This window comes from Phalacrocorax aristotelis, chromosome 14 (assembly GCF_949628215.1).
Source record: "Phalacrocorax aristotelis chromosome 14, bGulAri2.1, whole genome shotgun sequence".
Classification (NCBI taxonomy): domain Eukaryota; kingdom Metazoa; phylum Chordata; class Aves; order Suliformes; family Phalacrocoracidae; genus Phalacrocorax; species Phalacrocorax aristotelis.
Genome location: NC_134289.1, coordinates 7,055,801 through 7,199,979, shown reverse-complemented (window position 1 = coordinate 7,199,979; position 144,179 = coordinate 7,055,801). Strand labels below are relative to the sequence as shown.

The window sequence follows — 144,179 nt, the reverse complement described above, 5'->3', positions numbered from 1 at the left end:
ATTGTATTAGTTTCATGCAATAGATTGGGAAGAATAAATGTCAGTGCGTCATGTATGTGAAGTGAAAGCTGGTTTCAGATTCAAAATAGACTGCCTGTTTGAATCAAAACACATACCTAGTTTCGGTATTAGTGAAAGAGACAATTGATTTGTCACCTGGTAGATTATTCTGGTGTTTTACTATTGATATTGTGGTTTTACATGCCAGTGCTGGACTGTTCAGGTCCTGTCACTCACGAGGTTTGAGGTTTTGGATGTGTTAAGTGGGAAACTGCTGAGTCCTGATCATTTCCAGCCATTACTCACCAAAATAAAGGGTAGCCAGATCAATATCTGTTGGCTTGACACTGTCATAAGCAAATTATGTTCGGACTTTGCATTAAGGATAGAAAAATGCAAACAGGTAGAAGAAAACCTGAAAGGAGGTTGTAGTGAAGTGGGTGTCTTCTCCCAGGTAACTAGTGATATGAGGAGAGGAAATGGCTTCAAGCTGTGCCAGGAGAGATTTAGATTGGATATTAGGAAAAGTTTCTTCACTGCAAGAGTAGTCAGGCATTGGAAGAGGCTGCCCAGAGAGGTGGTGGAGTCACCATCCCTGGAGGTGTTCAAAAAACTTGTAGACATGGCACTTCGGGGCATGGTTTAGGAGGCCTGGGGGTGTTGGATTGGCGGTTGGACTTGATGATCCTAGAAGTCTTTTCCAACCTTACTGATTCTATGAAAAGAGACCATGGCCTTTCAAGGCACCACGTGCCAGGAGGCAAGACAGATGCAACTGTCAGTATCTTGGAGGATAGGTTTGGACTAAGAAACTTTTTTGATCGCTTGCAAAAATGCTCCAGGGGAAAAAAATTCAATAGGGAAAAATGAAAGATGCTTCTGCCAGGCAGGAAGAATCAGCTTCACAACTACATGAGGAAAAAAAACTTGTCCAGGCAGCAGCTCTGCAGAGAAGGACCTGGAGGTGGACAGGTCATAAGGGAAACCATGAGTCTATTGCACCACGGTATTGCAGGAAGTCAAAGGCAGCACTGATATGAATAAACTGAGCTAGAAGCCTACACTGCTCATGGAGTCACCTGTCCAGTGCACACAGCCCTGCTCCCAGGTCCCAACTTTTCCACGCCTGTTTCCAGGACTGGGCACTTTACCTGACAAAATATGGAAAGAATCCAGGAAAAAAGAAGAACGATTAAAAGGCCGGAAAACAGTACCAACAGGGAAGAGAGGGAAGAAGATGGGATTGTTTCATCTAAAGAAATGAAGACTGGGAAACTAATGAAAGCATTTTTTTTTTATATGTAAAGTCTGTTGCTTGGAGGAAAGGAAAGGAAAGGAAGAAAATACCTTCTAATGTCCATAATGTACAGAAGAGTGTAGAAGGGATTAATTTACTGCACGTCTGGGAAGACGCAGGTCAGACATGAGATAAACCCTCTTGATGGTGAAGGGAGAGAACAGCTATATCTTGCATCAGGAAGCTGTAAACTTTCCAGCATCCAGGAACACTTTGGGCAAGCACCTTTCAGAAATGAGAGGTAGTACTGATCCTGCCTTTAGCCAAGAGCTGTTTGAGGCCCCCCAGCTCCACGACTACACAAGAAATTATTTTTCCTGACTGCTGGTGATCCACGCTACTCTGGACTGTAATACTTGCAGAAATATTAAAGAGTCAACTGGAACACTGCAAACAACAGTTCCAGCATATCCTGGAAAGACTATACACTTTCTTTTAGTCTTATTAGGAGAATATTATCTAGAACAAGGACATAGTTTAAAACTAAGGAAAAGAAATAGTGCCTTTACTGGCAAAGGTGGCACTCATCTGCATGGTCAGCATGCTGCTTTTTACAGTGAGTTGTCATCTAAATCCATCCTAGATACTGAACGCTGGAGTTTCTTGTTTTTCTTTGATTTTCAATCACAACAGCTTATTTCCTATGAGAACCTGGTAATCATGGAGTGACACGGAGTAGCTGGGGACACAGACCATGACTTGTCCAGCCCTGAGACAGGTGGGCTGTGCTCACCCCAGAGATACCCACCCCTTCCCTGTGAATGTAGACAATTAACAGAGACCGGACACTTACAGCTAATGTGGACAGAAACTTCAAAATGTATCCTCCACCAAGAGATTAACCATCCTTCTGTGAATATTTTCTAGGCATAATGAAATTCCGCATGTATTACTTTTTAAAAGTTGCCACACAACAGAGCTATACATGTAAATAAAATGCCACTTGCCTTTGACATAGAGACGTGGTACAAAGGTATCTGTAAACCCACAAAAAGTGCAAGGGGTGATCTTCGCTGTTAGAGAAGGAACAAGAGTCTCAGTTTTAGAATGATGTTTCACTGGCATGCAAGTCATTTGGTACCTTTGTGGATCTTGGCCTTAAAATATTAAGCCACTCTTTCACTTTTGGTAGGATGTGTACACTAGGAGCAGAACACGGCTGAGATTCAACACCAGCACTAGCCCCAGGAGGTACCACTGAGCTCACAGAACTGCCTTCTCTCTGCATACCTGCCCAGTATGTGCAAGAGTCTCGGGCACTCCCACCACACACTTCTGCAGCTGCGCAAGGTTACTAGTTTGGTTTTGATGCAAAGGTATTTACATTTTTCCCACAGAGTCCACTTTGATGTCTTTTAAATACCCTGAGCTTGTACTTGCCAAAAGAATAAATACAACTTGTTTTCATTCATATTTTAGCTGTGAAACATTTAGTTCAGAATAATTTGCATAATGATTTAGCATGAGGTAAATGTAGGTAATAAGAAAAACACTGAACACATTAAATGTGCATGTTATTGTCTTGCACAGAGCCATTTACCTTAGTAAACTTCTGTGTTATGCTGAAAGAAGCACAGCTGAATCACAACCTCTTACAGCGTTATCTTCTGCACACTCATCACTTACATCCCCTAAGCACTTCATTTTCCTACAGTATGAGCTCAGAGAAAATTAGAAATTACTGAATTACTATTCTGCAATTGACTGCTGTGCATCAAGTGTACTGGTGTACCTCCACTGCTGTGCATCAAGTTTCCTGACCATCTCCCCCTGTATGTTACACTACCACCTCTCATCACATTAGCTACCTGTTACACACACTACAGATTCTAGAGTATCCAGCAGGTAGGAAAAAATTGTTTAGATAGTGATGCAAAACAGAGCTACCCATGACGATTTGGCCACTTTTTGTCACCAGAGTTTTTAAAAAAAACCACATTGTCTCAAGTGTATCACCAACACAACAACATGTAGGCAGTGTTACTATGGGCAGGTCTAGTCCACTGGGTTCATTAATTCCATTTGGCCATTTCAAAATGGTTCCATCTACAGTGCATGTAGTCTTAGCTTTAAGCCTTGTTTTTTTTAAGTACAAATGCCTTGTATTTGAAAAATAAAAAATAAGTAACATAATGAAGCTGTGTTAATATTAGAAGGAGTTGTGCATCAGTGGTTCATACTGAATGGATATCGGCATTATGTTCACTGGTGCTAGGATACCATGGTGATGGGCCCTGAAGAATTACCAAAAATAGATTAAATGCATGTGGCAAGTGATAATAAGCACAAAATGTTTTCCATACAGTAAAAATGCCGCAGGAAAGCAGAATAACACATTCTATAAATCAGCTCAACAGATCAACAACTTCCAGGCAGAATACTCAGGGATCTGAACGTGTAGTCAGAGCTGAACTCCTAAGCCCAAAATTGCCAAGAAACCAAATTTGGCAATAGTGTTTGCACCTAAAGAAATTCAGACCTAGGAGATTGGCACAGGATCTGCTGTTGCTAGCAAAAATGTATGAAAGGAGCTGAGAGGTTTGGATTTAAAGTAAGACGCATTAATCACTGGGTAACACCTACCACAGTCACTGTGTCTTTCCAAGCTGCTGGAGTCTCATCCTTTTTTGTATTGAGTCAATCAAAATATTAAAAATGTCATTCTCTGAAGCTGTGCTGAGCCAGGCTGCTTGTTCGTTGCTGTATAAAACAAATCACTCGAAAGAGTTTCACTGAAGCTGCCCACTGATTCAGCAGGGTGCTCGTACACAGAATTAAAGACACGTGCAAGCGCTGGCAGCTCTCATGTGGGAATGACAGGAGACAGCGCACCCCACTTTCTCATTAACAACCACTATGCTGCATTACCACAATGCGCGTGACATCAAAGAGGCATGAAATGTCTGAAATGGCACCGCTACTTGCTCACAACTGTCAGCAGCACTTTGCTCAAACCATCCCTTATGGAGAAACATGCACAGCAAAACCATTTGTTTATAAAAGCAACAGCTACCTAAAGCCACACTGAAAATTCATTAACTGGGAAGATTTACCACTACCGAGGTGACTCGCTGTATGTAGACACGTATGTAAACATTTAGGTTGCTGCTCCAGATGTTAAGCCACCATCAACCCAAAGCAACTAAGAGTTTCTGAAGCAAAATTTCTTATGTTTCACAGCTTGCAAGAGCTCTCACTGCAGGGTGGGCCACCAGAAACAGGTACCAGAAAGCCACCAGGAAGGGACATCCCGTTGCACAGCAATATCCCAGAGGCATTCAGAGGAAAGCGTGGGGAGCTGCCTGACAAACGCTGGGGGGAAAGATGCTGAATATGGCCATTTGGGGAGGACATGTGCCCCAGATTTCCATGGCTTTGGAACACTGGTGTTACTTGAGTCAATACAAAACACTCGGTGCCTATCAGCCAGAGCAGCTCTTCCAAGGGAAGCAGCAGCAGCAGAGTCCTCCCAAGGCCAAGAGGATTTTTTAACATGCAGGAGCAACAGAGAGATCTAATTGCAAAGTCTGTTACTAGGTGACACACCAAGTCCTGACAAACTGTACTGGGTGGTATTTTGATATATTGGTCTATGCAGCAAACTGTGCCAAAAATCCACCTTCCACCATCTCCACCCTCCGCTTCCTTGTATGGCTGAGAAATGAGGGGTGCCAGAGCACATACACAGAAAGAAATCTGAAGACCAACAGGTTAAGGACTCAAAACCTCCTGGCCTTGTCAGTCTTTTCTGTAGGAAATGGAGAAAAATCCCCAAAACTGCAAAGGTGTTTTCTCCCAAATTATTTCCACCTCCTGCTAGCAAACAGGACAATAGACTGAAGGATGTGCAGCAAAACAAAACCCTAAATCTTGGCCAAAAGCAGGGAAATCACTTGGGAAATTATTTTGCCCCAGTAAAAAGCTGGTTCACAGCACTTCATAGATCTTTTTGGAGCATGGAAACACTCAGAGAGCAAGCATCTCCATTCTCCATGCAAGACAGTCCTTTGCTTAAGCACTTCAGCTCTCAGACAGAAGAAACAGGTTTTATTTGCTTTTTAGGCAGTTTAAAACCAAAAGCTCATTGGGATAATGGGGCAAAGATTTTGCATTGTTTATGGATCCCACTTGGTCCTGAAGACACAGTGTCTTTCTCACTAGCCCTTGCATCTCAGTGCAACCAGCTAAGAGGAAGAACAAAGGCGTGAGATGTCAAACCCTGTGGCCACCAGAGAGCTGCTGGGCTTGCTTTGGCTTCAGTAACGCTCAGAGGACCCCTAACAACACCAAAGGCCCACTGCGACACTGGACAGTCTTACCAGGGAATAAGTCCGGTCCAGGCATCTGTGAACTTGGGCCACACTACAGACATTCTCAGGTGACTTCTTAAATCAATTTTACAGTCCCTTACTGGCATAGGAATAGAGGGATGAGTGCAGGATCTATAGCAACAGACAACTATAGCAGAAATATATATGCTGTATTAAAGATAAGAAATTAAGAGGAAGATTTGAGTTTACTGTTCACCTCCATCTTAGCTGTAATAAAAAGCACAGTATAAAGTAAAAAATATTGTCAATTATTACAATACTTCATGTTTTAAACTGAAAGTGTGCTGACAAAACAAACCAAATCCCAGCTGCTTGCTGAACTTTCCCTCAAGGAGCTTGCCACTGTGCCTCAGGAAATGCCCCTCTATCCTGCAACGCGCCCCTGGCAAGGGCTGGCACAAAGCTGTCCTACACAGAGCAAAACCCTCCACACTTTGTCTTGAAAAACTGTGTTCACTGAAAGCTTCCACAAATCCTAAAGTACCTCACAGTAGCAGCAAACAAGACAGGACTGTACCCAGGTCAGGGTTCCTAGCTGTATCACTTGCCATTCAGGACCTCTTTCCGTTGCTCACCCCTGCTGACCTGGCAGTGCCACACTCAGCTCAGACAGGTGCTGCACATTGCTGCAGTACTTTTCTCTGGCGTAAGATGAGGACTTTCTATCATGGCTGATGTAGCACCCACTAATAAGCCTTCTTTTGTGCCTGTGGGCTACCTTCGTGTGCTGCTGTACTAATGGTCTGTTCACAGGATCAGTGGTTTGGGAGCCCAGTAAGCACAAGAGCAAGTGCCCAACACATTGTGAGAACCTTCCTCCGAAAGGCTTACGGGGCTGTGCCTGGCAGCTGTGACTCCAGATGACCAGAAGGCATGGAAAAACGTTGGACAGACAGTAACCGCAGTGCAGAGCTACAGAAACGCACAGACACCTTTATGATAAGATCCAAAGGGGATGTCTGACTTCTGCTTTGAAATTCCTCAGCACTTTGGCCTAATATGCTCAAGATAGTGTTTGACAAAGCAAAGGCCTGTTACTTTTGTTATCACAAAATACTGCTCTGAGATGATAGGACTCAGTTTCACTTTCTTATAATCTTCAGGAGCATAAAAGATTTCACATGTAAATTCTGGTATTCAACATTAAAATTAAATTTGGAGACAGTAACACAAGGAAAAGATTTTCTGAAGTTAGCGTGAATGATACTCCCAATCACATGCATCTTAAAATATTAGCAAACCCAACATGTCAGGCTAGGTAGAAGAGTGGTTTGTAGTGGAGAGTTTAGATCACAAGTTGTTGTTATTATTCAGCCTGACCTGTTCTGCTCACTTTCAGTATCTGATGTCCCCAGAGAGCTCTGCAGGACTCTCCCCAACTAGTCTGTCTTTACAAGAATTTGAGAGGCCTCAGGGTGTTGATAAATTCTTTCCTTATTAGAAGTAAAGACTTCCGCTCACAGGACTTGGTTCTGAGGAAGTAACTGGGGAAAAGGAGCAGTCAAGCAAAAGGTTTGCAAGGGAAATCCCACTACCTACTTCCCAGCAGCAGCCTGTCTTTGTTGTGCAGAGCAACTTGACCACGACCTAAAATTTCAGGTGGTCTCTATTCCTTCTAGCACACCAGATCCCTCAACATTCAGGGATCCAAAAGTAAGGAGCCTTCTCAGGCAAAGCTACTGTATGTAAAAGCAAGAGACAAACGTTAGGTTAAACGTTAGGGTTAGGGGTGCTGCCAGGGTTAAGCAGGGAGCTGCCGCCGCTCCCCGCGGTCCGGCCCGGCACCCCGCACCCCCCGCACCCCCCGCCCGGGGCGGCGGGCCGGGCGGCGCGGAGCCGAGAGAGGGCGCTGGCGGCTCGGCCAGCGGCGGGGCGCGGGGCTCCCCCGGCAGCAACCCCCCGCCGCCGCCGCCGGGCGGGGGGGCCTTGGGGCGCCTCGCTGCTCCCGGCCCGAAGGATGCCCCGGGTCAGGTGCGCTCACAGCTCCTGGGTTTGAGGTGGAGAGCGAGATCCTCGTGGAAATAGCTCGTGATGGGAAAGTGGAAGCCGGAGAAGCGGCTTTGCTTTTTTTTAAAAAAATAATTATATACACAAACGTCTTTCAGGGCTTTGAAGGGCTAAATTCTCATAGGAAATTGCAGATATTGTTAAAAAAAAATTAAGTAAACATCCAAGATGTATAGGGAAAGACAACAAAAAAGAGATTTTCAAAGCACAGTAGTTCACCATTTGTTTACATCTAGTCTGGAGACACTGAAAACAGTGCTCCAAAACAATTCCTTTGCCTAATGCACTCTCCTGCAACTGGAAAGCTGTCGGCCAGCTGTGCCTGCCCAAAGCCTCTCCCTTCAGCCAAGAGGACTCAGCGAAGGCAGTGCAACCCACCTCCTGCCACCACAGCTCAGGGACATAGGGTCCAAAATGGCACTCCTAGCGACATGGACATCCCTACGGAGACAAGGAAGACTCCACAAAAATAGAGATTACCAAGCCAAGTTGCAGAGTTTATGAAAGATTCGCCTCTTCTATTGGGTTGGTCTTTTCAGTTTCAGGTGAACCAAATTCAAATAGTTTTTAATTCATATAGTCCCAAAAAGTGTTCTTCCTCCTCTCACCCAAACAGTTACTCTAGAGTTTCCTTGAGTATAGCTAAAAAACTGATTTTATAAAGTCCTGCAAGCTAAAAAGAAGTCTGGTCCCAATACACTAACATTACTTCTTCTTAATATTTCACATTAAAAGCACTGTTTATTCCACTCATCTGTTTTGCAATTAGGGGTTCTCCTGAATGTAGGTCACAGGCAAGACTATATCTCCTATTAGCAAATAGTGCACAGCTGAACCGACGGCTGATTTCGGTACCCTGTAAGAGTTCTTTCTAAATTTTTCTAACATCTGTAGGCCACTGCCTAAACAAAACATTGTGGTAGCTTCCCAGTAATCTTGGCCTGAAATATATTACTGATGTGGTGTCCAGAGCCAGGCCAGGTTTATAACTCAGTTTCAAAAATCAAGGTTAATTAAGGCTTCTGTTCTCAAAACAGAAGTTGCAGGACCAAAAGCACTGAATGGTGCTGAATATCCCCCGAGACGAGCCTGGGTGCCTGCAGTCTCACTTGTCTTCTGACTTTCCAGTCCAAGACATATCTAGGCTGATTCCAGATTAGGGAGAGAGCTAGAGTTTTGTTGAGGAGAACCAGGACCATTACCAAATTTTACATGTCCCACTGGAAAAGCGGAAGAGTGGTGTCAGTAGGCTTTCCCTGACATTTTTGGCCTGAAACACGTTTCTACTTCATTGCCTACATTAGCACGACGGTTCCCAGAAACAGCGGCTGCAAGAGTCACGATCAACTTGACAGTTATCAGTAGATTCAAACATCCCATGCTTCATTTTGGCCTCAGCTGTACTCCTCTTCTACCTGGGTAAGACCCAGGTTCCCCATAGTAGGTTACAGACAAGCTGCACATCTGAAATTTTTCCTAAAGCTTCACATGGCCTGAAGAGGTAACCTCAGAGAAACAATAGCCAACTCCATGTGGCTTCTACTGAGTACACATACTCTACCAGCCTGAGGGTCTGCTGTGGTTAGACCGAAGTTGAAAGGATCACACGAAGCTGAAGATGGCCCTCAGTAGACTAAAATACTTTCCACTTAATTTTGGCCTGAAATGGACTCCTATCTGTTGTCAGCATCCCAGATTCCCACCTCCTGAATACACGCAGCAGAGCCATGATTATTACTTCAAGACCTCAGAAGCAAGCTAAATTTTCCAGTAAAGATGGGTTCCTAATCCACAGCTTACACAAGAGTTAAATTCAGTAGAAAAGAAAGTACACAACCCAAATTATGAAATAATTTTGCCAGTCTAGAGGATTGGCTCATGGCCATCACTTGCAAATTCAAAAGACTTCTTAACTATGGTCTGAAGCAAGTTCCCAGGCTGCTCTTCAGAGGTGTAGGACTAGGGGTCTGCAGAAGAAAAGCTGCAGAACAAGAATTACTACACTGTGTTGGAAAATCTGAGAGTTAAATCGATATCAGTACATGGAGAGTCTGGAGTCTTTTTCTTACCTTTGCCTAGAATGGCCTTTTGCTCTGTTGTCCCGACTGAAAGGCTAAGTAGGGTGAGAAGGCACAGTTGAGGCTACAGGTAGGTTTTTTACACTTTCTGTAGGGAGAGTGGAGGGCTGCCCCTCTGGATGTAACAAAACGCCCTCCCGTTGCTAGCTGCCCTAACCGTGAGCCAGTGCTTTGTGCTGACTCAGCTATCTCTAGGCTGGAGGGTGCTAAAGCAGGAGGGTTTTGCTTTAGGCTCCTGGGAAGATCTCAGGGCTTGATGACAACTGGTGGGAACAAATGTCAATTGCTGCTTCTTAGCCTTAGGGCAGGGGGACCTTGTGACAGCAAGGCCGTGGAGCAGAATTAAGACCATTTCCACCCAAGTGGAGCTTGCCATTGTCTTACTCCATTACCATTCATCATCCCAGCTATGGAGGATCCAAAGATGAAGCAATGCCTTCAAGGCCAGGTTGCCCCCAGTCTTACAGCCAACTTTAACCATAGACCATATCCAGCCCAGACTATACAAAACTCAGTCAATGTCTGTTAGTAGCAGTTTATTACAGCAGTGCAGCAAGATAACTGCAGAGGAAGGGAGGATGTAAAGAGGTTTGATCTGGAGAGTAGAAAGGTACCAGTGAGGGGAAAAAGCCAGGGAGGGAATGAGCTCAGTATTTCCCAGGCATTATCAGCAGACCTAGGCACCACCAGTAGGAATGAAAAGGAAAGTAAGATTTGGTCAAGGACATGTGTGAAAGGGAAGGCTGATGGATAAGAGGACCAAGAGAAACAGAAAAAGCAGGAGCAGGTCGATTTTTTTTTTTTAAAGGGGGTGGGGGGCAAGAGGAAGGGCAAGAACCAGGACTATATCTGTCACTCGTCTCTCCCCGCCCACTCTGAGAAGCTTCAAAAGAGATCTGGAAAGAGAGAGGAAAAAAAACGACTGTCAGATATTACTGTTCCAGCCACTGAGTCATGGCAGGAAACTAGTGATACTGTAAACTAGTACTGTAAGGTCAGAGACTATTTGAGTTTTACCAAGGCTCGCTGCAAAAGGAACAAATATTCAGTGGTGAGGATTCGTCCCTTTCGTGATTCTTGGTGTTACCATAGAACTGTTTCACCTAGCATGTTCAAAAAAAAGCCACCTTTATTTAACATTTCACATGAGTGCAGATGGTTCTTCTCTTCCTCTCTTCCTGCATCTTAGTTTTTATTGCAACAGATGCTTAATAAGAGAAGGACGTGGAGAAAGACTAGAAAAAGCCTCGTTTTCAGGGTGCTGCTGGATGCTTGGGCTACTCCAACTCTTGTAATTGCTGTGCCACAGAAAAATCATTTTATTACGATCATCTTATCCTTCCATCAAATTAGTCACTGAAAGTTGTCACCATTTATATGGCCTTTTCAGACACAGTCACTATCAGTCTCATCAGTGCAGTACACATGCAATGGGTGGAATTACTTCTACCAGGATGGCACAGACATCCTAATTCCCACAGGAACACAGCAAAGAAAAAAAGGAACTTGCTGTTGTGGGGAGGGCTCAGCAGCCTCCTCCCAGCCCCCTAAGAGAGCACACTTACAGCCCTTGCACTGACCAGACCCAGCAGCTCAGACAGAAAGGCTCAGCCATGTTTTCAGGTTTTTTATTCCCTACCAAGAGCTGACCAGTTAAAGCATCACAGGATTCCCAGCTGCCAACCCAGAGGCATGTGCTGACCATCCAGGCGAATTACATTTTTCAACTGACAAGCCCTTTCGGAAAGGTGAGATGTCACCTAGCCCCAAAGTGCTGAAGAAAGGGAAACAGCAGACACTGGGGATGCAGAGATAATGGGGGAAGGAGCAACACAGCATGGGACATGGATTCTTGGGGGACTGTTAGCTGTGTCCGACTATTTGTTAATTAATGTTTTAATGACCCACTTCAGTTTTGCTCCTGTTGCCTAGGCATGCCCACTATGGCTTTGCAGCCACCTATCACAGCGGACACTGCTAGGAAGCTCTTGTCCCACTTCAGGGGTTAAGGTGCAATGGGATGATCGCATGCATCTGCTACAGTAACCCACTATGCAACCCACTAAGCACTTTCCAACTTGGTCATCGTAAGGTAATTGTTTCCGTAAGTCCTGAGGGTCTGTATCCAGCTCATCTGAGTCACAGTACCAAGCCTGAGCCAGCCTCCATTGAGTACAGTTCAGCAGAAGGACACGTTCTCAAGAATAACTAGTAATGCCTGCCAAATCAAGGAAGTCATACCAGGGAAAGACACTGGTGACCCTGGCAACCTGTTCCCTTCTTCCTCCACCAAGAAAACAAAGCAAAACAGAACTTGCCACATCATGCTGGACACATTTAATCCAGTGATGCATGGAACAAGGGGATGCAGGAAAGTTGTAGGGCAACATCCTGCACAACCCTGTAATAAACTGGGAAGTTGTGGCTGAAGGCAATACACCTCATGGCCAGCTATGGGCAAGCACAAACACAGCACCTGCAGTTGGCAGAAGCACTGAAGAGCCCCAAGCATGGAATCCCTCCACCTTTTCCTGACAGTAGCTTTAAAGGTTGCTTAATAGCTTTGCTGTTTTAACAAATAAAATAATTTGTGACATTGCAGAAACTAGCCAGATGCTATATGCAGTGAATCACCATAACATATAGCATGACTGAACTTCAAAACATACCCGTCAGAGATCATTGGCCAAAAAAAAAAAATATCTATTCCCTTCTCATCTGGGCTTCCAGGTACTGATGAATTTGATGACATGATGATGATTTCCAGCAGGGGAGCAATATTTGTCTCAGTTTCCACACCAAAAGCAGCCATGGAAAAGGGCAAAGAATATAATGACTCAGTATCACAGGGCGGAGACTAATTAGCAGCAGATCAGGAGCAAGTAGTGGTCTCTGGAAGAAGGTGCTTTCATGAGCAGAGCATGATCTTACTCATCGCCTGTCTTGATCATCTGCAGAGGTTTCCATGAAACAAATTCTAATGCTGCCTTACTGTCACAAACTGAAAAAAAAACTTTGGTGGGCTTTTTTTTTTTTAAAAAAAAAGTGCCTCTGTTTGGGATCTTCCCTATTCTTCTTTTCCAGCATCCAGTTTACCCTGGCAGGGAGGAAGCCCCCTGTAGTAACCAAAATCTCACTGTACAGCAGAAGAGCTTATCAGTCAGCGCCTCCATCAGCTCTCTCAGTTCAGTGAGAACAGATGAAAATATTAAGAATACAAAGACAGCACCATCTTTTCACTCAAGGCAAATGAGCTACAGGGACATATCAGCAATTGCTTCTTTCAAGACATGCTAGTCCCCTCAGTGATTTCAGGCAACCAGTGAACTGATAGCACCTACCTTCTCACTGCGTCAAAAACACTACAAAAACATATTATCTAATTAGTTACACATTACCCCATCAGCAAGGTGAATTTTTGTATTTTATTCCTGCTGTAACAAACCTGTCATCGCTCTGAATTTATCAGAAAAGTACACTGACTACACTGAAAGATAATTCTTGCCTTATAAATGATTTAGCTGATTTTTCTAGGAATATATTGGGAAATGCTGGCAAAACTAAGATTTGAATCTGGGTCTCCTAGTGCTCCTGCCTATTCTTAATGGGACTCACTGGATTGCCTCCTAGTAATTTTTTTCTTCTTCTGAAAAATCTATTGCTTACTTAAGGAAGCTTAAATGCTCAAAAGCCCAAGAATTGATTTGTTTATTTTTAACTAAAATAGCAAGTGCATTTTTCAGGAGCTGATGTATGCCCATTCATATTGAGAGAGGCTTTGGCAATTAGCATTTATCTAGTTTTGCAGGGCTGATGGAAGGCACTGACTTTATGAATTTTCAAGTCTCCATTCCTCAGGATAAAACTAAAGGTGGGGAGCAGAGCAGGGGTCCTCCTGCCACACTCTGCTCTCAGCTCGGCTGGGACTGCCTGAGCATCAGTCAGGATGCCCCATGAACCATGAGAAACTGGGCTGCCCAGTGAGCACTGACCTCCCCACCAGCGCAGGTGCCTCTGTGCAGCTCCCCGATTTCACAGGGGCTGGGAGGTACACCTTCTTTAGGTAACAGACACTGCCTGAGCACCGCTGCTTTAAAAATATAAAATGAACATGGGCAAATGCATGCCATGTAAAATATTTTGAAGGGTTTTAACAATCACCTCGTTATTTGGTGACCAGGAGTTTGACAAGCAAAGGCAATAGACACCACCCACTCACCCCAGCTGAGGTCTGAACCATGCCGTCAACGTGACACAGTGACGAAGCCCTCCGGCTCTCTTTTGCTTTGCTGGCCTGTCATTACAGCATTTCCTTAAGGCAGCAGGAACTCCAGCATCCCATAAATCCTCCTCTCCTAGGCAACAAGCTGGTTGACTCTCTATTTCCTACATTTCTTTGTTATTTTATTTCGTTCTTAACTGCATAACTGGCAATTCCATCCACCAGGTTTCCTACTTTTGCAGCTTACAATTTTTTGAAGCAGCCAAAGGGATTTGGGAACTTAAATCTCCCTGTAGCAGTGGTTGGACAAGCTTTTTTCAAAATCAGCTAGGCTAGGAAAGGCATGGAAAGCTCTCTGACACAGTGGAGCCTGGGTGACCCTCCTGAGTGCTCAGGCAAGCTGAGAAATTGTGCAGCAATCTGTGGCGGGATGGAAACAGTGATGAGTAAGGGCAGATCCCTTAGCTTGCCTTGAAAAATACCATCCACAGTCAGTTAAACTTGTTTCCCGGACAGCCTGGCCACTCATGGGAGCAGGCCCTCATTCTATACCCCTCTGCAGCCTGGAAGGTCATGCCAGCAGCAGCACCTGTGAGCAGTGGCACAAGTGGGAGACAGCAGTCCCAGACGTAGGACATGCACACCAAGGCAGCCCCTGTGCCTCTCTTCAGAGGGCATGATTGGAGAGAAGCACCCCAAGAGCTGCCCGCACTGAACCAGCAGACCCATCACCTTCAGACAGGCCTGACAGAATTTCACGCTGTGACCAATGCTGTGCAATGACCACACGAACATTGTCCCCACTGGTGGTCTGAGCCTCCTGTCTGGGACATGAAATCTGCCAGCTAACTCCCAATCATCATCCCAGAGAGAGAAGGACACATCCCCACAATCGCAAGGCTCGATCCACTCTTGTGACAGCTGCAGGAACTACTATGGAAAAAACCAGTACAGTACTGGGAAAGTCCTACAATAAATGTGAGAGACACTTTCTCTACTGTTCATCCTCAGAAACAGACAGTTTTCTTGGGTCTCACAGCGACCTCCCACAGCCCACCACTGCGAGCCAAACTGCAGCCCACACACTTCTGAACTACTCACTGATCTGCACAATAGGTCTATGAACCTCAAGCCAATGGACATGGTTGACTTACATATATAAATTTCAATTATGTATAAAAAGCCAAATTCATTACACCTTAAAGCATGGCAGTTTTCACTTGAAGTTTTCAGACTTTTCCCTATCTTCGGCTGGCAAGACCGTCATATTTTCCAATACATGTGAGGAAATCTTCCCAAATAGTATTGGGGGAAAAAATACGTACATCTCTCTCTGCAGGCTGCCCAAGTCACCAAGCTTGCAGCAAGTGATGCAGTAGCTAGGGAGTAGCTAAGAGGATTGAGCCTGTGCCTGCTCAGTGGGAGGCACGAGGATCTCCTCAGAAGGTGTCAGCAGATGGCTGCATGCTGAAGGTATGTCCTCAGTGACGCCTGTGGGAAACATCTGGCAGAAACCTAGGATAAGGGTCAGTTGCCTGCACAATTTGTCAACACAATGTAGCCACCTTCGGGCATCCACAATGCCTGCACAGGGCTGAGACTGTGGCACAGGAAATCTGGGAGGCCACTGCTCCTCTGCAGCAAGAGCTGGAGTTCAGACACTACATGCGTGGGCACCTCAAATGGCACTAGTCCTCTACATTTACGCACCTGAGTCATTCCTCTGCAAACCTAACTAAAAGTAACTGGAAAAGCTGCTAACCACAAGAAATCAAGTTACAGCTCTCCTGTCTGCACTGTTACAATTAGAGTTCAGGGTCTGACATGTGAATATCACAATCTGATAACAATTACCAGGAAAATACCAACCTAAAGGGCAGCGACACACCCTCCCCGCTCTGTTTACAAATGTCACGGTCATATGAGATACTAGTCAAACACATCAGCAGACTAAAAATAAACCACAATAGGATATGTTGATAAATATTTATTTCAAAACAGTATAGCCTTTTACATGACTAATGTTAGTGTGATTTCAGACTGATAAGAAAACAACCTATGTTGATCGCATGCTAACTGTGTTCAGAGGAGTGAAAGAGGTAACTACCAACAACCCTGGCTTTTTATTCTATTAGAAAATGTTACTATGTATATCAAACAGTCAATGCCTTTATTGTTTTTACTACAACAGTGAGTACTAGCACAGGACACAACTATAAGGCCCACGGGTATCACCGGGGAAGAGGAGCAGTCATTTGCAAGCAATAGGGTTCATCCTTTCAGGAATGTGTGGGCTGGTTTCATGCACCAGCCAACAGAGCCAGTATCATAGAGAGGTTAGAAAATGTCTGTCTGGACCTTTAAGAGGATTTTATTCCCAGTTAGATCACCATCAAACCATTTTCACAATAGCATCTGCCACTGAACCGTTGCTAATTAGTCAGTCCCCTCTTCAGCGAGGGAGGAAGACGTGACAGCAAAGATGGAATTCTTTTTAAAAATGACCCAAAAAGCCCCGATAAGAATTGCAGCACTTTGTGGCCTACACCATGCTTGTCACAGGGCAGGGAGAGGGAATCTGCATATCACTGTGTGTTGCAATCACTGCGGAAACTTCTTTCTCTTCTTGCTTCCCCTCCACCCTTGTTTGGAGAGTTAAGGTAAGATGGCAAAGCAGCTGCAGCTTTTAGGATACCCCATCCAGGGCAGCAGTGGCAATTCTCCTGCAGTGTGCTCTACAGCCTCAGTTGCTCTTTGGTTGCTTTAATGTTTTCTCTGTAAGTATAATTTCTCCAACTGTTGTGAGTAGCATAAAGAAAATTCACGGAAGGTCTTGAACAGCTTGGATGATACTGTAATAGGGGCTGCACTACACAACACAGTCAAGGATCTACTGAAGCAAATGGTTCTTCATTGGGAGAGAGAGAACTGGGAGAAGTGACTTGACTTGGGGAGAGGGATTCACAGCTCTGTGAAAGTCTGTGGAATTACTATGCTAACACTTAAATAAAGTAAGTTTTCTATTCTGCACACCTCAACCTCCAAGTGGAAAAGCAGGGCTCTTCCAGTAATGAGTTTAACAGGCTGAAAGATCCATAGGGAGAAACACAGGAGCCCCAGGAGCATTGGAGTCTGCATTTGGCTTTTTGATGTCACAGAGATGTCTGGACAGATAGAGCCTGATTACCTAAGCACATGAGCAGCTTTATTGGCATTGTTTGTTCATCATTGTCCCAAGAATATGGGGAGGGAAAGGAAGATTGCATGGTTGGGTATTTCTGCAGTTCCTCAGTGAGGACAGAAGCATACAGTCCGGGAGGCTTGGAGAAAGTTCTTTGAAAAGAGAAAGCGGTGTGTTTCAAATGAAACACCCACCTTCCTCTCTAGGATGATGTTCTGGCAATGCCAGAGTGCAACGGGCTGCTTTGCTGGGTCCCTGATGACAGGAAAGCCTGGGTGTAAATGGCAGATGCTCTGTCTCCTCTCTTCCACCTCCTTACAAATGGAGCAGACCCCACAGCTCTGAAGGGGACTGCTGCTTGTAGCCATTACCCACACCCTAAGGTAGGCTCATCTATCTGAAAATCTAAAGAATACTACCTTGGCTACACGGCCATTACAGCATCTGCCCTCTCCTTATAGTACAAAGGCCTCCTAGAAACACTAAGCACACTAGTCCAAAAGCTATTTTCATTCTGTCTCAGACTGCAGTGATGCCAGCACCGTGTCCACCTTCCTATATGCATTCAGCTCAGCAGTTTACCAGACACACCTGGAATCTGAAGGACCAACAGGAAAACTGGTTATTCTAGACAGCCTGATTTTAGCAAAGATAAAAGGAGGATTATAGAAAGAAACGGAAGCATTTCAACACACATACTTATTCTACTGTTTTGTCACACATCTGCCTAAGTTGGATTGGTCGTGAATTTTCTCTACAATTGGCCACTTTCATGAAATAAAACTTATTTCTGGTGAAAAATAACATATACAGCCCAAGACCCTCTGCATCGTTCATGCAGAATGAGAAAGCATTCAGTGCAGTGGTAAAGGGTCATCTTATGAATGCTGCAGAACCCATAAACAGATAAAAGTTACATTCAGTTCCTAAGCATTACAGGCCTGTTAGTCTGACCTATGTGCCAGGAAAGGTCATGGAACAGATCATCTTCAGTGCCATCATGCATCATACAGGACAACCAGGGGATCAGGCCCAGACCTCATGGGTTTAAGGCAGGCAGGTCCTGCTTGACTAACCTGACCTCCTTCTATGACAAGGTGACCCACTTAGTGGATGAGGGAAAGGCTGTTGACATTGTCTACCTAGGCTTCAGTAAAGCTTTTGACACCATTTCCCACAGCACTCTCCTGGAGAAACTGGATGCTTATGGCTTGGACGGGTATACGCTTCACTGGGTAAAAAACTGGCTGGATGGCCAGGCCCAAAGAGCTGTTGTGAATGGAACTAAATCTAGATGGTGGCCCATCACAAGCGGGGTTCCCCAGGGCTCAGTGTCGGCGCCAGTTCTGTTTAATGTCTTTATTGACGATCTGGACGAGGGGATCGAGAGCACCCTCAGTAAGTTTGCAGACAACATCAAGTTGGGCAGAAGTGTTGATGTGCTTGAGGGTAGGAAGGCCCTGCAGAGGGACCTGGACAGGCTGGATCAATGGGCTGAGGCCAACTGTATGAGGTTTAATAAGGCCAAGTGCCGGGTCCTGCACCTTGGTCACAACAACCCCATGCAACGCTACAGGCTTGGGGAAGAGTGACTGGAAAGCTGCACAGTGGAGGAGGAGCTGGGGCGCTGGTTGACAGCTAGTGAGCATGAGCCAGCAGTGCCCAGATGGCCAAGGAGGCCAATGGCATCCTGGCTTATATCAGGAATATCATGGCCAGCAGGAACAGGGCAGGGATGGTGGCCCTGTACTCAGCACTGGTGAGGCAGCTCCTTGAATATTGTATTCAGTTTTGGGCCCCTCAGTACAAGAGGGACATTGAGGTGCTGGAGCATGTCCAGAGAAGGGCAATGAAGCTGGTGAAGGGTCTGGAGCACAAGTCTGATGAGGAGCAGCTGAGGGAGCTGGGGGTGTTTAGCCTGGAGAAGAGGAGGCTGAGGGGAGACCTTATTGCTCTCTACAACTACCTGAAAGGAGGTTGTAGCGAGGTGGGTGTTGGTGTTGGTCTCTTCTCCCAATTAACAAGCAATAGGACAAGAAGAAATGGCCTCAAGCTGTGCCAGGGGAGGTTTAGATTGAATATTAGGAAAAATTTCTTCATTGGAAGGACTGTCAAGCATTGGAACAGGCTGCCCAGGGAAGGGGTTGAGTCACCATCCCTGGAGGTATTTAACTTATGTATAGATGCGTCACTTAGGGATATGGTTTAGTAGTGGACTTGACAGTGTTATGTTAACGGTTGGAGTCTATGATCTTAAAGGTCTTTTCCAACCTAAATGGTTCTATGATTTTATAATTAGGAAAGACACATAAAAAGGGGACCTCCCACCAAGATGGCAGAAAGCTCGGACTAAATGAAGAGGGAAAGGACAGCTGTGGATACTCAGGCATGTATGCTTGAGAGCTCTTCCAAGAAGATATAATTTCAAACATACCCCCCCATATCAGGAATTTGCCAGGTCCACAAACAAGTTTCTCACTCTTGGACAAAGCCATCCGCTTTGGAGTGACTGTCTGGTGGGCAGCTGGCAACACGAGCACCAGGACAGTATGATATCGCCTTGGGTCCTGCTAATTTTGTATTATTAGGGAATGCTCTCCTTACACAGAGTGCATGACAAAAACGTGCCTGTACAGTAAGGTAGAGTCCATCAAAACCAGCAGCCGAAAACCTTTCAGAAAAAGACATTCCTTCCAAGTACTTTTTACTCTCTTAGTAATTATACAAGTTCAGAAATTAACATCGCATTGTGAGGTGTTACCTCAAGAAATCCATGTACTTTGGCACTTGTGCTGTGTTTGTATAGAGCATTGCTGAAAGCTCATGGACTTTCTAAAACGTGCCAGCAATCCCACAGTGTAAATCTCTGCTTCAGTTGTGTTCTATTTCTCTGTATGGGAAACTAAACCAAAGACTTAGCACTCTAAAGAACTGAGTATATGATAATCACCAAGTGGAAACTTGCCATATTTGGGAGTCCAAGACATGTCCCTTCCTTTCTAAGACATTCTTTGCTTGATCCTGGACAGCCATGGGAAGACAGAGAAATATGTATGGTCTGACCTGTCAACTAGTCAATAAACCATGCAAAAAAGTTGACCTCCTTTTTCCCCTCATTTGTTTCTCACAAGCCTCTTGTATAACCTTTCCCTTCCATACACACCAAATACTTGAAAATAGTGGGCTTCCCGTGCTACTGGATTTTTTTGTTTTTGAAATGGCCTCTAGTATGAAAATGCTTCATAATAGTCTAACACAAATGAATAGTTTTAGCCAGTCCCCTTCAGTACATATGCTTATTTTCCTCATGTCAATGACAGTAATTTGAAAAGAAGATGTAGTAAAACAGGAAAAAAGTATTTCCTAGTAAGGTGTCAAAAAGCTGACAGAAATATTCAGTTACCACAGCATATTCATTTTTAATGACATTCTGTAAATGGTCATTTCAGGCATGCTGGAAACAGAGAAATTATTCAATATATAGCTTTGACAAATATATTACAGCAAACGTATTTACAAATATATTCCAGAGACACTGCCACAAATTTGTAGTACAGAATTGAAGCCATCAGTTAAAAGGAAGTCAGTAGATACTAATTCTTGTGGTGGCAAAGCTATTTCAAAATGTGAACTCAACCACATCCTCTGTAGAATGATCTTACCAACATTCAATATAGCCTTCCTGAATCTGTAAAAAGCCTGAGACAACAGCTCACAGAAGCATGTAAGTATACATTTCATATCAAAAGAAACACTCACTCTGAACAACAGCTATAGTAATTTGATCATTAACACTGACAACTATATTCACGTTCAGCCCTGGAACAGATTTGTGCTTCCTCAGAGCTTTCAGACTCAGTGCAAAGGCTGGAGGAGAGCCGCCATCACTTTGGAACAGCAAAGAGCTAGAATTAATTATCCAAGCCCCTAGACTTGAGGTCCTAGACTTCAAGTCCCACCTGCCCAAGAGCAGAAGAGGAAAGGAAAGGGAAGATGCACTAAAAACTTCTTTCAACTCCAGCATTTCACACTGTAATACAACTACAATACTTTACAGGGTGGCAAATCCACCTAACCCCATTGCCACACCTGCCCATCCAGCCTAATCACACCTCCAAAACACAAAGTCAGTTCTGTCCAGTAAACCTGCAGAACACTTAGCCTGTGGAAAAGACTGTACCTGAGCACAACATAAAACTGAATTTACTTTCAAGTAGTCAACACAAGGAGCAAGAGCAAGCTGCTTCCAAGCTTTGTGCTTTCCATAGCAACAGCTTAATTTCTGAGCTTACCTGTAGCTCGTAGTTTGCTGCAGATTCATATTTGTGTAGATTCACATTTCCATCACACAGGTAACAGGTAGGAGTGCCATTCTCTTCTTTCTGCAGGAAAAAGAAAAGACAGAGGCAATTTGTAGGCATTTATTGAACATACATTTCAGTCATTAATTAAAAGACGAGGGGAAGAGAGAAGGAAAAGGGGAAACAAAGCCAGTTTTAAATCAGCTCAATAATCTCCAAGCCCATCTGTCTGCACCTTCACTTATGTAAGAACAGTAGAAGGATGCCCGGCTAACAATAAATTGTGGCCAAAGCTGACAGAGGATCTACACATCTACATGGGCAAATTCTGAAGGAACTGGGCTGCTTGTCCCAAGTGGTTTTTTGCACTGCTAAAACAGCTGACCCTCAAGACTACAATGACATGGAAAACACCAGATCTCATTTGGATTTAGCCTTGGTAATAGGCCTTCACCACCAGCACAGCAGGACATAATAAAACTTCCATAATTAAGTGAGCAACAAAGCATATTCCTGCTTTTCTTCTAGTCATTTCTTTATGGTGGCGCAAGAATGCCTGAAACTGGTGCTCTTCGCATTTACTATACATGGTTTGGTTTAAACTTAGGTCTTTCTTGTGCTAAAAGCAATGAATGGGTCTTGCCCACTGAGGCTCCTGCCTGGCTGTTGCAGACCACTGAGAAGGTAGCAATACCAGAGTTTTGCAAGGCCCAGCACCGGCTCCAAGGCTGGAGCTAGCTCCTCAGCGGTCTCTCCAGAGGCAGAATTACCATCTATTTTGCTTATGTGCAAGTTTGGGAGTCCTTTCTCACCCCACTGCAAGTTTTTGCTATTCTAGCTCTATTCAAGCCAGTTTCTCCTCAGCAAGGCCCCTGTAAAAAGAAGTGTTGGTAAGGCCCTCAAACTCAGCCTCATCTCAGCAGCCTGCTTGAGGTAGCCAGGAAGGGCTGGCACCTCCTCAGGGCAGGCAGCGGAGGAGAACAGCAAAAAAAAAAAAACACGTTAGGAGAATTGAACTTAGATTTTGTTGAGACATTAAAAGCAAACATTTCCCAAAAGGCGGGTAGGAGAGAGTCACAAATCTACATACACTGCCTGGCCTCCAGCTGTGCTCTCAAGGCAAAGGCTGCCCCCACACCATGCTCTGAGCCCTGAGGGCAGCCCAGAGGCAGCCACAGACCAACCGCCATCTCCTCACCTCCACAGAAGAGAAGTGCTACGACCACAGCCCTTTTATACCAACAGCCCCGCCTGCTGGAAGGACCCAGCCAATCGTGTCGCAGAGCAGGAGAGGTGCTGCCCTATGGCTGTGGGGCAGGAGGCCCAGAGCCCGCCCACCACGGGGCTGCCTTTCCCTGGGCCACTGGAACCGGGCCTCTGCAAAGCCAGAAGATTCCCCCCAAAGGAGAAATTAACTTCTCTGCGAGTCCCTGAGGAAATAAAACAGTCTGTGCGGTTACAGGAAAAGCGGCACTCTGCCCAAATACACAGGAGATCCTGCTAGGTACATCACAACTCCAACTGAACACCGACAGGGGGGGAAAAATGAGTGAAAAATGGGAGCTGCAAAACCGTGAAGGACTGGTCCCAGGACAGGTCTCTGGCAGGTGGGTCCCTCCCAGCTGCAGGACCAGTGGGGAGACCTCAGGAAAAAAACAGCTGCATTTAAAATAAATGGCTGCACTCAAGCTGTGGTGTCATTGCTGGTAGACCCTGTTTGGCGTTGCAGAAAACAGTGGCAAGAAAGGGGAATCGAAAGCCTTGGAGGGGCTCTGCAAAGCCGCCTTCTCTGCAGGCTGGCAGCTGGCCAGCGGCCAGCTCACCCTTGCATAACCGCTCCCTGTGGCCAAGAACGCCCAGAAAAGGCAACAGGCGGCAGATGGGGGTCATGTGGAAATGGAGGTGTGAGGACATCACGTCAAGGAGGGACCTGGGACACCGCCCCAACTCCGTGGGCCCCCGGGACGCTTTGGTCCAGGCCTACACCCGATCCTTCCTGCCTGCGCTGAGCCGCCCCGCAGAGCAGAGCCCAGGGGCAATGGCCAGTCATCCTTAGTAGCATTCCCATCCCTAAATACATTTTCACCACAGAGATCATCTCTCTCATTCATCTCTCATGCCAGGAGAAGCAACTTTGTGGGGCTCCAACTCCTGCCTGTTAGCTCAAGCCAAAAGGAATAACTATAAACTAAGAATAAATACTAATTAACCTGAATCTTTTTTCATATCGTGATCTGAACCAGACGCTATAACTATCTTTAACTTTAGGCTGGTTTGAGACGCACCCTTTATCCGCAGCAGGCAAAAAAAAGATTCCTTCTTTTGATAAAGTTATTCGTGGGCCTCAACAAGACACATTTCTTGGCAATACTGTGCTCTTATCTTTAAATACTGTGAACTCACAGGGGTTTGAAAGGCTGTATAGTTTCAGTGCCTCAAATACAATAAGTCTTGTGATGGAGGGGAATTTAATCCAGCAACTTTCCCACATGCTGCTGGAAAAAGAGGAGCAGTGAAGGTGAGTTACTTCTCACAGTGAGGACAGCTTTTGCAGAGCACGTAGCATTGAACAGAGGCTGTCCCATAAAACCCAGCCAAAGGCTGCACAGGACCACAGCTGAGATTTACCCACCTCAGGGCAGGGCAGAGCAGGGTGGAAGCCCTACACTATCTCCTGCTGAGCTAGTTGAAATCAATAGTACTTTATATGGGTTTTAGTATCAAAGAGAGAATAACAGAATAGGGTTAAAAATGAAGATTTATTTCCCCAAGTATATCAATATTTTCAAAGCTGCTTTGTTTTGATTTTTTCCTTTGTTGGAAGTAGCTCCAATATTTTCTAAATTACTGAAAAACACTGTTGAAAGCTCAAGTAACAAAACCATGTTTTTCATTATGACTGTTGGTAATTATGCAGGCAACATGCATATAGGGAGGAAACTATACAAACCAGATTTACTGTAAAAGCCAAGACCTTTCATAAATGCAGCTGTGTTCTCTTATAGAAAAATAGGTTATTTGGCGGAAAATATTTTTGGCCTTCAAAAAACAGTGACAGGGATACCAAGCAACTCTTGGCAAGAGCTGTGCGAAGCTTAATTCTGCCCAGTTCCACCTCTCAAGCACCTTCCACGCAACATATTCTCACATCAGCTAGGTTGGTAGCCAGTATTAGCGATATAATCTTCACACCACTTCAGTGTGGACACATAAGTTTTCACAAGCCTGCAGATGAAGCCATAACATTAAGCCTCTACCATTTTAAAGTTGCATAAACACTGTTTAAGTGGTTTAATAGTGTGACTTGTTTGTACAGCACCAATGTCATCTGTATATAGCAATTCAAAGATGTGTCCAGCAGGGCCAGCTACCCAGGTGGTGGCACACCTTCCCACCTCCAGATCCTCCACTGCAGAATGCCAAGGGCCTCTCAGTCCACAGGACGCATGTCTTGCTTGTGAGGCCAGGACGTTACCCACCCCTCGTTATGTGGGCATGTGAGGAACCGCTTATGTGTTAGTGCAGCTGGTTAGCTACTAGGTCATCTGAAATTATTATTGGTTGGCCTAGGTACCTGACTGTGAACGTGACATCCACCAGCACCTACTGCTGCCCCTTGAGAAGGGCAGCAAGGCAAGGAACCTGGGCTGTGCATGTCCCCAGAAATCACCTCTTCAGCTGCCAAGGGACAGGTGGAGGGGAGAATGCTCTTCCCAAACAGTGAGAAAGCCTCGGAGGGCTGATCCCTAATAATTTCAGTTTATTGGCTCTTGCCTGGAAATGAGAGGAAACTGTGTCCAGCTGCGAAGAGCTGGGCCAACGATAATAGTTACCTCTGCTCTCCTAGGAAAAAAAGCCCACAAATCTATGCTGAAAGAAGGAACTGCAGCTCCATCCTCCAGGAGAGCTGGAACAGGTATTTGGCAGCCAGAAATACTGAGGTTGAAGTAGCGTTTCACCTTCTTGGTGAATCCAATCACAGTCTACCTCCTCTCTATGCCTTGCAAAGTGGCCGTGTTTCCCAAGGTAGTAAGGCACTAAGTGTGCAGAGAGAATCACAAGGAGCAATCAGAAGTTACCTCATTCTTACCAGAACTGATGGGAATTATATAACCAATGTTTTTTGAGGACCCTGCTAAATTTAATGCCTGAATTGCACCTAAGTCCTTCTATTTAGGATATTGGCTGGCTGTAGATCTCCAAATGTACCTAGTCAGTAGGAAACACTGGCCAGAGTTTAGGCTACTTGAACAGAGTCCCAGGTGCTTGTGTGTATTTTAGGCACATAAAACAACCTTTAAAGGTCTGGTCAAGAGTCCTTTCCATGAACTGAAAGCTCCTGTTCTTAGATGAGTCCCATAACCAAAACTGCCATAGTAACAAATGCACAGGCATCTCCTTTCCTGGATGTGGGTGGTTTTGATGCCTGTGCTGGTTATAAGAAGCAATGTCCTGGAGAACATGAAATTTAGGAAGATGAGTAATGTATGAAGTGTGGAGGCAGTGAGACATGATCCACATATTATGTGCTTTTATTTAATAATTTATAAATAAATATCAGCTTTCCCCAAACTGCCCCTCAGCATAGCAATTATATGTTGGCTGATTTCTTGTTAGTGCTGTTCTTTTATAATAACAAACTGTTCCCAAAGCCTCACATACAGAGAGTTAGACAATCAAAGTACTGTGTGCGATTTTCCACTTAATTCATTCAGTTAGCTGCAATTAAAACAATACAATTCAAAGCCTTGTGTGTTTCTCTGAAAAAATACAAAACTTCGGTTGTTACTATTAATATATACAACCTACGAGAAAGAGTTAACAAAGCCCCTTTGTCTTCCCTGTTGTAGTAATTTTCTTATCCTTTTCTGTAGATGCCCTGGCAGTCATCAATATTTCTTTCAGTCACTGTTCTTCAAAAGACACACACTTTTCATTCAACTGCACAGAAAGAAAAGGAATTCAGTGGGCCAGATTCCCTCAGTGGTCAGATCCATTAACTGCAGCTGCCCAGGGAAGAATCTAGGTGAAGGTGCAGGGGTCTCATCAAGAAGAGAATTGAACCTATTTAAAAGGGAAGAGGTCACCATTTTAGTGGGCAGTAATCAAATTTTTGTTTAGATTTTACCAAGATATTTTACCTAAATACTTCATATTTCTGGAAAAGCAGTGCCTTCACAGCTACTGATCTCTGCTCACCCACTCAATATAAGTGACATATCAACTTTTAGCATCAGTATAAAGCCATTCCTTTATTGTTTTATGGGACTTCACTAATGAAACCTGATGGCAATCTAATTAAAATTATACCAGTTTCACAGATGCAAAAGAGAACAGAGGCTGCATCCTGCCCCAAAAGTAAGTGTTAAGCCATCCCAATAGAGCAGCTGTGACTGTCTCCCAAAGTACCAAGCTCCCATAATACTGGGCAGATTTCTGTCAGCCAAGAACATGCTCAGAGTGTGCAGCGCTCAGGGAGCAGCAACATCCCTGCAGTCTGAGGACACGCTGTGTTTGTCCAAGTCTCACAACATTTCCAGAGCTTCTATGAGCAAGGTACATCTCAACACTGTCCCGAGTAAAAGGCTATACTCCTGGCGTGCTACTATTTGGTATATTAATTCAGTATTTCAGCTCTACTTGTTGACAGAGGCTTTGATTCAGCCTACTCCTGCAACAGAATAACAAACCACTGATTTGGTTCTGTAGTTTTAATTATTATCCCACCAACATAAATAAGCATTTAAGTTAAGCTTAAGGAAGAACTATTGTGTCTACTTTGATAAGATGGTATGAAATTTATCCAAACATTTCTCAAACTGTACAAAATCTTATTGGAAGAGTATGTTATGACATTTTGTGAATAAAGTCCCCCAAGAAAAAGCAACAACGAAATGTGTGTCAGAGCAGAGATTCCCAGTCTGGTCCAAAGGGAATGCACAGCTCATCTAGTGCTCACCTTCATTCTTTTATTCCAGGACCCAACAGCGCAGAAAGGGGATGGCAAAGTAAAGAACCAAAACCAGCATTTTCTTCCCAGAAAGGCAGAACCCAATGCCAAACCCAGCTCCAATTACAGAAACACTTTCCAGTATTTTCCTTCCTTCCAGTTACTGCAGTTCCACAAAGGTGGTATGCAGCGATGAATGACAAGGAAGGCAATTCACCAGACAAGGTTATTCTTACTAAAAGAAATGCTAATATCATACTCCTGGCATATGACTTTGTGCTTGAAGAATCTTGCAATTTGCATATAATCTGGGTGAAAGAAATATAGTTGAAAGACCACATCTCCAACTGTTGATGAATGTTTCCAGCAAGTCTAACAAAAAAACCCCAACCATCTCTGCTTGGCACATGTTTTTTCCAAATGTGTTTTCTTAGCTTAGGTTGCTATAACAGAGATAACACTAGGCAGACAGCAACTGTATGTGTTCCATAATAAACATACTTTTCATAAGGCATTTCAAGGCAATCGGATTACTAATAAACTTCATAAAAAGTTAAACTTATCATCAATGTATACCAAGCACTGTGTTATTACAGTAAACTATATACAGTAAGGCACTGTCCATTAAATCAAAGAGATATTTCATATCACTTTAATATACTGACATTATTGACCGACCTATAAATACCAATAACATTTTCATTATCATCTACACTTAACCTTCGTTGTGCTTTCAAGTGCCCTTATGTCCAATACCTGAAAACATGCAATTCAGTTCCACAGAGTAACTCCAAAAATCACATCAAGGAAGTTCTTTATTGGTTTCTCTCAATGACTTCCAGATTAAATCTGCTCTTCTATAAACACAGTAAAGGTTTTCTGTAAGCATCTAGTCTAAAAACACACGGTCGAAGTTAGTAGATCTTTTCAATCCAGCAACAAAGGACCACGCAACTGGAACACAGCTAATAACGCTGCTGATGACACACATCCCGGAACAAAAATCTGTGCCGAGACCCTTAGTATCAGAAGAATAAAACCATATTTAAGAACTAAAAGAAGATTATGGAGCACACAAAAGGAATAGGTTTGTAAATGAAAGTATCTACCTTTTACCTACTCACCTTTCAGACATTTGGCTTCATTAAACTCCCAAGCATCAGTGCAAGAATGAGCATAAATGCCAGAATGCCAAGGTAAGGAACAGGCAGACATTGTAAATCTGTTCACAGTAGTGTTCCAGATTGGTGCTAAAATAAGAGTTATGAGCTACATTCATTTCAAGTAAACATAAGAATATCTATACTCAGTTCAGGCCTTCTTTATTCATCATCTACTTGGGAAGAAAGGAAGATATTACAGCTTCTGTAGCACAGCATTCACTCTTCTCAGTGACAGAAAGTGAAAGTGAACAAACTCTGGCCCTTCTCCTGTTCAAATCAAGGAGAGTTATGTATACGAATCCCTGAGGGTGACATCTATCCAGCCTAATATGGCCATGCTTACCCACACTGTAAGTTCCCAGGTCAAAAGCAGTTGGCTCAAGCCTCCGGAAAAGAAGGGTTTCACAACAAAACATTCTTCCAAATAGAGGTTGGGTGCACAAACTTACCATTTCCCCTCGTAACAAAAGCTTTTTTCCTTAAAGTTTTCTGGAAGACGTGATCTACACCAGTCACATCAGAAAAGCAATACAAACTTATAGTGACCTTTCAGGCCCATGCATCTTGAATAGTTTCTGTTATGAATGGATAAGTGTTCACAGAATCACAGAATCACAGGTTGGAAGGGACCTCAGGGATCATCTAATCCAACCTTTCGGGGAAGAGCACAGTCTAGACAAGATGGCCCAGCACCCTGTCCAGGCGACTCTTAAAGGTGTCCAACGTGGCCGAGTCAACCACTTCCCTGGAGAGAAGTGTTTTCCAGGCCTCCTAGAGCAGGGGAACAAAGAAGAGCAAAAGAAACCTTGGAGTCCTTCAGAACTTCAGCATTTCCATCTAGCTTTCTATTGAAGTATTTCTACCCTTGGTTATTGATACTAAAAAAACCTCATGAATACACCGAATAGAAACAAATCAGCAGCAGCTAATAAAATTAAACTGAGCTAGACAACGTTGCTATATTGAACAAAATAGATTCTTCCTTCAAACAGCAATGACAAGAGCAGACAGAAAAGCAGCAGATGTGTGGTGACACAGGCCTTCAGCTGGGAAGGCAAATGGGCAGGCCTTGGCAGTTGTATAAATTCTGTGGTTTGGTCCTGAAGGTTGTGGCTTCAGCCCCAGGTCCCAATTCCTTACCACAAACCACCAGAGACCTCTCTGAGTAAATGCAAGGCCAGCTCCTTCTCAGCGACGCTCCATCAAATTTAAATGTCATTCCTGCAAAGAACCTCTGTCTTAAGCATCCTGCCACAGGCATGGCTTTTCAGCACAGCAATATGTAGGCACAAATGGGCTGGAAAGTAAGATAGCTGAGACCCGCTCGGCTTGACAACCAGTGAAAATCCCCTGACCACCTCCATCCCCGCAGGCTGCCTGTCTTGTTGGACAGCCCCTTGGGAACACCACTCTGCTGCTTTCTCTGAATCAGACATAGAGGACTGCAGATTACTTAATATTGCCTCTATTCCAGGAGCATCCTGGGGACCTTAATCACAGTCCTCAGCCCCACTCTGCTAGGCACTTTCCATGCACTAGGCAAATGGCAGCACCTGCACATCAGGACTACTCTAAGGCAGGCCTGTCCACTTGCAGCAGTACCTGCAGAGCAGCAGCTTTTGAACCACTCCATGCTTTAGGATGCCGTTCCCAAGACCTGAACATAGCTAACTCAGCCTCTGTTTCTGAATGCTTTGAACAAGGCTTACCTGCATGAGCACCACTGGTGAAGGCCACCCAACCTGTTGACATTGGAACTAGACAGATGAAAGTCATACGTGGGACAGCCCCTGCTTTGCATTTTGGTGCAGATGTACACAGAGAAAGGAGTGAGGGCAGAGCTGAGACAGTGGGAAGCTTGGAGAGAGGGAGGGTGTCTGTTACTTGAAATCACTCTAAAGCACATTACAAATCTGTTAAATCATTGTGGGTTACCCTGTATTTCAGAGTAAATTAGTAACTTTTCAGAGGGAGTGAAGAAACTACCACTCCACTTTTAAATAATGAAAATGCTAAAAAACCTACACTTAACAGCTCTAAAACTGCAGCGAGTCACCCACCAACACCCACTCCTCTTGTCAGCAGGCTTTTTTCAGCTTTGCCTATTATTTGTGTCAAGCCAGAGATGTTTAATGTTTGCTGCACTTATCTGCTCAACTTTAAGGTGCCCCAAATGTTATGATATGTACCTGTGCCCCTGACCTCTTTCCCCACAGCATTTTGATCTAAATAAGTAATAAATGCAGAGTTTCCAAAATCATTTGGATTCACTGGCTCTCAGTGCATAGCTGTAAAATAATCTGCTTTAAGATTAACATCCAATTTTATTCATGCCTGAGGCTTCACCACAGCATCTATTTTTGTAAGATTAACAGCAAGATCCCAGTTCTCCAGAAATGTAAAGAGTAACAGCCAATTGTAAAAGGAAGATGATGTTTCCTAACCTGCCCTGCTCACATCCAGGAAGGTACATTTTCCTAGCCCTTTCCATGGTGGGTGTAATTTCTATTTGCATTTTTGCACCCACAACATGCAGCATGTGTATTAGTCCTTCTGCCTCCCATTAGCTGAAATGCATTTCTGATGAAACTGTGGGTGCCAAAAAATACTAACACAAATCTCACATGTGCAAAGCGTCCCCTGAAAGACAGCTTTTACTCTGGAGGAGTTAAGAAACAGCCATCTTCCTGTACCTTGCACAACAGCATTTTGAATCATCTAACTTGAAAATACAAGTATAGAAAATGAGCGCTTGATATTTCAGCTAATCCATTTGAAATGAATATACATGAAAACACTTCTTTTTGAACATGGCAATAGGAGGACAAATTGAGGGCCATTTTTAACCTAAACATCAGAAGAAAAGTTGCTTTAAATAGTGCCTTTGGTACCTGTCAATTAGAGCTATTGCATTGCTGTCAACTTGCACTCCTTCTTTAGTTCCAGCTTTGCTCCATCCTACACAGATCCGTACAAATCAATTGTCTCTCGCAAACATGCACTAACCACTGGTAAGTGAAATTAATAAAGTGTGAGAAAAGCTGATTCATAAAGCTGACATTCCTGTGCCCAGCAACTCTGGGTTTCTCCCCTCCAGCTAGCTGTTTGAGATAGGCAGGCAAAGTGGTAAAAGATTATCAAATTGCAACTGTCATTCCTGACAAAATGCATCTCAATGCTGGAAGGAATTTTAGGTTTTAAGCTAAAACACCCCCCCAAAGGATTCCTCAGAGCCTGTCAATATCTGTACCTTGGATGGAAAGCTACCACTGAGTGCAGTGTGTCCAACATATAGAACCTGCCACGAAATGAAGTTCTTCATAAGAAAGCTCATCTCAGTCTTGGTTGGTAACAATAACAAGGAGACAAGATGAGACCATCAGTCTCAATTGTGAAGACAATGTTTTCCTCCCATATTATTCTGTCTGTCATGTTCCCTTCAGGTTCCAAAGGAATCCCTGTCTCATACATCATTATTTCCCACAAAGCTTGAAAGCCTTCAGGGGGGGTTTCTTCCTGCCCACTGTACCAGCCTTGATGTCTGAGTACCTTCAGAACAGTGACAGAGGCCTCTGCCAGCAATAAAGGGGAACATCTGCATACCAATTAAACTGCTGAGCGCTGAAGAGTTAAAAAAAAAAAAAAAAAAGAGGGGGGGAAGCCTTGAAAGTAAATCTGAGCCAAGTTCTAATTAATGCCCTAGGCCCCGATTCACCACAGCACTTAGGCATGTAGTTAACTTTAAGCATGTATTTAGTTCCATTGAAGTCAAAAGACAGCATCGAAGAGGCAAACTACATTAGCACAATTTAATACTCTTTGGGCTAATTAATCAGCCATAAAAATTAACTATGAGAACTGTATTCCTTATTTCCCTTGCTGTGACATTTCCAGATAAAAATACTTGGATGTGGCTCGAATAAGCAAAAAGCACTACCTCGTTTGGCTGTCATGGGCTGCTAAGTCCTACAGCTGTGAAGGCCAGTCCCTAAGTGCAACTAAAGGAACTCAGCTCTCTGCACATCACAGCCTAACGTCTGTATTGTCTACATGGTGGCAGCACGCAGGCACAGAAGGCACAGCCCTTGTCCTGAGGAGCAGTAATCTAAGAAATGAAGTGGCAACAGATGAGCAAAGCCATCAGGCAATGGAGGGCACATCAGAGACATCTTTCCTTCTCTCTGTAGAGAGGCATTTGTTCACAGCAGTGCATCAGTGTTAGCTGTGATCGGAGGTGGCAAGGAAGGGCAGCAAACAGGGCTGGGTAAATGAGGGAGGCTGAGGGCAAATGTGATTTTGGAGACAGAACTGGTGAAGTTACCAAGCAAAGCACTCTCAGGCAGAGCTGGCGGGAGAAGAGTGGTGCTGATGTCTAAAGGGCAGGCACACCGGAGTCTGGTCCAGCCCCAAATGTTGGCAAGGGCTAAACTCTCCTCGATTTCAGTGGAGCAGGACTGAAACCTGTAAAAAAGCAGCCCAGAGTGCAATCTCCAAATAGCTGAATGGTCCCAGATACATCCAAACCTCTTCTCCACTTGGTAAGCACAGCATGGGTGAATGGCTGCCACAACTGCACCAACAATGTGCAGGCTAGATTTGGCCTACACATGGTCTCCAAGGGCCCAATACAACCAATTTTTGAGCTCCTACTGACTTCACAAAGGCATGTGTACAACCATTCTGTAAATCAGGATGCAAGGAGAAAAGCTGGCTGATAAGGGTCTTCTTGCTAGGATTTCTGCAAAAATGAAACCACAGAAAGTTTGCCAAAGTATCATTAACGCTGTACACGGACCTATAAAAGCTAGGAAATTGAGAGCAGGGGACATAAACTCCTGGCTGACAATAATTCCTTATCTCATCCATTATGAAAACAAAAAAGAACAAAAACAACCCCCAAAAAATTGGAACACCATGAGCATAAAAGAAAGTACCAGCGCAGCTTTTCAGATTAACTTTGAGTTTCCTTGCTTTCATTGGTTTAAGAGCTTTATTGTTATTCTCTTGTTTTTTTAATTGCAGATACTAAAAATTCTTTTATCTTTCAAAGTCCTTAAAGTCTGTTATATAAATACGTAATTAAAGCCTCTTTCAACTGGGTATAATTTACTCTATAGTTTACAACAGCTGCACTAGAGCTATTACAGTTTATCATTTAAAAGCCTAATTAGGGGCTTCTTAATTAGTGGGTCCTTCAGTCACTAGACTGTGACTGTGTAGAAGATGCTTGGCAGCTATTGCATGTTACAAACCTGCATGAAATGTTTGCGTGAAAACAGGGCGCGTGCAAGTCCAAAAAGACATTCGTTGGCCCTGCAGGTCAGCCCATCTGAACATGGAAACCTCCACGCTACATCTACGCTCTCCTCTCTAAGTGCATGGCTGGTCTGCGCACAGCCTTTCCCTCGTGCATGTGGTGTTGGGAGGCAAGCCCCCAGCCCAGCTGAGCTGACCTGCTATGACAGTTCACTTTGATGTGACCATTCTCAGGTTCAAACACAACTGAAAGAGAGGACGGGACTGTGCCCAACAACTGCTCAGGCTGGCTCTCACATGGCTTGTCAAATGCTTTCTCCAGCAAATGCAGCACCTCGCTGCTGCTGCTCTCTCCCTCAGGAGCTTTGCACCATGCTGGAGTCAGTGGGAAGTTCCTCTGTGGCACCGAAGGTACTCACATCACCAGGAGGAAGACAGGATCCAGTTACTGCCTCTCATTTAGAGCCACTGACACAGATTTCTCGTTAATCACCACCAAATTAGCAGTCAGTCACTGAGATTTTAAGTGCACTATTTGCCCAGAGAAAGGACTGTAACTCCTTCATCCTACCCCTCTGGGTGGCATGGCATGGGGGAGCAGCTGGCATGAGCCATAGCTAGTCTTAACAGGAATCACTCACTGGAATGAGCCTCATACCAGCTTGGGGTTCACAGGACCAGTGAGCAAAGAGCTTGTCCGGACCACACTGTGGAGGACTGGTGGGGTTTTGTTAAGTTTTCACCTGCTTGTAATACGGTGGCTGTGTTTCAGAGGGTCAGATTTGGGGCGTGCCAGCACTTTGGAGTATTGCTTTAAATAATACAGTGACAAAATCTTGAGTTTTTATTGACTGCAGGATAATATAAATCAGCTATTGAAAACCTGTATCATTAGCGCTATTGCATTCCAGTGGCAGATAGCTGCAGTAATGGATTGGCCTCTCCATCTCATCCTCCCACTGGAAAACAACATATACAGGACCGATCAATAACCTGATCTAAGTTACTTGTAGGCATGTCAGGTGCAAATACCTCCCTCTCTCAAAGACCAGATATTTTTGCAAAATTTAGGCCAGGCAACAAATTGTGTTGGATAAATTGTCATTATGGCGGAGAACAGCATAACCAGATCCACCCACATTGTTACAAGGAAGTTTTAAATAGACAGGCAATAACTTTATTATATGCATGTATTACTTTGCGGGGTCAATAGCTCAAGATGTTCCTTTGCAACAGGAAAAATTTCCATTTGAAAAGCATTTTCTATAATACTTATGTCACTGAGGAGCCTCTGTTTGACAGAGAATAACTGGATTATTATTATCATGGGGTTTGCCACTAATTTCCACAGCTGAAATCCTAAAATACCTTCAAAATCAATATGAAAATCCACTGACATTACTAGGGCCAGGATTTCATCCTATTGTGTTGTGACATATTACCCACTTAATTTAGTGTTGCCAAATCTGAAGTCAAAACAGGTCACAGCCTTGTTTCCCCACAGATCAGTGGAGAGGCTACAGAGGTATTTAAGGGCCTTCCCTATACAAAGATGGCATCACTTTCACTCCATCAGTATGATTAAAGCATGTACACATGTTTCTTCCCCTTACCCCACTCCCTGTCACTTGCACACATGCAGGGGGGATATAGTCAAGAAGATTATGAAGCAGGTCAGAGGGGAGCTGAAGCGCAGTTATTTCACAGTTATTATGTTACAGCCTCCAAGGATGTCTGTGGACACACGAAGAAGCAGACATACGCTGAGTCCTGGCTGTACACTGAGTCCTGCCATCAAGGCAGTCTTTTGGGGGGGAGAACAGACAAACACTAGCCAGGGCTTTCTGAAAGGCGAGCTGTCACCTTCTGAAAACCCTTGTGGCAAGCTGCCTACGGACTCAACTGGGAATGTCAAAGGGACATCATATTTCTTTGAGCTGACCTTCTTAGAAAACCTTGCACTCCGGATTCCTGGAAATCCTTGCACCCTAAATCAAACACCCTTTTAGACAGGTCCTTGTTGTACAACACTTACACTGCGTGGCCCACATGGCACTAATGCCTACTTTCTTCCATAAGTTTAGTGGCATCCAAAGTGATGCCGTGGAAATTATTTTATCTGGTTTCCTTTTGCATTGACTTCTGTGACAGAAGAGCGGGGATGGCCTTTCAGAAGCAGAAGAGGCCACAGTAACGTGGTGGCTGGGTTCAGGTAGCCACAACCACAAAGCAGAGGTGAAGGCTGAAGACAGCGGAGAAAATAACATCATGCCAGTATGTTTAATTTTCAATTGCTTCAACCCAATTAGCCTGCTGGCCCCAAGCAAGTACCGTGAACATCCTCGTCTTTGGAGCAGGTCTGCCCTGCCCACAGCCTACCACCATCCCAGCTGCCCAGGATGGCAGCTGACCTGCTCCAGCCCCAGGGCTGCTGCCTGAACCCTTGGGTTCAAAAGAAAGAAGTGCATCCCTCTGGCAATCAAGAGATCCCTTTTATGGGGGCAGGATTATGGATTATCATGTTGTGCAGTCCTCTACTGTTCTCCCCCCTCCTTTTTTTTTTTTTTTTAAATAAATGAAAACACACCAGAAGAGCTCAGCATCTTCTTTCAGAACTCCTCTATTTCACTAACTTGTTCCAACCTCCAGCACAGCTCTCTCCTTGTCAGCAAATGTACCACTGCACTATACCTCTGCCCACGCACAAATGCACTGGTTGAAGGTATGAACTGGAATCTCTCCGTTAAAGGAACAAGCAGGCATCCCAGAGACTGACACAGCTGCTATTTGCATGCAAAAGAGGAAAAGAAGGTGCATGACTGAGTCCAAATTAGCATGAGCAAAGCCTCCCACCGCATTTGCAAACTACAGCTTGCACAGTGGTGCTAATAGAGGTGCACACTTTCCTCACAAAGAAAGATTTCTACCTCAGCTATAAGGAAACTTGGCTAACAGTGGTTTACAGAATTTAACATCACATGAACTTTTAAATCCCTGTTTTCCTAAAATTTACAGAGTGCTAGTAAAAGAGAAACACAGTGGATGCAGGGTGAGCTGGATATGCCCAGGTTTAATTTTGTTTCCACTTCCAGCTTGATTCCTGAAGCTGGCTACCTCAGCAAGAGCTGTATTTTCTAAGGCCTCCATCACTTCTGTACCCATAGATTTCTGAATGCCCAGAAATATTCACAGCACTCAGTGCATCTAAAAATGAAAACCAAAATAAGCAGGGCAAATGCAGATCTAATGCTCCATGTCTCAATTCCATCTTTTGAGAAATGAGGACTGTTGACCTCTTTTTCACCACCAGCTCTTTCAAAGGGATGCTGTGGGGATTCATTTATGTCTGCAAAGTCTTGCTGAAGACACACACTTTGTAAACTATAAGATTTCCAGATTATAACATGATCTTTGTCTCTTTTTCTGGCTGTGTACATCCATGCCTGTGCACGTACCTACTGAGTCATAAAAAGAGGATTAGATGTCTCAGTAGACTATTTAAAGCAGTGTAATTTTATTAAGGACTGTCCCCCAAACCAAATTGCATTTTGAGGTCTTGTTGCAAAGAAGTTACAGACTCTTTTTACTTTATCATCATACTTCTATGGAAGCTGTTGAAACAACTCAGTGCCTCTGCTATTTCTGCAATAGGTTTAGCGCATCTGAGAGACTAGAAAGAACAGTAAATGCAGACATTAATGGTAATAAAATCAAAGCTAAGCCCTACATGAAGAGAAACAAATTCCAAAATGAAAAATTTGATTACACACTACCTGTCTCCTGTCTTGACTTCCTCATTATACGTAGAAATTAACCCTGTCATTAAATACTTTGATCAGGCTGTACATAAACAGCTTATAACAGCATGAAATCTACCACAGCACGCAGGCAAATGAACAAGGGGAGAAATACTGACATTTGGGGCTGCCGTCAGACATCAAGTGCTCCTACTCCCTCAGGGCCAAACTGCTAGAGTAAATGGGGTTACTCCAAAGATTAATTGCTCCCTCCTGGTTTGCACTACTTCCAGAAAGTTTCAGCAATAATATCTAAGAGGCTACCATTTGGAGATCACTAGCATCTCTTTAAGATCTTTGAGAGATTTATAAGTTGGGATGTTGTAACTGCTCTTAGGCTAAAACTCGGTACAGAAATTCCCAGCCCACGACTGAGCTGAAGCAGCATGCGGTCAAATTGGTCTGGGTTTGCGTTGCTCAGAAATGAGGTATGGCACCATTTCGCATACTCCAGCTCCAAACATTTGTCACTTAAATTTGGAGAATTTCCAGGCACTAATACATATCATAAGCAAGATTTCTGGACAATTGAGGCTTTTTTCCCTGGCTTGTTTGTTTGCCAGGATTTTGGAGCAGAAGTTGCTTTCTTCTGGGATGCATTTAATGTAACTTTACTTACTTGTGATACTACCTAAATTCCTTGCACATATAGACTGCTAAACAGAGGTGGTCAGGCAAACAGGGTCTCTTCCCAGCTCTGCCCCTGGACTGCCATGAGTCCCTTACCATCTCTGAGCCCTGATTTCAAGTAGCTATTTTTCATGTTGGCTCTTCTCACCTCTTTGTTCAAGAGACCCTCAGCATGGAGACGACTGAGGCTGGCCAGGTACAACATCCACCCCGAGCACCACCTGGGAGCACTCTGTTTTGTTTAGAAAGTACTGCTCAGATGCTTGTTCCTCTCTGTTCTCCTAGCTTATCTGTGATGGGGTTTCTGGTGATTTGCCAACTACAGTAGGTAGAGACCCTGACCCGAGAGGCAAAGGCAGTTTCCCCACTGTCTTCAAGGTGGCTAAGATTTTACCTTTAACATCCTAATAAAAGGTAAAAAAACCACTAAGCAACCCCACAGTTTATTTGATTCTGTATGCATTGTTAAACATACTGCAGAACAGACATTTTATTATTCCTAGAAGCACAGAAGTCCAGTGTTTCCTCTGCTTCTCACAGCCCATTATTTTATCCCATTGCTACAATCAGCTCCAGGACATTATAGCAAGACATTGTTCAAAGCAGCTATCACCAAAATTTAGATGAACTCACTCCTAGACTAAAACAGCTCAGACAAACTATCACAGGCACTGTGGAGCTTCCCAAGCATACTGTCCTCATGCTGTAAAAATGTGTAACTGTTCTTATGCAGGCTGCACATACCAGTTGTGTGCACAGAAAAATGGTCCTTTCCACATCCACAAATACTCGGACACTCCTTTCTGTATAGTCATGCAAAGAATGCAACTATGCCACACCAAAATGGGTATACACCAGGCAAATAATACTACAGATTTGGATAGACTTGGAGGCTTTGACCTCAGCTACAGAGGGGTTGGGCACTTTGAGGTAAAGGTCTGTAAAGGTGAGAGGATGAGCATTCACTCACCAGCCGGGCAGAGATCAGAGGGCTTGTAGGAGATGGGCAGCGGGGAGGAATGGTGCTCACAGAAGGCACTTTGCAGGGAATGGTGCTAGCTGGAGGCAGCATTTTTACATCTGGCTCTAATGAACTGGACCAAACTCTTCCAGCACATGTGTAGTCCTAGTAATAAAGGAAATCAGACATTTCTTTTGAATTTGCAGTTCCTATTCAAATTCATTTACTTAAGTATTACTGCGTATTTTGCCTACAGTAAAACTTGCAGTAAGGGTGTACCTGAAATTTCCAGCAAATCTACGAGTGCCTAACAATCCAGGCTGTAAATGAACATTACATAGACCAACCACCACATCATTATCATTTGACACTTTTACAATATGTCAGCTTCCCTTCTAAAAATAACTCACTATTAATAGCAATTTTATGTAACTAGCAGCATGCCAGGGATTTCTCGCAGATCCCATCCCTGCAGAATCCCCAGATTCAGCAAGGCAATCAAATCTCATCTAGTGATTACTGTCTTTCATTCACCTCTTCAGTGGTCTGGAGTGCTCTTCCTCCCACTGAACCCAGTGACCAAATCCAGCCTTCCTGGTGAACAGCAGTATGCAGAGCAGACTAAGGGCTCCAGTTCTGACTGAGCAAGACTTTTTTAAGCATGTCTTACCTGTAAGTGTATGTGTTGCTTCAGCAGTCAATGGTATCAGCTAAATTAATGGTCAAGCACGAATAAAACACCTCTCTGAACAGGTTCCATAATCTGGGAAAGCTCCCTGGCACAGTGTTGGAGCTGCTACAGAATAACTCACAAGTAGTGTACACTGGTACTGAAACATGAAGACAGGAAAAGACTAAACAAGAGGAGCAGAAGCAGCTACAGTGGAACTGCTTTTCAAAACACACTCAGTGGCTATTAGAAGGCAAGGCCAGAGCCTTGGTTTAGTTTTAAAACTGAACTTGGGAAGGAAGGTGGCTGCTCAGGGATCCAGGGCAAGTCACAGAGGGTATGTGAAGAAGCTGGCCTACCTAAATGACTTTCAGGGGATGGTAAAAATTGTAGTTAAGATAAACAAAGTTTTATTAAAGGTTTGTTTTTACTAAATCTTTGTTCTTGCTGTGAAACAGGATTTAAAGCAGCGTGGTAACTTTATTCCACTCGTAACAAATCCCAGCCAAGTATAACAGCATGCATCCAAATGCAGTTGGATCTGTTAGGTAGGAACATCTGGCTGCAAAGTAAGGAACTGCAGTATGGCCCCCCCTTGCAGGAGGTGAGGTCTGAGGCCAGAGTCTCACAGGTATAACCAGGACACTCAGCACCTGCAGCTGCCATTGAAGCTAATGGGAATTGCTGGTATCGAGGCTTTGTCTCTAGGAGAGGAATTTATGATTTATCATGAGCTCATTGATTACAGCAGGAGTCCACCACAAAGACACACTCTTGAAAGGAACTTAAGTTTTCAGTTCTCCCCTTGAAGTAGACATACACATATGGGTTTCCCTATGTAGGATAATGTATGAACCCCAGCCATGCATCTGAGAAGTTGGTTATCTCAGTACACCTCCAGCGTTCCTGTCAGGGAAAACCTCTCCAGACAGCTGCAAATTAAACACAGGTGACACGTCGGGAGAACATCGCTTTGATAGGTCCAAGCCTTCCTGATAGCAGGCTGGGGCTTGTGGCTAGAAGAACATAGGCCTATCAAAAAGTATGAGAAATACAATTGCCCTCAGGAGGCAATAAATGTCAGGAAAGCAATTAAAAAAGCATTTCCGGACCTGAGTCAGAGAACGAAAGCATGAAGCTCCTTAGGACAAGGTCTAACCCCCTTTCATAGCTACAGACCTCAGGGGTGCTGCCAGGTAAAAAGCATGAGCCATAGGTATCTACAACACCCTGTCTCAGTGGTCTTTATCCTATCACTCTGCCATTGCTTCTCTGCTGAACAGCCAGAAAATCATGGAGAAATAGTTCTTCCCCATGCTATCTGCACATACTCTCCAGAGACTGAACAGTAAAGAAAGTAGAAAGGAAAATATTACCACTTTCAGAGGCCTGTTCCTGTTACAGAAGTCCTCACTTCTTCATGAAAAGCATCATGGTGCACCTGCCATGACTGCTTCCATTCAGAGACATCTCTGCTGAGGTGCCTGCTCAAAAATGCATGAATCCTTTGGAAATGGGGCCTGGTTGCCCTCTCATTTTCCCTGCAGTCTGTATTTGCATTCAGACTTTGTGACTTCTGATTGCCGGCTAGGAAGAGCTGACAATGCCACAGATTTCTTAACAAAATAAGGCAATCTCACCTTTTAGAAGTCTGTCCTTGTTCCTTTTTGCTCCAAAGAGACTTCATTGCTAGCAGCACGGGGCAGATCTTCAGTGAGTGTAAACATAAACAGACAGTGTTCTGTTGAATTTTTTGGCTTGGCAGTGATTAATAGCACCCAAAGATCCTGCACACCATCCAGCCACTACCTTGCATATTGTACACTATCTTCCTCAACACAATTAGGTATCATGACTTAGAGAACAGTGTCAGTAAGAATTGAGGTGGTTTTAAACTGGGAATCTTTGCTTCCAAGGTGTAAAAATGATTCGTGACTTGGGCACTTGCTTCTCAAGTAAACAGCCTGAAGAGGCCATGGAGGATGAACAGCAGAAACTGATATTCCTTTCTGTGGAATGGGATAAGAAAGAGCTGTGCCTCCAGAAAGGACTCACTCAATAACACTCTTCCTTCATTTCCAGCTGCTGTAATGAGCTGAACACTCCTAAAGGGACAGCTTTTGAAATCCTCATGGATTACTTGTGAAGCACGTATTAAGAAGTTGTATCAAATGCCTACGATCATGGTCTTTTTTACTAAGTGCATTTGTTCCCCATAATCGCAAACTCAGACAAGTGGAATAATGGCAGTAACACACTGTATGTCAAAGATAACAGTGGAACAATTACTGTTGGCTCCCAACAGCCTTGATCAAGTCAGTGAGCTTACTGCACCAGCCTCTCCTGCCCAGTCACTGCCACCATCAGCACCAGTTCCTACAGAGCATCACCTTCTGCATTAGACAACTCTCCCCCCATCTGCCATTTAAATCTGGGCTAAGTAAATCACTTACAAAGAGTAGCTGCGTGTGCCATGACCAATAGTGGTCACCTGGATGGGGTTTTCTGTTGGTAAGATTTCCTCTGAATTACGAGGCTGAATATCACTGCATCTGAACGGACTGTTTCTCAGCAGAGGGGAAGATTATTTCAGCTCCTGGGCAGCAGCCACAAAGCTGGTGGTATAAAAGGAACAATTGTCCAGATTACACTGTAGTAATCCAAGAGGTTAACTAATGCACAGGAGAATAACCCTCCACACAACTCCACCCTTCCCTGCTTTATCATCATCACTAATCAGAAACACATCCAGGTAATTTTTGTCATTGGTTCCAAGCTAAAAGAGAAACTAAAGACTTTGCTGATCTGAAATTGTTAGTGCTTGGCTTTTAAAAAGCTCTTCATAAGGCCCCTGACCTTCTTTGTCTTTGACTTTGTCTTTGAAAAAAAATTCTTTTTCAGGGAGTCAGAGGAATGTTTTTCAAGTACTTGGTGGAACAAAGGTGCTCATGGTTTTCCTAGGAAATACATGAAAATGAACCAAATACTTCAAGGAGCAGAAGACTTCTGCAGTCAGGTTCCTTATTCATCTGCGTCCAAAGGTTGGACTCCTTGGTACGAAGAAGGCATAAGCCATAGCTGACATTTCCCAGTACCTGAGACTGTCATGACATGTCTCTCCCAAGTGCCTCTCTCCATGGTCTCGTCTCCTGGACCCATCTCCATTTTCTTTTCTATCCCCATGTACATAATTTCATTGAATTTGGTCAAAAAGGTATTTCTGTCCACTAGTCAGATTTGGATTAAATTGGTCAGGATATCCAAATTTACACAAAAGGAAGGGCACACTTGCACTGGAGGCCAGATTTTAGTGGCATGCTGAAAACTCCCCCAACTGTTCAGCACCTGCATTGCTGTAAGCCTGAAGAAGAGCTTCATCACATCTTCACAGTACCAGGAGCTCTGGGGTGGGATCCCACAGAAAGGAGCACGGTTCTGGCAAATCCTGTGCCCTAGAGACTGCCTCAGCCCCAGCCCAGTACTCCAGAGGCAGCTACTCCAAGCAGTAGTGTAGGAACAAACATCCCCTGCAAACGGAGGCCCACCTCTTACTGCAGCAATGGGCTGAAAGCAAGGCACAGGGCGCTGTCATATAGACAAAGGTAGGGATGACATTCCCATCCTTCCTTTTAATGCCAATATGCATAACCCAGCTACCTGTGAGAACACTAGACCTTATCCAGCCATTTACTTCCTCCTGACAGCTAAGCTTCCATTGTACAGCCAGCACACGACATGAGATTTCACTGTGGGCAAGCAGTAGGCCAGACACAAGTCTAAAAAGTAAGGGGGGTTATTTCTTACTGACCAGCTTGATAGCAGAAGTGCCATGGTCATTCTTTCTAATTTCAGGGACCTTTTAAATAAAGTTCCACTCCAGAAGCCAAGCATGAAAGGAGAGGAATGAAAACTCTTTGATAGATACGATATTACAAGAGACTGTCAGAAGCTTGGTAGGAGAATGAAATAACACTCTGGATACTGTCATTGAAAACAATAATGAAAGAGTACACCATTTTCTTAACTGAAGTACTATCAAAGCTATGTTACTGCCACACAACATATTTTTCCTCCGAAGGTGCCAATTTCAAGCTATGACTATTGATCTCTATCTAACACTCAAAATTAACTGTACTACTAAGGAAAAGTGGCACCAAATCGTTTGAGAACATCAAACAGTAGAAAGCCAATGGGGTCAAATCAAGGTCAGAATTTGATGAGTAGGGTGTCAGAAATTTAATCCATTTTGTCTAAAATAATGTATAGAGCCGGTATTGGGGTTTTTTTTTTCCTTTATTTTCTGTAATTTTTTAAGCCAGCTTCTCTCAAAAATATGACAAAACCAGAGCTCAACTTTTTTTATGAACTTTTTTCCATGACTGGAGAGAGAAAAGATTAAACGGACTGAAACACAGATGGCAATTATGCCTCTGTTTATTTCCTAATGAGTCACAAGATTATTTTTTGCCTTCTGCCACATCATTTCAGAATACAAGAAAACCTTATCTTGAAGGAGACTTGAGGAGACAAAATAATACTGTTAAAAGTCCCAGTCCAGCAAGATACTACTTAAGTGCATTTTAAAAAACCCCAAACCTCTAACCATGAGTGAAGTCCCATTCACTTAAACTCAAATTCAGAAATGATGGGTAAATCTGTTCCACCGACCAGTGAATGTGGTGGCTATCAAACTCATTAGTGGTCTCATGACAAAATATTCAACAGCTCGTATAGTCACGATGCATTTACATCTCAGCATTTGGAGAAAATCAAGTCCAGAACTATGGCTAGAAAAGGTTTTCCCTCCACCTCCACACCAGAGCCTGCAATGTCCATGCCCTCTAACCACCTCCCACTTGAGTCCATACCCTGCCCCTGCCTTCCCAGGACATCCCCCAGCCTCAGAGACTTGATGGGACTCACACCCAGCTGAAGCCCGGATCCAGAAAGCCTGGCTATCGCCCACACTAGAGGCAGTACAGCTACAGGCACACTGACCCAGCGCTGGCTGGGCTCTCAGACTTGGCTGTGGCCACTTTCTTTTAAACCCAGGCTGAGTAACTGATTTGATAGTGGCAACACAGTCTGCTTCTCATATCACAGTCTAGTAATTAGCATGCTCTTGAAAGGAAGCAGATATGTGTTCATCAGTTCAAACCCATGTCTCTCACCTCCTCAGAAGGTGCCTTAACCACAGGGCTTTGGATAGGGGACTCCCCTCTTATCCTACTGAAATCATGTAATAAAAATTCAGGCTTTGATCCTAAAAGGGCTGAATCTTCAGCCCAGTGATTAGGACACATGGCTGGAAGAGATGAATCCTTTATCTGAGGACTTTTCATGTGTTTTAGGCAGTAACTGGGGGTGGATAATACGAATTTGGATCTTGTCAGGAAGAGTCGGAGTGTGACCTCCCACCTCCTACCAGAACACACAATATGCAAAAGAGGATCCATTTTAAAGGGAGAGCAAAACATACACTCCTCTCTGAAACAGCGCTACCTCTGTGTTGGAACACACTTGCTTTCTGCAGTAGTAGGTAAAGACATTTCTACTCAGGTGATGGCTGGTGCACCAGAAACACCCATGTCCTTGGGATACCTCTGTTTCCTGGCTCTAGGGGTTCCCCCTTCAGCATCTGGGGATTCTTGCAGGCACCAGGGAGCCTTGGGATTATCTATCCAAAGGAACTTCAAGACACAACTGGTGTGGCAAAGATAGGGCACAGTTAGGTTGAATAATTTGTTACCTAAAAATGCTTCTGACAGATGGCAAGGCTGTTCTGGAACACTGTGAACATAACAGATTTTGGGACAGGGTGCTGAAAAGAACTGATTTTAGTGAAAAGTTGGATTTTTATCAAAATGACCTTTTTCACTCCAAGTGCCTGCTTTACATAGAAAATTGCAAAGAAATTTCCTAAATTTTATAAGAAATTGAACATCCCAGCGACTTACTGGAGTTACGGCTTGGATGTCATTATCCTTTATGGACCATTTCATGCAACTGGACTCCACGTCCAACATGCATCACTGGCAGATGTTCCCGTGATGTATTACAACAGCACAACACAACAGAAAACCATTGTTCAGATTAAAAAAAACCAACTGAGTTTAAGGAGGAGAATGGGTCATTTGTCCTGAAGACTTGCAAGTTCCTGAATCTGAGATGGAAACCAGGTGCTCCTACCTTGCTTTCCGCCCCCACCCCCGCCCCCCCAAAAGCCTGCACAAGAAATAAAATATTCCCAAACCATTCTAATTACCAATGCATTTTCAGGCCACATTCCTAAAGAAACGAGGCTTAGCTGTTGGCATCGTGTGACCATTTATCTACCCAATGGTCAGTTCTGCATCCCTTCCCTTCCTGTCTCCTCAATGCCTTTAGAAACTACCCGACAGACAGGGAAGGGGGAAGAAGCTGTGAGTGCTGGGTGGGAAGAGTAGATATAAAAATCCTTAGTTCTGTTTTGATACTTTGCAACCACAGTACAGATCTACATGGCAGATCAGCAAGTCTCTGAGGTTTGAGAGGAAACACTGCCAAAAGATGGTGTTTCTTTTCCTTTAAAAAAAAAAAGTTGAAACAGTTTATTACTAGGTGTTGTATCGCATCTGAAACTTTCAGTTTCAGTACTTACTTATGTGACGTATATACCAAGTGGCGAAGGATCTTACTAAATCCTTCCAGGATGAAAACCTTTACGCTAGCCAGTCTAGACATTTTCTAGCAAATACAAAAGTGGGATTACATGGTGCTGCTATTCTGACTCAAATGAACAGAAAAAATAATTAAAAGAAAAACTACCTCTTGAACAAAACCAGGTAAACGTTAGCTAAAAACAGTCTTAGTTTGAGATGGTGAAATGCTACAATATAGCTTATTGAGGTAAATACATTAAAATTCCACACACTTTTAAAGGCATATTTAAAGGATATTTTAAAGTATATATTTGTTTGTTATGATTATGTAGAAACTTTTTTTAAGAACCTAATTTAGCTTTCTAAATTAGAATGGAAACCAGTCTCATTGGCTTCTACTTAGCTTTCTGCATATCTAGCTACTATGTTAAGAGCTTACTGAATTTGCAGTGTCTGCTTAATCCCTTAACTTAGTTTAGACTCCTTTTCTAAAAAGTGTCACTTAAGTGAGATGAAAACCACTGATTTCTGATGCTTTACTGCATAGCTAGGAAAAAGGATCATGGGGCATGTGGCACAGCCTTAGGGAGGTACTTGAGTTAAATTATACACATCTGTCTGCCCAGTAAAAGGTTTTCTATTTGTTTTGGAATAGACTGTCAATATTTCTTTTTCCCAATTCCTGGTAATTCTCCTGGCTTAGTTTCTACATATATATTCCACAGAAGAGGTAAAGGTTACCGGTGTATTAATAATACTTCTGTACAATGCTGTATGTTTTCAATTAGGCTCACTCCCACAATGATTTCCATATCTAGCCACTTGCTCTTCTTATTTCTTGATAAGTGATGGCCCCTATCAGGAAGTCGGGGGCGAGTCTGTTACTGCTTTGAGTAAACAGCCTAAAGGTCATTTTAGATGTTGGCTTTGACACTCTTGGTTCAATAGCCACCCACCATAGCTGTCACCAGTAAGCTGAAGTTAACCTCATGGAAAAATAGCCTGTAAGTGGGTCCTGTTGTCTCATCAACAGAACAACCCACTAGTGGGCACTTATGGTGGAATGAGGAAAATCCTATCAAATTCCCCTCACTGACACCTGGCAGAGGCATTTAGTCTGAGGTCAGGATCCAAGTGCTGTCAGTCTTCCCCGAGGTCTGCTAAGGTTATGGGAAAGTCCTTGAATTAATGGGGTCTCTGAATCCCAGTGTGTTCATATGGGTGCCACAGTTCTAGCCAGTGCTCAAGGACCTTTTTAATGAGACTTCCCATAGCAGAAATGAAAGCAGCAGAAGGCATCCCAGCATGCACACAACAGACTTGTGCGGGCATGGCTACCTACACTAGAATGTGAAGGGTTAAAACCCATGGCTAACATTGGGTCCCCACTTGGGCTGTCCACCAGCACAGCTGTTACATACACCCCACCCCACCCCCCCACAACATAAGACTTCTGCAGGTATTCTTTCCTTCTGCTCCTGCAAGATTAGTCTAGTCAGTAGAAGGCACAGCTTTTCCAAAATAGATGCATCCACTGCTGGAGTGTGGTGCCAGTACACACCACTAGTGAGCCTCCATCAGTAAAAGGTCATTACACTACTGACGCACCTGGCCACCTTCTCCCACATACCTCTTCAGCATGAAAGCAGGAAGATCCCAGCAGACAGGTGTAAAGATACTATCATCCTGCAAAAGGAGAAGAGTTGCATGATTAGATCTGAAACCCAGAGCAAAGGCCAAAGTACCCACAGGGCTGATACAGCAAATATGCCTCACATTGACCCTTCTACAGATTGAAGTGACGCATTTCCCACGAGGGACAAAATGACCACTAAAGCCCTTTCAGGAAACTCCCCACAAACAAAGGCCATTTTCTTCTCAAAACTAGGTACTTCAGGTTCCTAGGCTCTCATTTGAGGCATCTGAAGATTATTTCAAAGGTGATGAAACAGATGACTCTTACTGAAGTGGCATGTGAAAAGTTACTGTGGATTCAGGCCCCTAGGATGACATTCTGATACTGCCCGGTGCTTCTCTCTCCCCTTGCCCCAGCGAGCAAACAACTTAGTGGCAAGGCATCTCAGACACTCTTCATCTTCCGCAGCCTGAACACAATACCTCCAGTATCCGACGTACTGTTGGGTCTTGCAGTGTCAAATCGTACACCCTGCTGGAAGACGGGTATCCACTGGTCTGTGTCCACTTCACAGAAGTGGAAAAGGCACAGCACAGCCCTCCTTGTCCTGCTAGAGAGGTAGATCTTAGTCTCTCCTATACAACAATGTTGACTATCAGTAAAGAAGGGGTTTACCCAAGTGATGGGACAGGTTGCGCTGATGATCTCCACTTTTCTGTGAACAGAGATACATGCTCGTACACATGCTCTTAAATTTCTACATGAAGTGCAGCTTGTATTATCTTTGTCTCACCTCTGTGTACTTAGAAAAAACCCAGAAACCTGAAGAACAGCTAAGCAAAGACAGCAAAAGTACATATATTCTTCAAAGATGCTGCTATCTTTTCAGAGCCAGACACCCAGGCTACTGCATACTGCATCCACCAGCCCCTTTGCTCCAAGACACACACACGACAGTAGCTACCAGAACATCCTGTTCTTCTTTTCCACCATGCTTCGTGGGATCCAGCTGTAGACACTGTGACCCCTAGTACTTCCCTCACATCTAGCATGGGCTGTTCTGCTGCCCCTAGAAATGAAATTTGTGGTTTTAGAAGCCAATCCTAGCACAATTCTCTCAGAGTGGCATTATCATGCAGGTGCTAATAGATAAAAACTACTGAGGACGCATCCCATTGCTCTTTTTCCCTCCCTCCACTCCATGGCAAAGAGCGCTCAATGCTTCAGACACCTCTGCAAAAGCAGCCAAGCCCAACTTCCACAGAGCCCTGGTATTGTATAGGCACAGTCATAGCTGTTTTCTCCAGACGCAGGGCTCCATTTTCCAGTACATAATTTTCACTTTGCGCTAAACAGACAACAGAGTGCGAAAACTCCCTTTTTTGGGTTTGACATTATCGTACGTACAAGAAAACCATCTGCAGCTTTCAGCTTCAGCTTTTGCTCCAAGTTGGGATCTCTCAGTTACTTTCCCCAGCACATTTTCCAGCCCAGACACTAATTCAGTCTACTCCCTACTCCAGCCGCTCTCCCCCTCTCTAAGTGTCTGCTTTCCAGCATGATGTAGGAGTCACTAAACAGCACCTGAGCAGAGTGCTTATAATCCCAGGATGCCGTCTGACAAAGCAGGCTCCTTCAATCCAGTACTCACCCAAAAAGGGCACGTGTACGACAGCTGCACAGCTCCCGCACTGTTCACTCATGAAGGGTAGAATAGCACAGGTGGGACTTCACTGCAGTCCGATACCACAACCTGCCATATCTTTCTAGTTAAAGGAATCTGGGTAAAGAAAACACAAGCTGTATTTAAGCAATAATACCTTCTGGGAATGTCTAGCAACAAGAAGTGTTCTGAGGAAGGAGATGTGCCTCTGGCCCTTACCCTCACCAGTCAACAGCTCCCAAGCTGACTGAGTTAAAATAGCTGACTTAAAAGTCATAATTGCTATTCTCAGCAGTAAAATACAAAAATGGGGGGTTTTATGTACCTTTTAACATGCTGCAAAGTTAAGCACGGCCTGCATGTTACCATGGATATAATTTCATGTTTATAAGATTGGTCTTTCCTGGCAGCTAAATGCTTGCATGGGAACAAATAGCAGAGCAGGATTTTGTTTGGCATTTTGCTCTGTTTATAACAGCTCACTACTTTTTCTATTAACAAGCTTTGATTTTACTGGAGTTTCTGTAGGAACAGGGTTCATCTCATTGGCTTTAAACACATTACAACTGGTCGTCCAGTTTGAGTGAGCAGAGCCCTGAACTCAGCGGCACTACTCATGAGAATCAGGGCCACAGGATCAAGTCCTAGCACGTTTACATATCTGCCATGGCCGCTAACAGACAGTATACAGTACATTAAAACATGCTTCATGTCTGCCTGATGAAAAGTCCACTCCAAACACAGACTGCAGGGGTTGAGCTAGAACTAACTTTTATTCAGAGTAAAAACATGATAAATTCTGACTAAACCTAACTTCACTGCCTGAGTTTTCATTTGGGGAGAGCAGCAGTTTTATTCCACAGAATCCCAGGAAAAATCTCCAAAATGGAATCGCTAAGTTCATTCATATCAACTTGAAATCAGCTGCATTCAGGAAGAAAGGATAATGGAGTAAGAATAAAATCCAGGCTGGCAGAAAGGCGTTACCAGTTTAGAACACCAACTTGTCATGGTTTAACCCCAGCCTCCTTCACATCCACACTTAATTAGTTGTGCCCACATCTATTTCAAAAACTGTGCATGTATTCTTAGCCCTACTGAACGACTTCTGTGGAAAAAGTCACCCGGTCTTAAGTAGGACAACATTACACCCCTCAGTGAATAAGCCCAGGAATAGCTTTTGGCTGCTGGTTGGTAACGTGTAGGATTGTAACAACACAGCTGCTATTGCTAGAAGATCTGAAAATAAGATGTAATTGCACAGACAAATCTGGGGATTACACCACATCATGTCCCTCCAAATCACACAGCCAGAGAGTTTACCTGTGTCTGTGTGTTCTGTCATGAAAAGTTCAGTACCTATTTCAGTATCAGAGATGCATATCAGTCAAACTTGACTTCAACTTTTGAAGTGGGTGGAGAGCAACACCACGCCTTTCCTATACTGAAGTCTGCAACAAAACTGCATTTTACTCACAAACATATCGGTAGTTCTATTGTGTTCTGACTTTTTAAAAAAATAATCTCATTGGACAAACACTACCAGCAAGTTTCTCCACTCTGTGGAGTGTCTTCACAGCCCTCCCACATAGTGAAAATGACTCAGACAAAACTACTAAATTTAGGGCATTGGTATTCTATGTGTTACGCTGGTGTTCATACAAGTAATGCCTTAAACAGTAAATTTCTGAATTAAGCATTCAGGCATCTTTTCTGTGCTGCATCTGCCACTGAAACAGAACGGCAATGAAGGTGGGCTGAGAGGAGGTTATTTGGATCGTGATTTGAGTTGTGTTTTGGCTAGAGCTAAATGTGAATTTGAATGAGGTTTGTGTGTACTTTTAGAAATATCTGTTGACCCGATATCATGATGTTTGATCTCAAGTTATAAGATCATGCAAGATTAGCTGCCCTTGGGAGATTCCCTTCACCTCAGGCAAGAGACTGCAGGCTTTGACTCACAAATGGGGATGATTTCTCCTGGGATGACTGGACCGATTCCCATTTCTCAGCATCCACTTATCTCTCCGAGGTTCCCCTCCTGCAAGGATGGCTCATGAAGCAGCTGCTAAACTGCTGGTTGAAAATCCATGCAGTCAATTCAATCGGTACTTCTGTAATTCAATATAAAATTACATAGAATTATTGCAATTTTATAATTTGCAAATCACCCCCTGCTTCACAAGCAACAGCCATCCCTGTAGCCAGGGCAAGGTACTCTGGAAGAAAGCAGTGATGGCCAGTTAAGAGCAAGAAGTTTCGCAGCTATCACTCATGAGCCAGGGCTTTGCAGAGAGATTGGCTATGTGGTCACCACCCAGAAAAAGGGACAGTGAGTCCCTGGCCATAAGGGAAGCAAAAGCAGCAATGAAAGGGACAGGACGAGAAGGGGAAAGGGAGAAAGAGGAGTGCTAAAGCACCTTCTCAGTTAAGGCAGTCTTTCCTCTCTGCTTGCCTAAAATCACCAACTAATCAGTGTGAGATTGAAGTCAGGCCAGAGCCAGGCCGATACCATGCTCTCCTCCAGGCTGACCACACCACCTGCTGAAGCCAGCGAGACGTTTGTGTGGGTATCTCAGGGAAGGACATAGAAGCAATGACTCATTTATTCATGAACTTCCACTCTTTTATTGGCTGCCAGATGTCTCCAGAAGGGCATGGTTTTCTTAAATATTTTTATTTTTTGAAACTGCTGAATAATCTTTACAATTGTAGTTCATGATCTGTTACCCAATTAAAACCATGCAATTTCTAGGAGCAATCTGAGCTGTTTACACTGCACATTTCCATCACATGCCCTTCCTTTGTTCCTCATCATTGAAGCATAACTCTTGCATAAAATTAGGTTAATGCAAAAAGATTTTCACATAATCTGCTGTAGCCTCCAGAAGTGCTTATGCTGGTCTGATGTGCAGTATTTCAACCTGGGAAGTTGGGGATCATTGTCTGAAGTTCTGCAGACCAGATAAAGAATAATTCTTTTCAGTACAATCCAAAAGCCATACTTGTATGTACCCCTGGCCAGAGAAAAATTTCCACAGTACAATGTTTATCCTTGTCCTGACTCCACCTGAGAAGCACGGATCTTAAAAGCCCCCAAAGTGCCCACTTAATAGAATCTTAAAAATCCATGCCTAGAGGTGATCTGGAAGGATTATTTAATCTCTTCCCTTGCTTTAAGGCAGAATAAAGAATTTAGACCATCTCTGAAAAATATTTGTCACCCTTGTTCTTGCAAAAATTCAGTCAAGAAGATTCTACTTTCTCCCTAACTAATCTGTGTTGTGATTTTACTACTCGTGCAATTAGAACATTTTTCCTAATGCTTGAGCCTTGTCTCTTCACCTTATCACCTCATTAGGATATTTGTCCAACCTGGCAACTTTGACTGGGTCAAATTACCTACTCTCATCACCCAGATTTTGACTGGTAACTTAGAGAATATAATGAAGGATGATGTTGAAAGCCAAGATCAAAAGTTATATCAAGAACAAAAGAATATCTGTATGATATGTATTGCATACTCTTTTTCTTAGCTAGCTGCCCTATAAACTGGGAAATTACATTTGTTTAACATTAATTACTCTTGGCAATTAGATTTTTTCATCATTTTACAATCCAGGTCTACACAGACTGTCTGATAGTCTGTTTCACTATCTGTCCAGGAATACAAACCTCCTCCTTAACTGGATTTATATTTTCAGCTTCATTAAAAGCCCCTTCTTTAGAATATTTAAAGGGGACTTACAAGAAAGATGGGGACAGACCTTTCAGTAGGGCCTGTAGTGATAGGACAAGGGGTAATGGTTTTAAACTAAAAGAGGGTAGATTCACACTAGATATATGGAAGACGTTTTTTACAATGAGGGTGGTGAAACACTGGCACAGGTTGCCCAGGGAGGTGGTAGATGCTCCGTCCCTGGAAACATTCCAGGTCAGGTTGGACAGGGGTCTGAGCAACCTGATCTAGCTGAAGATGTCCCTGCTCACGGCAGGGGGGTTGGGGACAGGACAGGAGAGGTCTAGATGACCTTTAAAGGTCACTTCCAAGCCAAACTATTCTATGATTCTGTGATTCTATGAACAGTCAAGTCCTCCTTAATAAGACTCAGCTAAAATAACTCCCTAATAACTTCTACCTTGTGAAATAGAGTTGCCTCAACATATCCCAAGATGGTGATACATTGAGGTGTTTTGCCATATTGCCTTTCCAAACAGTATCTAGGTAAAGTGTCCATTGCCACGGAGGCTTGGCTACTAATCGCTTCCAAGAATCGCTCAAAACCATCTTTCCACTCCTCCCAGGGAGGTGGCTTAAACTACACCCACCTGTCAAAGAGGCTCTGTTCTTTCTCTCTTTCTAACTTCACCCACACAAGTCTGTGCCTCATTTATTCCACAACTTCAGAATAAGTGTGGATAATCCTTCTCCATTTCTCTAAGCCAGTCCTTCCAGAATAAGCTGTGCTAATACTCCAGTCCTGTGACTTATCCCACTGAATTTCTAACATGACCACTAAGTATTTAATTTGATTCTATGCTACAACCTCAGGTCCTTTCCATTTCTCCTATGTTTGTATTGACATTACCCTCTTAACCTTCCAAAGGTGCTACTGTAATATTCACTCTTCTAAACTTTCCAATGTTTTTCTTCTATGTGTTCCTTAATTTTTACTTGCCTAGGTAAATTTTGCACTGGTCTCTTTCAAACTGGGCATACAAAGCCCTATTCTCACTAGGCTGGTATAGGGTGCAACGTGATGGAGTCCTGCTTCTTCATCACCTATATGCCACCTCTCCCCAACAGGCCTGTGTAAGAACATCTGCTGTTACATGGAAGTGAGGATCTCCCGTCAATACCACCTGAGAAAGTCATACCCTTACCTTTAAAATCTGACGTTAGCAAGTGCCAAATATTTTATTTCCACAGTTCTGATGAAAAAATGAAGTGGTTTGGTATTCCTGAATAGAAACATTTCAGTTCAAGGAGTTGAACCAAAGCAAAATATTTTGCTTTGACCCAGGTTGACATCAAAGTTTGTCTCATCTGTCCAGACCAAGGCTACATGACCAAGCTTTTTCCCTTGATCCAGCACTACAGTAGGCACAAAGGGAGACTGCAACGCACCCTTGGTTAGGTAACGCAGGGGTGAGGGTGGCTGTAAGAAATAATCAGGATACAACGCTACCTGTCCCAAAAATACTACAGCAGTTCAGGAAGATGGCTCAGACTTAATATTAAGTAACACAGAGCAATCCAGCTCAACAAACTGTTTTGAAATGGATCGAACTGACTCAAAGCAAAATATTTCGGTTATACCTTCCTGGTGAGTCCTTCTTAAATCACAGCTTCACAGAAACTTTGCATAAAAGTCACTTCAACACCAAGTATTTTTTAACATAGTATAATTAGCAACTGTAGAAATAGATCAGTCATCATGACTTGCTGCTCAGGAAGATCAGAATACTGATTCATACATACTTCACATACATTGAATTGCTTCAGGAACTGAGTACTTTTGCATCTTCTCCATACCATGACAATTCAGGAGGAGGACTTTGCTCTCCAACAGCTTGCACATGATGGGAAGTGATGCTAATCATGAGAACAACCAGAAAATTCTTTTGAGCCAATTAGATGGCACCAGTCACAATGACATTAGTCATCCACTCCTCAATCTGAGGAGAAGGAACCAAAATTATCATTCATCTACTCCTGAAGCTGCAAAAGACACAAGGGAAGTGTACTATTTCCCATTCTTATTGCAATCATCATCACACAAAGTGACACAAGCTGCTATTTTCTGCTCCTGTTGCAGGAGAGCAGTGGTTACTCTCCGTGCAGGTTACAAAAGAGAGACTTTGATCTCATTTAACTGCTTCGTTCTTCTCCTGTCCATGCCTGATCAGCACATGACCATGAAAGGAAATGGGACCAGAAAATGCTACAAGTAAGAGTCTATCCAGCCTGATGCCATTATCCTCTGCAGCTTAAAAGGGCAACATAACTGAGATGTGACTGCTGGTTAACAGCGATGGTGAAAGAGGAGAGAGTTGTCATATGGTGCCATGACTCTGCACACCAGTGAGAATAACAATAAAAGCATGAAAAGTGGTAACTGATGTGAGGAAAAGTGCACACAAATGGAAAACCTCCCAAAAAGTTGACAGTGAACCATCAGGAGAGGTTAACTGCAGAGGGTTCAAAGTGGATGACTTTAAGAACAGATTCAGGAATAGGACTGGAACAGAGAGACAGATTGCCCTGGAGTAGCCACCCTAACAAGCCACACATCAAAGTCTTTACACTGCTGAGATCAATGAGGCATGTACCACTTATCTCAGCGAGCTGAAAGGTAGGGAAGTCCAGGAAGAACAGACAGGCAGGAGAGGCTGACCAGACCCTGTGTCTCCACAGCAAGATGGTTTTGGTGTCTCAGAGATGCTGATGTAGCAATCTAGCTCGCTTCCACCCACAGCCAGGACGCCAGACTACCTAGCAGCCCTGGTGAGCACAGAGACCTTTGTATATGATGTTGTCCCAATGTGACAGGCAACCTTGAACCACTCGACAACTACACGAATCTCCAAGGCACAGGTTACTGGAAGAGAGAGGTAGTGAAAAAGAGGATGAAAAATCAGAAACATCAACGCTTCTGACAGAGGGGTAAAGAGACCAAGTTAATGGTGAAGTAATGTTCTAGAGAAGCCAAGGAAAGATCCGTGGCTTGTGAAGCCCAGACTCCTCCAACACATCTGGGGAAACTCTGCCAAGGTTTTAATGACACTTGCTCCTCTGGGGTGACATTTTGGTTCACTGCCCAATTAGAGTTTGCCCTTGGAGGACTTTATGGGGGAGATCCTCAGCTAGAGTAAATAGTGCCACTGCTTTCTAGAAGCATGGTGATTTTGACAATTACACCCCAGACCTCAGACTGGCAGGGAGGTTTTCTCAGGGGAGCTACCTCTGACAGCTTCACATGAAGGGAAATGTTATCCACAGCATGAAACTCCAATTCAACAAATTTGAAACTGACTTTAGAAGAAGTCATGTTAACAGATGGTACCAAATCCATGTGGCAAAGATCACAAATACTTCTTTACATTTCCCATTTTGTCTTTTTCTTTTTGTGTGTGTGTGTGTGCGCTTCAGCCCCAGAGAAACAGATTATGACTCAAGATGTGGAGCTAATTAAACTATAATATGCTAAAAGGAGATTTTGCTGTGTTGATAAATCTGGAGTGTCATAAAGCAAGATACTCCTCTGTAAACACTGAGATACCTCCCCAGGATTTCTCATAATTATGAAATAATTCAGATTATCTCCAGAAGTAGTCTTAGATTTGAATGCCAACACTAGAGAGAATGAACTAAAGCATGCCTGAGGTAGATCAATTAGATAACCTAAGACCATATATATATGTACAAAAAGATGACAGAGGGACAACTGGCATAGCAACTGTGTACTGCAATTGTTGCTAGACCTTACCTTTCTACAGACAGCTGTACCGCATGCATTTTCATTCTCTTCAGAAGATGGTATCTAAAACTTCCTGATTTGTCTTTCACACTATGGACTAGAAATAACTTGACCACAGTGGAATACAACTCACAGCAGCCCTCTTTTTCCCAGAGAAAGAGAGGCCTTCCACAAGCTGTAAAGATACATTTTTAATTATGTTCCAGTGGTTATTTATAACAAATGCCTGTTTGCACCATGCTAGCAACGTAAAAGGCTCTGAGGTGGCCCCTGCTTTGCCTGGTATGAATAAAGCAACGCTGATCTACAAGGTGCTGATGTGTCCCACAGAAAGGGGAATAAACTTTCAGTGCAGGGCATCTTCATACCAGTACACTTTTATGGGAAGATCACTTCACTGAAGAAAACTATGGCCTCTAACTGACCTAGATATGCTGCTGGCATGAGGAAACCAGGCATGAGGTTTTTGACAGATGAACTCAGTCCATCTTCTACTAGACTTCAAGATATTTCCACCCTAGCTGTCTATATATATCCTGCCAGAAGTCACAGTCGCCCTTGCAGACTCAGCAAAAGGGAACCTCTGTCTGTATCTCATCATGCAAGGGATGTTCACTGAAGACGTGGCAAAGAGGAGCTCTGTGCATATACACTATGCTCAAGCATCTGCAACACATTGATCTGTCTGTGGGCAACAGCCACCTTTGCAGACATGCAGCACTCCAGGCTATCTTTATGTTCATTTGCATCTAAATGCTGCTAATTGGAAATTAAATTAACAATTCCCTGGCTCTGAGCAAGAAAAGCATACCCCTTTAGCCTAAGGTTAATGCCTAGTCTAGGCTAATCATTCCAGCTCTCTCCATCACCAGCAAGAGACAGCCAGTATTGCTAAATGATTCACTGTCTTAAGTACCTGATGAATCACCCTGGCTATCTTCAGCGATGAGGGAGAAACAGAGAGCGCCCATACACTTTGCTTAGACTACGTCCCTAGCCTTCAGACAGCTCAAGTAGGGTAAGATGTATCCTACCTGGATGGTCTTTTGCTTTTGAATATGTCCAATGGTCAAGACAAATGAAAAAGGAACTCAAGACTGTGGCTTCTTGACAAAATAACCATGTAAAACTGTCACACAAGCAGTAATAAAACAGCACTATTATTCATGACAATAACACAAAAGGTAATTCTCATAGAAGTCAACAGCTGTCCCACATGAAACTCAAGTGTGCCACAGCCTACCTGTGTATAGACATGTATCACACATATGCCCAATATGAAGGCCGCTGCCAAATCACATGGTGTGTATGCTTTCAAACAGAGAAGAAAAGGAGCCATTGGCTCAAGGGCTTGGAAACCAGGTCACGAGATTCCTTCTGCCTGATCTTCGTATCCTGCATGAAACTTTCTGTCCAGAAAAACACCTGCAACCCCACCCTTTCAACATAGTTTTGATTTACTTCCTTGGCTTGGCTTCTGCGGTAGTTCTAACCCTTCCATACAGAGTCTGCTTGGGCCCAAGCTACATAGCTGAGGAAGTGGCAGGGAAGAACAAGGCTCTGCTGGTGTGAAAGCAGCTAGATTCTCTCTTGCTGGTTTCCAAGCTTTTGCAGGGGCACACCAGGCAGGGTGGGTGCCAGGCTTCTCTCTGCAATTGCAGGATTGCCAGGAAGCAGAAATGACCCAAGGGATTCACAACATCGTACAGAAGTACAAGATTTGCATGCAGTGACCTTGTGCTCCGGTGATCTTGGATGCAGGTGCCTGTTTTGCAGTGGGGGTTTCTGCTATGCCCATGAGAGGACAGTTCAAGCCCCAGTGGAACAGGCCCAGTGACTGGATCAAATTCGACTGGCTCTGAAACACCCAGCTGCATGGTGTGACATGGCCCTTTATCTCCTGGGGGGGAACGGGATTTTGTGCATTTTCATTCTAAACACATAAAGCAGGTAGGTAGATGAAATATGGCACAGTCAGGCTCTGAAAAGGTTTCTTGTAGGTGTGAAGACTGCAAAAGACATACATCATTCTTCATTTAACACTTCGTTGATCATTGACTCATGGATTGTTCTCCCTCTGAAAAATACTAACTATTCTTTTTAAATAGGAATTTCGACCAGACTAATTGAGAGGTCTTTAAACATAGATTTGGCACAGAGACGGCAATGGCAGTGAGATACCAATCGGGCTGGGCTTGTACCTCCCCTGTGGCTGAGGCAGAACAGCAAATGCCTATGTCAGCGACAGTTGGAAAGAAAAAGGGTTTCTGTTTGAGTCAGCACACAGCATCAGGCAGCCAGGCACTAGGCTCCCAAGCTTAGGAGAGCATCCCTCATCAACCAGCTTTTAAAAGATCAGTCACATTTAAGTGTATGCCACCAACTGAAATATGCTGCTTATGCAACAAAAAATGAACACTTTGAGAGCACTACTTAGAGCAGTTTGTCCTGTACAACTCCTTATAGGATCCTATTTCCAAGGCTTATAAACTAGCAAGGCTGTCTCGACCAAGTTCTGTACGTGCTGTGGATAGATACACCACAAACCAAGAGCAGCAGGAGGACACTTTCTCTTCCCTGCAAGTATTTCATAAATAATATAAATCAGTGTAGGAAAGATAGGAAAAGAATACCAAGTCTATGCAACATTCATGGCTTGCACCTAGTACAAATGGGTACAAACACATCAATTGACTTTCTTTTCACTTGGTCCACATTTGACCTTGCAATGTTCATTCAAGTAACAGAACTGATCCAACTACAAAATCAGCTTTCAAATAACATTTTTCAATTGATAATATGCTTCCACACTTGAATTAGCCAAACTTTTAACTACCCTTTAACCTAATTTTTCTTACAGGTATAATACCAGAATGGTAGGGAAAATAAAATATTATATATTTAATATAAACATGTATTTTAATAATCAACAGCACATGTCAAAGTCAACAAATCACAGAACTCAGGCAATGCAACGTAGTGCGTGTTTTCATTCCATGTTATTGGTTTCTTAACTTAGCAAACAGGGGATTTTTGACTGCATTTGAAGAGGAAATCAGCAAATCAATACTAAATTTTCTGTAGAAGGAAGAAGCATGAAATTACTCAAGTTACCACAGAAACAAATTTAAGCAAACGGGTGCCACAAATCAAGTAATTAGGCAGAAAGAAGAATTAAATCTCTTCAAAAATTATTGATTTATGATACTATGTCAAGTTTCAGACATTAATATATATTATCTTGCAGCCTCTATTCCTTCAACACTTAGATTAATTTTACTCAGGTCTTTCTAATAAAGGGGACCTCAGGTAAATCCAAGTAGTGACCAGCAAGACAATACTCTGTTACATTCGTCTCTCTCTTGAGAAGTAGAGAGCACATTTTATGTCAAATTATTCCATGCACAGGGAACACTGCAATACTGGGTACATAAAACCTCACCACAGATTACAGGATTAGACTCCTGTGTATACCCTGGAGCAGTCTAATAAACTAAAATTAAACTGCCATCAAGTAGACAGGGGCAGTGTTTTTACTCTTGCCCTAGAGAAAGAAATATTTCCTTATCTTGTTGCAATGGTCAGTTACATTTCAGTTCTTTTTTAACCAGACAATAAATCACATCTTTTATGCAGATATCACCAAGCAAGCAGGCAATTATCCATCTGTAACTCAAAAACCAGTACTACTGCTAACAACTTTCAATATCTGCTAAGTAGACTCAGTCTTTTGAATTACCTGAACAATTGGCATATAAAAAATAAAACGGACGCTTAACTGACCCCACAAAGAAAAAAACATCTGACACCAGACAGCCAAATCCATTAAACATGTGACATGTATTAGCACCAGAAGAGTGGTGCTTACACGTGTTAGTTGCATAGATTATTGCTCTCCGTAGAAATTATATTACTCCAGTGAATGGAAATATGTCATTCAAACAAACAGTGAATACTAGATGGTGTAAATCCATAGGTTGTTGTGGGTATTAGATTATTAGAGAGGGTCAAATTCTGTGTTTGTAAGTATATTTGCAATACTTGCTAAACTAAAAAAAAAAAAAGAAAAAATAATACATCTCAACACAGGAATAGCATGGCACTAGTTCAGCATGGAACTTGTAAAAAATTCATGACTTCACTGGTGAAGAAGGTTTTCACTGGACACACACATAAGTGAAGAATAAACTAAACCCACATGTAGTGAACTCACCCAATGCACAAAGCGGGGTCAATACAGAGAGATTTCCAGTTGCATTGCTGCCATGTGTGGGACTGAATTTCCTCAGAGGGCGCCGGTACCACAGGGCAGCAAACTGCCAAAAGGGTTTTGGTGCCAAGGACTACTTCTGCAATCAAATCTGGGAATCATGCATGCTTTTGCAAACATTAAACAAAACTGAGCAAAAGAGGAGAGAATGAAAGTTTCTCATCGGCTTGTTTTGCCTCCCCCTTACCATATACAGGTTTTGCTCAGAGCTTTGGAGAGGCAAAGCTGGGAATATTTGCTCTGATGCTATCCTTCAGAGGAGAGGTACTTTATTTCTGTGCTAGATTAACGTATTGCCCTATGTATTTGCCTTATTACCGAGTTCTTCCTGCCATGAAGCAAGTTTTCCTAAATACCAGAAGGAGACAGAAAACTTTGAAGGTTTAAATCCTTATGCTCTTTTAGCTGGACATCAGCAACAACCACTTCTTCAATAATGCACAGTGCAAAGGGTGTTTTTACTGCGGAACTCTAATCTGATAAGGAGCCAAGAATTGAGCCAAATCTCAGCAAAATGAGAAAGAAGAAATAATATGTCTTCCTCTTTTTTCTTTTTTTTTCCTTCCTCTACACAGAACATTACCAAAGTGGCCTTTAGTGTGTAAGTTCAGCTCACAGAAATAATTCTTGAAAGCCCATTGGTGGAGAGTCCGTTTCCTTCTCCTTTCAGGTTGAAAAGGAAACTTTCTGTGAGTTTACTGTAATGGAGTGTTTGTCTGTATCAGAAACAGCCTGACCTCTCCAGCCACAAGATGAAATACCAGCAGCCCACTCTGTCACTAGTTCACTATTAGGAAATTACATGGGAGGAAAGACACAACACAAAATTCACAGGGAAAAAAAAAAGAAAGAAAGAAAAAAAAAAAAAAAGACATCAGCAGTGGTGGCAGTGAATGAACAAGCTTAATAACAAAGCCAGTAAAAAGGAAAATACCCTCTGGCCAACTGATAATAAAAGGTTACTTGAGGCAAAGGGTCAGATGCTGAGCAGTGTCAAGTGGCCCAGGTCCTCCAACCTCGGCAAAGCTACAGTGATTTATAGCAGCTGCAAAAAGCCCCACGAGACAGAAAAACCCAGCTATAAAAATGGAATTGGAGGCCCACATTTTGAGAAGCTTCCACTCACTTTTAGCACCAGACTGAGGTACAGAGGTGACTCTGAGGGTTTGTTTCTGCGGGGGAGTTCCTGTGAAGTAAGCCGAAGTGTGAATTTACACTGCATTTACTGCTGGGTCTTTAAGTAGGCTGTAAATTCATACCCTAGCCTATTTTGCAGGGATTTCCCCAAGTAGATAAGCCCTAAATTGGCCTCCTAATCATGGAGGCAGACAAAATAGACGTTTTCAAAACTGCAAACCCACACAGGAACCTCTCTATTGCTTGCAGGGGCAAGTGGGTACCAGATAGCATATAATGTAGTCCTGCAAGTGCATGGTGCCCTCCTTTCCTCCATTCACTCCCAAAGTCCCCTCCCATTATCTCTCTCAGCATCCCTCCGCTTCAAGACACACCTTCGAAGCCCCTGGCCCTGCCTCAGCTTCATGCCAGATTTCCATACCTTGGCCCCTGGCTCTTCCCTTCCCCATTCCAGTTCCACATCTGGAGGTCCATGTTCTCCTCACCTACTTTCCCCTGACCCTCAAGGGAGCAGTAAAACTGTCCTCGTGCAAAGGTGTCTCCTCCTACCAGTTCCTTGCCTCTAAACCAACCCCACCATGTCCTATCTATTCATGCATCACCCAAGGCACTGGATCCCACGGTTAATGGATGCCCTTTAAAACCTCCTTTGGAAACACAAAATTAACTCTATGCAGACAAATGCTATGAAGCTGGGCAAGATTACTCACACTTTCTTGGCTGAAAGATGGTTTTACATGCAGCTGAATGGGAGGCCAGAGGCCTTCAGCAGGAGACAGAGGAAGCAGCTAGTATGGTCACAGCTTCATCAGGGTCCTCAAGCTGGGAATTTTGGTCTTTAGCAGGCTAGGGTGAGAAGCTTGCACCACACAAGGCCTGTGCCATTTTCCTGGGAGCCACAGTGCATCTGTAACAGAGCAAAGCATTTACACCTTGGCTAATGTGGGACCTTGCACTGCTTTAACAGCTGCCTGTGCTGTTCTGCTGTGCTGGCTCAGGTACTCACTGCACCAGTGCTAACTGAATCCCACCTGTGGCTGTACCACGCTAACACACAGTGACAGCACTGTATCCCGAAGGATCCTTTTCAAGAAATCGATTTACTAATATCCTCTGTCACCTGATGCAAACATCAGGTTTTCAAAAGCAGCTTGGAACACTCCCCTTCAATTAAATCCCTGATTTTGCAATGCATGAAAAGGAAAGTCAGTTAATGCTTAGAAGTTTGAGCCCTAAGATCAATGAGGGAAGCAAAAAAAGGCATAAAACATCTTTTGACATCAGCAGAAGGAACCAGCCACAGTGAACAGTCATCACATATACTACAGTATTCCGTACTGTCCTTATCTGCTGGAGCAGGTAACAGCTGTCTGAAGAACAGGAACCACTTGCTAACAGGTACAAGACTGAAAAAGCTATCCGAGAGATGCAGGTCATACAGCAGTGATACTTCCAGCACTTGACTAAGTATAAGTTTCATCTTCGGTGTGTACAAAGAGTCTGCACAATAAGCATCTCTGAGCACAGAAAGAGCTCAGCACCTTTTAAGAACTAAAGTCTATGCTGCAGACTGCTTTCCTTGTGCCCCTTTCCTTTGTACCATCTGCAAACTGGTGCAACTGAGTTGTACCAGCAAAGGCAATTAAAGCCAGTGTCTGAGCTTCACAGAACAGTCTTCGGGGAAACTGAAGTTTATATTAGCTCGGGAGTGTTTGTTTTGGAAGTGTCCGTGCAAACAGACAGACATCCAAACAGAAAGCACCAACAATACAGTAAGAGCACCCAAACCCCACGAAGCCAACACTGTGATTAACGATGGCTCACAAAACAGTGTTTCACATCAAGCCACTGAGTTAAAAAAGTAACAGAAATTTGAAAGGTACATAAATACCAGAGAACAGCAAGTGCATCATCAACGTAATGCAAGTAGAAGAGAAGGTTGGATATTCTGGAAAAAAACCCTCTGTGTGAATTATTCACTTAGCTGAAATGATTTCTCTTTCCTTTTCATCTTGCCCTGTTCAGGAAGAAAACCATATATTTGAATATGGGATAACCTGTAGTATCATCCACATATGGTACAGCACCTGCTTCCCCATCCAGGACAAGATATTCATACTGGGCTAGTCACCTTAGAACATGGAGTGCAAAAAGGTGGTTGTGTTTTACATTCTGAAATGTGAAAATCTGCGGTTTCAGAGATGATTATGGATGTTACGTTGATCTTCTATCACTGACTTCAGCAATACAACCAATCTATCATCAATGGTTCCAAAGCCAGAGCAGCAAGGACGCCTACGTGCTCCACTTTGGGCTCCACATGCAATACATCCACTATGACCAGACTCAATCTCATGCACGACCAAGATGACACAGTGATAGTGCCATGTGGAGGTGGACAGAGAGCCATTCTTCAAGTCACAATGCACGTAGCAATGGCTGCACCAGCTGCCTCCTGATTGCTCTACTCAAAGGTGTGCTAGAAAGTAAAAAAACACCCAACACTATCACATTATGAAACCTGGTCTCATTGGACGTATGCAATGGTGACCTGAATATTTGTTAATCAACTCTAATGTTATTAGCATACCCATACATCTATGTGCTGGATTTTGGATACACTGTACCATTTAAAAAGTACCAGCATTTGAAAACAAGGATGGCCCCACGCAACTAGCTTACCTCAGGCAATCCATACAGAATCTGAGACAACATATTACTGGAGTGCAGGGAGAAAATGATGGAGGTACAGGAGAGTAGTATAAAAAAGAAAGCAAACAATGGGGGTCACTGTATGAAGAGGACTCTGAAATAAACCTGTCTATACCAATATTTCTCTGTGCTGAACAACAGGAAGACACAGGGTGGGAAGGGAGAAAAGCTGTGTTTTCACAGAGGTAAACTGTAGTAGGTTTCCATCTTAGGTCTCAAACCTATTACAGCAATATTTTTGTTTACTCATATGATGTATCATTTGGGATAATATATCTATATAAATGTATGAACTTTTGAAAGAACATTTTATGGTTTTAATTTTCAGGGTATAATTTCTTTCATTCGTAGCTTTCCCAGGCTATAGATTTCCTGTCTAGCATCTCTCTCAGTGTTTAAAACTCCAGAGCCAAGCTACTCTAAGCCCTTACTGAGGGTCCCACTTACATGGTAACAGGGATAACCACCAGCATATTCCCTAAAAAAGGCACCCCAGACAATTCAGTCATCAAAAAACATCAAGCAAGGCAAAGGAACAAGGCCCTTCACATTAATTTAACAACCTATTAATCCCTGAAACCATTGTCAATACCAACCTATTTATCTAACAACTTAACAAATGTGTATGAGTTTCCTATGCAATAACACACTGATTAAACCTTAGAACATTTCAGACAGGGCATATTTCTCAAATAAAAATCAGACCTTCTTAAACTTCAAGGGAAATTCCACCTAAACACACAGCTTCAAAAAGCCAGGAGCATGTAAGAATTCGGTCTTAGTTTTAGTCAAAATTCAGTGATTCCTTTTCAGTTGTTTCAGTTGCAACGTTTTCAGAAGCATAGAGAACTCTCCTTTGAGAGCTAACCAATAAAAAGAGCACAGCTCTCCTTCTTACACCATCACATAGTAGGGAGGCCTTTATGCCCTGCTAAATGTAAAATATTTTAGAAAAACAAAACTAGGAAACAAACTGGGATTTGGTCAAGAGTTCATGCTGGCTGAATCACTGTGGTGTGGAAACCACCAGCTCTAATGATGGAAAGTCCAGAGCCATTCACTCCCTCAAAGAAAGGAAAAAAGAAAAAGAAAAAAAAAAAGGCATTAAAGACCCCTTTGGCTTGCTGGTAAGCTCCCCCAACATCTCTGACACAGGGAAGGATACCTATGGATAGGTGCCTTGACCGTTTTCCTCCTCATCTCTCTCTGAGCAGAGCCAGCAATTTGATCTGCATCAGTTTTTCACATTGGGTGCAGTGAGAATTGTTTAAATGGCACTCCCTGACTCAACAATCAGAAATGCTGTAGGGTCATGGCACTGCTTCTTCCCTCCACTTCCTGCACCTATTGCCCTCTTCTGCCTTTCCCTAGGAAGAAAAATCTACATACTTTACGGCTTAAACATGGTCATTTTCTAAGCAGAGATTCGTTCAGACTTCTCTAGATTGCCTTTTGTTATCTGAGAGCTTCCAAGGAAATATTGCTCAGAGCCATCAAGGCCAACTGTTCTTGGACAAAGATATACCACAGAGTATTTAGCAAGGCAACAGTCATTTTGAAAGAAGCCTGGAAAATCCTAACATTGTTAAAATTTATCTTCCCAACTGCTGACAAGATCTAGTAAAGATATTTGTGTTCTGCTCATGCATTTCATCATCTCTCATAAGCCAAAATCTTATTAGCACATCATTTTAGCAAGTTCAAAAGCCAGGCTGTTGTGTATGCCCATTGCTTGTAGCAAGGATAACAGTTCTTGACAATAACCTGTTGTCCATACATTTTTTGCTTTCCTCATTTTCGAAGTACTGGCATACATAAACATGCTATACTTAGGTACTAAACACATTCGTCTCAGCTAATCATCACATTATTTGACATAATCCTGTCACTAAAGCTAAGAAACCTATCAGCTTGCTGCTAACATTCAGATTCACCTGATTGCTGTATCTGCGGCAGCCTTTTTGGCTGTGCTGGATGGGACGACCAAGAGCCGCAGCAAGAAAGGGATGTAACTGTGCCGCAGAACAAGAAGAGGAGAGCTAGTCCAGTGGCTAAACATCATAAGCTGAGGAAACCCAAGATCTGTTCTGCAATTTATTTCCTTACGCAGACTAATCTACATCATTTTTTTCTCCCTGTGCCTCCGCTCTGTAAAATGGTACTTTTATATAACAGGCTCTGTGAGAATAAATACAGTATGAAGTGGCACACTGACAGGGAACGTGGAAATACCTCTGAATCTATGATAACTTCCCATTACCAACCAGTCATTTTTAACACTCAAAAATGAACGATTCCAGAGAATGTTACAGTGGAAATGACTCACAAAAGACTGAAGAATCAACACCGTTTCCTGAACTGAATTCAGTTTTGTGAGTTTAAGTTTAAAAGGGTTCATTTACCATAGTGATTCCATTTGGAAAGCAGTCTTTGAAAATTATAAGCAGCTTTCTACAGCGCAAACTGCCAGCTAGCAGTGTTATTTCATGGCACTGGTCACAATGACCAAGGAAGCCTTTCAACACAGCAAAGCATGTTCCAGGATCTCTTGAGAAAAAGATCTATAAAAACTGTGCATTGAAAACTGGGCCTCTTGTGCATCAGTTTTGCTTACTTCTTAATGGAACAGGTGTTACAAAGTGCTTCTAGCCCTCTCAAAATTTCATGGGCAATACATCAGGTGGGAATCCATCCTGAAACATCCAATTACTGCAATCTTAAGATAGGTACCAACTTTCCCGAAGAGTTCATTATCCTGAGAAGGCAGACGCTGCAAAGCTTTAGCCAACTTCACTGGCACCTTGCATACATCTAAAAGCCATTTTTGACACTTCTGGAGTGAACTTACTCATTGGATACTATTGTTTCATTGGACAAAACCATGCCACAATCCTCCTTCTAAGATGTATGTTAAGGGGACAGCATCTTTATTTTTTTAAATACACCTACACAGCCTTGCATCAGTCATTCTCCCTTTCTCTTTCCTGAAGGGCTTACCCTGCACTACAGCTCCTGGTGACATCTGTAGGTGCTGTGCTCCTTTAGGCTTTCACTGCTCTCAGTTCCACATGCTGGCAGCATCTGTAACATGAACCAGTGCATTCTGAGTACTCCCTCCACCCATGTCACCACTCCCACCCTGAAGTTTGGCAGGGCGCATCTACATTAGCATTCAAGTTTGGAGCAGCAGTGCGCTTTTGAAGCCAGCCCCTCAAATGCCCCACTTACTGTGCATTGCTTTGCATCATGGAGCGGTCCCCGAGCGTGCAGAGCAGATTTCTTTCAGATGAAACTAAGCTGGAAGAGGTACCCTGGCAGCAGAGGCAAAGCACACCAGCTGTGCACAGCATGCAGTCCAGGGGACCTCACTAGAGCTGCAGCTCTCCAGGCCCACTCCTAGTTGCTTCTATACTTGCATGTGGAGGAATTGCCTTGGAGTATCAGACATCATTCTCCTTCATGGAAACTTAACAAACACTTTGTATGCCCTCTCCATAAAAGCATTTTGGTGCCTGTCTTTTCCGATATTTATGCAACCAGTACCTCCAGTGGATCATAACATTTGAACTGTTACCATTTTGGACTAGTCTTTGTTAAAACTTTCTGTCAGCATTTAGGTCCTTGCCCACCTGCCAGTATTCTGTCACCCACCTCTTCCCTTGCACCTATTTCTACTTTCCTTTCTTCCTTTTGGACTCTCTTGTTCTGTTTTATGATTTTGGTTATGAATAAAGCTCAAACTCATTGCTAATACCAAATCCATCTGAAATAACTCCTTCGTCTTCCATGACTTCTTTGATTTTATGTGACTGAATTTCTATGCAAGGTCCACCAGTGCAACCTGGAACTTCACACTATCTATAGGGAAATCATCTCTTATTTCTCAGTTAGCTGCAGCACGGTTTTTTTCTTTGTGGGCCAACCCAGGACCTGGGGAACTGAATGGAAGGACCTCAGCTGACTGCAACAGGAGTCCCCTAAATGCCCTTAATGAAGTCATTCAAGCAACGGATACTATTTATGTTAAATTTCATGACTATGTGACATTCAGAGATAACCATGTATGTTCTGTGTCTTTTGTGAATACATTTTTCCTGTCACACAATCTGAGAAAATACTGGTTTGTTCTAATGTAATTTTAAGTATCAAATTTATAAACAAGACCTTTAGAAAACAGAGACCCACCTCTAAATGCAAAGAACAAACATTTGCATTACCTATTTATATTAAAATATGCAGAAATTTCCAAAGTATTCAGTCAACTTATAAATTTTTATAACTTCTTCAAATTGTTAACATTTTTTTAACACACAGCATTATTTCAGCTTTGTGGAAGGCTCAATAACAATCTTTCTGGTCTGGAAAAAGGGAAGGAATATTATAATAAAGAATGCAGAATAAATAAAAACAAAACAGTACAAGCCGTACATCCACGCATACAAAGACAACTTTCATGGTGAGCTATAAGCAATTATAATAACACAATGTGCTGCATGTTGATTTCACCAGTGAAAAGAATTTCCCCAGTTATTGAAGACTTTCCTGGCAGAGTCTCAGAAAAAAAAAAATTCTGACATTCTCCCAATCTGACTTCTGTGCAATGCAAGTCATGCACATTTTAAACACCGATGAATAATACTGCCTTTCTTCTGCGAACTGTTAACAGCTGTAGAAACTATTATAGCCTGCTTAAAATCATGTCTCTGTAGTCAATACTCTCCAGACACTTAGCAATACTAAAGCTATTCCTGGGGCTAAACTAGAATTGCTATATGAGTACAAAGTTTGATTTATGTTGAAACGAAACAACAAACATCTGATCTTTCCTTTTTTAAATAGCCATTCATAGAAACACGAGTATCAGCTGCATAACTAGAAAGTGATGCACTGAATTTACAGAAATTAGACAAAGGAAGGCCACCCACAGTTACCTTCAAGAAGAAAAGATTTGTCAGATGGTGAAAGATTGCTGGTGAGGATACTTTGTACAGTCGTGGCTGCCCTAATGTCCTCATGGTGAGGCTGTGGGTTACGAGAGGGGTGTTTCATGAGTCTGATTTTTCAAGTCTTCTGAAAGACAGGATTGATCAGCAGCCCAGTACCATATCTTGGTGATGCTCATCATCAGCTACTCTCAGACAGATCACAGGTTCCGCGGACTGCCTAATAAAATCGTCCAGATGCATCCAAGAGGAAGTCAAGGTCTCTGTGTGCTAAAGTTATCCTTTCGCATCCCAAAGCACAGGTGGGAACAGAAGAAATGTTCAGTTGTGGTTCCTCTGACATTTTTGAAATGACGACTGGGAAGAGAGAGGAAAAGATGCCATTGGAACAAGAGAAAATCTTAAAATACATCTAATATTTCGGATACTTTCCAAAGATTCACATACATTACTAAGGTGTGCTGGAATTCCAATTTTGATTCCTTGCTCCAACAAACTGCCATCAACATTCCTTTATTTTTAATACATCTTCACCTTTCAAGAAATGAAAACACATGAGTAAATACAATCAGATTTGTTGAGGGATTGTGATCTCTGACAGAGATAGCAAGTAATTCGACCAATAACAATAATGAAGTGAGAGTTAAGCTAACTTGAAATAAGACACAATTCCTCCAGAACACCACCATAAATTGCTTGGGAAGATTTTAACAGCCTAAAATTAATGCTCCAACTTCTTCTAGATAAATTTTAAATCTTTAGCTGTTAAAGTATCTAGAAAGGTGAAAGATAAGCTAATTGTTCAGCTCATTACTAGTTTTTGTCAGTAAATTACCTTTTAAAGCATCACATTTGTATCTTCCTATCAGAGCTCTTCAGGAAAATTTCAGCATGCACCAGTATTTTCCCATCTTGCACAGGTATGCTGCCACCTTCTCCAGCAGACATCCAAGCACCAGAATAGCCTGTCTGCCCTTCACCTGCCCCAGATTTCATCAAACAGAGCTTTCCACACACAGTCCTGGTGCCTGGGGAAAATGCTACCAGGTCATGCCTAAGGCAAATTCAGTGTTGCTTTCCAAAAAGCTGCCATTGTTAGTTCCACCAGCTAACCTTCACTCTGGGGACAGGCTCTACTGCCCTCGGATAGGAACTCACTCTCACTAAAACATGCATTGCCCGCCACTGCTGTAATGGGACTGTGCAAGACTGAGGACTCCAGAGGCAAAACAAAGCTTGACATTCCAAATGCAGATCTAACACAGAGCAGAATGGCTGTAATTCTCTTCACTTTCGATTCAAATTCAAGTTCTTGTATTGGGCTTGAGACCACTGTTATTTTTGGTAAAGCTCCCTTTGACTTTGCTCAAGACCCCAGTTCAAATTTACACAGTCCCATCCCAGGCTGCTCCCAACTTTCTTCCTCCCTACTTACTCTCTCTCGCTCCCTCTACTTTTCTTATTCCTTTTATTCTTGTGTGTCTCCTTTTCTTCTCCGTGCTTTGAGCCTTATCCCATGCTGCCCTCTGGGCTAAGATCTCTCTCCCTGGGAGGGCTTTGGATGTCGCATCTCCATAAATCTGGGATAACACTCAGATTCAATGGGAATAAAGCTGACTCATATCATTGGGCCTCTCTTGCCAAGTATCCTCTGTCCTTTCTGCTGCCTCTTTGAACAATCTCATCCTATCCTTATTTAGCATCTGTAACTTTGCTCCTTTCTTCTCCTTAGCTGTTGGCCTACATTTTATATTTGCTAATTTTGCCATACTTAGACTGAGAGCTCCTACAAAGTTGCCAGATTTTTCCTTCCTTTGTCTACAAAATGGTGTGTTGTTTCAATGTTTTCCCGTAACAATGGAAAGAGATGGACAGTTTACCACACTAAAGCATATGGAAGGAGAAGGTATGCACATAAGGGGGAAGAGGACCTGCTATTTTCTTAAATTTTAACAAGTACCCAAGAAATAACTTTTTTTTTTCCAAAAAAACACTGACCATAAACAATGCAAAAAGATATTGTTTAGAAAAAAAGCATTAAAAAGGTACCAAGGTACTAGTAGCCACTGTGCCCTTTGGGAATTTCAGCTGTGCTCTGATTCTTAATTCAGCACAGTCACAAGGCAACACTGCAATTACAATCCTCCAGGGGCTGCAAATTCAAAAAAAGTTACGTTGAAATCAACCGATTTCCAAGGTCATGCATTTGAGATCAGGGCAGCAGGGAACGAAACAGCCTTATAAAACTTACAAAATAAGTACAAATCATGCAACAGGAAATTATCACAGGTATTCTCTTAACATCAACTTGATTTGCTGAACTCAATAGTCAGTAGTTCCATTGAACAGAGTAAGAAAAACTAGGCTGTGGGTTACAAGGGCAGATAATTTACCATGGGAGGCTGACAGTGGACCACATGGAGAATTAAGCGGCTTGGACTGCAGACAAGCTTAGAGGGAGGGTGAGCCAATGGCTATTTTGAGACCCTCTTGGGTGCAAACCAGCGTTCTGCTGTGGAGTGCTAATAACATACATGAAACACATCAAGGGCTGCAACATGGGCAGAAAAAGTTAAATAACCTTTCAATATAAAAAAAGACAGATTTAAAGTGATTCCATCCATCACAAAAGAGAAAGGAAACTGGAAAATCTCCAGCATGTAGGCACACTGTAAATGTGAGAACAGCGCTTCCCAGCAATGCGGTCAGGAAGATCTGATCCTTGGCACCAATTCTGGAATGAGGAACCTTTTAGACAGGTTACCTCCTTACCTGCCTATGTGCAGAAAAGTCACTGATAACTGAAAAACTTTTAAGCTATCTTCTGTGCTACTTTTCTATTACAATAATTACACATTGGCTGCTCAGAACTGAATGGTATCTGGTATTGTTATCCTAACACGTGTAACTGTCTACCCAGACACTGACACTGCACCTCTCACAGTGGGAAGGGACTATGAATCTGAACACACAGGGCAAACAATGCCATCAACGCTTCCCATTTTGGCTAGTATCACTGCGTTAGCGCAGTCCACAGGCAGGTGCTGTCATTTCTGACAAGCTTGTTGGGTAACAGCGACAGGAATCTGTCAGATGCTGCCCACACGTGGGCCGTGTCCCCCACGGCACGCTGACCTCCTCCAAAGAAGTTTCGTTTTAAAATTCTACTGAACATTTTACAAATAACCAGCCGGCAATGTGCAATGTATCACAGAGAAAGGGAAAGGCATAATGGTCAAGACAAAACAACAGGCAAATGCCCTCCAAGGGCAGCAATGGGCTTGCCGGAACACGTGCTGTGCTTGGTCAGAGAAACAGGCTGGATCTTTGTGGCGGAGGAACACTTGGCCCATCAAACAAGGTAATGGGCAAAGGTGCCTCTGCACTTCCCATGCAATTCCCTGACCCTTCAGTCACCAGAAGATTAGTGCTGCCATAATGACGACTCGAAGAAGCCCCAGGCTTTGCCAAGAATAAACCACAAGTACCTTTACCCTCACAAGATCGTATTCACAGCATGCACAACTCCTTTTTCCCCAGGAAAAAGTCCTGTGCCAATGCATATGAAGATGCATGTTAAAGACCTTTTGTATTGCCTCGATACAACCACACAGCCTGCTGTCTGTTCTTCCCTTGGACAAGGAAATTCCGAGAGACCTACTGACTCCTGCTTCCTGCCTTCTTTACACCACTTGAGGTGCAAAGCTGATGGAGATGAACAACCTAGGCAGGCAAAAAAATATCAGAGGGTCTCAACTAGCCGAGGAGCCTTTGCGCACCTAGCCATGACAGCTCAAGAGCACTTCTGCTCCCATGCAAGAGGTTATCAGACCCACAGCAGAGCTTTAAACTTCAAGCTAAGCTGTCGGACTACCCACAGAGCCTGTGAGACAAGCACGTATGCTCCCTATTCCCACCCAGCTACAAGCAAGCTCTCCATTGCCAGGGAGGGAATTGACTGGATAGGTGGCAACACCTTCAACTACAGAAACAGATTTGGGAGAGCTCTGCCACAGCACACTGGGAGCTTGGGTTCAGTACATTATGCAATGAGAGAATTACAGTATTGTGTCTTTAACAAAAAGTAAGGTCTCTGAAGTCATGATTTTTGCTTTTGGAAATTATATTAAGATCAGTGCAGAAACTGGTAGCAAAGAAGTGATTCATGAACACCAACAAAGTGATTCACCAGCCCCTCGCTAGGAAGTGATATCATCACACCACATCTCCATGAGACTGGCAGAAGAGAAGCATTGTTTCACAGGACAGGAAAGTGCTGAATTCTCCAGTTGCAAAGTATTAAATCTGCAGGTATGTATGACAAACAAGAGGGGGAAAATTGTCAGTGCTGTGGGTATATTGTACAATTAACCCACAGCCCAAACTGATTCTTCTCTACCTAATCCATCACTCCTCACTCCATCCCTCCAGCCACAAACAGTAAAATCCTTTCTTGCTCCCTGCTTAGCAGCTATATAGTGAATATGCTCTTGCATTCTTTTACCTCAGTCCCACCAAACTGCCTTTGCTTTCAGTCTTGCTAGAGATCTATATGCCTTAACAGTATGCCTGCTCCACGCCTTTGCCCTGCCCAGCACAGCTATCCAGTGTCCAGTGCTTCTTAGGTCAAAAGGTACAGGACTACTGCACATCCAGCTGGCCTAGGGAACCCCAAAGCTCTTCCAATTCCTGAGCTGCACTGATTCTCACCTTGTGGCTCACACTAAGGAGAAACTGAATGCATGTATGCCACTGCTGGGGAGGTAGAAGCGAGGGAGTTTTAGGCTTCAGCATGTATGCCACATGTTGTCTTCAAGGGTGACATGCTAGGTAACAGGTTTTTTCAATTCTTAAAAGTACCTGGTATTGGACACGACCATGGTCTTTGCAGTTATTCTGGGTGGTATCAGCTTGTCAGCACCTCAAAGTCCTAAGAATGCCGTGCTCTGCCATGCCTTGTCATTAATGATCTGCCCCTTGCAAAGCAGGCAGCAGTAGGCTTGCAGCTACATAACTACCGAACTGACGATGACATGCTGACGTTGTCCAGATAAAGAGGATTTTCTTTCTGTCAGTCTTATTCCTTCTCCTCTGTCTGTCCTGTGCGCCAAGAGGTCAAAGTACTACCCCTCCAGTCCACCTGATAGCAATGCTTCTTCCTCACCTACAAAATTGCTCTCAAAAAACCTATGCTTATAGCACTTAACATCTGCAGCCCTGAGCATTTGAAAGATAATAAAAGCAGTGCTGCTTTCCTCCCCAGCCTGCTGCCCAGCTGTGCCAGAGGCAAGGGACACCCTGAATCCAGTGAACTTCCAAAGAAAAGAGTGGTGAATTTTTTAATCAATTGCTCCAAAACTCCTTTAACTGTCTGCAGGAAGCCTGGTGGGCCTGCTGCTACGTGGATCTGCTGGCATACAGCACACAGGAGGTTACTGTCAAATCAAGGCTTTTGGAGCAATCACAGAGCAGCAGGCTCGTCCAAGCGGCGCTGGAGAGGTCATCTGCAAGGGAGAACAAATCTTGTGCCACGCAAAATGAAAGCAAGTTTTAAGTATTTATTCTGCTATCACCCCTAAAGCCCCAGGGACTGGCCTTTTAACGCAACTTGTATCCTCCAATCTAGAAACCTCTAGTAATCAGTTCCCTGGAGACTGGTGCTGTAGATGCAGACAGGGCTTAGAGCTGAGCAGCTTTCGGATTTCTGATGTATCCAGCCACACTTGCTGCCAGCCAGAGCAACACAAGACTCCTCATGCAATCCACTTGCTTCATTGGGTTCACCTAGAAAAGCAAGCCAGTCACCCATCAGCCTTCCAACTCAGCCCTCTGTCACCTGCAAACAGCAGGGTGGAAGGAAAACCACTCTCTCTGTTCCAGCAGTGCCCCCAGGCTCGGGCACAGCGACAGACAGCTCCTGTCCCAGAGAGCCTGTGTCTAAAAGGACAGTCAAAGGGAGGAGACACACACAAATGGAGAACTTGACTGCATGATTTTATCGTGTGGTAGGGCACAAGAGAGACCATATTCTTGACACGGTTTCAGTGTTTCTGTATATTAGATAAGATCATAGGGGAACTCAATCAGCAACAGAAAATGGAAATGTCCCTTCCTTTGGCCAAAAACAAAAAAATCACTGGCCCTGATTTTCCACTTGTGACCCTTACTTAACATCAACGTAACCCAACCGATTTTCACAGTTTCTCCTCATACACTTAAATAAGAAAAAAACCTAATTTTCCATTTGGCTTAAGAGAAAAAGATGCTGCTTTTGGAGTACACAGACATAAGTAACCTGTTAACAAGCATTTTAGAGAACATTTCGCTTTGGTGACCATATTCCCAAGTTATTTGTTTGATCTAGATAAGCAGCAACAGTGTACTAAACTCCTTAAAAATTAGCATGTATCATTAGTTAATAAGTCCTGCTTATGGTGTTTAAGAGCCTCCTTGTTGTGCATACATGCCACTTCTTTAAAGTCATGGAGGCATACCCCAGACAGAGCAGACTGGAATAGATCACAGATAACGGTTTTATCTCAATTACCCAGAAAAGTGAATGGTTCAATTATTCTGTGTAGTATAAAACCTCATGTACCACAGGAACAGAAGCTTGAAGGCCACATAGTACTCTCACTTTGTGTGCGCATCTTCCAGTGCGGTCAACTGGATGCGAGCTTCTGGTTCTCAGCCAGTAAAACATTTGCCAGGAAATACCCCATCAACTCTGGGATCACGCTTCTGTCCCAACAAAAGCTGACATCTATCACATCATCCACACATGTGCTGTCACTTTTACATTATTGGGGGGAGGGGAGAAAAGAGCTTGCATAAGTAAAATTTACTTTGTTAAATTCTGGAGGCTCTTTGAAAGGTAAAAGCATTTTTAAATCTTGGCCTCAGGAAAAACATTCTCTGCTTTCAGGAGTTTGAATGGGATGACCACATTTCTAGGCATAAGGACATCCGATAACTTCTGGTGAGACTACCACAGTTTAAGAATTTAACAACATGAAGATGGCTTAAGCCAACAGGTATCATTTCACCACAGGGCATGAGAGCAGAGTCCCTGAAGTTCAGCGGGTTCCTGAAGTGCAGCTGAGGAGTGACAGTGGGTTAAGCTACAGCAACGTGATTGCTTGCAACTGTCTCTCTCATATTCTAAGAGCTAAACTATCCTGTTCTGAGGTATGGGTCAAAATACTGCAAGAAATGCAGGGCACAGAGCAGAAGAAAGATTATTTTTAAATTGTTAGGCTTCCCACAAAGTTTTCAGATTCTGCACATAGATGTAAACAATTTTATCATTTCAGTTACATCAGAACATCTTTATATCAAACCAACCAACTTCTTGTTATCGACCCCTTTTTTTTTTTTAATTCTAGTTACACACCATCCCCCTGAAGTAAAATAGTTCAGATTCACACATAAAGATTGAGATGAGATAATAGGAATAAAAGATAATTAATCAACCGGGTTTGTACACAAAATGAGTATCTGTAATTACAAAGCAGCCAGCATGCTGACTCTGTCTTGAGTTACATTACAGACTGGCCCCTTGGATCCTTGGAATTAAAATCACCTTTGCTCTCTCTGTCACAGGTCAAGTACAGCTCAGCCAAACCAGGAGATTTGTGCCAAACAGTTTGTATTTCCAACAATTAAATACTGAATTTGCCTTTTATAAGTCACTTCGGAATCACTCTTGCACAATTATTTGCATTCCCAGCCATTTTATTTCAACCCCAAATACAAAAAGCCATTAACAGTTGGCCAGTTTCTGCTCTCGTTTGTCCTAGTGCAAAACCACATCATTTCCACTAAGATCTGTGGAGCCTGAGTTTCGTACCACACATGGGAGAGCAGAACTCCTATTTCACTGAGGCAATTCACATCACCAGTGAGTCGCTGTGCCTGTGGCACACATGGCCTGGAGGTTTCTGTTCTGCTGCACACACTGCCTCCTCTGCTTACTGTCCTTTTAACTCCTCTGGAGTCCCACCATATCCCTTGCAGGCCTTTCTTTTAAATGGACCTTGTTTCACAGACAGACCAGAGCAGGTTACTTATTCCCCTTCAGTCAGTGGATTTACAAGAAGCACGCCAGCTAAGTAACACTGAACAAAAGACAAAATTGTTTCTACAGTGTATTTGCACACAATAAAATGAACCAATCAAGCAAACAAACTGTACACAACGTGCCCTATTATTAACTGAAACCAGAAGAAACTCTCTTCAGTACTTTCAGTGCTTATAAATGCATGCTTGCGTCCTAAGCAAGCTAGAGAGTCCAGCAATTACCTAGCCCTCAAAGCTTTGAGCCAAGTTTTCTCCACAGTATTTACTCCCTGGGGCTCACAGGATGTAACAGATAACTGGTCTCCAACCCTGTTTTTTCAGAGCCCTCCACACTGAGGGCAGACTTTCCTCATTCTCCCTGACAGATCACCTGGTGTAACTTCTGGACTCCCTTCATTCACTATTCATGTCACTGCCACTGCCACGTTCCCAGACATGGTGCCATTCCCTGTGCAACACCTGGCCAGGGAGGGACAGGCGGCTAGGCACCAGGGGACACCAGGAACTGTGGCACTGGGAAGCAAGCACTCTGCTGCCCGTCAGGAGGCAACTACAACGAGCACAGCAACAGCCTGAAAGAACAGAAATCTTAATCCCACTGTCCCTGCACACCCATGATAGCTGGGTTAGGAGTTACTGTTCTGCTCTTCTACAGATAAAACATTTAGAAGTACCTAACCATTGCTTTGTGCTTTTATTTCTTTCTGGTAATGTAATAAAGCAATTCCCAGTTATAAAAAAATGTGACTGTTAGCAACTGCGATGAGTATGTCCAGAGGTACGGCCCTCGGTACATAACACACAGAGTGCTGGCCAAACAAGCTCTCGTTCCTCTCAGCAGGCAGCCTGACCTCAGACAGGATTCACACGCCACCTCATACAGCAGCATCCCACAGGATTATGTTTCCTTCTGCAGACACAGTTTTCTGCCACCTTGCAAGACCACATCAACAGCCACACATCCCGAGAGGCAAACTCCCCCAAGCCTCCCCCTTGCAGAAAGGGAAAAGTAATTTATTACACCAATATGAGGCACAGTCAATCACCGCAGCTCGACTACTGATCCATGACAAAAAAAAACCAGTGCTGGTTTCAAAGGCCCTCTTCTGCCACCCTTCCACTGAATAATTTAATTGAGCAGAAAAACCTGACATGTCACAGCACAGTATTTCTGATGCTAATTCATGTGTCCTTTTTTCCCCTACTAGAATTCATGGCAGCAGAAGATTGTCATGTTTTTCAAGTGGGAGATGCTAAGAACTGGGTTTCAACTCTCTGGTAAACCTGGAGAACAAGGCAAGGGGCCAGCTCCTCTGTGCGCGAACCCCCAGTGACTCAACTGAAGTGTGCGTAGATGAGGTGAGAACCAAGGATAGAATCAGATAATCCCATTCCAACTGTGTACAGCCAAATTTGTAAACAGAGAAACTGGCCACTCTTTTTGAAGTAGAGTATTATCATCTCGGTAAAGCAGCAGTACGACTCTATGCATCCAACGTTTTAATTCTCAGACAAAGCCAGGGTAAAAGCACATCAGATTTAAAAAACAGCTCTGAACAGCTTGGGATGAGCAACTTTAAGACTGCTTGGGCAACCTTGACTTGAACTTTCTTCTATAAGGAATCAGTGGCTGGACACTATAACATGCTATTTCCCTATAATGTAGGACATTGTCAGCTTCAGATCCTTCCATTCTGCCTCAAATACCAATATCCTGACATGGCAGATATATGGTTTATGTGTATGTTTAATTCAGCACAAAACAAGGAACAATGCTGCATTTAGCATTCAGTTTTAACATCATATATACACACACAAACATAGACACAGATAACCTTAAGAAGTCAGATACACATGTGAAACAAGTTTTTCTAATACTCTTCCAATTATTTCTCACCATTACTAGAATCCCTTCCAAAGTCCCCCTCGTAGCATCAGTACAAGTCCAAAGGGTCACATGAACGAGGCCCTCGCCCCCCCTTGGCACCAGGAAGAACTTGCCCCAACACTCTATAAAAATGATAAAGCTTTTAGCTTTAAAGCAAAAGTCACAAGGACTACAGCCTACCACAGGAAGACACCAGAAGAGATCAAGGGCATCCCCAGAGGCTTTGTTAGGTGACAAAAAGTAAAGCATGCAAAGTTACTCAACTGTTTTGTGGACTTACAGCTCTGCTGGCATCCTCGTAGTGTCATAAATTTAAGCGTATACATAAAAATACAAATACAGTTACAACCCTGCCATGAGTTCCATGTGAACAGCTCTCTGTAAGCAATGTCAGCTCCTTCCACGTGCAAGGCCTTGCCTATACAGGGCTCTCTGCAGGATTAGGACTGAAAACTATGTACATAAATGCTGGTAAAGTATGTTTACATAATATGTAAATAGATATAGATAAAGAAAAGTACATTCACACCAACGACTCAGGAAAGAAAACAAATCATTCTTCTACTGCTAAAAGTACTGAATCACTTACCATCTGCTTTGGGAGAAAAAAAAGACTCAGTCCAATTCAGCTACGAAGAAAATCCTGTCTAAAAAAAGTAATCACATGCTAGATCCCCCTAAGTTCAATTTCCAATCATTTCAACATGGAGACATGGAGAGTTTTGGGTTCCTGCAAGAAAGGAAAAAAAAAAAAAAACAGTAAGAAGGATGTGTGGCTCGTTCGGCCCTGATCCTGCAAGCTCTAAATACTTAGCTATGAGGAATAGTGGAAGATATTTTTCAGGAAAAAGCTGAGTCTCTGCATCAGTTTCTGCTGGAATTCATCCTAATCTTCCAAGAAAAATCTGCCACACTTTGCTACCATGCTGTGAAATGTAGAAGTAAATTCTAGATACTAAATATCTGAACTAATTTCCTATTATACCAAATATACTTATATTTGGGTTTTTTCCTCAATCATCTGAAGATATACCTATGCCCACTGTGGCATAGTGCAGAAGTGGTATGTTACTGACAACTCTATTATTCTAAATGAAAAAGAGCATGTGGTCATGTAAATACTCGGAGTGCCAGAGCACAACCAGCAAAGGCCACGTTTATAGCTCTGGCAAGCATTTGTCATTTCCAAACTTGTAACTTTTCACTTTGTCCTCAAACACACCACTAAAATTACTTTCTTCATTTTTAAAGAAACTAAAATTTTTATATCATCATTTCTATTCACACTTCAAAACCCAGCCTACACATAGCACTGACTTTCCAAATGCCTTTGTATGTTCCCTCTAACAGCTGTTCATCCCGCAACTGTACGTCATGGAACCAAACTGCCCTGTTTCCTCATCGCCTCATTCCCTGCACATTCAGATACCCGCTCACCTCTGCATTCTGCTTCTCTGGAACATCCCCCTGACCATATTCACTCACACTTCATCCACACTGGCATCTCTTCCTTCCTTTTCTTTTTCCTCACCATTTTCCTCTACTACTTGCCACATTTTCTAATTGATGTTCTTGTATTTTAATACTTTTGTCTTGGAAGTAGCCAAATCCGGGGTGATAACCAAAACTCAAAGCGAGATCAGTACTGCTGCGTGGGCAGCTGTAACACTTCTTTGGGTCCTGGCCTTTTTCTTCTGCTTCTCTCTGTGCACCTTCCTTGTTCAAATGCTTGCACAAAACTTCCTTCCTCCTCCCAGAGGCCTCAATTTTAATACGGACCCTTCTCCTATGGGACAAAGAAGGATTTTACTGGATTTACCGATTAACCTAAACACTACAAACACCTGAAAACATTGAAAGATATTTCCCTGTCCCACTAAAACACCTTATCTACTAAATTTTATCATTCACCTCTTTTTCTGCTGAACACTAAGCCCTTCCATGAAAAGCATATTATTTAAAATAGAAAAATGCTCCTTGGCTAGTCTTTAAAAATTACTTATTCCTTCCTTCATAAATTGAGCATTATTCATTAACCCTGTATAGAACTCTGCTGAGATAAATTTGATGCCAAGTCACTAAGAAATGAAAAAGTTCTTTCTCCTGCTGGAAAGAGATGCTTAAAATAATGTGTTACATATATAACCAAAGGCAATCAAGTTACTCTGGCTTCACGTGTTACTGCTTATCACCTGTGCGATGACCATAACTAGTACTCACTCATGACTGCGAAAAAGAAAGGCTTAGCTCAAAGATAAATGCTGAAGCATTTTTGGCAGTGAGGGAAGGCTATCAGTGAGCACCAAGCAGGTTACAGTGACTCAGCTGCACAGCAGTAACTCTTTAAGCCACAGAAATAGGAATACTTTAGACCTTGCTAGTAAGGTTGACGAACAGTTGGTGTGTGATCACTACTTAGCATAGCACAAGCAGTGGTAGACCCACACCTCACACCCTCTGGGACCCCAGTTAGCAAACTATCTACTTCTAACTCTCAGACTCCAGCAAAGCACGATCACACCCTACCCTAGCACAAAAGTGCTCATACACCACACCTATCTCAAAGCAGGCAAAAGCAAATATGGCACTGATTCAGTGATAAGGGGAGAACAGATACGCACTGAGAGAGAAACATAAGGCTTTTGCTGCAAGCGAGCAGCTTTTCTCATCACTGCCTGATGACAAGGACTTTGCAGAGTCTTCATACACTAAGCAGGCCTTCCCCTGGGTCGCATCAACAAAACCTCCTCTTGCCATTTGAAAGCCAGCTGCTGAGGGGAGGGCTGAAGGCCAAGGGAGCTGCTTCCAAACAGAGCTGACCTCGCAAGCTTTCTCCCACCCTCTGCTCTACCACTGATCAACCAAACAGGACCCTTGGGATTCTCTGAAAAAGTAACAGAGAGAGGAAAAAAAACCACAAGTGGAGTTCGGCACTGATGTAATAGAGGCCACAGGGGCCTTATGGGTCACTGACGGTGACAGAATTCAAAGGACCTCCAGGGATGTGGTTTCAAAAATGGTGGAGAGAGCCAAGCTCTGAGCCCGAGGAACGACGCGGTGCCGGTGGCAGTGAGCACCAGGGCACGCCTGGAGCGGCAGGGGGGTGCAACACGGCGCCCCATGCTTGCTGCCACTGACAGCAGGATAGACTCCGGGTGTTCCACATCACCGCTAGCCAGGACCTTCCAGGGAGGAGACAAACACCTCATGCCAATAAAGCATCAGGACTACAGCCAAGTATGACTTTTGTTTTTTACCAACTCTCCCAGCAAACAGATTTCAACTTTCCCAACAGGTAGTATCAGCACTTAAATTAAGAGTAACTTATATCGATAAAATGATAAATGGCTTCTATGCATTTTGCTGCTTTTGAATGCACTTATGTAAAATAAATATAAAATTATTTTAACACAACCAGAGATAAAGATATGCAGGGAAGAAATCACAAGTAAACATTCCACATCTTTAACTGTGTCTTTTCTGCTGTCAGGTAAAAGACTAAAAGTGATGGTCCAAAATTATGGCATTCTGTACATTATAATAATCAGTGATTCCCATTTGTTTCTAATTACATTCTTCATAACACAGCATCCATACACATTCCTGTTGATATTTTATTTTGAAAGTTATGCCAGTAATAAGAAAGAGTGACAGTACCGCTTTTTATGGACTCAGAATTACACTTGCAAATTGAGCTGCAGGTTTCTTCCGTCTCAGTAATTGTCAAAAAAATCTTTTTTTACCTTCCTGCCCGTATCTGAGCACCCAGGATTGTGGACACATTCAACAAATTCTTGAATATATTTTTAAAGTTTTAGAAATAAAGGTCATATTTTTCCCAGATTATATGATCAGATTACCCTTGGAAAACATTAAAGATATATGAAAAACTTAGAAACATCAAGTACTAACTCTACAACCATTAGGGGATTTTTCCTGCTCGTGCGCTCTCTGGTTTTTTTTGTCACAGCTGGATACAGCTGGTGAAAGTGCCACACAGCTCCACAGCTGCAGTGGCTAAGAGTGATACCACTCAAGCAGATCTGGCCAGACATGCCGTCCTGCAAACTACATGCCAAGAAGGAAGCGCATGCAGGGAGGACAGTTTCTAACCACACTGGTAAACGTCTTCTTCCTCACACCCAGGATCTGTCCTAGACAGTCAGAGAGTTCAGAAGGAATAAGGCCACGACTAACTCACAGTACCCATCACCACAGTCTAACTTGGGCGGCGTCAGAGACGTCAGCACGGATCTGATCTGCACCAGTGGAAATCAGTGGAACTAAATTCAGAAGATCAGAATGAGGCTCATTATCTCTGCAAATTCATGCACAGGGAGTTGCATGCTTCACAGCCTTTCCTACTCTGAGTCACTCCAACTCCTGCTCTACGCTGTTCAGTAGCAAACTGTCAATAAAATTCATTAATGATGTGCTTTATATAGAAATACTGCCTTTAACAGAGAGGCTACAACAAATGAAGAGTGCAGCAAGGGGTGAATTACGTGGTTAATGGAATACAGGATGTGTGTCAGTAAAGAAGTGGTAAAGGTGGGTGGGAGTCTTAATGTTACATAGATCTGCTTGAAGTTTGGTACATATATGAACTTAATTCCCCTTTTGATTTCAGCACAGTTATATCTAGGTCTCCTCCGTTTCTACGGATATCTAAATTCTTTGATGATTAACCAATAACCAACTTTCTTTTACATAGCCATTACTGGAGAGCCAGCAAATATTACATACATGTTGTTTGCCTTCTCTCTTTTTAGTCTTGTTCTCATCTGAATCATGTTTGGCTAGCATTCATATCTATCTCCTTGACTGGTATAGCTATAAAAATTAAGAAAAAAAAATATATATATACCCCCTTGCAGTACCGGTGGCAGGAACAATGCAAAAATGACATTCTTCGACACAAATTCTTATTTTTTGTCCTGTGTAAACACATATCTGCAGCCTTTGGCAACACTATAAAGGAGGATGGTTTCTATACTGCCTAAGTTCTACACACTGTGAACTATTCTAGCATCGTGACACATTTAGTTACAGCTAACAACCAAACTTCTAAGCAGGCGGCTCTCATTTTCACCCATTCAAGTCTGCTGGTTTACCTGATGGTTACAAGTAATTCTAACTTCTCAAAGCAAATTAAAAAATCTGTGAAGCAACCCCCAGAAGAAAGCGAAAATGGGCAAGAGATATTTCACAAACTTGGGGGGAACTGTAATACATTACAGCAACAAAGAAGCTAGAAGCTGAAAAACTGTCCATCTCAGGAGTTCAGGTAGAAAGAAGCCTAGAAATACAGGGGGGTTGGGCAGGAGAAAATAGCTGTAACACTTCTCAACTCACTCTCTTTCTGTGTGTGGGGAAAAAACCAAACACAGCAGGAGACCAAAACCATAACCTAAACCTGACCTCCCTCACACTGGTTGTATCATGAAACCACTGGGCTGAACTTTGGTCATTGCATCACTGGCACAAAGCAGTCTCAAAGCCCAGCCAAGCAACTACACCGTGATTTTTTTTTTTCCTTCACATGCACTCAATATGGTAGAGGCCAGCTAAGAATATGGCTCTTGAGAAGAAAAAAACATGTCAGTGTAATTGCTAGTTGGCTTGCTTTTCTTTTGAGGTTGGTGGTTTGTTGTTTTGTTTGGGGTTTTTTTTTTTAATATTATTGCACCGAAAAATGTGGGTGTGACATAGCATTTAACTGGAACATTAAGTGCCAAGGGCATATTTTTGTCTTTATCTGTTAGAAATAGAAATCAATACAGTTGTTTAAAAACATTGAGGATCATAAGGTGATCAATTATGCAAAATATAAACTTTATTGCCAGCGTAACATGGCACAGGGAATGTTCACATAAAGATGTTCTTAAAATCTTAACATAACATCCTTGTACACAGGACATGTGATTCATGGTTTACAGAGCGACAAGCACTAAAAGGGTCAAGTAACTCACCTAATATCACCCAGCGAGTCAACATCAGGCTGAGGTCAGTACTCAGGATCCTGGTTTTCCATGCTGATCCTTTTTTACAACTGCCTGTTACTCCAAGTGCACAATGTCCTACCAATACCAAGCATTTCCATTTCCACAAAACAGCTTATTTTTGTGCTGCATAGAAAAAGAACCAGTGTGTTCAAAACTGAGCATTCTAGTAATCACTTGCAAGCATAAAATATAATTGCTGAGGCAGGACACAAATGGATAGCTTAAGCCAATAAAGAGATAATTTATCAGTATCACTGGTAATGATTACTTCCAAAAACTCCAGTCCATACCTCTGTAATTAAACAGACTGTGCCTGCAGAAGGGGACTGAATAGAAGCGCACACTGACCACGGAGCCTCCCAAATCCCCTGGCTTCTGACAAAATGCCAGTTGCCAATCAGCACAGCAGCGGTGAGACTGTTGGCACCCTCAGCAGTTCGCTCTAATACAGAAAGGCTTGCAGGCCGTTGAAGACTCTGCCCCTCAACTCATTAAATCTGCCCCCTCATCCTAAGCATCCTGCCAGCAGACCTGCCAGGTATAGAAACGCTCCCCTGATCTTCACCCCGTGCTCCCAACACTGGCACTGGAGAGAGAAATTACTTAAAACATCAGTGTGTGAACACGTGCTGAAAATTGCAATGCTTTGTAGCTTCAGGTGGAACTCGAAAGCAGCAACTTGAATGAACATCCTCCTCTATGAAGAGGAAGCAATAATGCCATGACCTAAATTTGCATTCTGTGCACCGAACTTATTTATAGATGGAGGGAAATAGGTTTGGGAGAAGAGATTCAAGTCACCAATCTTTGTTTACGGCATCAGTGTTTCATTCTCTGCTGGGCCATCACATGCCCACAACATCTCTACTTCTGATTCATGCACAATATTTCTTATACATGTATAACATTTAAGAATACTATAAAGCCACATATACCTTACTTGAGTTTAATGCATATCTTAAGACCTGAGTTTGACTTTAATCAAGAAAACACATTGGTTTACCTCGTTTTTAAACAAATTTTTTTAACTTGGTGGGCTGCAGCCACTGCAGTCCTATTTGATTATTATCCTTTAGCTGTTTTTAGAATCCTAACTAGCTGGGCCTAGACCTACCATGGTCAGTACTTAGGTGCTGAACACCCACTTAAATAATTGAACTCAAGGTGGTATGAGCCTGTATATTTGTGATTAGAGACTAACATTAAAAAAATCCCATCACTAACAGGTTAACTTCTGACAGTATTTTCTAGACATGATCTGCTATGTGCAGTCACGTGTATTAGAAAGAAGGTAATAGGATCACTGCCACAGACATATAAATGAAATAAAATGTTGTATGTAATGCCCTGGCAGAATAAATGCTGTACCCCTTTTGTACATCAGCCTGAAACAACTGCATGCAGGCTCCAGCTGGCTGGAACCGAGCCAAAAGATTATCCATCCTTTCTGTCACATGTGGGTTCTCTGAGGATCAGTGCCTGGAACTCCATGTGCTGGTTCGATGTTCATCTGTGGTTAAAGATAATGGATTCAGATAGAATCATGCTCGAAAGTGACGATAAGGAGACACATCAAGGACAGCCCGTGTCGTACAGCAAGACCTCGGTTCAGTACTCCAATGGGAGCGGCTGCCTCAGAAAGTAACTTGAAATCAGACAGATTTGGCAAAATGGCTTAACAAGCAATTTGTGATCAAACATAACCTGTTTGCGTAGTCTGTTACATGTCCGTGACACCTCATTTGCACTACCGTGCTCAAGTTTTACACGGCTGAACTACAAGCCAAGTTAAGAAGTTCCTCCCGCGCTTTCTCCTCAGCCGCCCGCAGCTACGCGGGAGCAAACACGCTCCGCGGGAGCTCTGGCTTCCCCGCCCCTGGCGGGCAGGGCACTGTGCGGGCCCCCGCACCCGCCGGGCGAGGCCCCCCGCCGCCCCTCAGCGCCCCACCGCGGGGTCCAGGGCCGCTGCCCCCTCCCGCACGCCCGGCACGGCCTCGCCCCTCACCCCGCCGCTCTAAGATGGCGGCCGCAGGCGGCGACGCCGCACGACCCCAGGCGCCGGCCGGCCCCGCCGCCCCCCGTACACCGCCCCGCAGGGCGCGGCCCCCTCCCGCCACTCACCTCCGCCGGCCCTGCCGGGAGCCGTAGTCCTCCTCCCCCCCTCCCTCCCTCCCCCTCTCCCGCCGCCGCCCCCGGCTCCGCGCCGCCCCGCCGCCCCCGGCTCCGCGCCCCTCGCCCCGCGGGACCCTGTGGAGCGGCGGGGGTTGCGGGGCGGTTGCGGGACCCGGAGCAGCAGGGCGGGCGGCGGGCGGGACTACGATCCCCGTGGTGCACGGCGGCGCGGGGGCGCCTGCGCGTCGGGGGCAGAGGGGCGGAGGAAGCGGCGGGAGAGCGGGGGGAACCGCCTGCCGCGGCGGGGCCGGGCCGGGCGCCGCCATGCCCCGGGACAACATGGCCTCCCTGATCCAGCGGGTGGCGCGGCAGGCGCGGATCACCTTCCGCAGCCCGGCGGGGCCGGCCTTCGGGGAGAACCTGCACCGGCTGCAGCAGCTGCTGGACGAGGTGCGCGCCGAGGACTTGCACTTGGCGCCGCGGGGGCCGTCGACGGCGGCGGCGGCGGCGGGCGGGGGATTACCGTGGGGCGGCGTGGTACCTCCCGTCAGCTACATGCACATCTGCGAAACGGAGAGCTTCAGCATGGGCGTGTTCCTGCTGCGGAGCGGCGCCTGCATCCCGTTGCACGACCACCCGGGTATGAACGGCATGTTGAAGGTGCTGTACGGCACGCTGCGCATCGCCTGCATGGACACGCTGCCCGCCGCCGCCGCCGCTGCCCCGCCGCCCGCCGCCGCCGGCGGGCCCTGCCACCGCGCCCTGTTCCGCTCCCGCCAGCACTACACGCCGGCCTCCCCGCCCTGCCTGCTCTCGCCGCACACCGACAACCTCCACCAGATCGACGCCGTGGACGGGCCTGCCGCCTTCCTCGACATCTTGGCGCCGCCCTACGACCCCCAGCACGGCCGGGACTGCCACTACTACCGCCTGCTGGAGGGGTCGCCGGCGGGCGCCGAGCCGCCCGGGCTGCCGCGGGAGGTGTGGCTCATGGAGACCCCGCAGGCCGCCGACTTCTGGTGCGGGGGCGAGCCCTACCCTGGGCCCCGCGTGTGCCTCTGAAGAGGAGGAGGCGGCGGCGGCCCGGGCCCCGGCCGTTGGGACCGTTAGGACCGTTGGGACGGTTGGCGGGAGCCCCGCGCCCTCCCTCCCACCCCCGCGGCCGCCCTTCTCCCCGGGCCCGCCTCTGGGACCGGCCGGCGGGTGCTGGCTGGGGCTCCTGGGGAGCGCCGCGAGTCAAAGCTGTCCTTCGTCCCCTATCCTGCCCGGCTTGATGAGTCGGGGGCAATAAAGCACCAGAGCGTGTTTATGTCCTTTGGGCTGATGTGGAGGAGTGGCACGGTTACACTCCTGCTCGACTGAGTGGTAGGGGGAAAACAGCGTCCTGTGGAAATAGGGCTGTGCATCAGGGAGGGGGAATTGGGCTCCGGCAGGGGAGAGTAAATGAAATAAGAATGGTCCCAGGGCACCCCGACTTCCCCTGGAGGGGATCCCGTTGCCAGAGCTGTGGCGTGCCCCCCCCCCCCCAGCCTGGGCAGGGGGCTGGTGTGGCTGCAGCCTTTGGGGACCCCATCTTGACAAGAGCTGTACCCTGCTAGCAAAAAACAAACCCAAAACAGCTCCTGGGCCAGGACACGCTCGTCTGTTAAACACAGTGATCCTGGGGGCTGGAGTTAAGGGAATTCCCACTCCAAAGGGATGCTGTCAAGTTCAGCATTACTTTTTAACAGTTCTTTAAAGTGTTGCGTATGAAATCCTTGCTATTGCGACTGAGAATCACAGAGCACGTCTATGCATATTCCCTTCAGCTAGAAGGAGACTAGTCAGCTGCCAATTAACCTCGCTTGGAACCGCTCATGCAGCAGTGGCAGAGGGTAGCGGAAACTGGGCATCGCAAGAGGAAAACCAACTATCCGCTGCTGTGTTGTGGAGGCTATTCTAGAAACATGACATATTTGCCAACCCTATATACACAGCGGCACGCGTACCCTAGGTAGAGATAAGATTTGTCCTGATGTCTTCTCTTTAATATGTGGTCTGTGTTTTTATATGGACAAGTGAACCCTTTGGGCTTTTGAAGCCTTGCGGTTTCCCTCTTTATACTATTTATAAGGACTACTTTTTCATAAAGCTTTTAAATAAACATAGCATAGAAGAGACACCATGAATTTCGCCTTGCTATGATGGAAGCAGTCTGGAGACGCAGTTTGTCCACGGCAGGGGATGCGAGCTTTCTAACAAGGGAGGAACAACTTCTATAGGTGAAATACTCCGTCGGTACTGCAGGGACTGGTCTCATGCCTGTTCATCCTACCGCAAACTTGGTACCGCAAACCCGGGCCGGGGCAGCCTTGGCCCTCTTGGTCACGATGTGGGAATTTGAGTAAGAAAATGCAACTTACCGACCTCCTAAGTGATGTACCAGCCTGCTCCAGAAATCGTTCCACAACTGGCTTTAATTTTTCTTTGTGTATTTATAAAAGCAGGCTTGCTTTTCCTGTACAGTGGATTGTATGTGAGAATTTTTTTAATGATTCTGATACGGCATTGCTTTTTTTTTTTTTTTTTTTTGGTCTGCGAAAGAATGAATGTAAAATACAGTCAGCATTATGCATGCACAGATTAATTCTTTCTGCAAGGAAAAATTGGTGGAAATTATTTCAGATGATTTCCATTCTTGCAGCACTTGAAAGTGTCTGATATTTCTGCAGCTGGCTTACCTGTTTTTCCTGGAATTCCCCTGCAGCTTAGCATTAGTTAATGTGCAACGATTCTCTATCGAATATAGTCATTAACTATAACGCAATGCCTCCCTGTGTTACAGCCTGGTTCTAACTCCGATGCTAATGAAGACCGTCATCCTTTTTCAGAAGTCCACAAAGAAGGTAGCGAGGTGCATGCAAACAGCTGTACTGGAAAACCAAACTGCAATAGAGAGCATTCTTTTATCTCATCTGCTCTCTCTTCGCCTTAGGTCTTTCTGCTTGGTTCTTAATGTTTTTCTCCACATGTAAAAATTAGTCAAGATGTTTAATGGGGTAGGACTTTAATGCATCTTTCCATAGAGGACAGCATGGTCCCTTACGCTGCAGAGCGCCGTTAACAACTGTGGCAAAAACTTTTTTCTTTTTTTCTTTTTTTTTATAAAGGTGTTAGCATCAAAGTATTAAAGCCAGGAAAAATAGCGAAGAAAACCTGTGATGCATTAAAGAAAAGCCTCTTTGTGTAACTTCTTGCTTACTCAGTAACTGAAACTTACTTCATATGTTCTGGATATGCAGAAGGTTTAAGTCTAATGCCGTTCCTTCTCTCTGCAGTCTGGTTATAGTGTTTTCACAACAGCAAAATTACTGTTATTGCTGAATTATAGAATAAACACAGGATATCTCACCACTGACCAGTCATTACTTTCCTTCACAAGTATGACAGTCTTGAACCAAGTATGGAACAGAGCGCAAGTTTCTTTTGCCCAACAGTCCAAATGGTGCAACTGGCCTTTCTTTGAAAGGCGATGCTTAACGCTGGGTCCTCAGCGCAAATCTTCCACTGGTGCGCTGCGGACAAATCCAGACACACGCGGTATTTCCGCTTTTGAGGGTGACTGTTACTGTCAGGCAAAGGCAGGGGTTTAAGATCGCCGATACCGTTACACAATGTGATGTTTTCTGGTAGCTGTACGCTGGTCACTGGCAGCTTCCTTTATTCAGCTCATTTACAATTTCAGTGGTGTTTATCTCGTTTTGCTTTTGTTGGGGGGGTCTTAATCTTGTAGTGTGGCTGCAGACAGTAGTTTGGAGAGTGCGAGTAGAGCCTTGGATTGTGCGCCGGGGTAGCTGAAATCCCAGTTTTGCTCACGATGCTTTAGCTGCGACCAAGCTGTGGTTATCCGAGGCTGTGGCAGTACCTCTGGGAGTGCAGCAGGCAGAGCACACAGTATCCCTGCCCACCTCCCCATACTGCAGCCTACCGACACCGACCGAGGAGGCCACAGCTCCCGTGGGGTTGCGCTCCCAGGTCATGTCCCTCTGGCAGCAGGCCGTGGTCTCCTTTGGGGGCCAGGAGCACATGGGATCAGGTGGCAAAGCTGCAACCTGCCAAGAGATGCAGCAGGGGAGCCAAAGGCTTACTTGTGCTGCTAAGGTGGATGGCAGGGTGGTAAGCGTGGTGGCTCTCGAGCTGGCATCATTCTGTGGCTTCTCCATCCCTCACAGACTGGTCCGTGGCTGGCTTTGGAAGCCTGCTTCATGTCCGATTCAAAACCAGGCACATTGCTTCGGCTACCGCTGACCGCCTTTCCCAAGCAAAGAGCAGCAGCCCCAAAAGCCAGTGCCAGTTCCAGGAGCCAGGGAGCAGGGCATTTCAGACAGATAAGGCAGGTGCCACTGGGGCTTTGTGCAGTGGGACCTGGCACCGGGGGCAAGCAGAGGCTGGGAGCGGCTCGGTGAGGGCCTTGCCTGGCTCCCAGCAGTGCTGGGCTGGGGCGTTAGCGGTGAGGTCCATCCGGCACGGCTCACCCGGGTGGTGCAGGCTGTACTGGGGACACCAGCGGTACAGCTCTGCACCGAGGGTGGGCCCTGGTGGGGCCAGGCCAGGATAACATCTTAAAAACCAATAATCAAAACAGGTTTAAAAAAAGAAAAAAGGGAGAAAAAGGGGGGGGGGGGGCGAAGCAAAAAAAAAGGGCGATGTTGCGGCCAGATGGGTTTGGCAGAAGAAGCTGGGCCATGCGCTGTGGGTGAGCGCCGCCGCCCCCGGGCCCCCGCAGCCCCCGCCGCCGGGCACCGCGTTCCCCGAGCGGCGGTGCTCGCTTTTCCGGAGCCCACTCGGGCAGGTTGCCTGGGGCGGATCGTAACCGCGGAACAAAAACAAGAGTGAGTCAAAAAAACCCACCCCGCTCCCCGGTTAATATTATCCCGTCTCTCGTCTCCGAGGGAAATCCCCGCGGCCCCAGAGCGGGCGTTTGTGCGCCGGGGCCGGGGACGCTGGTTTTCCGCCCCGGGGCGGTGCGGGACGGGCTGTCCCGCAGCAACCCCCGCCGCCGGGGTCCGGCGCGGCTCCGGGCCGGGCGGGAGGCACCCCCTCCCCCGGGCCGGGCCGGGGAACCTACGGTAATAAAGGTGTCGATTTAGCATAATTAAGGATTTATTTGTCGTCTTTTATAAACGTTGTAAGCACCGACCCTATCGTCGAAAAGTTTATTTACAGAGTGGCCAGGAAGAAACGCTCTCTCCTTCCACCTCCCGTTAGTGGTTGTGCATTATTCGTGTTATCTGCTGGGCGCCGGGTCCCGGCGGACAACGGGCGTCGGTTCCAGCCACAGTATTTACATCCCGTCCCATAGTTCTACTACAAACGTAACACTTTTAAGTCACCGAAAAGAAAAACAAAACCAAAACCCCAAACCAGTGCGTACAAAAATATAGTCTCTAAAAAAAAAAAATCCCAATATTAATAGGCAGAAATGTACAGCCATACTAAAACCAGGGAGGGAAAAACTTTCCGGTCTCGGTGTCGCCGCTGTCGTCGGAGCGGATCGGTAAGGCACCCCCCCCACATGCAGACAGGGGACCGGGCTCTACACCACACAAGGCACCAAGGACACCTCACCACGACGGCACTGCATGCATCCATCCTCCCGCCGCAGCCCCTATGTACACCCGCCGGCCCGCCCCGCCCCGCTCCGGCCCGGCCCGGCCCGGCCCGGGGCAGCCCCGCCGGGTGCTCGTCGCGCCCCGCCGCGCTCGGTGGCGGCAGTTCGGCGGTTCAGCGCCGGTTCCTCCGCCGTGAACCCCGCACCCTCAGGGCGTCCGCGTCCGCGCCGCGCAGGGGGCCAGGGCGGTGGCGGCGGCGCCGGTCCCGCCGCCGGGCTGCGGGCACCCACCGGCGGCGGCGGCTCCTTTCCGCTCCTTCTGGCGCAGGTGGATCTTGGTGTGCCGCTTCCTCTCGTCGGAGCGGGCGAACTTCCTGCCGCAGAAATCGCAGGCGAAGGGTTTCTCGCCGGTGTGCGTGCGGATGTGGGTGGTGAGGTGGTCGCTGCGGCTGAAGTTCCGCATGCAGATGCGGCACTGGAAGGGCTTGTGGCCCGTGTGGATGCGGATGTGCCGGGTGAGCTCGTCGGAGCGGGAGAAACGGCGGTCGCAGCCCTCGGCGGGGCAGGGGTAGGGCCGCTCGTGGACCGGCGTTTTGCTGGGCCGGTTGGGGTACTTGCGGGGCCGCAGGATGGGTCGCAGCGGCAGGTGGTGCGGGCTGTAGGCGCCGGCGGGCAACCGGGCGCCCGCACCCTCGCCCCCGCCGCCGCCGCCGCCACCGCCGGGAGCGCTGCCGGGAGCGGCGCCCGCCTGGGGCGCCCCCATGGTGAAGTTACGGATGGTGGAGAGAGGCGTGAGGGGCGGCGGGACGCGGAGAGAGTCGAGGGGGCAGGGGAAGGGTTTGCGGTCGGGGCCGGCGTGCAGCTCCCGCTGGCACTGGGGCGGCGGGAAGAAGCCGCCGTACTCGGGGATCATGGTAAAGAGCCCGCCGTCGGCCGCCGCCGCCTTCGGGGACGGGTAGGAGGGCGGCGGGGGGAAAGGCAGCGCCCCGCCGCCGGCGGCGGGCAGGAAAGCCGAGGAGGGGTCCTGCGGGTACAGGTCGCCGCAGCCCGAGTAGGGAGGCGGCGGCGGCGAGTAGAGGTGCTCCAGGTCGGCCGGCTGGCCCTGCGCCATGGTGCAGCCCAGGGCCCCGGCCAGCGGGTTGGGGGAGGCGGCGGAGGCGGCGGAGGCGGCGGTGGCCGAGGAGGAGGCGGAGGAGGCGGCGGAGGAGGCGGAGGAGGCGGCGGAGGAGGGCGTGCTGACCCCCTGCAGGATCCCCGCGCTGACGATGTTGATGATGCCCTCGGGGTAGCAGCCGGCGCCGGGGTACTGCGGGTCGATCGAGAATTTGCCCATGTAGGTGAAGGTCTGGTTGCGGGATGCCGGGGCGTTGGGCGCGAAGCCGCCGCCGTAGGGCAGGTCCAGGGCCCGCTTGTCGCCCATGTCCACGTTGATCATGCCGTCTGGGGGGGCAAGGAGCCGGTCAGCCCTCCGCGCCGCCACCCGCCGGGCGGCCCGGGCCCGGGCCCGGTCGTCCCGGTCGCGGTCCCCGTCCCCGTCTCGCGGCGCCCACATGTTGCGCTCCGGCTGCGGGGGCTCCGCGGCGGCCCCAACTTTTCTCCCCGAGCCGGGCGCTGGGGTGAGGGCTGCCGAGAGGGGCGCCGGGGACCCCCGTCCCAGTCCGCCCCCCGCCCGCCCTCCCGCCCGCCGCCCCCCGCGGGCGGCCCGTCCCGCACCTGCGCGGGCTCCGCTTACCTCCTGCCACACCGCTCATCTGGTCGAACGGCCCTGCCAGGTCAGCATTGGGGAAGATCGCAACCGAAGTTGGCAGCCCGGCGGAGATGTCATCCGCGGGGTAAATGCCCTCGGGGAGCTGGTGCACGAACCCTCCGAGGGTCACCGGGATCTTGTCCACCGCCTTGGCGGTCATCATGGGGGCGGCGGGGCGGCCGGGGGAGCGGCGCTCCCGGCCCGCGGTGGGCGCTCGGGGCGGGAAAGGGAGGGGAGGGATGGGGAGAGGAGGGGGCGCTTCCCCCCTGCCTCCCACTACCGGCGCGGGGGGACGGCGGGAAGCCGCTGCGGCGCGCGGGGAGGCATGTGCGGGCGGCCGGCCGCCCCGTCGCGGCGGTGCGGTGCGGTGCGGGGCCCCGGGGAGAGCCGCGCTCCCGCCGCAGCTCGCGCTGGAGGACAAGTCTGGCGGTAAGTATTTATGGGGGCCCCCTGAATGCCCGGGACGTCACTGCCCATATAAGGACTGAGGAACGGGGCCCGGCGGTCACGTGGGTGCCCGCGTGCGGGACCCACCGCCCCGCGCCCGCCCCGACCCCCCCCTCCCCCCGCACCCCACCCGCGTTCCGCGCCCCGCGGGGGCGGCCCCGGCCCGCCCCGGCCCCCGCCGCCGCCCCGCCGCGCCGCCCAGGGGGGTATTCCGGTGGCGGGGCCCTTGTCCTAAAAAGGCGAGGATCCGGCCCCGCCCCGCCTGTCCTTTTTAGGGCTCGTTCCGGAAAATTTAAAAAAAAAAAAAAAAAAAAGAAAAAAAAAAAAGCTCGGAAAAACAGAGGAGGTCCCGGGGCCGCCCCGCCGGACCCCGATCACTTTCTCAGCAGCCCGTGACCGCAAAGCGGCGGCGGGTCAGAAAACCGCCGCATTCACGGAATCCGGCTTCTCCTTTCTCAATTAAAACAAAAAAAAGATATTTTTTTTTCTGCTGAATTACGGGTGGAAAGAGGCGCCGAGCAGAGCGAGCGCGGCGCTGCGTGGTGGTTTTTTTTTTTTTTTGGAAAGTGTCTGATCTATATATACCGTCAAGAAAACGGAACCGCCAGCTCCGCCGTCGGTGGGTTGTTATTGTACCGACGGGCGCAACCGGGGACGGGGCGGCGGGGGGGCACGGAATGTCTCCCCGACGGCCCCGGCCCCTCCCGTCGCTCCCACCCTGCCCGGACCAGCCTCTCGCTTCAACAGCTTCCCAACACCCCTCAGTACCACTTCCATTCCCCTTTTCCTTTTCTTTCCCTACCATCTCCTCCGTAATGAGGGTATCAAACCAAAGAGTGCTTAAATTCTAGCTTTTTTTTTTTTATTTCCCAAAGTACTAAAAATAACCTCCCTTGTGCCTCCCTTCCCAGGAGAAGCTAATCTTTCATATGCTGTTCCTCAGAGCTCGCAGCCCCTACATATTCTGGCTGATGAGGGTGTCAGATGTAATTATTTTTGAAAGCTGTATCCCATGCTATGTTCATGTCACTAATCTCATTACTTAGGAATATTTCATCTCGTGGCTGTTTATTCCTGCGTTTAGGAAATCAGCTCTCACATATGGTCTGTAGCGTGCAAGGCCCCTTTTCAGTGGTCTGCAGGAAAAAAAGTACCCATTGACAGCCTGAGCATCAGCAAGACACAGCAACGTACGAGATATGCTACAGCAGTGCGCTCCTGTTCAAAGCAACAAGCCAGAGAATACACAGGATGGCTAAAAACTCTCCTCACTTTCATTTTTAGCTGCAGATATCAATATTTGCAGGTTTTAGTACATTACAGCACGTGCCGCGGAAGTGTGGCATGCTCGGGTGTCCCTATGGCGCATGTGCGTACCTCTGCCTCAGGTCCCAAATGCTGTCACGGAGCGTCTGTCTCCCAGGCCCCTCTTTATCCATGCAACACCTCACATCCTAGCTGAGAAAGGCTCTCTCCTCAGCTGCTCCAGTTCTGTTTCACCGCCTTTGGTGACGCTCCAAGGTTCACCACTTGTCCAGTGGCCACAGAGCCGGTGGGTAGGCGGGAGGGTGCCTGAAAAAGTAAAAGTTTTAGGGGCATTTGTCACACTTGCTAAGGAACAGTACGCATAAACCTAGATATTTTCCTTTGTGGGTGATCGGGGAAGTGTGCGCAGTAATTAGTAAATACATAATACTTTGTGGTTTTTAACGTAGATTTTCTTACCAGTCCTTTCTAGCACTTAATGTACAGCCAATACTGTTTGGCATATGAGATTTAGTTGAAAGAAAGCTCGTGCTCAATTCCAGTAGGATTCTAGATATTTTCGTTTAAAAACCCCATCTCAATTTAAAAGTTAAATTGTGACAGAGAGACAGAGACAGACAGGTTCTGGGAAATTTGACTGAGAAGTAGGAGCAATTGTATTGTACCTTTCCATTACAGCTGAGCTATAATTGGTCTAATCACTACTATGAAAGAACAAAATATTGGAATCTGTCGTGCAGTGGGGCAAGTTACTTTGCATGAATTTGAGAAACAGGTAACTCCAAGTACAGTATCTTCCTTACTGTGAAAAGCCGCAGACGTATCAGATGCAGGTTTTAGGGACACTCCATAATATCTTCCTGCATTATCTGAAAATACCATGTGCCCACCGACAACGCTGAATCGTAATGCACACAAGCAGAAAGAAGAACCAAGGTTTCACATCCCACCTTAACCACCCCACAATCTCAGTTCCACCTTTGAACTAACTCGGCAAACTTAATGTTCTTCCACTATGGAGAAGGATTCCATGAAAGACTGACACAAATAAAATTTAACGTACCTTCTGGCTAACTTCACCTAAGGAATACTACTATTAGGTGGCTTTGTTGGTTAAGTCTAAAAGCCTTCTCAGGCACAGGGTAAATCTTGTCTGATTTCCAGCCTTTACACAGACAATCAAGTCACTCGACTTCTCTCAATGGGGGCTTTGTCTGAATGGCGGCAGGATCTGGTGCAGGGCAAGATGGAAACGTAGTTAATGCTCAGTCTTCAGGAAGACGTTGACAGATGAAACTCAAATGTTTCTGGTCCCTTTTCAGATATTCTTGCTGTAGTGCTTTGCGTGTGCTTCGTGCCTTTGATCCCCGTTTGGCTGATTGTACCAGACTCTGAGGGTTAGACCGTCCAACTCGCACTGACGTCAATGAGCCTTACACGCAAAAAATCCTACTGATTCCTGTGGTTCCTATAAACCACGTGGTTTCATATGATGGACAGATTGCTGGTGTAAATTGCCAAAGCCCCACTCGCACTGAGAGAGGAGCTGCGCCTCGTACACACATGACATGTCTGACAGGGTATAGCACTGGCTCAGGAGGGTTCAGAGCTGAAGGGCGGAACTTCTCTTTTATTCCCAATTTCTTTGAACCAGCCCCCTTTGGATTTAATGTATTTGTTCTTTTAACAAGGTGCGAGCAGATGTTCCACTGTGCATATTTTCCTGCAGTCATTCTCTACTATAAGGACCTGAGACAGGAGCTGTGAAAATAAAATTGTCCTTGCCTCCATACCTGAGCTTGAGAGTGGCTGAGGGAGAAAAGGCAGCTCATCCTCTGTGGAGCCAGCAGCACCATTTAACCAGCTTAACATCACACATTTGGGTCATCCCTCCAGGGGGTAACTATGCTTTTGTAGCAACTTGGCCAACCTCATGGGCTAGCAGCAGCAATGCTGCGTGGGCCACGCACCCTGCCACCTCCGCTGTGTGCCCCACTGCTTTCGGCATCATTAAGGTAGCCCCAGCTCAGCAGGCCCCCTCGGGTGTGGGGACTCAGCTGGGAGCAGGAACTTGTTCCTGGACAGGAGGTGAGTGACCCTGCCCGCTGACAAAAGCAAGCAACATCTGTCCTAAGTCTGGGCTAGGTTCGGGTTGGGGTTGTTACGTTTCATGTAAAAGAAAAGTTCTCTCCAAAGCTGGCTTTCAGCATTTCCTAAATTTGCCCCTTTTCACCGGGAGCAGAGAGATCTGGCATGTCCTTACAGGAAGAAATGCTCGTTTACTTATCCCTTTTGTCTTGCCAGGGGTGGCCGCTGGATTGCCAGGCTGCAGGCAAAAGCCACTTCCCTTAAACCTACCCTGCCTGCCCCTCACAGGCCTGACACAGGCTCTCAGCCTGCACTGGCTGGTCACCGAAACCTGGTACCCAGCCAGGGAAACCTGCTGTAAACATGAGCCTACAGAAAACAGCTGCCTGGCTGTGGGCATGCTAGGGGAAGGGGATGGTTATAGAGTAGAGGAGAAGGCATCCCAGCCTGCCCTTAATTACGGTACCTTGAAACCACACTCTGCGGTTTTCAGCCAAGGTCGCTTGTTGTCTTAGGATGAATGCCTGTAAATTCGAAATAAGTAAATGACTTTATTGTGAGGATTTGGCTCGGGAGAGCCTTAGCAGCATCCTGAAGGGCTATTTAAATGTCAATAACATTTTCTAATTTGGGCTATAGGAATTAAACAAACCCCTGTGGAATCAGCAAGTTACTAGTTTAAGTTTGGACGGCTATAAACAAGTACATGTGACAGAGAAGATTTCCAGTCAAATAAAAGCAACAACAAACTCCTTTACCCAAGACCTATTCTCGTTATTAAACGTGCAGAACATTTCCTGGATATTCCCGTACACTGTTTCTAGCATTTGTGTTAAATCCGGAGTCCTACCTGCTCTCACCCCTTTCGTTCCTCACGCAACACCCGCGGGAGAGGCGGCTCCCGCAGCGAGGGAGGGGAGCGGGGAGCCTGTGCGGGCTCCACTGCCCTCTCCTGGGGGAAGATGCTCCCGGGAGCCGCCGAGGACACGGCAGCTGAGCAAAAAGCGCTGCGCTGGGCCGCTTGCTGCTGGGGCTTCACCGCATAGCAGCACCGCGAAAGCTTTACACCACAGACATGCTACCTAAAGGGAGACCAAAGGCTGGCCCCGTTGCGTTGGAGATCCCACCCAGGGCAGCAGGGCCGCCTGCCGGCTGTCCCACAGGCTGTAACCCCCGTAGCCCTGAAGGTGTCAGGGTAAAGACAGCATACCCGGAGGGGTGCTGGGAGCAAGCTACAGAGGGGGCTGACAAAAGGCTAAAATATCAGCTCTGCATGATGCTTGCTGGGCACCAAAACTTTTTTTAAAAAGTTGCTTCTCATACCAGGGACAAATAACTCAGACATATCATTCATGTGAGAAGACTCAAAATACTGACAACTTTGTTTCTGAATAGCAATAGTCTGGCTGCTAAGCTCTACTTTCCAGTCCTTTCTCCTGAAACTAGTTTCACTTACGCTTGTATCTCCTGCTCTAACGTGTGTCCTGTGCTTTGTGTAAATACCGCCTTGTCCCCTGGCTGCACTGGGCGCCCAGAGAGAGAGTAATCGGGCACATCCCTTTTCCATGCAAGTGGCCTTCTTCCTTGAAGGACTGAAATAAAAGAAGTGTAGCAAGTGTCGCATTTTCATTTCTCCTGTTGGTCCCATTCGCTAGTGTTTGACTACTCAGAAAGCTTGTCAGAAGGCTTTCTGGACATGCTCAGTTTATAGGAAACAGTGCCTTCAGAACTGGGTACAGCTTCTTATCCTCAGCTCAGTAGTAAGGTCATGTATGGCATCTCTTTTCAGCAGATCAGGAAGGAAAGCAAAACTCTGGCACCATATTCCAAGCAGTCTTCTGAGAAGAGAAGCAGAAGAGCTCTGAGGCGTGATTTTCAGAAACTTCCCACCCCTCCAGGGAAGCTGGAGCCATTCATAGGATTTCTAGATTACCAAGGAGTCATTTCATTTGCCGTCTATGCACCACTTCTCAGAACCTGTTTCCATTTATGTCTCATTTCTCTGTGCTTTGGTCTTAAACCAGTCTGCCTTGAGCCTTGAAAACCCTCAGCTCTTTGCTCTGGGTAAATCAGTCTGAGTGTGGTTCTGGCTTTTCCTTAGTTTTTATCATCATTCATTTTCTGCTCCCGAGGGCATGTCTACATGCTCCAGTCTCACCAGGAGACCATCCTGACTGTGAATTCCTGAGGAAAAGGGTGTTCAGGTTCATTTTCAGCAGAGTCACCCAATGGATGCCTTTCTGTCAGAAACTGCCAACATAGTTTATTGGAGCAGAGGTGTTTTTAAAAAAATCCCACAAGAGATTAAAATAAGCAACATGTTTTGCTTTAAAATTTCTAAGGCCAGGATCTTCAAGCGGTGTAAATTAGCATAAGTTTCTGATGCTCTAACCCCTGCAATCTGAGTGAAAGCCAAAATTGGACATGATTTTATTTAAGGTTTGGTTACTTCTGAAGGCTAAAACTCAAACTGCTCCTGAGGGTGGGCACGGTCCTTTTCATTCTGTATTTGGGCTGCTTCTACCTGTTTTGCAGGAGTTTGTTTCTAGCTTTGATTCATTTTCTCTGCTGCGGTGTATTGTCCTTATTCTTTCACCTCCCCTCTCATTCATGTCTCTCTCCTTACTCTCTATTGTCCAACCTTTTCAGCTCCCTTTTCTCTCTTCCCCCTCCTGCCTTTCCTCTTCCTTGGTAGTTCCTTTTCCTTCCCCCTTATTTCAGCAATTGCTGCCAACAGCTATATTTGGAATAGAGTGGGAACAAGCTATTCTTGTGACTTTACTTTGAAATAACTGAGAGGAGCAGATGATTTTCTTTGAACAAATAGAGGATACACTGACGAGAAGGCAGGCTGGTAAAGTCAAAATGACATTGTTAGGGAATACCTGCCCAGCAGGTTTGTCTTTCCCAACTCTCAGGATAACCAGCTGATAGTTCTTGTTTGCTCTGTTTTAGCTCTAAATCCTCCTTTTGTGAAAAATCCCTCTCTCCAGGTTAGTAACTTGAGGTCCTGACAAGGCCTAGCTCATCGCCACAATGTCTGGGCACTCACACATCAAGCGGAATGACTGCCACCTAAAATCTCAGATGCCAGAATTAGCTGGAACAGGATATATATTTGTTTAACACTTGAAGTCAATGCTGTTGTATCTGCTGGTGTAGTCACAGGATACTGTTGTAGAGTTCCACTTGTATGGGCTAGCACAGGAATATGCTGGGAGGAACAATTTCCTATTGAGCAACATGATTTCTCCACATCTTCTCACATTAACTCCTCATCACCACCTGCTCCTCATCACCCCTGCCAATTCAACTGCTGTAAGCATTACATTAACAAAGCCAGCAAGAACCGGAGCTACATGAACAGGACAGCACAGGACGAATTTCTCCCTACCCCCCATATTTCTGTGTTTATACGATTAACTCCCACATTGGCAAACCAAACAAGAAATGAGGCCAAATGAGAAATTCAGCATCATGGCTTAGTGTTTTGTGCCTGTGGCAGAAGAATACCCAAGTCTATTTGTCTGCTCCCAAGTGAAGCTGGTTCTATTAAAACTGTACTGCTGTACATGTGTTTGTGTGTGAAACTGCTCCATACAGGGAAAGACACATGTAATCACATGCAGAAAGATGCAGGACAAGATCTTTCCTTACAAGTTAAACATTCAAAGGAGGGTTGGCTGCTAAATGTTAGACAAGAAGCTAGAAGGAAATTATTCTTCCATCCATCCATGACTTCCTGGAATTTTATAAAGCAGCTAACACAAATGGTCACGATGACGTGGAGCTTCCACGATTGCCTCTGCAATAACTGTTAATACGTCCAGTTTGCCAACAGAATACACGTCAATACCAACGTCTTAGGAGGGCAAGGCTGACAAAGTTCTAATATTTTTCCTATCAGACCACCTAACAGAAAACCAGATCAGTCTTCAGGCAAACACATTCTTTTCCACATCCACACTACTGATACTACTGCCATCACACATCTTGAATGTGCCTTATCAAACAGAGGCTAAGCAAAGTGAAAAAGGAATGATCCAGGCTAAGAAGTGACATCTACTTTCAGCACTACCACTAAGCCACAATGGAGACTGCCAAGTGTCTCTTTGGGCTTCTGCCCCTTAAAGCTGAGCACAAGGGAGTTTGGTGTATACTGCAGGCGTAACAATATAATAACATTTCTTACTGAATTAAATGCAACTGTAATGGCTGAGCATATTTAATCAGTATCAGGTGAGTTTTTGCAATTTTGTGCTGCCATAGAAAGTGAATATATTTTATTTATGTGTTCGCAACCTCGGGTCAACAGATGAATGAACTTTGATGTATTTGGAGAACACTGCTAAATCCATGGTGAACTCAGAGATGTTTTAGCCCTCCTTTGTTACCTCTCATTCCCTGTCCCATCCTCACCATGCTGGCAACTTGCAGCTTTCCCCTCAGCCTCCTCAACTCTGCGTGCTCAGTACAGCTGAATAACATATTTGCAAAGAGCATCTGAAAAATAATCTTTACGTTTAAGGTTCCCAGGGCACTACACAGGGCACAGAGCTGGGCCAGCCTGCTGATGAGGGAGCTAGCGCACAGCTGTTTGGCCACAAACAAGTCTGCCCTCACTGGCCCAGGGACCAGAAACTGCTTCCTGGGCTCTCAGGAGTGCCAATGTGCCTTTGCTTTTTATTATTGAGCAGATGCAGATGTGACTAAGGCTCGGCTGCATCTAAGCCATAACTAAACCCCACTGAGACTGCAGTGTAGGCTTTCCCAACCTCCTTGGTCTGGGCCAGCTGAGAAGACAAGCATTTTCTGAGCCTTTCTACCACCACTCAGAATGGAGGGAATTGTTATGCCTAGTCCTTGCCCACTGTGTGTGGCATGCTGGATTCAGCCCTTTTTCTGCCTGAATGCAACTGAGCCCATTTCTTCCACCTTGTGAGATGGCACCCAAACCCATGTTTCAGAGTCACTCTGGGGCCTGCCTGTGTCTTTCTGATGCAGACTTTGAGCTTTTATGTGAAGTGAGCCAGCTGGACTGGTTTGCAGTGGAGGTCAGGGTACCTGCCTAGAAAAGAGCTGAGATCCAGTAGGAAGACGCAGCTGGTGTCCCGGTTTCCACACTCTAGGTTTGAGCAGGTCGTGAGGAGCTGACAGGCTGTGCATCTGGAGGACAGCTAAAGAGAAAATTTAAGTGTTGCGTGAGAAGTATCAATCTGCAGTTACAACCGCAACCTGCAAGTACTTTCCAGGCACCAAGGAGGAACAGTCAGTGTTGCCATAACCCACAAATGACATGGGAAGAAAAGGTGTGAAGACAGAGCAGCCCCAAACAGATGATGTTTTTCACTCATATCCATAAGAAATACCAAAGAACAGGAAGTATTCACCCTGTGATGTACAACGGGTCTTTCTTAAAGCTAGGCTGAATAATCACCATATCATAAACCCTATCCTGTGATTCAGGGCAGTGCTTGTGCTGGAGCGCACGAAAAACACCAGGTCTGCAGCACACCCAGAGAGGCTGACCAGGGCTGCCATGGGCTTTGCAGGCTTTCTGATAAGCACACTTACTGTAACACAATTTGAAGTTGACAACATGTCTAAAAGCACACACAATGTCAGAGAAGGAATGAAATGTTGCTTCTCTCCCCCCCAACCTCATTACAGGCTAAGGAAAAATAATGTATGGAGAATAATACTTCACCATCTAAAGAGTTTTTCTGGTTTCTAAATCTAGTGAAGAGTCATTGTATATTTTGACAGAAAAATGAATCAAAATAATAAAGTGAATACAAAATTATATTGCTGTCAATAATTTAATTTACACAAAATAGCACTGTGACATGGTAATTGTTATATATGATGCAGCATTCAGTATAATATTTGGAGAATGCATTATAGAAAGTCAACATTTAACTACTAAAATCAACTTACATAATCAAAGCTGTCAGGGAATCTTTACAGTTTTATATTAATTTGAATGTAATTTACTATAGAGGTGTCATTCTTAGAGGTGCTTACAATAGTTAATGATCTCTGCATTTCCATTATAAAATCCTATTTTCAAAGGTTTATAACTTGGTGTTAAGAACCCTCAGCCCTCTGGCACATTTTCCCTTTCCTTACAAAAACTATGTTAGAGGTTTTAAACTTTTCTCTCAGAGCAGAAAGTGTGGTTACTTTTAAAATTTATTTTGCAGATTTGCTAATTTGCTCCTTGCTACCCAGGGATCTCAGAAAAAGAAAGGTCTTCACGGTAGAAGACGTTACGGTTACATTCCTTTCTTCCACTTTCCTGAGTATTTTACCCCTCAGATCATTTTTCTTGCTGAAGTGGCTAAGCATCTTCTAATATTGCATCCAAACCTTCTCTGCATCATTCCTTCTCTCCTTTCTGTGTTTGCTGTCATTAAGCTTTCTTCCAGGTCCTTCTCCTCATCTCAGACTTTGACTCCTGGTTCTGTCCTGTGCCTTCTCATAGGTGTCCACACTTACCTTGGCCAGTACAGCTTCCGTCACATCCATCAGTTAATGGGCTCTCCTGGCTGCATGTTTCCTCACTCTCGCCCCTTTTTCCAAGCTGCAGCCCTAATTCACTTTTCCAGCTCATTAGGATTCCAACAATTAGTTTTGCTCTAGCAAGTACATTTCTCCCCTGATCTTACAGGCTTGATTCACACCAGACATTACCCATCAACCCACCTAAACCTGCTCTGTTGGTTGTTTGGTGATTTTCAGTTTACCAGCCACGGGGACTGCGCAGCCCTGCAGCACTAATGCTGTTTTCCCCACCCCAGGCTTTCTGCCCAGGAGGTAGGACACTGCAAATCCATTGTCCACAAACACATTGTTATGGTCCATTTCCGAAACCAGAATTTGAAAGACAAATTGTCAACACGAAGCTATTATCCATAATAAAAGCAAAGCCAATAATTACCTTGTCTCCTTTGGTAGGCTCGCTCCAGTTCATGGGTCTAGTTGTCCCAAATCCTGCTCAGTTTCACTTTTTTCATCTATGTCAGTTAGCTGTCACTTTAGATGCTCCAGCTATCTGTAACCTCGGTGTTATTAGACCAGACATATTCGAGCCAACATGCACAACTGTATCCAAAACCTAAATCTTCACTACCATGTAAACATCAAGATTTATTCAGAAGTAGTTTTGTCACTTGTCTGGTAACAGTTTATTTTCCATGATAGAGGAAGAGCTTTTTAAAGTATTTGTGATGCTCTATGCTAGCCATTCTGTTCTTATATGGCCACATTTGCCAAGTGCCAACGCTTAGCCAAAACACTTCCTTCTCTTTTTCCATCATTGTCATTTTCCTTGTTTGAAAAAATGAACGTATTACTCTCTAATATTCAATGATGTCACAAATAAAATGGGAATCTCCTTTCCCTCATGCATACGGAGACCAGATCTGTAGTTTTGGACAAAAAAAAAAAAAAAAAGAAATCTGTTGCTTATGTATCACATTACTGGAGCTGGAAAGAAAAACTATTTCACTGGCATGATGTTTTGATGATGGACTTGAGTCAAGGAAAATGTGGTCATATTTAGACTGGATCGAACTGGTGACTGACTCAGTGAGATGGCTTAACTCTGTAACTAGGGCAGATAACAATGAAAAAGACAACACTGGGAGCATTCTGTTTGATCCTTCAGATTCATAATTTAGTGCTACAAAGGAACTCTAGAAATCACTTTTTTCCCCCCAGCGGATATCCAGCTGGACACGAGCAGGATGAGTGTCTGGATAAGTTATATTCTATAGAAGCATTTGACACACTTCAGATCTTTATTCTGGTTTTGGAAAAAAAATACTAAAAGACTGGCTGTAGCAAGGACTACTGGCAGAAAGTTTCCGGATGTTATTTCATCATTCTGTGTGCTGAGAAAACAAAACCAGAAGATGAAACTAAAATTGTCAGAGAAGCCAGGGACTGTACGGATCTCTTCTTCCACAGAATGAATGGAACCTGACAGGCACAGAACCTTAGAGGATGTTCTTTCAGACTGGGTGACGATTCTTGCTTTTTTGCTGTCCCTCACAGGAAAATCTACCACACTGGTTTATCTCCATTCAATGTTTTTACTCCTTGAATCCCAATGAAGAGGTTTTCCCTCTGATATAGGTAGTGCTGCCCACTCTCCTGAGGTTGACACCCACTTCATTCAAGTATTCCTAGTGCAGCAGGGATGTTCGCGGCTACTGGCTTGCAGCCAACATCCCACACATTTCCTCCGCAGCAAAAATGCCTTAATTCTGACCCACTGCCTTTCAAGTAGATAGTGAAAAAAAATCAGTCACAAAGAGCTTTGCTTTTATCTATATTTCTCCTTCAGAAAGATCTGAAAAAAACATCAGACATTGTCCTTTTCTTTTACAAGGTCCACGGTCAGCAAGGGCGAGGCTTGCTGCCGCTGTTAGAGCTTGATCCCAAAAAGAAGCTGAAGGCATTCAGACAGTTGTGCTTATAGATTTGGGTAAAGGGAGTTTGTAAGCAGGGTAGCTGCGGAGGGGGTGGACCACATTGCCTGCCACTGCACCAGCGACGCATCCAGTGCCTCTCCTACTCAGCAGCTATTCTGTGCACTATTCCTTCTGAATCAGTTCAACCATCAGAAGGGACAGTAGCTTTTGGCTCCCAGCTGAAGTTTTCCATCCTCAGCACAGATATGAAGAATGCTGCTGGTGCTACCTGATAACTGCGGGGCAGCATGTTCAAAGCTGAGTATCTGAATGGGCAAGAAGAAGCAGTACATGTTTACAAACTGGGCACGTTACAGGCCTGGCACGGCCACCGCTACTGAATTTGAGTTGTGACAAATTATGCAACACCCAGGTATTCTTACACACACAAAAGGCAAACACATACATGGTTTTAAGACCAGTGCATGGGAAAAAGGGTGCAGTGGAACAAAGTTGCCCGTTTCATAACTCCATTGCACATAACCCTGAGGGAAAACAGCACAGACAAACAGGTCTTACATTTATTAATCTAGCCAAGCAGAGGTGAGGAGAGGTACAGTGATGTTTGCGGAGCAATGTGGAGCCCAGGATTACAATCTGATATACTAGGAGGGCTAGAATCAGAGGCCAGGGAGAAGAAAAGGGTTGGCAAACCATTTAGTTGATTTCCAATGGTGCTGTCAGGATGAAAGAAAGATAAACTACCCTCCAAGTTAACAAGTTATGTAGTCATAAATATTTGAGAGAAGAGGTTAAGAAATAAATGTAAATCAAAAGGTATATGGAAAGAAAACCCCAAAGACACAACAACAATCTGGGGAAAATCACCAACAAGTGCAAAGTAGATGGCAAAATCTTGTGATACAGGTAGAAAGACAGTCTACTTCATTCAGTAGAACAAGAAAGTCTGGATGACTGGAAGTAAGAAAGATAATTAAAATGGAAAGAAAGGAGTTAATTAAAGAAACTATTACACTGACCTTGCATAAATAAAGTTTCAAAGATTGCACAAATGCTAACCTGAGGAGCAGGATGGCTAGAAGTTTGGAGACAATTAAAAAATTTCACTCCTTGATAATGGGGATAAAGGTAGAATTTGAATGGAGATTAGATGTTTTTGGTACTGTTCCAGCTGATTATGATCTTGGAAAAATTACATGGAAACCAATGTTGCAATATACTGAATTTAAGGAGAATTGAAAAATGTACAGAGGAACTTGAGGAACAAAACTTAAATAGTAAGAACAACATAGGTTAAAATACAAGCTGCAGAAAACTGACAGCAGGAATGATTTCAGAAAAGAAGAGGATAGGTAAATTGGATAAAACAGAGGAAAAGGCTGGCACCCATCATCACCATGACACTTGCATTACATCTCACTTCCAAGTGCAGAGTCCAATTTGGGAGAAGGAAGAAGCAGAATATTCTCTTTATAAGGAAAAAAAGGCTTCTTTCTTTTGCGAGTTCCTGTGTCAGTAGCCATTTTATGGGGCTGCCAATCATGGCAAATCAACTGAAAAGCCAGATCATTTTCTAAAGCTTCTACCTTCCTAGAGAAAGATTTTAAAGTTGACTGTGTACAATCCAGCTGCTGCTTTTAATCTTTCCCTGACAACAGTAGTTGTTTTATTACTTTGACAGTCATTTTTAGCCCATGAATAGTACCACAGTCCTTGTAAGATAGGAAAATTCTTTTGATCTACAGTTTCATAAGGTTTAGCAATGGACAAAGGATTTTTCTGGTATACTTGATCACACGCTTGCTGAAGTTTAGGCTTAGAGCCAATAAAAAGGCACTGAGTTACCCATTTGGAGAAACACAAAAATCTTTTTTGATGAATAAAGACTGCCAGAAAAAAAAATAATTTGTTATAAAAATACTACCTATTAATGGAAAATTATGAGCAAGATTACTCCTGAAATAACTTTGATACATGGCCAAAATCACTTTTAACTTTCACACTGTTTCCATACAGTATGATCTAGTGGATAGAAAATATGGATGCAAGATAAGCATTGTACATAAGCACATAAAGGGGAGGCATTTCAAGCCATCTGTAATAACTAAGAGAAATGGGGAGAAGACTCAGGCAGACACAGAGCAGTTTTCCAGCATAATGGCTTGTTCTGTTTGCTCTACAAGTAAGAGCTGTATGTTCTGTGCAATCTGAAATACTGTCTAAAATCTAAAATAAAATATATTTCCAAACAAGAATAAAAAGCCATTCATGAACCATTTTAAGTGAAAAAGTAATTGAAAATTATCAGAGCTGTAATTTTTGTTAGGCTGCAGTACTTTGGGCACTCGCACATATGTTTAACTTCACACACAAGTGCATCCCATATTTTTGTCCTATTCACACTGGAACCCATTCTATTTTTCCTTATATACAAGGAATTAAAACAGAAGACCTTTGTGATATTAAAGTGTAAGGGCAGTGTTTCTAGGGCAGCTATCAATTTAGCAGCTACTCAGCCGAGTACATATCTACCTATGGAGAATATTTAGATAAGTAGCTGAATTGAAGTCTGATTTCTTTGAGTTCTTTTTTAAAATAAAAGTGCAGCAGAGGGTGTGTGTATATATATATATACACACACATATACATCATATACACACACACATATATATAAAAATATACATATATAAAAGTAACTGAACTGATGAAGCCTGGATTGAGTTCCCTTCGAAAACTGTAAGTCTATTGGCATTGCCAATTTCCATAAAGACATTCCTTTCTAAAAATCTACATCAAGCTTGAAATTTAAACAGAGTAAAAAGAAACAGTTATCTTTTTTTTTTTTTTTTTTGCTGGGTGCAGTTAGAAATCAATCATTCTGATACTTAAATGAAATTGGTCAGAAGGAAATTAAATGACGATTAAAGGAAGAACATAGTTTCCTCCCCCACCCCTTGCACTGTTCAATTGTTCACATATCTGTAGTATTTCTTAAATAAGTCTTTTTCAGAAGATAAAAATATTGGATGTCATACCTTTTGCCAGACAGCTTTTGTTTATTATACTTAAAATTTCCACAGAATTCCCCCAAATCACATTTTCTGGCAAAATACCAGCCTGACTCCTACAGTCTAACATTCACAACACAAATATTTCACTTCAGTATTTTCAGATAAACCACTGGCCTTTGGTTTCATTACATTCTCTTGACAAAATATTGAGATGTCTCTGTGCAATTATTAAAAAACAGAAGTCCTCCACAAACAGTCAAAACTGACCCCAGCACCACTGACCTCGAGAAATCAGCTCTCAGTGCAAGCAGAGATCTTCACCTCAGTTTCTCGAGTTTTCCAGATCTCTAAATGAAAGGCTTTTTAAAGGCTTATCCTTGCCCTAAACACTTAAAGTTATATTTCAGCCCCACTGTTCTGGAATAATGCACATCTCTGAGCTCTGCATAAGCAAGGTTTTCCTTTCCATTCTTTCTTCCAGATGAGAAAGACTCAGAGGAAAGAATTTGGTCTCTGTTGTTTGTTAATTATGTTCAGAACTTCCTACAGAACATCAACCTCTTGCATCAGACCATGCTTGGACTTACGACCTGCCCAGCATCTGCCCACTCAGCCCTGTTAACCACGTTATCCCCTGCCTTTATTGACTCTTGGACTTTCCCTTTGAGACCTCAGTCCACTAAAGAGGGAAAGATGGACTTACTGCAGGAAACGCAGCCCCATGTTTCTGCATCCTTCCTGCCACATCTTGCAAAGTGCTTAAGACAATACATTGTGCAATAAAAATGAATGAAAATTTGAAAGCACAAGCAGAGCTGTGCTCTGATAATCCATGCAAACTGTAGTTCATGTAGATGTCCTCTTCTCCAAGTACTGTAAATAACTAAAAAGAGGTCTGGCGCCAAAGCCTACTGAAGCCAGGAGCAATTGCTCCCCACAAAGTAAGAAGCAGCCGACGACTGTTCCCAGCACAGCAATGCCTGGGGAGTTCCTGCTAATCCAGACTGCTACCAGCTGCCACCGTGCAGCTGACAAGCAGATCATTGCATGTACAAGGCAGCAGCTCCACAAGGCCTACAGGAACTTTGTGCGAATGGGACTGGTTAAGCTTCAGGGTGCAGAGACTACCGTACCAGGATCATTCTGTTGTCTATAGTCATGTTTATTTAACTAATGATTTACGTCTACAAAAGCATCAACTGCTCAACAAATTATTCATCAAAAGACTAGCTCCATGCTTTCTGATTTCCAACACTGACTTTCAGGATATTTCATCTAATAAATCTGAAGTAGGTATGAATAAACAAACATGGCATTATACTAAGCTCATTAATCATGCACCAAGCTACACAGTGTTAGAAGTACACACAATACTGGGATCTCATGGAAGATGGTCTGCAAAAGGGACATGATCAGAAACCTCATTTTACTTTTAGCTTCACATGTTTGGGATGTTTTGGCTAAAAAGGGATTAATAATTTCCAAGTTGCTATTGACTGATTTAGCATATGATATCTCTATATGGTATTTCAATGTACCTAAGAACAATCAGACTGAAGTCTTTCCAGTGCAGCATTCTGTCTCTGTTTGTTTGTAAAATACAGCTAGTCCTCCACCATTCTGTGTGGGACCAAAGAAGCAATGCAAAGCTTTTCACCTTGGAAGAGGAAGAAAGAGGGAAAGAAAAAAAGAAAGTTGCCTACTCAACAAGGAGTAAAGGGCTTGATCTCTTGGCATCAACATACTGATTCAGACTACCTCTTGTAGAAGGAAACAAATGTCTTCTGAATTAAAGTCCCAGTTGAAGCTTTTCTGCATAGCGGAGCAAATCATAAGCATAAGGCCCTCGTTAGGAAAAAAAGCTTTCCCAGGAACAGAAGAGTGACTGGGAAATCGTTTGATTCCTAGACACCCAGAGTTTCAGCCATCATCCTCAAGGCAAAAGGAAGGAAGAGACCAAGAGGTCTGGCACTAAGCTGTTCTCGTAAGGGCCCTCCTGCAAAACCTCTTTCAGGCACTTGTAGGACAGTACCTGCTTTCGTTCAGGCTCAGCACCCTTACCTCCCCACCTTCCTCCTTGATGTGATAGTGACTTCTGCAGCAATCACATTCCCCACCTCCTTCTGGGGGTGCTTGTTTTCTCTTGGCTTCATTTACCTTGTCTGAAGTATCAGCCAATATTCAGCACTGCTGTATCAAGGGGTCTGTTGCAAAATGCAGGTCAGTGTTCTCTCAGTTTCATGGTAATCTAAGAAAGAAATTATGCTGATGGGAAAAAAAAATCTTTAAACAGCAAAAGAAGGACTCCCATAGCCAACAACACCCTTGCACCTCATTTCTCTATTGTTGTCCCAGCAATCGGTCCTGGTCAGGGTGTCACAGCATCATTCTGACAGTTGGCATAAGCACCGTCAATTCCCCTTCCTCCCAGTTCCCATCTTCTCCCTCAAATCAGAAACTGCTTTGTATTACTGGAGACAAGGAAGCATCCTCCCCTGGTACCAGGTGCAGTATAGATAAGGAAAAGATGAAAAAATCAAAAATAAGTCTGTAGCATTTGTATGGGTTTTATATATATATAGCATTTGTATGGTTCTACCTGTTATCCCAGATTTCTTACATGTAACTAAGAGAGCACTTGGTTTGGGGTAGGTGGTTTCTCATACAAGCATGTGAGGCTGCTTTACAGCTACAAATGTTTCTTTTGAACATATAACACTAACAGTACGAAAATATCTGTGCAAACCTTTTACGGGTGATGCTGTTAAGCCTGATGTTTGTGTAAACCCAACAGACTAAAGTAGTATCACCTCTGTTAAAACTCACTCACCAATTTTCTATGAACAGTTCTATAAACAGAGAAAATGTCTGATAAACTGAGTATCGAAATGAAACAAAACCAAGTGTTCAGAAAATTTTCAACAAATGACGTAACAATGTGATACATATTAAGACCTCTCAGAAAGGAGAACATTTATTGCTAACAAGCTTCAAAGCAAGCTGGGTATGTAGGGCTGCTGGATTTTTTTTTTTTTGTCAATAAATCGTGGAGGAAATTGCAGAATTGATATTAATCTTGTCCCTTAGCATTTCTTGCTGTGAGATTTCCTCACAGTCTATCTAAATTTAATTTCATAAATATTCCTTGAAAGTAGAGGTTTTAAAAAACTGAAATGGCCTGTGTCTCCTGTACTGAAAGGTGAAGTGGGCTATATTTGGAACCACCTTTGCAAAAAGGGAACACCTCAATAAATGCTTCGCGTGGCCATTTGTGACAGAGGGTTATGTGTCTGCCAACACAACCTACATTATTTATGCTAATAGTACAAGTCAGAATAAATATTATCTTCACTCATGTGACAGACCTTTGATAAAGCAGAATTGGCCTGGTTGATTAGGAATACGTGTCAAACACAGATAATGGGGGAATCCCTTTCAGCAGCAGCACACAACCTCAGCAACCATAATGAGACCAATTTAACGAGCCTTCTGTTTTACAAGAGATATTAATTGCAGTCCTGTCACATAAGGTACAATTCAAGATAAAATACGTAAAAAGGAGGGAAATTGGATTTCATTCCATTTTTGTCACAACTATAAATTTTCTTGCAGGATCATGAATCTCCCCACTGCTGATCTAAATACTCTGGATGGCTGACATGCTGCCATAGAACAACGTGCATTGTTATGAAGGCTGTTGAACACTAAAAGAATGTCAGGGGTTTTACTGCATCTTTCTGCCCTTATGATTTTTATTCTACTCTGGGCAATTTCTGTTTGTTTGTCTTTTTTTGTGTAAAAACACAAAAAGAAGGTGCCATTTCTGTGTATTCATCCACAAGGATGCTTCCTCATCTCTCACTAGTATGACCATAATCTTACAAATGCTTCTGCAAGTGCTCCACTTGATACTTCTTCAATAAGGCTTATAGGCTTACAGTTAAACATACATCCAAGTGCTGCACTGGACTGGAGTACAAATTATCTTCATGCAAGTAAATCAGAACTCCCAGTTCAGTGTTTCAATAGTTACATCCTCATGCAATTACTCTTCATAACAGAATATGCGCTCTCTGTTTGTGTATGATATAAAATTTGTGTTGCCAAAGCGTGTGCTCACAGGCAGGGGTCCTTCGATCGAGGGAGCGGACCTGCGAGATGATAGATGCTCCTGGCTGTTGCATGGCAGCAAGGATGCTCTCCCATGCTACATCCTTACCCGTGAGTCAGAGCAGCTGCCGGCTGATCACCTGTATTTGGCAGGTGCTAAACAGTGGGTGCTAATTCTTCTATAAAGTATGTTAATGACACTCTTATTTTACAGCAAGAAACAAAGATACCCACAAATAGATTTCTGGGAACATTTAGCACTTATATAGGGCTTTACATGCTAGCCTGAGATATTATTTCAGACATCTGAGGACATCATAACAACAGAGAGTCTAAAGCTGCTTGCTTATGACAGTCCAGACAAGCACAGGCTCACCAGCACAGTGATTACCTTAAGGGACTTTGGGTGACAAGGCAGGCAGCTTCTAAGAAAACATTCCTTCCATACATTGGTGCCAGAAGTAAAGTCCACCATTTTCTGTGCAAAGCCTGCATATTCAGGAAACCTGGCACTGAAATTCAGCCAGCCATACACATACTGCAGAATTCCAGGCATGACTTAAGTCTGTCAGCCAAATAAAACAAAACATTGAAATACACACTTTTTAAAGTCTGGTCTTATTCAGCAAAATATTTGCATGCATTTGGATGCGTCTTCGAGTGACAGTGGTTCCTAAATCCTGTCCTCAAGAAGTGACTCAGGGCCACATTTGGCACAAAGATGCAAATATATATTAACCTGGATTCTCAGAAGTGTCTTGGAGTCCTAATTCACATTTTAAAAGGCCCAGCTAGAGTTTATCTGCATTTTAGGAACCTCAATAACTTTACAAATCCTGTCCGAAGAGTTTAATTTGCTTCTGAAAAGAAGTGCTTTAAAAATTATAAATATGTAATTCACAGTAATAGAACCTCACCACGTACTCCCATACCTGTTGGACCAGAAAGCAAGTCCTTTTCCACTGGAAAGAGGAGCTCTTTACTGCTCCTATGGAAATGCTGAGATCATTCCAAGTGACCCTGTGCAGAAATAAAAGTACTAACAGAGTTTTTGTAGGCAGTATTTTTGGATTGTTGGAAAAAAACAAAATACACAGATGTGAAAACATTCGTTGGTAAAATTATTGAATAACCTTTTAATGATTTTGGTTTTTTTTGTTTTTAAGATTTTCTTTAATGGAAAATAACGGTAAGGTAAGACAATGCAATATATCATTTCATACTTTGCACCCTGACAATATCCTTTCTGAGATTATTCATTTAATTTTTCTGAAAAGTACCATGTACATATAAGCTACTTAAATACAGGAAGTTATCTTCTAGCTACCCCCTTCCACATTCTGAACATGAAAGAGTACACTAGCATACTGATAGCCCACTGCAATATTTTAACATTGGAAAATATATTAGTTCTTGGTAATTACAATGGCTCATCAAGAAGAGAAAAAAAGGAAAGAATTAATACATTAACTCATTTTGATCGCATTTTATACTGTCATATCATGAGCAAATAAGAGCCTCACATATGTAAAAGCAAAGCAACGTTTGCTCTACTGCAGGAAGATCACTTACCCACCGAGCTGGGACAGACCCTTTCCTGTGACCTCTATGAAAGTCACCCCCACTCCCCTGCAGTTAACACATTCTGAAGATCATCCTTTGTCTCAGTGCCTCTGGTCACATACTAGCAATGGACTCTGCTACACTGGAATCAATCAAACAAACTACTCCAAGCTTTTATCTTTTATACAGCAGCCAGTGCAACAGAGAGTGTCATCTCATGAGTTCCATATTTGTACCCATTCAGCAGAAAAAATATATGTGTAACACATTAACCTCACTGTGATCAACATGCCAACTAATATTTTCACCTTCTTCTGTGATAGCTGCTTCCTAAGCCAAGCACCTATGAGTAAATAATAGCAAGGACAGATTTGTCCTCTTATATTGAATTTTGACAGCTGTGACAAAACCTGGAAGTATCCGGAAAACAAGCCTTCCACTGTACAGGAAAACTAGATCTCCAAACCACCAATACAGACCTGCTGGACAAATATCTAGACTTCTCAGGGTCAGTGTTAAAATGCCACAAAGTGGTGCTCCCCAACTCCATAACTTGGGCAAGGAACGTGGGAAGGTGTCAGATGCAACCTAGTGCTTTTGTATGGCTGTTCCAGGACATCTGAAACACCTCGGGTGAGTACATACCTGACACCCTCCCGACCCTTCAGTCTGCTCTCCCTGCATGCCACCAGCTCTCTGGGACTCTATGAACAGCAAAAGCTCCCAAGAGCCCCTGTTGTAAGGTGGCAGCTGCAACAAAGACATCTAGATATTGGTTTATGCACGCCCACCTACTAGCAAACATCTCAGATCCACAGTTCAGGCCAAACCCTTCCTTCCTTGCTAAAATTAAAGGTAATGGTTAATGTCCAGGTCAGCAGTGCAAAACAGGTCTGGTACCCTGGGGTACGAGATTTCGCATGAATTGGGGAGCGTGTGTGAAAAGTGTTGTTAACTAGTCTCCTGTTGGCTACTATCAGAGGAAGGTGCTTGTTATTCCAGGGGAAATTAGAATACTTCAAGCTCACAAAGTATTTAAAATGCAACTACTTCAAAAAGACAGGCTACAACTGAAGTTTTCAGCAGTGGCTTTCAGAACCCCACCCTCAGCAAAGCAGAAAGAAAAGAAATGGGAGCTCAGCATTTCTCACAAAATAGGGCTGTGTAAAACCCCCAGGCCAAAAATACTCTTTAGAGATCCTTGGAGAGCATAAAAGATCAAAACTTCAACCTCAGCCCTGTGTATCTGAATTGCTAATAGATGCTCAGTACTGTCTCCATCTGCAGCATCACACAACAAGGATTGGAGGTAATCATGTTTTTAGGGAAAGGGAGTGTTTCACATTGCCAGAAGCATCTTCAGGACTCAGACTCAGAATTATGATATAGCATTTCCTGTCTTGCCCTGCACAATGTTTTCCAATCACCAGTTTATGAACAGCTGCACCAATACTGCGCTGTTCTTATGTGCTAAATAACAATGGGACATTGCAAAACTACAAAGGCTTGTCCTGTCCATTTAACCAGCGTGTCACACAAAGACAAAGCATAATGCAGCTCTGTGAAAAGTCCACCCACAAACTTCATTTCACACTATAGAATGAGGCACTTGAGTTCTCTGTCTTCCTCCTCTCCCATGAGTTCACACAACTGCAACTTAAACATTTTGGAGACTGCAGAATAGCCTTCCAAAAAGCCGCCTGCTTAAAAAAAACAATTAAAAATATTTCAGTCTACCTTGCTATTTCTTTCTTGTTCAAAACTGTTGTGTTCAGTTCAGTTTAATATGTAAATCAGTACTGAACAATAAAACAGAGCAATTGCCATTAAAGAGAAAAGACATGTCATCTTATTAAAACCTAACGCTACTGATTTTGAATTAACAGCACTTTGAAGAGCATATAAAATGCTATTACTAAAAATATAAATATTTTCATTACTGAAACATACTGCCTTAAATTGCACGATGAAGTTTAAAAAACACTGCAGTATTTGTTATTGAACAGGAGATATTTATTTTATCAATTTAACCCAAAAAAAAACATCAATTATACTGACACAGTGGTACCAGAAAGGACAACCCTCCTCCCTGCGTGCAGACACACAAACACACGCTCATCTTGCCCAAAGCTGGCAGAACAGCCGCTCAGCTCCAAAAGGAGGGGCTAAAAGAGCAAGAAAACCAAATGTTAGAAAATGTTAGAAATGTTAGAAAATGTTAGAAAAAGACATTCCTCAGCAAAGCTATATTTGGAAAACAGTGTTTGGAAAACAGTGTTATGTTGTTACTGTGGTGTTTTGGTGGGACTACACAACAAAGGTAGTGTCACAGAAAAAAAGAGATTAAAAGGAAGGGATAGTGAAGAGGATTTAAAACTACTATTTTGGGAGTCTATTTTCCCCAAGCAGAGTGGTAGGAATTAGTGAGGACTGTAGTTACGCAATCAAATATTCCCGGAAGAAGTCCTTTATACAAACAATTGAATAATTCCTGTTTGGTTTTATTCAGATTTTATAAGCCCAATATAACTCTTTTAAGCATTTAATTTTATAACTAATTAATTATCTGAACTGGGAACTACAACAAACTTGGAACAATTTTCTTAAATGAGGAGGCAGCTGATGGCTCAAGTTTCCCAACACTGCTCAGCCTGAGCCTTTCTGAGAATTCATTGACAAACTTCGCCACCAACATCCCCACACAGCAGAGTCTCAGCACTGTAAACCACTAGCATTTACATTTGGTTTTAACAGTCATGAAAAAATGGAAAGTATCCTTCTTCACGGCAAAAGGAGGCTGATAGCTTTGTGTTAAAATGGCATGCAAACAACTAATCAGATCCTGCAACACGCTGAACATTTTCACCTCCCATAAACTCAAGGTGCTGGCAGGGTGGATCCAAGGGCACAGAGTAGGGACTTTTGCCTGAATACACTTCTGGGTGTTACTCCAACAACAGTTATACCCAGAAACTTATTTAGCTAAGCAAAATCAGCACAAAATGTGGTGTTTCCAGTAACAGTTTAAAGATGAGTAACATCAGTTAGCAGTCCTGCTAAGTCACCTGTATTAATGCTAAGGACCCTGTTTTGGTCACTTAGCTTAAGCACAAGTGCTGGTCCTTTGATTTTGCAAGGGTATTTGTCAGATTAAGGACTGCAGGAATTGAGAGACATGCCAGTTCTCACGATCAGGAGAAAGAACCCATTTGAATGTCATGGTTAAACGAGGCCTTTAAGAGCCAACTCTCTGGCATGCAGATGAACACGAGGAGGTTATGGTAACAGATCTTGTGCAGATACAAGCGGAGCAGGATACAACCCTCAGAACCAGCTGAAAGCCACAGAAAGCCAAATGGGAGATCCTCCAGATGGCATAATCACACTCTCAAGAAAAGAAAAACATAGAAAATTTTGAAGTTCCCAGTTGCAGCTTCAAGCAGGTGCCAGTCTTCCTCAGCTGAAGTCACTGAACAAAACTGCAGGAATGAGAACCAGCTTACCTAGGTGCTTCTGAAAAATTAAGCTAGAAGAGTGTGATGGGAGCAAGATGAATGACATTTCTGTTGCCTTCTTAGGAATTCAAGAAGGGAAAGTGTTCCTCTGCTACTGGGCTGCTAAGACACTACCTTGCAAATAAGAACTGTCTCTCTTTATTGTAATGGGTCTTGACATTGACATTGTCACATTAATTTGCCAAATTTAATCCCACTTTTTGCTTGAAATGAAGCAGTAAAGGGATATGAACATCAAGTACCAGCTAAGACAGTCCATGAAATACAAAAGCTGACCTTTTATGGTCAGTGGTCCTCCCTGTACTTTTCTTCCTTTTAGCAACATTAACAGTCATATTGAGGAAAAATGCAGACTGGCTAAATTGTAAGTTATCTTCTTGTTTTAGAAAAAAAAGAGGAACCTTTGGAAAAAACCTCGTACATTGAATCATTTGACAGATCATGTTTCTCAAAGAAAGCAAGCTAAGATTTTATCACAGCTGAAACAAATTGGCAGAGGATTTGGCTTAAACAAAGATACCCCTATAAGCTTGAAGCTTCCCATTTTGTGAGTTCAGAGATATACCTGCCATTGCCTGACCTCCATTTGGGAAGAGGTTTGAGGCAGGGGAGTAGAAGTAGTAAGAGCAGCCTGTAAATAGGAGCCAACATGAATGCAGGGACCGTGTGCTGCATATTGGTATTTGCAGAAGATGCATGGAAGCAGACTGAATGGGTACACAGACACATCTGCCAAGCCAAGCATAGAAGAAGCAGAAAAATGTAAAAAGCCGATGTCTATTTTGCATATTTTTACAAGCACCTTGCTGATGCAGGCCGCAAAGATGGGAAGAGGCTGACTGCTGTTCTTACTTTGTAAACAGGAATTTTTATATCATTAGGAGACACTGGAGTGGTCCAAAAACCTTAGGGAGGGCTTTCACCTACCTTGTTTTTCCTCCATCTTTCTCACATACACCCTCAGTCTCATGCTGGGTTACAGCCAGCTGCTTATGTGTCGTGCTTGATTAGACATTTAAGAGAACCGGACTTTGTTCCAAGCACAGGAGGAGTCAGGCACCAATCTGCAAGAGGAGGTTGCAGAGGATAAGCATGAAATACTCTGTGCTGGCTTCCCTAATCTCATGGATCACACTTTCTCTCAGAGTCTGTGTCTTGATTTTTATTCCTACAGCTCTGGGTGCTGACCCTGCAGCAGGAGTATGGCAGCAGGCTGCTGCTCTAAGCCATCAGCAATCCCAGACTGCTTTTTTGAAGGACACCATTGCTGCCCCACCTCCCTTCCTGGGGAAAGATATGCCTTTGCTACAGGCAGATTGATTCCTAAGGGCATGAGACCTAAACAATATATACATCCTGTGTGAACACAAAGCTTTGGTTCAATCAAAGGCAGCAGAGTCCTCAGGGGGAACCAGATGGGGACATGAATAGGTTGAAATTAATGACTCACAGAGATACAGTAGAATTCAGCATCATGTTGCATCTCTGGCTAAGTTCACAAACAAGTGTCTCAAGAAGGTAACAAGTGTTCAAAAGTAGAATCATCAGCAGAACGGCAATGGGCAAGAAATTTGATTGCAACCTGTAAACCAAATGTCAAAGGTCTTACAAGGCCACTGATCACAGGTGGACACTTAATAGAAATGTGATACCATACACCTGATATAAAAAAGCTCTCTTAATCTCTTCTTTCACATGCATAAGTAACTCACACTGCATGTAAATGTCATATCTCTAGTAAACAATTCATTTAAAATCATTTATGTACAGCAGAAAATGTATTTTAATGGTATTTTTCTAAAGGTCAGATAATGCAAAGAAAAACAGATAAAAAGGAGACAAAAGCTTAGCCAAGTGATAACTTGAGTCTCCTACTAATACCTTATATGACACAATGGTGGGTTTTTTTTTTAAGGAAAAAAAAGCATTACATAAGTGAGAAGGAATAAGTAGCATGGTAGGGTCAAGATCAAGACTCAGGAAATTCCCATTAAGGCAGTTCATTCCAAGTTTACTCTTGCATAAAACAGCATAAGAGGGCTTACTCTTGGATAAAGTAAAGCGTATCCAAGTACATAAAATGATTATAACAAAAATATAATATTCTCTTTCCAGTACAGATGTGCTAAACCACAGGATTTGGCTCCAGATCTGATTTTCATTCCCACCAGACTTTGGGAAAGGCCACATCCTATGTTTTGACCAGGTCATTTCAGGACTTAAAATGAGAACTAGTTTTGAAATTCACTTTCCAAAACCTGCTGTACCCAGAAGTCAGAGGAACTCTGAACTTACAGGACTATGTCTATTCTTTAGCTTGCCAGACAAGCTTGACTTCACAAGTTGCTATCAGGCCGGAACAAGTTGGTCCTTCTCATTTATACGTGACAGTGCCTGGTGTCACATGTACACTTAACGCCTTAGATGGGCCACACTTTCCAAAAATGTACTTGCCTTTTCCCTCCATCCCTCGACAGCGCAAGCAAATGTGCTGATGCATGAACACATGCACCAGGGCAAATTCAGCTTAGCAACAGAAGCTCACAGCACATGAAAAGTAAAGATACAGTTTTCAAGCCTCTAACAGAAAAAATATCACCCCCCCAGCCTTCTTAATGCCATGCTGATGTATACACATGCACATACATCCCAGAGAGTTTAGAATAATTTTAAGGCAAAGTTTGCCTCTGCTTTCTATTTGTTAGTGTGTTTCTGACCTATGCTACAGCACCATTATTTCTAACAATCCAAAATGTTCTCTTTTTCAGGAGGAAACAGCAAGACATGCTAAATACAGTGTACAGTTACTAGCTGCTTAGTGGCTTCTCAAACAGCAATAACCATAATAAAGTTGTCAGATCTTCCTTCCACTTCTCAGCTGACACTATAACTGTCTCTACCATCTCAAGTTATTGTGGTGGGTAAGTCACAGCAAATAGCTCCTGTAATTATCAGCATGTTTATGCATCCCCAGATACAGCTATTCCCTGGATTTCCAAGAATATTCCCAAAGAGTTGAGTCTGAAAAACAAATAAAATATTTTAAACCACAAAGAAGAATGCCAGTTGCCTCCTTGCAGCCTGGGCAGGCTCTAAACAGTAGGAGATTTTGTATTGCTGCCCAATAGTTCTCCTCAAGGGCAAGGGGCTTGGACCTGCATCTGACAGTAGGAGCAGAAGGTTTCTATCTCCCTGGCTCTGAGGAGACCTCAGCCTTCTGTGGGAAAAAGGTCAATCTCACCTGGCAGTTTCTTTCCCCTGGTGCCATGCACTTTACCTGACATTGTGCAGACACTGGCTGTCATCCAGCAGTCATTTGGAAAACATATCTTGGAGACCTTTAGATCTTTACTGCACCATGCTGCCTACACAGCCAGGGCCATGTGCTGCTGCCTGCACTGGATCTAATGGAGATGTTGATCAAGGTCTCTCACAGCCAGCTCAACTCCTTGCCACGTCAGGGTTGTTCCTTCTTCTAGAATTGCATACCTAGAGATTAGTCAAATTTTAAACTTTCTCACAACCTTCAGCAGGACTTCGTTGCCGAATCCTTCTTCAGCGAGGGTCACTACAAATTCAGCAGCTGCTGAAGTACCTACTTGCATCTATTACCCTGTTAGGGGGGTTTTAAAGATGCTTCATGGTCCCCAGTTGCCATTCCCCTGGAGCACATGCTGCAATCTTTTGAGAGTTTGCCAAGTGGGCCAAGCCCACAAGGTTCCTGAGTTCCCGCTAGTGTGGTCTGCCACTCAGAGAAGCAGAATAGGTGTTTCTGGGGAGCTGCACGCCAGGCAGCATCTCAGCAGACAAGTTTATCACACTCCTCCTCCCCTTGCAATGAGCGTCCAGGCAACAGTGACAGGCAACCAGGCTGTGTGGATGAGGCTTCGGTAGTCTGTAGGATACAGACTAGTTGGGTGGTATAGCCACTTGACGATGCCACATCCCAGTCAAAAATTGCATCAGAGTTGGTGCAGATACGCGGTGTGGCAAAATAACATTGCGTTCTTCCCACCTTACAAACTGTGAGTAGCTCATCTATTCAAGCTACCCCTTCCAGCTTTCAGAGCAATCTGTCAAATGAGGGACTTGTAGGTAGAAAGGTTTTTGCCCAGGAAAGAGAACTGGAAAGGACCACTGGAGCCAGAAAGGCATTTCCCCCCAGGCCAAACTGCTTTTTTCCCTTTTTATTGCTATCTGCTGCCACCACAGTGACCTAGGATGTTCCTGTGGCACTTTCTAATTTTGTGGCTTTTGATCTTTTACACTAATGGTCCCAATTTTATTTGATGGTGCTAGAAAGTTTCATCACTTGGGAAAAGAGAGAGGAAGCTAGATGGATGTTTTGTGGACCAGTCAGAACTACAAGTACCTGGCGAGTCTGTTGGCCTAAAATTACACAAACATATATAATTTTTATTGATTTTTCAAATGTTACATTGAAGGAGCAAACATACTTTCAAAGAACAGTCTCAGGTACTACAAGGAGAGAAAGGCAAGTCAAGTACACAAACAAGGAGAAAGGTGCTCATCCTGAAAAGCCATTTGAGTAAATTTACTCACAGGACCAATCTCACAAACCAGTTCCTGAACTGCATATTTGTGGATCACAAGCATAGTACTTGGGAAAGATAGACAGCAGTTAAAATATCCTTCCCCAAAAAGCTCCTATACCAAATGCAGTCAAGGCTCCTTGTCTGCTGGATGAGGCTTAAGCCTGTGCTGAGCTCTTAAAAATGATAGTGAGTATTTTCAACAAAAGAATTCTATGAAGAACAGAAATTAAAGGCAGAAGTAGGCTCCTAGCTAGCTATAATTCCAGGCATAAAATCCTTCTCTCTTAGAAAAAATTCATGTTACAACATTAGTTTTATTTGGTATGCTATTACACAGCATTATGCTTCTTAATTTCTTTGTTCACTCACCTTCTGGAGGAAGAAAAAGGAAGTTAAAAACAAAAGCTGATAGTAAACATACATTATGAAATATGAAGAATCATGGGACCAACTGACCACTCCAGTGATTATGAAAACTGTAAACAATTTAAAGAGAGCTCTTTTCACTGCTCTTCATTAGGGTCTGATTACCTCAGCCATTAACATTTCGCTTTTATTATTATGATTTTGAAATACTGTTCACACTAATGGACAAAAGAAAGTTGACGTGGCTATCTTGATTAACTCATCAATAATAATTTGGAATAATTTTTCTTCATTCACGGGATGAATCATTCACATGTCCTTTAATAATGCACATTGTTGTATAGTAAATTAGCATTAAGATTACCCACATCTGGGAGCTACACTCTACTTCAAAGCATTGCTCAAAAGAGATTTCAAATGTGAATTCTACTTTAAAAAAAAAAAAGGGAATATCAGAAAACAATGACTTCTTTGTTATTGTTCAGTACACCAAGACATGTAGCCCTCAGGTTATGCAACTGAGCTCAACCTTTAAGCCACCAGATACTCAATATGTAAAAACCATACTCCCCATATATTTGCATTCTTCTCCAGAGAGTAAAGCAAAACTCACATTCCTCCTAAGGCAAATATAAACTTGAATAATAAATTGAATAAAATGAGGTCACCTTTACCTAAACAGGTAAGAATATAACCAAAGCCCACCAGGCTGTTTGTGGATCCAACCTTGCAAACCTCCACTCATGCAAGGTTTCATAGCCAGTGTGACTGCACACTGCCTGTCCATACGTGCCCTAACTCCACGCAAAAAGCTCTGCCCTGACCAGCCAGCTCCTTGCTGAGGTTTGTCTGTGCAGGACAGGGGGAGGTGAGCCTCTCCTGGCTAAGCCATGCCATGGTCACCACAGCAGGTAATGACTTACCTCTGCTCTTTGCAGCAGCAGTTTGCACGTGCCTCAGATAACTCTTTGTGAAAATGCAGTGACACCCACCTCCTCCTTGCAAAAGCCAACACTAATAGCCAAGACAATTCTCAAGATTCTCAAGAGACTTGGCTTTTGTCATCTCAGTGTATTTTGCTTCATTTCTTCTCCCCAAAATCACTACTTATTTCCTCTCTGAAAATGCATCAAGCAGCTGTCTTACCATTTAGACCCTTACCACCCATTGTAATAAGACCTCCACAGCTCTGAGGAAAGGCAAGCTACTTCGGCAGCCTTCCTGAGTGTACCCATCACCTGACAGTAACAACCACCAAAAGTCAGGTGGTTAACCACCCTGTGTCCCAACCGCAGCCAGTGGCAGATTGTCAGAAAGAAGATAAAACAGGGTAGATGTGTAATGCTATGTCTATGGCACACTTTCTCACTCTGCAGCAATTTGCAGCTTAGGAGCTTCCTGAGCCAGGCAGGACATCTTTGCATTTAGCAGATAGATTTTTCTTCCATGGATTTTTCTAATTGCTTTTTGAACCATGTAAGCCTGTTACAATCCATAGCATCCTGGTGGCGACTTCCAGAGTTTAACTGCACACAGTGTGGAGAAGTAACTTCTTTTGCTTGTTTTCAGTCTGCAGTCTGATTTTTTTTTTAATGGCTTCTGGTAGGTGTATAGAAGGAGACAAGGAACAGTAATTTCCTATGTACTTTTTTTTTTTTCATGACTGTCAGATTTTTACAGCTTTCTATAATCTCTTCCTCTATTATCTCTCTTCCATGCAGAGAAGTGCTAGCCTTTCGACTGCACTCATAGTTTACTGCAATGACCAAACTGTTTTTTCTATTTCCTTCTCTTTTCCTGATTTTGTTTGAGTTTTGCTCACTACTGAGCACTGACTAAATGTTTTCAAGGTCTCTGATAACACCATGATGACAGTAATCAGTTCAGAGCCCATTACTGTGCATGCAGTATCAGGTGTGTTTTCCTTGTGTACATTAATTTACTTTAATCTGTTCTGAATTTCATTTGCCTTTTTTATTTCCTAGAAACTCTATAGCATGAAACTGTTCTGTACAGCTTCTAAGGCTTTATTTTTTCAATATTTTTATTTAACTGTCCTAAATAACCTCACATCAGTGAGTACCCTCACTAACACCATGACCGGCTTTACAAAAGATTATATACAAAGATGTAGAACAGCCCAGGACCAGCACTAGTTCCCAAAGGACTCTCCTGTTACATCTCTCCATTGAGCAACCCAATCATTTATTCTTGCTCCTTGTTTTCTACCTTTAAATAATTCATTTATCCATGTGAAGAACTTAAATCTCTCACAGTTCAGTTTCTTTAGGAAGCTTTGGGGAGGGGCCACACTAAAAGAAGTCTCAAACTGAGCAAGAGGAGAAATAACAAATCACTACTTTATCTCCCAGTTTCCCTTGTTCAGACACATACATCTCAGTTACAATCTGCCACGAAAATAATCTTTCTGAAGACTACTGCATTTTCTTTTTCTGTAAATGGTCTTTCTTAAATAGCATGGTTCCCAGTTGCTGTTATACAATTATTCTTATACAGCAACAAAATTACCAAGCATCATTTCATTAATTCACCCACTGAAAAACTGTTTCACAGGAAGGAAGTAACTACTGGGGATGGAGGAGGAGAATAACATTTGTTTGGTAGGAAGGATTAATTGGAAAATAAACTGCATAGTGGATACTTGTGGATGAATAAATAACAATGGAATATTTGGGGTATTTTCCTATCTTTATGTACAGCAAGTAATTTATACAAATCCCCCACTCACACAGATGAGAATAAATGCTACATAAATATTAAAATACTTTTTTATAGTTACAATGGGAAACACATCTTCCTGTGCCTTACAGCTGAAATAGCGCTCATCTACTCTTTTCTCTCCGTGCTTTATGTAGCAGCTATTCCAGCACGCCGAATCTGCCTGCTGAGCAAGGAGGGCAGCTGTTCATCTGGTGCACATTTCCACTGCAAAAGCTCCGGCAGGAACATTTGCACCTCCAGCCAACGCTATTGGCATCAATGTTGCCAGCGGGATCTGCAAGATTTCCGCTCTTTCATACACCTATCGTATGACAACACTTGAATTGTGTAGGTTTGTCATTTTAGGAGACACAATTCAAGATCTCTTGAGTGTATTCTCAAAGCTCAAAAAGAATATAAACAAAGGAAATGACATGTGGTTTTATGATCACTGCTATAAAACATTTTATCAGCTGAGGGACAGTAGCCCAAGCTGCAATATATATTCATATGAATTATTCTTAGTTAACCAGGTAATTATCTTAATTTTGCTAGTTTTTTATTTATTCTAGCTTCTTAAACATTGCAGGCCAATCTCTGTGTCTGGTTTGGGGAGAGATTTGGCCTGGAAGCCAGACACTTGAGCTTACAGAAGCAAAAACACTTTTTTGCTACCATCAGCTACTAAGATTTGCAAAATGAAAAATAATTTCGTTTCCTCCTTTCTGCTGCCCTGCATTTTTTCTGAAGTCTGAGAAGATAGGTGCCTTGAAAAGTCACCACGGGGTGGCGAAGGGTGGGGGTGGGGGAGTGAAATTAAGATTTAGACATGTAATCAGTGATTCTGTGATTCTGAATAAAAGATCCAAGGCACTGAATTTCTTATATTGAACAAGAAGAAAAATTTCCATCAAAATCTATACCCTTTACCCAAGGAAAAAATAATTTTGAACAATATTCTATTTTCCAGATGGGTATGGTTTTGGCTGAGAAGCTTTCATCAGTTTTACTGGGCCAGAAAGGAGGTACCAGTCAGTGTCTGTTTCCCTTTTCATCATTATAGGAAGAAGGATTTATATAGAAATAGTCCTCACGCAGTTCAGTCTTCCATGTTCTCAGCTAAATACACTTCCTTTTTTTTTCACAACAAGCACATTTGCAAATCTTTTCTAGGGCATATTTTTGTACACACATTTACATTTCATTGTTCTCTTGTTTCCAGAAAACTGCTCCTTTAACTGCCCCTAATTAAGAAGCCTTTGTACTTTTGATCCATATCATCTTGTCCTTAATAATTAATGTATCATAAAGGTAACAGTGCTTAGTGAACCAATTTGTTTTCTTAATTATTTTATTTGAGAAAGCAAAAGTTATCCTTTCACTTATCATCCGAGTCAAAATTGCATCAACAGAAGAGAACATGTAAGTAGAAACTTTCAGAGCAGTAAGAAGTGAGAGTGTGAGAAAGAATTGACATTACTTGCCTGCGCCAGCACACAAGCATGACCCGTCTGCTACACACAGTGGAAGCTATTTATGTACTGGTGAACCTGATATGCATTAATGAGTTTACCTGAGGATTTAGGCAATACCATTATATAATGGTAAATTACATTGTTGGAAACAATGAAAACAACTGAAAAAAAAATCCTTGAAGTAAAATATTAATAAATGAAATTTTTCAGTATTTTGATTAAGATGTTCCCATTTGTGAAAAAGTCAGTGCCATTAACAACATACAGTTTAGTTTAGAGCAAGTGGTGAGAGGACTGGATCATAAGCTACAAAGAGGAAGACCCTCAACTCCTCAATAATGTAGCTGCACTGCTGACACACTGACGCATAAAGTCACCTTAACACCTCATGAGGTCTAAGTGGACAAAACCAATTAAATCATGTTTCCAAAAAGATCTTATTTCCAAAAAGCACACCAGTATAGGAAGAGTAGGATATAATTTGGATGTTACTTTTTACCCAAGATGTAAAAAACCCCACCAAACCAACAAGAAGACAAAAAGATATCCTTCTGTATTATATATGTGTGTGTGTGTGTATACACACACAGACACACGTATTTAAAAAAGTGTGTGTGTGTATACGTATATATGGTTTAAACATGTTTAAAAATAGAGGAGACTAGGATCAGTGGCTTTTCTACCATTTTGAGGCATGACACTCCTTTACTATTCCAGCATCCTTCAGACACAGATCACATGTGACCAGATCAGTTCAGATTTCATCTATGTGAGTGAAGTCTTGGGCTCTGCTCTATAGGAAATATGCAAATGCTAAAAATAGCTGCTTGAACTAGAATTAATCACAGCACCATGCACCATTCCCAAAATGGCTCCAGTGACAGGAGGTCCGAGGAAAAGGATCTAAGAGCTTTGAAGGAGCTGGATCAGAGTGCACATTTGATTTATGTAAGAACAGGATGCCATGTCACATGCAGCTGTATGTTAATTTAGTATATTTTTTACATTTATGGGGCTGTGCTATTAACAACAGGGTAGAGCTCACTGTACAGTACCAAGCATATTATCAGCATTAATCAATTAACAAAAACTATCATCTTCTGAAATCCCTCAGTATGCACAGATTCTCTGGCATAATGATAATTTGCTATTTCTTAAATTAGTACCTGCTGCCCATAGTCTGCTTGCTTCATTGAGCTCCCTTTCTCTGTTACCTCATTTAAGTATTCTTCTTTTAAATCAAACCTTTAAAAATTTTCATAATAACACCCACAATTAAAAGAATAATGTTACTTTTCAAACAAATTCTTGGCAAATTAGGTGCCTTTTACAGACAACACACCAACTTAATTTCTATGCTTTAAAAGTTAACCTACCTTCCATTGAAAAATGTAAAGCCTACGCTTGCATACAAAGTCCACCTGATTTTGTAGCTCAGTTAAAAAACAATAAGCATAACAATATGGCGAAGACATATTAACCTAGTTTTATGATGCACTAAGTAGAGCTTGAGTAAACAAAAACAATCATAAAGGGAAAATTTTAATATTAAAACATATCCAACATAAAACCATTAATCAGCTGTTGTTATGCTCCCTGCTCCTGAGGCTGCAAGGACTGCCTGGCCCTGGGGTGGAGGGACCACTCATGGCTCTGGGGAGCCACCACCACAGCACCAAATGCAGGACTCAGTCCACTAAAAGAAAATGCACCCCATGCTGACCCCAACAGCTAGGATGACTTTTGACTACACCTCCTGGAGGCTTTTGCTTTGCGAGGAGAAAGAGAAGATGCCTGCTGCTCCAAAGGGGAAAGGTCCCTTGTATCCCCAGGAGTCCCTGGCCCCCGCGCTTTGCTGACTGCTGCCCCTCCATGCTGGCCACAGGATAACAAGGGAGGAGAAGCACCAGGAGGGCAAGCGGTCCTGTGATAGCTACACCATGCCATCATCTTTGCCATTTTCTTGTTTCATGAAAAAAAAACTGCAGCCAACCTTGTGAACTTTATCTGAAGCACCCACACGAGCCCTAAAAATGCAATTCAATTCTTTCCCGTAGCACTTTGTTCCAAATGATTCTCTGTAGAGCTCTGTTACTGTCTAGGCTTTTCCATTGATTAATTTATTTATTTTATGTATACCAATAAATAAGTAGTTGCAAAAGACTCTGAAACAGCTGGGATATAGCATGAGTCAGATATTAATTGGCAAAACATGAATACTATGAGTGACAAGTGTTTTACAGCCAGGTTTTTCTGATAATGCAGAGTAAATGCAAAGAAAGGCCAAGACTAGAACTGCCAGAGGAGGCTCCTTCTTTATGCATCCCCAGCAACACCTGGAAGAAAAGTCTTGCTGACTGGCAAGACCTGGCTCTCAAAGCTTCCTCCTGCCAGACTTTTAGTCCAAGCCTCCCATTTTAGGCCATACAATTACTCAGGTTCGAAAAAGCCAAAGGGCTCCTGTTTGCATATGCACATCCCCACCTGTGGAGGTACACTGGGAGACAAGAATGAGAGGTGCTTCACAGACACAAACTGAAGAGGACTCTACACATGCAACCAGGTGGGTGACACCTCTCACAGTGACAGCTAGCGGTGTTACCAGGTCTTGCAATGTTACTAAAAGCCATGTGGGTTTTGGTGCTTTTCCTCAAGGTGCAGCTCCCTCTTAGAGGCATGTGGTTTTGGAAAAATCCCTGCATTCATTTTTTCAAATGCTGCTAGGCAGCAAATTTGGCCTTGCTGAGAAATGAGAGACAGAGAGTTTCCAGAAACCCTGAGGAATATGGGCAAATAAACCCTCAAACAACTTGCTTTCAAAATCTTAATGACTTTTAAGCTTGCTTTTTCTTCTTTTTCCCCTTCATTTGACTCATGATTTCAGCAGAATTGAAGATATGCCAGTGCAACTTAAAACAGCAGTTGTTGGCACATTACCACCCATGCCTGCATACTTGGGGCGGACACGGGCCTATGTGCAGACTTACACATGCGACTGCTGGCCTGCCTTATCTCTCCTGCCTCCCCCGAAATGTCCTAGCTTAGGACTTCGGACAATAAAGGACATGCAGGCTACTTTTTCACTCTTTGAAACACCCCCAGAGAATCATTCCCAGGCAGAGGAATGCTCACTATGGACAGACCCAGTCAAGCTAGAATAGCAGGTCTGCATGACAAAACTCTTCTTACAGCTATCCCATTCACCACCGCTTTTTGCTTGCCTTGGACTTCTTGCCTTTCTCTTCCTGCATGTGGAGCAGAGCCCATGAATCATGGTAAAAAACAGCAAAAGAAGGGCTCTTTGCACAAAAATTAGGAAGGCTTTCAGCTAAACATATAAGCACCTAAGCCCCTGGCTGCCTCTTCTTCAGGTTTCAGTAAGTCTAGCTGTGCTGCTCTTCAAGCCATTTCCACCCACAGTTACCCATCCATCCACCCTTTCTTACGCATATAATAAACAGTAAGCGTGCAAAAAACCTATCCTTTCACCATGTCACTCAGAGTTACCCCGTCACATTCGCGAGCCTGCCTGTCAGAATACAGCTGCTGCAAGTTTACCTGAATGCTCAGAGTTTGTCATTTCATGACTGGAGGCTGTGAATTGCAAATAATGCAAGCACTAAAATCATAGCCCAGTGCCAGCTGCCCTGTGGGAGGGACTATGAACTCTACAGCCAGAGTAAACAGCAGGATACTGTGAGTGACCACTGCTTCATCCTCCCACGCATATCTTATTCATCTTGTCTCCTTTTGATGACATTAAAAGCTGCTGCAGCATAAAAAGAAATAATAATCTGCAAGAGAAATATGAAGAGCGATTTAATACTCGGGCAAGCTAACAGATCTGGAACCATGGCATAGCTGTTACTGTCATCAACCAGCTTTGTGACTGAACAGAAGCTTTGGTAACTTATGATTGTCAAGGAATAGAGAAGTGGAGACAATACATGGAATATTTATATGACTTTTCATGTGACCCAAAGAGGTGCAAAACTAACCATGCTTTATTAGATAGTGAAATAATTGCATTTAAGCCATTATGCAGAAGAGACAAGCAAAGGTTAGAAGAGCTACCATGTTTTCCAGTTAAATACCATCATTCCCTCTTCTCAGAGGTTATTGAAAATTATTATTACTTGACTTATAGTTGGTGCAAATACAAAGGAGAAATGAGATGCTGAACTGCCCTTATCTTCTGGCAGACATTTTATCTTTTATGTACAAAGCAGCCAGCCAAGTGTTTCTGAACAAATAGCTCTGCTGCTAAACTCGTAACAGGGTTAGTGCGGATATGTAACAAGAGACTTCTTACAAAAAAAACCCCACCAATCTTCACAGAAGAACCAATTCCTGTGTTAGACCAGCACAGATCCTCTGAGCTTAACTGGCCTAATTTTTGGCATACACCAGTAGGATACCCAAGACAGGCCCACAGTTACCAGCCCAGTTAAATTCTGGTAAGGAAAAAGCCCGTGCAATCTTCAGAAGAAACCGAAACAAAGGCTCAGCAGCCAGCCATTGTGGCTTTAACTAATCAGAGAGAAACCACCTGCAGGAATACCCCCTTTTCTGTTTACTCCCAGCAGAACCTTCCAAATGATGATTAATCACTGAATAAACTGAACAACTGACAATGACATAATGACAAAGGGAAGGCAGAGAAGGGCACCAGCACTGGTGGATGTGGCTCGAGCATGGGTGGGTGGAATGGCCAAAGAAGATGGATGGCCTGAAAATGCTTGACACTTAAGTATCTCCTATGCAGCAGGAGGATGGCTATGCTAAAGCGAGCTGCCAACTTCAAGCAAATAATGCTCTACACAACAAGCTGACACACTTCCTTCAGCTGTCAGCAGCAATGCAGAGGGGCAGCTTCCTCAGGAATGAACTAATGAGGCTTTTAATTGGGATGTGAAGCCCTGATAATAACAGAAATAAAAGATACTGTAAATGACAGGATAATCCATTACAGTGGAAAGCACTGTGAATGTTTTACTGATTATATCCACAGATTATCCTACCTATGTCCCTACTAATTTGAAAAATGATGAATCATAGGGTTCAAACAGGACTCAGATGAGTCAATTAGACTAAGTAGTGATATCAAAAGCTCATATTTTCTGCACTTAGGAACCAAGCATGTTTTGCCTAACAACAAACAAAAATGAGCTGTGTTTCATGCTCTCAGTTGACCAAGTCATTAGCAACATGGAAGAACACTCCTTTAAAATTTCCATGTTTTCAGATGTTCTTGCCCCCATGGAGCCCTTTCTGGCAGATGTTTATTAGCAGCAAGAACATTCACAGGAAATGAAATATTGTCTTGCAGCATTCTGCTGATTCCACTTCTAATTTTATCAGCTCAGGGTTAGTTTAGGTGTTTCAGTGAATATAATCGTAACGAGAAACTTTGACTGCTATTAGCCAAACTCTGCACATTCAGTACTCAGACCAAAGCTGAGCTCCAGTGTACAACTGGGGCATCCCTTCTTCTCTCCTTATGCACATAATGCTCTACCCTGAAGCTGAAATGCAAGTGGTATAAGATTAAGCCTTAGGGACAAATTCACTGTACATCGTAGTTTGGGCAGTTATCTACACTAATGCAGAACGATTAGGTAAATCTTCCCACCCGCCAGGAGATACATGGGCATTAAGCACCTTACTGCCCTTGAAAACATGGCTGATAGATCACCTGATCTGAAAGGTGATTTTTACTGAACAAAGAAAGATTGTCTGGCTCAGTCTTGTACTGGATGAAACAAATTCAAATAATGTCAATAGGAGTAAATCTTTTTCCCCTTATTTTGTGATTATTTTTGTTTGATCTTAGGAATGTAGCACAGGCACCAAAAAGGATTTGAAACAAACTAAATTTAAAAAAAATGTTTTGATGGTTTGGTTTTCTGCTTTTGGGATATTTTTCCCCCTCTTCCCATAAGTTAAAAAAGAGGAAAAATGGAAATACTGGGGTAAATCAAATGTCAGATGCTTATATTTTAGCTTCAGGTTCAGTTAGAGCATTTTCCATTTTGAATTACTGCACCAAAAGCAGGAATATCCCCATGTATCCAAAAACCACTGTGGATATCTCAGACGGCATTTTTTTGTAGGGAAAAATGTTCACAAACCACTTCAGCTACACAGAATATAAATTAAGACCGATCTCATTCCAATTATGGCAATTTGCATTTTCTCACTGATTTAACAGAAAACAGACAATTAAGATGAGAGTTACTGCAATGATGCATCTGCACTTCCAGACTTTAGCCTATGTCAGTATTTTTATAGTGTACTTCCTTGGCCGATGGTTCAGTAAAATTTAGCTTTCCCTACCATTTTCTATAAAAGGTCTTTGTCATCAAATGCAGCTTTAGAAATATCTTAGCTTTGAAAAAAAAAAAAAAAAAGAAAAAGAAATTTGAGGACCAAGACATTTATACAAACCCCAAGTAAATTCTTGGGGGCAGAAACAATCATCCAGGAACTTTTATCATTACAAAACCAGGATCTTTCCAAAGTGCCCAGAGGAGGACTTGCTCAGAGTGTCTTTCTGTAATAAGTAATGCAGAGGCTGTTCCTTCTGTATGATACTCCTTCTTAGCACAGGAGCTGGATTAACTACATGTCATAACATGCATTTCTATGCAATGCATGAATCTGCATTTGGCCATCCCTGAGGAGCCTCCATCCACCCCACCTTCTCAGCAGTACGGGCACTTTCCAGCTTTCCTGTTTAAGCTGCTTTACAAGACGCGGGCAGAGAAAAGTGAGAGTATGAACTGTAGCTTAGCACTTAGAGTAAGGCTTGGAGCCCAGTCATTGCTCCAGGACTAGTTGTGTATTCTGCATGTAACAACCCGATTTCAGCTCAGACATTACAGATCCTTCTGTGGCCTAAACCCTTTTTGAAGACAGGGTTTGGTTCCCAGTCTCACTCATGAAGTTCCAGAAGTTTGATCTGACTTTAATTACAATGTTACAGGACTGCCAGTGTTTCCTAGGAACACCACCACATACCCTGGAAAGGCTCCTGAGTGTAAGTGCACATTTTCAATGTTTATACTTCCATACAGCCATATTTGTTCCATTCCTCCACCATATCAAACAGTTCCTGGTGACAGCTGTCCTGCACGTTATCACCAGCTATCTGCACAAGCACCTTTATATTTCATGGTAACTGGTTTTATCCCTTAAAATTCACATCACTCCCAATAGATGGTCAAACTTCTCCACACAGAGCCAGTCCTACTCTTTCACTGGTACAAACGGTCAGTGCTAATTCTCTTCAAAAGTTCTCCCATGTCAGTTGGGTGCTCACCCCAAACCTTCCAAACTCTCCAGTTATTCTCAGGAGTCTTGACAAGAATTGAGCTTCTTATCGAAATTGTCTAGGAGTCTTGGGTCTCAATATTGTATATTCCAAATGCTTTGCACGGTCCTTCGCCCAAGGACAACACATAAATTTAAGGAGATCATTTAATGTTAAAGGTACAATCTTTCCTACAGAAAGGAAAATTTCATTTTCAGCTCTGCCCAGACACTAGTAGCTATTGCCAAATTTGCTAAATATTTTTTCTCTACACTGACATCTTTCTATTACAGCACAGGCTTTTCCAAAGATTTTTGGAATACCAGCCTGTGATCTCTGCTGTCCTCTCTCAGAGATGATCATTATTCACAACTGCACTAGCTGCAGCTTCTTGGTGGTATTTTTCCTCACATTCATGCTTCTACATCTGTATTTTTGGTCAAAGCCCCCAGTACTTTTTCAATGTCCATATCCAACAAATATTCTGCTTATTTCCTTTAGATTTTGCATATGTATTTCTTCTGATCTAGGCAGGATCAGGAGATGAAGATAAAATGCTTTGAGGAAAAGTTTTCCCTCTGTATTTATTCCTGCTTTTTATTTTGCATATCTGTCTTCACTGGCTCTTCAGAAAGCAGTTCTGGTGACCTTTGAAATGTATGGATAAGATAATTTTAAAAGGCTCAGCCACAGACAAGGTTAGAAAATTTGTGAACAGGCAGGGAAGAGCAGATAACCTATTTGTTACTGTTCCTTCATTTTCTTTAGATAGTTCTTTCCTGAATTCTTATAAACACATACATCCCAGTGAGTGAGGAAATAGTAGAAGAGAAATAGGAAAGTACAGACAGTGCATTTTCCCTTCAAAATGTTTAAAACATCTTGTGCTTCTTCTTTGCAACAGTGAAGATTGATGTCTTTTTTAGGATAATGCTTCAAGGAACTACATTACAAAAAATACCAGCTTCCTTTCAGCTAGTTCTCTGCATGTGGCAGGATATCGGTGAAAATCAGCAAATTTGGGATGTTAATGTTCAACCAGGTACAGCGAAGGGTGCAAAGCACTTAAAGACAGATCAGCTCGACAGACTCGGCACTCCAGCCTATTTAGCCAGGCATGTACTTTAGTTGTAAGTTGCCTTGTTTAATTAGCTACTGAGGTGTTCCATCTTCATCCCTAGTGCCTCATGCCTCATAGGACGTAGAAGCAATCACTTCTTGGGACTATGACGGAGCAGGGCTTGATTGTTCTACAAGATGTCCCATGGATGGGGACCAGACACTGTTGATTAACTATTAACTTTGCAATTCTTAACATCAGGTTTTTTCTTTCAGTGATGCTAAGATAGACACTTTGGAAAGATCTGAAATGTGGTGTAGATGACAGATTGCTTTGTGTATTTTAAAAAGGGCTGATTACAGCAGGCTCTACCACCAGAGCAATTTAAGAATGAGAAAAACATAGGAAGAAATGGTGGAATTTCTATGAGACTTCTTAAAAAATACACACATACATAAGTACATTTGAAATGTGTATAGAGATGTCTCCATTTGAATGTATTTCTAGTAAAATATGTATACAGGATTAAAGCATACCTTGCTGAAAACTCTTGCAAAAACACTTTCTAGTAATCAGTGAAATTCATCAGTCCATAGGTTTATGTTGCTTTTAGAGAGGGGAGAAGAGAGACTTGTGGAAGGAAAATGTAGACATTGACTGGTCTGACTACCAGGGAACTGGCTGCAGAGACTACACTGAAGTAAGTGTGCTCCTTAAAGTATGGATTTCCAGGGTGCTGTGTTCACTGCAAAACCACTTGAAATCTTTTGTACCGTTGACTCTTTCCATCCTAAAATACCATCAAAATTTAATTCTCAGATGCTTCAAAAGGATTTCTAGGAGCTCTGCTGTGGAGTATTCAATTTTCTTTATGAGGTTAGGTTATGCATTTAGGCTATTTTAGGTTATTTGGTAGTTAATATTCTAGACTTTTATACCTACCCCTTGCTCCTGACTCCAGATAACTGTCCAAGTAAGAAATCTTCATTAGTGTCCATGAAAAAAACTTTACTCCAGTGCTAGCTACTACAGTATTCACAACATGCATCAGTTTTAACTGTTCAAATTAGTAAGCCCATTCTCCTGACCTCTGAGCTTTCTTTTTTCACCTCTTCAAGAAAGTATTGCAAAGAAGGGCACAGCAATCAAGCCTTGATATTGCCACACCACCTTCAAATTTCTTCAGCCATTTCAATTTGTGCTTAGGCCCACTATGACCACAGAACTCTGGCAGGGATCTGCACTTAGTGCTGGGCAGAGATCCAGGTTTCATGATCCCATTTACATGGGTTTGCAGCATGGTGGAACTGACATCTTGATTTACAACAGCCCAAGTGAGATTAAGTCATGTCAGCTGACCATGAAAATGGCCAATGTGATGTTTTGACTGGGCCAGACCATCGGTAGTGTCTCCAGACATCCCATTCCTATTGACCAGAGAAATCAAACAACAGCACTGAAAAGGCACTCGTCTACCTAAAGGGAGGCAGCTTAACTTTCTCAACTCAGTATCTCCCTTCACTTTTTTAGGAACACAGGAATATCCTTCTGCTTCCTCCCCAGTGTGTCAATAATTTGCCAGACAGCAGGGATAAAAAACGCTGCCATCTCCAGCTGCCCATCACACACCTCTGGGAGTAGGAGCAGCACCAGCCCTTCAGCTGCTGCAGCTCACACACAGCATGCCCACTGAAAGCAAACCTACCAAAGAGAACTTTACCTATTCAATTTGCCCCAAAGGCCATCAGTTTCACAAGCTTCGCAACAGCTGTAGACCACGCAAGAAGCTGCTGTCTTCTGGGTAAGGTTCACAGCACCTGCCACGGTACTATGGCACTCACAGCCCTGTAACTACATAGGGATCTATGGTCACAGATAGTCTATCTGTACCAGTGAGGAGACCCAACTCCCCAAACTCTTCCCTCATGCCTCCCTAGTCAACAACAGCTTGAGTGTACTGAGTTTTGGGATACACTGAAGAATCCTGCCATTTACAGAGTCCTCACACAGGCAATTTTTGAGGATGTTCTTGAAGGTTTTTGCAAGGCACAGTTATTTTTTGCCTTTTTTTCTCCCCAGTCCTTTAATTGACATGGAGTAAAAGTTGTATGATTTACATGTGCCTGGAAAGGATGGAAGCAACTATTTTTAACTGTATCGCTTGCTTTTAATTCCATCATTCAATTAGACATATATTTTAGCTTCAGGAAACTTTCTTTTCAAGAGGTGAAATGCCAGCACAGTACACTAGCAGAACCATTAGCTGTCAAAATAAAACAGGCTTCATATTCACAGAACAACAAGATCAACTACACACGACAGAAATAAGATGGCAGTGCACTTTTACTTTTCAGCAGCTAGTGCAGTGTTTTCTGTATTAAATTTAATAGGCATTTTACATGGGATGTCAGATATTTTTGTCTCTGCAAATAGGGTTCTTTCCTTGAAAAATAATAATAAAAAAATCTAGGTTTCCTGCTGCTTATATAGGGAAATCATTGAGGAATGGCACGGAATTGCAGTTTTACACTAGCAATGACTAGGTAGTCATCATTTTTAAAAACAATGTCACAAAAGCTATTTCGACGCTGTCACTCTTAAGAATAATTAGTTTCCATCAAAGCAACAGATTATCTGTTCATGTTGTCCACTGGGTCATTACAATGGGCAACCAATACAGATAAATGGTATCTAATCTTTTCTGCTCTTCTATTGGACTGATTGATGGTTATAACATCTCCAATATTATAAGGCAGAAAAATTATGCTGACATTTAGAAGCAAAAGCACAGAAAGATAAAACTAAGTACAAAGCACATCCAACACCATAAAAAAAAAGAAATAGCTAAAGACAAATAGAACAGAAAAACAAATTACAATTAAGCCAAAAGAGAATTATAGAGGGGAACAGCTATACGTTGTGGGTGGCAAGGAGCTCAATTAGTTATAGAACATGAAGGGAAATCCAGGCATTTCCATGAGATGTTATTAAAAGACATATTGACTGAGCTTTCTTTACATGTTATGCCTTAGAAGAAGACAAAAGGATTTCCCTGGTATTGATTTGTTCCTGGAATTGGTCGACTTCAAGACATGAAGAATAACATAATGAGAGGTGGCTGGGTAGCAAACAAGAAAGAATGAATTGCTACCACTGACACTCACATTTGTGAGCTTCCATATATTATTGCCTTTTTCAATTTAGCATTTGCTCATATTGCTTGTCAGAAACCATTAAACCACAAAATATGCTCTAAACTAAAAATGGCAAGCTTATCAGTTATTCATCTACTGTACAAATAATCACCATTTTCAGCTGACCTGCTCAGAAGTATTAGCAATGTTAAATAGCTGGCTGGATTTGCAATGTTCCTGTGAGGTACTAAATGCCCTGAACTGCTCCCAGGTAGGAAGGAAATAATCAGCTTTTAGGAGGAGCAGGCTTTTTCCCCCTAGCACTAAAGGTATCCGTCCCATGTTCATCTGCTGCATCCTTTGCTGCACTAGCTTTGCAGCCACAGCAGGATGGCCACAAAGAGAACCCACCAGTCAGAGCAGCAAGATGAGGATGAAGTTGACTGTCTGTATGACAGCCTGTAGGCTGAGGGCCCTTTAAACCACTTCTTGCTGGTGGAGATAAACAAAAGCATGTTTTGCTGTGATGGCCTAATGCTGTCCATGACAGCATTACATACAAAAGCTCTGTGTGGGGACCATCCGTTTGGTGGTTAGAGGAAAGAGGGTTGGCATTGCTACCCACTGTGTAGGCAATCACCAAAAGAAATTCAAAGCCAGTGTATTTCTCACCAGTATTGTTTATACTGATATAAGAAAAGTAAGCAGCTCCATACCAATGATTAGTACTACACTATGGCTGGCTTCTTTCTGTGAGAGCAAAGCCTTGCAAACATAAGTACTTTCCCTTATGTAAGCGCTTAACATTCATCCTTACAGTTGTGATTCTTTGAGCAGTTTTGTACAGCATTAACAGTCTGGGGACAAAATAATTTTCTGTTATGATGAATATATCCATAGCAGGCAAAACCACCTCAATCTGGAGACCCACAGCCACCTAGCTACTTTCAAAATTACACTGTTTCTTCTCATTCTCTGGCATTTACCTTTTTGATTTATCAGAAACTGTCCCCAGTTTTCACCTCTGAAATTTTGTGTTATCAGCTGATTTTGCCTTTTCTCTGAGACTCGTGATATTGAGTCTCCAGCAATGGAATACTTCAGTATACAAACATTATTTGGAAAAATAGCTTACAAAATATCAAGGGCAACAGTGGATGTGGTAAGCTTTAAGCAGGCGTGAGCCCAAAAGCTTCTCCAATACACCAACGTTCAGAGATGAATGTCTGGATACAGAACTATCTTTACATTTGCTGTCACTGATATCTTTTAAGTTTTCCATCCACCAGGTCAATGCTTCTGGGAAGAATAAATCACAGAGCTACCCTCACTACCTTTGTAATTGCTACCCAGAATGAAATGTTTTCTCCATCTTGTGAGAATATAAGATCTCAAAGCAGTTCCTGTCTCAAATGCAAGCAAAATACCAGAATTGTGACACATATTCTGAATGAAAAAAATATAAAATTTCCATCATGCAATTTGTAATGTTCCATTAATTTCTAAAAAGGACAACATCCTATTGTTTATTTTTACTTCACATTTGGTTTGGAATTGAAGGGGTTTTTTTGTTTTGAACAGCACAGATGAATTTTTCATTCTGTTAGATAGACTAATTTCAGAACACTAAAACCTGTTAATTACAAATGAGAAATTTGTTCAAATCAAACTATTGAACAATTTCTGTTTCACCTGGTTTAGTGTGGTGGGTTAACCCTGGCGGGATGCCAGGTGCCCACCAAAGCCACTCTATCACTCCCCTCCCCAGCTGGACAGGGGGGAGAAAATATAGTGAAAGGCTCATGGGTTGAGATAAGGACAGGGAGACATCACTCACCAATTACCGTCACAGGCAAAACAGACTCAATTCGAGGAAACTAATTTGTTACCGATCAAATCAGACTAGGACAATGAGAAATAAAAACAAATCTTAAAAACACCTTCTCCCCACCCCTCCCTTCTTCCCTGGCTTAACTTCACTCCTGATTTTTCACTACCTCCTCCCCCCGCGCAGCACAGGGGGACTGAGATGGGGGCTGGGGTCAGTCCATCACACCTTGTCTCTGCCGTTCCTTCCTCCTTGGGGGGAGGACGCCTCACACTCTTCCCCTGCTCCAGCAAGGGTCCCCCCCCATGGGATACAGTCCTCCACAGGCTTCTCCAGTGTGAGTCCTCCCCACAGGCTGCAGTTCTTCACAAGCTGCTCCAGCGTCCTTTCCACAGGGCGCAGCCCTTCAGGAACAGACTGCCCCAGGGTGGGTCCCCCACATGGTCACAAGCCCAGCCAGCAAACCTGCTCCAGCATGGACTCCTTTCTTCATGGGGCCACAGGTCCTGCCAGGAGCCTGCTCCAGTGGGGGCTTCCCATAGGGTCTCAGCCTCCTTTGGGCACCTACCTGCTCTGGCATGGCATCCTAGACATGCTGCAGGCAGATATCTGCTCCACTGTTCACCTCCACAGGCTGCAGGTGGATATCTGCTCCACCATTAACCTCCACAGGCTCCAGGTGGATATCTGCTCCACTGTTAACCTCCGTGGGCTGCAGGGGTTTTGAAAGGGAAATATTTTCTTTAACATTTCATAACTGCCTCTTCTAATTATTTATTCATATTTTTTAAACTATTGTAAATATTGTTTATATAGGCTATATCAGTCCTGAAGGACAAATACAGTGTTTGTATCAGGTTAACACAGATACCTACAACTAAGTAGCATGACACATTATAAATCTCCTGGATTAATATGCATAGGTTCCAAACCTATGTTTCTAAACTGTCTAAATCATATCATGTGATAACTTGAAAACAGAAATCCCCTTTGCAGGGTTCTGCTTAAGTCAATGTGGTGCTATAGACTTTGACAGTGAGCCATTTTGTTTCATTTCTTCTACTGTATCCCAAGGCATTAGGATACACTAGAGTCTGGTTTGTTTTATTTTAAATGGAAATCTTTCTGGCCAAGTCTCTGACATAGAAAAATTATAATGTTATTTCTCCAGTTGCACAATAATTTGGTAATAACTTTTTTAACTGTAAAGAATTTGCTACTAGTATTAATTTATAAAAAGGCAAGGACTGAAATCTGAAGTCCTAGTGCTTTTGTCAAAGTTTAATAAATGTTATGCTCCAAATTTTGATTGTCCTTTCTTATGTTTTTTTTCCTTAGACTATCAAATAACTTCAGGGTTGGGCTAGCTATGATTGAGATGGATAAAACAGATCAGTCTTTCACTTCACCAGTAGGAAACAACAAAGTTTATCCCACTTCTTCAAAGCAAAAACAAATCCAAATCAGCTCTGAAATTTGGCACTAATCTGGGAAGCTAGTGGGAGCACCTTTCAAAAAAGCGAAACATTTTGAGGCAGCGC

General features: G+C 43.7%; 2 protein-coding genes and 2 long non-coding RNA genes across 5 annotated transcripts; 1 reads left to right on the top strand and 3 right to left on the bottom strand.

The window, feature by feature from the left end:
* Positions 1–69,070: 69,070 nt before the first annotated feature.
* On the bottom strand, positions 69,071–88,355 carry LOC142064408 (uncharacterized). 2 transcript variants are annotated; one of them, XR_012663094.1, is made up of 6 exons: positions 88,305–88,355; positions 86,267–87,809; positions 80,884–81,024; positions 80,304–80,416; positions 70,775–70,861; positions 69,071–70,684 (listed from the first exon to the last, which is right to left on the bottom strand). It is a non-coding gene; the product is annotated as an uncharacterized LOC142064408 (long non-coding RNA). The 2 variants fall into 2 exon arrangements; XR_012663093.1 differs by lacking the exon at positions 88,305–88,355 and having other exon boundaries at positions 69,072–70,684; positions 86,267–88,245.
* Positions 88,356–88,649: 294 nt separating this feature from the next.
* Positions 88,650–91,801, top strand: ADO (2-aminoethanethiol dioxygenase). Its single transcript, XM_075109350.1, has one exon. It carries the CDS (start codon positions 88,736–88,738, stop codon positions 89,471–89,473), a length of 738 nt encoding a protein of 245 aa, XP_074965451.1. The 5' UTR covers positions 88,650–88,735; the 3' UTR covers positions 89,474–91,801.
* A 1,734-nt stretch (positions 91,802–93,535) lies between these two features.
* EGR2 (early growth response 2) lies at positions 93,536–96,287 on the bottom strand. The gene is made up of 2 exons (XM_075109349.1): positions 95,734–96,287; positions 93,536–95,441 (listed from the first exon to the last, which is right to left on the bottom strand). The coding sequence occupies exons 1-2, from the start codon at positions 95,909–95,911 to the stop codon at positions 94,210–94,212; spliced, it is 1,410 nt and encodes a 469-aa protein (XP_074965450.1). The 5' UTR covers positions 95,912–96,287; the 3' UTR covers positions 93,536–94,209.
* Positions 96,288–104,381: 8,094 nt separating this feature from the next.
* Positions 104,382–143,344, bottom strand: LOC142064532 (uncharacterized). Its single transcript, XR_012663143.1, has 5 exons — positions 143,207–143,344; positions 116,041–116,128; positions 113,156–113,246; positions 106,490–106,610; positions 104,382–104,726 (listed from the first exon to the last, which is right to left on the bottom strand). It is a non-coding gene; the product is annotated as an uncharacterized LOC142064532 (long non-coding RNA).
* Positions 143,345–144,179: the final 835 nt, after the last annotated feature.

What these genes read in the sequence shown, in the direction of transcription:
- ADO (XM_075109350.1), top strand. Translation starts at nt 88,736, where the DNA reads ATGCCCCGGGACAACATGGCCTCCCTGATCCAGCGGGTGGCGCGGCAG.
- EGR2 (XM_075109349.1), bottom strand. Translation starts at nt 95,911, where the DNA reads ATGATGACCGCCAAGGCGGTGGACAAGATCCCGGTGACCCTCGGAGGG. An exon ending in GATGAGCGGTGTGGCAGGAG is followed by an intron (nt 95,442 to 95,733) that starts GTAAGCGGAGCC and finishes TTGCCCCCCCAG; the next exon opens with ACGGCATGATCAACGTGGAC.